This window comes from Nicotiana tabacum, chromosome 24 (assembly GCF_000715075.1).
Source record: "Nicotiana tabacum cultivar K326 chromosome 24, ASM71507v2, whole genome shotgun sequence".
NCBI classification, from domain to species: domain Eukaryota; kingdom Viridiplantae; phylum Streptophyta; class Magnoliopsida; order Solanales; family Solanaceae; genus Nicotiana; species Nicotiana tabacum.
In genome coordinates, this window is record NC_134103.1 from 60,775,473 (window position 1) to 60,919,651 (window position 144,179).

Here is a 144,179-nt window from a genome sequence, read left to right on the forward strand (position 1 = left end):
GTTTTAAGGATACGTGATTTAATCCAATACCAATTGATAAACAAGGAATTGAACAGATAATCTGAATAAGAAAATAAATCAAACCAGTGTTCTAGCAGTACTTTCGACCTCGATTCGAGATGGTCTCGAGGTTGAGTAGGAAGAACAGTAAAGAACAGAGGATCAACAATGATGAACAATAATGAAGAGTAAATAAAATAAAGAACAACATTTTTGTATATCTTTATTAGTGAATCAATCCCCTTTACAAATGAACGGGGTCCCTCTTTATATAGTAGAGGGGTCCTAAATAAGGTACAATTCTAATAGTGGAAACAAATCCCATGATTGGCGTCAATAACCGCTTGATTCGATCTGTTTCGGGATTTTCGCCGAGATCTTCGGTCAGTTGCCAATATCTCGCCATTCTGTTATTATGCCCTACTCGAAGCCAGTCATGCTCGGTCTCGATCTTCGGCGAGCACTTCGATCTTCATGCTTCATGCTCTGCCATTGAGCCCGAGCCTGGTCCGTATACAAAAATGTAACCAATCTTTTTAAATGAAAACACATTAAAATTTAAGATTTTTAAGTGAATGAGTGCTTCGATAGATTGATAACAGTGAGCCAATGAGCCTAGACTTTTGATATTTGTTTATGCAAATGATTGGATTGTACTTCGGCCACATGCCCTTTTCATGTTTGGCCTTTTTCCTCGCCCTTCGGTCGTGTAAAGCTATTAGATGAGCTATTCATCTTCTATCTACCTCATTGCTCAAGTTTGATATGTATGCTACTAGGGATAGGTAAACAAGTAAAAAAATGTCCAAAGGTAGAATCTTGAGAAGAATGGTTGGAAAGACCCTCAACTTGATTCAAGGAAACAACCTCCATTTTTCTTTCTCACTTATGTTTTAGCCAAAAATTGTTAATACATGGTTTAATGGCTTAAGGGGTGACCAATGGTTTAATTAATATTTTAAAAACTTGGGAACTAGCTATTAAAGTATGTAAAAATTCAATTCATCTTGCTTCATCTCTCTCTCTCTAGTCGATATAGACCCACTCCACTAGGTCCTTTTTCGATGGAGACAGATCCAAAATAGCTGACGATAGACTTTCTCTCGTTATACAAACCTCCCTCATTGATGTGTATTTCTTTAAAAAATCATCAATTTTGGGTGAACCCTAAATTTTCGTTTTTTTCTTTTCATAAATCGGGGATTTTGATGTTGAAGAATATATATTTTTTAAATGAAGTGCATGGGTATCTGCTGTTTGTTTTGGTTTGTGGAAAATCAGATCTTGATGTTGTATTTATAATTATTGATTTTAAAATAATCAAAAAGTAGATTTTTGCAAAAAATTAAAATATTTTTTTTAAAAGTTTGTTTCAAAAGAAAATACTAAGTATTCAAGTTTATTACTTCAAATCCAAAGATACTCTATGCAATTTAAATCTTCATGTCAGATCAAGTTTCAAAATAATCAAGTTACAAAGAAGAATTTTGATATTGTTGAAATTGAAAAAAATTTAAAAACTAAATTTTGAAAAATAAAATATCGAACCTAAATGACACATTGATCTTGGTGAATGGTAATGAATTAACAAAAGAGAGTAAAGAATAGAGTGAAGAAAAGAATAAATGAAAACATACATAATAGTTATACTAATAAAAATAATTATATTATACAACAACAACAACCCAGTAAAATTCTACTAATGGGGTTTGGGGAGGGTAGTGTGTACGCAGATCTTACCCCTACCCCAAAGGAGTAGAGAGGCTGTTTTCGAAAGACCCTCGGCTCAAAAAAAAAAAAGACAAAAGGAGACAATATTAGTATCACCACAACAATCATAGAAAAAATAAGAACACCATGAAATGCAGAAGAAAGATGCAAAGCAAAAACGATAGCTAGTAAATAGGACATGCACTGAAAAGCGAAGTAGTAAAATACAACATTGTCACTAGCTATCTTAGACAAAAACCCTACCTGGCTAGTTCCACAATGGTACGAAGTAAGTCAAGACTCAAGTACATCCTAACCTACAACTTTAATACTTGACCTCCACATCCTCCTATCATGAATAATTATATTATAAATAAATAATTATTTAACATGAATAAAAATGAAAAAAATAAGAAAAAACCATATCGTTTTCTTGTTAAGATCAAAAGAGAAATTGCATATACTATAATGAAAACAATATAACACAAACACTCTGACAAGACAACATAGCAAAATAAAAATCAACACCCAAATAATTAATATTTTTTAAAATAAAAAATTAGGGCAATAGAAAGACAACTGTTGTAAATACATCTAGTTACTAGCCATGGGCAATTCTAATTTTTTTAAAAAAGGGAAAAGGATAAGAAACGAAAAGATAAATTTTTTAGGATAAAATTGCTTCAATTCGGATAGTAAGGGAATAAATTTGACTTAAAAAAAAGAAGAAGAGATAATTGAGTTATAAATAATTTCCACGTCGGATGACATTAATGGAGATGTAGTATATTTGGATGACAAATTTAAACCTTTTCAAATAGAGATAAAAACCTATGTAAGGGAAAAAGAGTGCAACTTGTACTTTAAAACCTGAGGTCTCAATGTCTTTGATCGAACTCCGAGTTAGCGCCGAATATATATAAACAAAGAAAGGAGAAAGTCATACCTTAACAATAATATCGTTTGAGAAGTGATATGTTCCAGTTGTTTGGTAATGGTTCGCCGTCCATCGTTCCGAGTTTATAAGACCCTTTTTCCGACTATATCGAGGACTTGATAGGGTACTTCCCAATTCAGGCTGATCTTCCCTTCATTAGGATCTCGAGTGTTGATGGTGACCCTCCTTAGGACTAAGTTCCCGACCCTGAAGTGGCGAAGGTTGGTTCTTCTATTGTAGTACCTTTCGATTCGTTGCTTTTGTTCAGCCATTCGAACAAGTGCCGCTTTTCATTTTTCATCTAATAATTCGAGGCTAGTATTCATAGCCTCGTGGTTCGATTCCTCCGATGCATGTCGAATTCTCCGACTGGAATTAAGGCTTCGGAGCCATACACTAAGGAAAACGGAATTGCCCCTGTACTGGACTTCGATGTTGTTCGATACGCCCAAAGGACTTCGGGTAGAATTTCTCTCCATTTCCCTTTAGTTTCGTTCAATCTTTTCTTCAGGTTTTGGATGATAGTCTTGTTCGTCGATTCGGCCTGCTCTGGTATATTCTTTTCCCTGTTTTGGAATTGTACTGCACATATTTAATAGTTCACACAATGTTATGATTTTAGATTTTGAAAATTATCCAAGCCAAATTGTTAAGTTGAATGCCAAAAGCCAACCAGAGGCTTATACATGCATTATTATGCTTTTTCGAGTGATAACAGTTTTACAAACAACTTTGTTTGGTTTCTTCTACTTAAACAAAATTCTCATTGTCTTTTTGCGGTTTTGCTGCTTCCCATGAGGGCAGCTCTCTTGGTCCTTTCCCATGCTGAAGTGCAAAAGCATGGGGAGCGAAAAGGATGAGATACCTTGGCAGTCCATGGGATTGGATTAGCGACGGAGACAACATAATTCTTGACATGGATGCTATATAGTTGGTCTCAGTAAATGATGAGTGTTCCAGTGTTTAGCATTTTTAGTTGTTAGAATACTAAAGGCCCCTCTCCCTACCCAACTCTGGGTTGCTAGAGGTCTTTCCCCTGCTCTTTTGTAAGAGGACTGAACGGCACATGTGTTTTTTCTTAATCATCTTATTTTTCCAATCACTTGGTTCATAAGGGGAGTCTAGACTCCACACACTGTCACGTGGAACGATGCCACATCAAAGAATGATTGTTCTGCTCTGTTGCATGTTTCAAGACTCGATCCACAGAAAAAAGCAACATGTACTCCTCACCTATTCATGGATGCTGTCCTAATCCTGAAGAAAAAGGAGGAGGTCAACAGGAGCCATAATGGTGACAAAGCCCATGGCTAGATGGATTTACTATGGGTTTTTATTAAAGGTGTTGAAAAATAATTAATATAGACTTGTTAAATGCTATAAATCACTTCAGTAGATTGGTTTTGAGAAAGGTTTCAGTTCTGCTATAGCATTATGAATGATATTTACCAAAAGACTAAGGCGGTGAGCATACTTGGAAACTTAGCAAATTACATTTGGGGACCGTGGTACGAAGGAGCACATGTACTATGTGAAGATGCCTATATATATAAGAGGAAAAATGCTTGTAGGGTTATGCAAGAATTGTCTTTCTTTCCTTAGTTTCTTACTTAGAGTAAATCTGGAACCTCCCTCCCTTCTTTGTTTCCCCTTTATTTCTGAGTTTTGTTGCAAGAAAGGAGATGAACACCTCTATCAGTTGTAATTACATTTCTCCATTTCAATACAATCCCCCTTCATTACGTTGCTGTTCTCGTTGCTCCTATTCCATGCCTCTCTACCCTTCTAGTCTTTTACCATGTTTGACACTGAATCACCACCATGTTAGATCTAATGATGGCGCTGCATGCGAATCGTGCTTGTATGCTCGGGAAGATCGTCAGGTTGAGGTACTCTTCACTGGAATTGGAATGCACCTGTGCTGATCTGAGCGAATTTCTCCACTCACCCTCGCTTCAGCCTTGTGATGAGCAATCAGATGTGCTTGTCACTCCCACTGAGGTTGTATCTGATTTCGAAGCTGGAAAATTGAAGGAGCTACTGCAAGATTTTGAGCAACGACTCCAAGATGTTCACCGATGAGATGTACGGTTCCATTATCAGAGCAGCACCTAGTGTTAGATGAAAGTTTCCAAAGCTAACACCTAGGTTACTACGTCAAAATGCAACTACTGATTCGTTTCTGGTTCATTTTGATTACCTAGGTCCTAGAGGTTGTTGATGAGATTGTGGCAGAGCACCGCATAATGTTCGAGTCTTGGCTTCAGAAATCTGGTCCACCCACTTGGTATGAATTTTCTATCCTAAAAATGGAATACGAAGATGTTGAAGGTTTAAGAAATCGTGCAACAAGGGTTTCTGATGTTGGTCTTTGATGGGATCTCCCATTTATTAAGAATGGTGAGATAACAACAACAGAGTCTGGTGCAAACGGCGTGGTGGCTCTTGCAGAAAAGATATTTACTAAAAGTCCTCAACAACATGAGACTTGTCATTGCAATTGGGGAATCTGGTCATTACCCTACAATGACTTTGATACTTTATGAGAGTGGTTTGAACATTGAAGAGGCCCATGTTTTTTTAGCTCATGCAGGTTTCTCCTTGGACGACTTTGTGGGTTGATGGATGACCACAAGAGGAGTTGGAGTTTCTTAAGAGTGTGATGCAAAAACTTTTGATGAGCCATGAAACTCCATGCAAGTTTGATGAAATGTCGAATAGGTGTTGCTGCTCCGGAGTGAAGCTTGCACTCCTCTTTACTGTGAGAACACTACTACTTGCACCTCATAGTTGCATCAACTTGCCTCGCCCCAATTATGAGGCTGCTGACCGCCTTTTCTGAGTTGTGGCACATGCTGCAGCAATCTTGAATGTTAGCATGCGTTAGCTTGAAGGCACCAGAAGGGTATTTAAGGTCAATTGGGAGCATATTAAATATATTCCTTTTTCAGATGCAATTCTTTATGTAAAGTTCAATTAGAACTGTACATCACATTGAAGACATCATGACCTTAAGCACTCATTGTGCACCAAATTTTGAAGAGTCATTTTGAATATATATTGTGGTCCCAACTCCCAACATGATTTCAATGTACACTTATACATTTTGTTTGATACTGGGCAAAATGTACTTGCACACTTTACTTGTGAATGTGAAAGACATATCAGCACACTGTTTGGTGCAACGGATCAGGCCATCTATGTTATGCTACAATCTGGAAGTGCTGAGCTGATTGAATTCAATCCATTCGTGTGACAGATGTGCCACTCCCTGCTGCTACACTTGGATCTTCTACCTCTGTCCTTGTCGGGAAGGAATGTTTGCACGAGGAACCAACTGCGCTTTAGATAATGAGAAAACCACACAAGACCAATTGAAAATTATCTTTCCCAATTCTGCTACTGCTTTAGACGTGCCTAAGGTAGCGACGTATTACAAGCGTCTAAGATCTGCTTTTCATATTATGGGCTGTTGCACTAGCGTTTGGAGCTATTCCACGAACTTTGGCCTAGGACGGTGGTGTGACTGTGATCCGTACAATGATTGCGCTTCACGGAGAACATGCAAATGACAAGAATTCTGGGATAGGATTTGAGGGTGCTACAGAATTTGATGGTGCAATTGCATTATCATTACCAGTAGGATCTGAACTTGTCTTGAACAGCAATGGAGCCAATGTAGCTAAATATTGTGTGGCCGCAATGCCCTTGGAGTTCATACTTTGCTTAGTTTACTCGCTGCGCATTGAAATAATTTTCAGATGATCTGGTTTCCAGTTAAAATCATGAGTTCTCGGAGTATTTAAAGGAGTTCCTGAACTAGAGTGAGTTCAATTCATGGGCTGCAATTTATCGCAACTGGCTAAAGGTTGAAATAGAGAAAGCAGAAATTTTAGCAGTTGAACTCTTTTTATCGCAAGTCATTGACAATGCAAGCCATGTTGCACTTCTGCAAACTGAAGCTGTTTTAAGTGCTGCTAGTTGATTGGTTGTAGTGTAAGTGAGCTCATACTAGCTTTATCAACACGTCAAATTCAAGCTGGCATGGATAACGTTGCCATTAGTTTACATATGGAGCAGGCAACTATTACACAAGATGCATTGGTGGAGTTCATTTATACAAACTTGTTTGACGGGATAGTAGATCAAGTGAACCGAGACATTGCTTTGGGAACTGAAGCTTCTGCCCAAGATTTCATTTGGATTGTTACCACAAGCATACAAGAGTAGGACAGCTTTAAGACCTTAGTCCTTTCCTTGCAATTCATGAATTTGAGTAGTTTAACAGAGGAGTCTGTCATTTAACAAAGGACCCCACGCATAGCGGGAGCTTATTGCAACGAACTGCCCTTTAACAAAGGAGTCTGTCATGTTAAGGGAAGGAAGAGATAATAACATAGTGGAGGAAGCTCTAGCCAATCTGGTTGTGAACAAACTGAGAGGAGCATGGCACATTAATGCACTCGAAGCTCCTGGTTTTGGGGAGCAAAAAGTCCATATATTGACAACATTGTTATTGTCATTGGAGTCCTTATTGCTTATCAGATATTATCAAATTGCTCTTAGCAGGGCCTTCAGGCATGCTGCCAAGATAGATTTGATAATGGAGTCAACAACAATTGTTGGTGATGTCCTTTACATGGAAGCAAACAGTGAAGCAGTGAAAAGAATGATCTGGAATGATGCTATTGCCACAGAACTTGCTCCTGAGGCGGCAGAGTATGTTCTAATTCCTAAATTGATGACGCTCTACGCAAACCTTGAGGAAAAAGGTTATTTTCGAGTACAGAGAATTTAATAGAGGGATTTAAAAAAAAAAAAGAATTCAAAAAAAATAGAGGGGGATTTTATTGAATTGGAGAATGTAATTACAGACACTGATAGAGGAGCTCATATCCTTTCTTGCAATAAAACTCAGAAATAAAAGGAAAATAAGGAGGGGGATTTCCTCATTTGATCTAAGTAAAAATCTAAGAAAAGAAAGACAAAGTTCTTGCATAACCCTAATATAATATTTCCTCTAGTATATATAGGCGTCTTTACACAGTGCACATGCTCCTTCTAACTAGTGTCCCAAATGTAATTTGCTAAACTTCCAAATATACCCTCTGGCTTGGTCTTTTGGTCATTTTCATTCATAACATGTAGTATCTTTATTCGCAAGAGATGTAAGGCTTAAAAGTTGAAGGAATTTAGTGTCATAAGTCTAGTGGGAACCTTTAATGCATGCTAATGATATCTTGATTCGCAAGAGATGTAACCATATGGTGAAGAAGTCCATGGTTAGATGGCTTTCTACTAAAGGTATTGGAGAATTATTAATACAGACTTGCTAAATGTTATAAATCACTATTAGGTCGAAACTTGAAAGTTTTGAGAAAGGTTTCAATTCTGCTATAGTATCTTGAGTCGCAAGAGATGTAAAGCTTAGGAGTTGAAGGAGTCCCATAAGTCCATTGGGAAGCTTTACTGCCTGCTATAGTATCTTGATTCGCAAGAGGTGTAAGGCTTAAGAGTTGAAGGTCATATAATTGGAGGTTTTTATTCCATTTGCTGAAAGAAGTGAGTATGGAGAGAACTGGTTAAAGTGGATTCATTTTTGTACCTTCCCGGTCTTGTTTTCTGTTATCATTAATAGCTATCCGGCAGATTCTTTTCAGAAAGTGGATGAAGGTGAGGGCCATTGTCTCCCCTTTCTTTCATTATTTTTTGAGTTGTATAGTATCTCACATCAAGAATAAAAGTTTATTGATATGGGTTTTAAGAAGTTCTTGTAAAAGCTTGCATTACTTTTCAGATCCTTTTACAATTGTACTGGAGTCTTGCAAGATGTTAAAATAGCCATGCAAAAGAGTTGGATAAGGGGTTTTAGTATTGGAATAGTAGAAGAGTACTCAATAGACATATCTCATTGACGAGCGCAAAACACACACTTAAATATGTTCGCTAGTCTAATATAGTATAATATAATATCGTATCCACAGGGATTGGAGTTAAACAGTATTTTCGTAGTTTATAGTTTGATTGCTATCCAAGATGATCAACAATTGAGATTTATGTGATTAAAAACTACAATTAACTAGAATCTACGGTTATTGACTAATGACAACGAACAAAAGTAAGCAAAGAAGATATCAATGGGAGAAAATAGGGATTGATCGGATAGGTGCAAGATAAATGTCTGGGATTTAACTCTAATTAATTCACTTCTAATGTTCCAAGTGAGTCTCTCGAATTCACTCAATTATTAGTTCAAACATTTAGTAGAAACTCCTCTCTCGATTTAATTCCAACCTCACAATATGAACCAATTTAAGCTCAGTTAAGATATGCAAGAATTTGTAGTGGATTGGTCTTTAGGAGAACCTCTCTCGATTATCCTCCTAACTAGGGTTAAACAATAATTCAACTAGCCTCTTTCGATTACTAAGAATAATTAATGAACTCAACCTACAAGATAATGCAACGATATCACAAGTTATGCCTCTCTCGATTACATGAACATGTGAATATAGATGCAACAATTAAATCATCCAAAACGATTCAATACATAAAAACTAGAGTTATAATCCACAAACAAATATCAATTCACCAAATCCATCAATCCCTAAAGAGAACTACTCCATAGATATGGAGTAATTCATCACAAATAAGTTTAAGTTAAATGAAAGCATAAACGATCTAAACTCTTGTCTTGAGTGAGAATTGAATGATGAAATCCTTGTGCTCTTTCTACTCCCACTTCTCCTTAGCCTCCTTAGGTTTTTGATGTGTCAAAAGTCCCAAAAATACCGTTTTTTCATGTATATATACCAAGTAGGGTCGGGCCCAAACGAACACACTTTCTCCTATGCGAAATAGGACTCTTTCCGGAATAGGCCGCGCACCGCGCACCTGGGAGTGTGCTCGCGCATATGGCCGCGCACTTTGGCCAGAACACTGCCTAACTTGCGCGCCCAATGCGCGCTCGCGCACCTGGGTGGCCTTTGAACTTTGCCAATTTCTGACATAAATTTGCAATGCTGCGTCGCACGGTGCGTCGCTCGATTCGTCACACTAGTGTATTTTTTCAGTAGTTGATTCTTCCTTTAATTTTGACGTCCAGCAGTGATCCTCGACCTCCGAACACGATCCCGGCTTATTCCTTTGGGCTTTTATTCAGACTTCAAAGCTCCAAATAACTCGAATTAGTTCCACAATATCTACATAACTCGGAATCACTCCTACAAAGCATAAAACACACAATTAGTGCAAAACACTAGCGATTGAAAGCTCAACTCAATTAAAGTGCAGTAAATTAGAGTGCGATAAGCAACTGAAACACGCAATTATAGCCTACCATCACTCATATATGTGGATAACACCCTTATTCTTTGTGATAAATAGGGCACACAATTGAAACATCTGAGGATTACTACTTTTGGTCTTCGAAACATTTTAGGTTAGGATTACATATAAAATTAGCCAAAAGTTGCTTGTATTCCAATAAATGAAGTGTAGGATATAGAAGAGACAGACCAGAGATTTTTGGTTGCAATTACGCACTCTTTGCCTATCACATACTTAGACATGCAATTAATTGCGCATAAATGATAAATTAGATAATAATTGGCATGGGATCATTGATAAAATTGAAAAGAAGTCAAATTAGAAAAGATAATGTTCCTATTTGAAACGAGGACAATCCTGATAAATAGCATCCTTGATTCTCTGCCATTATTATATATGATGTACTTGTTTTTAGTGCCTGTAACCATCATACTTGCCAGAACTGATTGGACGAACCAACCAAAATTTGTTTCAGTCATTGTGTAATGAAAATGAAAATTCTGGGCAGGATCAGATTAAATTTCTTATGGGAAGTTAATAAAGAAAAAGTTTATTTCATTTGGTAATTGGTAAGATGAGGTACTGTGATACGGAAAAAAGCTGGGTGTTAGAAATTTGAGGACGCGTTACCATTTTTGCTATTTTAATGTCTATGGAGAGTCAAGATGGTGAGGTTTTACGGAAAAAAGTGTTGACAGCTACATATGCAACAGCTGCCTTGTTGTGTTAACTGTTAAGGAAGTTTCAACTTCTTATGAAATTGCAGTGTGGAAGCTACATATATTCAGTTTAAAATGGGAGTTGACAGAATAGTTCAAGTTTTTGGCATGATGCTTGGTTGCAACAATTTAACCTGAAAGATTAGTTCCCACATCTACTATGTTTTGCCAGAAATACTAAGACCACTATAGCTCAATGCAAGTCTGGACTAGGATTGGACTCCTGCTTTCTCTAATAGAGTCATTGCTTGTAATGGTTGGGAAGTGGAGAGAATGATTCAATTGCTGAAGAAACTGTTTATTGCACAGGGCTAACTAAGGAATATATTTTATATGGTTGATCCTATCCCCTATCCAGGAGTGAACAAGGACTCTTATCCTCTTTGGTCCCTTGGTGACTCAAACTCCTAATCTCGTGATTGAAAGTGGAGCGGCCTTGCCACCGGAACTACCTGACTTGTCCTAACTGAGGGAATGATTCCATAATCCGGTATGGAGAACAGAATGGTTTGTTTACAGTTAAGTCATGAATGACATTCTACAGTCACCATATTCTACATCACAACAGAAGAAGATTTTGAAAACGATGGGTGGCAGCTAGTGGGCCTCCCTTACACATCAAAATATGCAAGAAAGAGGTACCTAGTCTGCAGTAATATACATGTGAAGATGAAGTTGAAGAGACAAACCATCTATTTATACACTGCCATATTGCTATGCATTTGTGGAGCTTGTTTCTATGCAGTTTGGGTATTAAATGGGAATGCCAAGGTCTGCCGTGGAGTTGGGCATCAAAAGGGATAAGTAAAGGAGCTAAGAGACATGACACATAATCCTAGCTGGTGTGACTTTGGTAATCGTGGAAGGGAAGGAATCTAGATGCTTTGAAGGCAAAGCTAAAGCTACCCATTGCCTGAAGTGTAAGTGATTTTATCTTTTTGCTTTGTGGTGTAAATAGGAAAATGCATATGAAGTGGATACAGTGCTAGATTTTCTTAATGTCTTGCAGGCCTAGATAAGTAATATTAACTCTTTTCATTTTTATGTTGTAACCCAACACTATCTTATTGTTGGTTCTTTTGCTTGTTCCCAGACCCCACTTGTGGGATTTACGGGGTATGTTGTTGGTTCTTTTGCTTGTTCGTAAATTTTTTTGGCTCATCCAACAAGTTTTAACCAAGAAACATGCATAGTCTCATGTTTATCTCCACGTAGAGGGGGGGGGGGGAGAGAGACAAAAGCACCTCTTTATCGAGGCACCATTTTGACTCCGTAATAGGGGGCTTGTAGTTTTCGCTTCTAAATTCATCATATTGTCTCACAAACTTGTGACCCTGGACTTGTCTATTTCATGTTGTCTAATTATATTTTGTTGCTGATAAAGTATTATGTTCTCTTTAGTAAGAACATAAATTAAAATAGGGAAATCAAAGAGCACGGACTTGCTTTCAATTGACAATCACCTTCAGAAACTTGCAATTGTTTTAAGTAATTTCTGGGGGAGGAAGAGGGTCCACAAGAAGGTATTTTTAGATGCCTTTGTGCACTTGCATCTCCCTAATGATGTGCATGACCTGATGAAAAATGCTGCCTTGTCAACATATCTATTCAGTAGTAGTTTTTCTGCACATGTGAGGAAAAAAGTCACTTCCTAATAATTAATAGTGGATAACTGTGTCAAGGAAAGAAGTCACTTCCTTATTTAACTAGTAACTTGAATTTGATCCTAATTGAGTCAAGTTTGTGAAGTGAGTTGTAAGGTGGGGGTTTAAAAACATTTAGAGCTGCATAATACTCTCTTTTCTTTTTTCCGTTTTCAGTCATTAGGTTGAATAGTAGGTGGTACTTAGATGCTGATCAAATTTATTCAAAAGAGCAGCTCAAAAGTATGTGCAAAGCTGATATTCGTGCTGGAGCATATATTGGGAAAAAATGAGGATTATGTTTGTTGAGAAAACAAGTCAATTTTAGTAGGTTTTTAGTTGTACTCCGACCAGGTGGACATAGTACTCCATTGAATGACTGGTCTAGTCTGATCCTTTTTTTTATTTTTTTTAGTTTGAGAGATTGGTGATATGCTGGTGCACTACTTTGAGTTATTAAATAAAAAAGACCATCTTAACAATCAAAAAATAAATAAAAAAGACCAGCTATAACATATCCTAGAATGAGACTGTTTCTTTGAAGTCAGCATATTAAAGTTTAAATGCGTAGGGTCGATACTTTATGAGTCTTTTTGTGAATTTTTGGTAACTTTCGTATAGAATTACTGGTGCACTTTACCTTTGGTTTTGGCATCCATCTTGAAGGAGATGTATTAGCACGTGAATGCGATCACCTACCTTTTTAAGAAAGCAAAATGATTCTACTAACAGTTGGCAACGAGGGACCATTAGAAGAATATACTATCTGGAGCTTATTACCTTATGAGGTTTGAATAATTTGATTGAAAGCAATTATCTCAATATAGTATTGACCTTTCTTATTTGTTTCATGTGCCAATAACTGCAGCTTTTTTGATCCTTGGTTGTCGTCTATCACGCTTCTTTTCCCTTTCTGACTGATATCAACGATATAATTTTGCATGGTATTAATGCAGGCTGTATCTGCCGAAAACTATTCTAGGGGGTGATGTTCAGGAGTTCAAACAGCAGCTGTCAGCAATGCAGTTTATTAAGTATTTGTCACTTAAGTAAAATCTTCCTGACTTTTGGGAGCTAATACAATTTGTACGCTGAAGTTTTGCTGGTAACTCCAATAATAAATTATCTGGTCATCTAAAGAAATTTGAAAGGCTAAACTGAGAGTAAGAGGGTTGCTGTTTCAGCCCCCATATTTTTGCATTTTAATGTCTGTAGATAATCAATCAAGTGTGGTGATTTACTTAATTGTTGCTTCGAAAACAAGGTGAAAGTTTTAGGCTAACATTTATATTTCAGGATCTCATTCTGAGAATATGTTCCTATCTTTTCTTAGTTAGTCGGCAGATTGTGTTCCTCAAGTGAGCTATATTTAAAATTTTAACTTTGATTCTGTCGAGTTCTCGAGGCTCGGAAAGTTCTCGGTGTCAAGGGTATGACTTGCAATTGCCCGGTTCAGTCCCGATCAGCCCGGGTCAGCCCGGTACTGTAGCATTGGGGCGGGCTGGGACGGGTTGGGGGGGGAGCGGGTTTCAAACAAACAGTTTTTTTATATCGGTGCACTAGAACCCGCTAATCCGTTAGCGGATTTTTAACGGGCTACAACCCGGTTCAACCCGCTATCAAGGAGATAATAGAAGTGCTAGATTAAATGCATTTAAAGAAAAATGTGTACACTATGGACTAAAACCAAGACTCATGCCTGAAGAAATAATTACTAGGTGGAATTATACTTATTTATTCTTAAAATGTTGTTATAAATATAGAATGCCTATAACTGAAGTTGCTAATTCTCATTGTACCGATCCTAGCCGTTTGTTAATATCTAGAACTTGGGATGTCATTGAAGATATTGTAAAATTTTTACAAAACATTTATGTGGCTACACTTGAGTTTTCTGGAGCTTATTATCCTACTATTGCAAATGGTTTAGTTCATATTGTTGAAATTTCTCTTTTACTACATAATTTGAAGAAGAAAGAAGGATATACTTCTATTGTTGAATCTATGCTACATAAGTTTAAAAAATATTTCTACCCAATTTCCCCTATTTACCTAATTGGTGTTATTTTAAACCCTTCTATCAAAATGGCCACTTGTCGCCAATTAATCAGTGCTTTATATTCTTATATGGATATTGGACCAACTGAAACTCCTGATATTGACACTTGTATTTCTGATCTACACAAACATTTAGAAATATTATATAATTATTATGCTAACATTGTTGATACTTCTTCTACTGTAGATGCAAATATTCCTTCAAGTTCAGTTTCTGATGTACTATTTCTTATTTTTTATAATTGTTGTAAACTTTTAATTTGCAAGTTCAAAAATAAAAAAATCAAAAAAGAACTTACAACTTAATTTGAAGTATTATATATTATTCAATAAAAATATCAAATGAAAGCCTTCAGAACTTGATACTTACATATTGCCTATTGGTCTTATTAAATAATTTTTTGTAGCCACTTACTTTCAAATTTCAATTTTTAAATTTTAAAATTCAAATTTCAAATTTAAAACTTTAAACTTACTTCCCCACCAAAACACAACATGCTGCTCTCTCCTCTCTCTAGGGCGATATGGTATAGTAGAAGCTGCCATGGATGCACAGCCCTCTCCCCAGCTTCAAGCTGTGGGAGAGCCACCAGACCAGTGCCAAAATATGCGTCTCAACATCGTGCACGAACCCCATTTGGGCGCCCCAAACAATTCTGTCCTAGCTGGCACATATCTAAGAAATTTTGGGGCGATTACTGTAGCAAATGGCGAGTTGGGAGTTCCCATGGCTGCCAAAGCCTTTCCCCAGCATTTGGCTATGGGAGAGACGAATTTAAATCCTAAAACAACTACATATGCTTCATTAACAGCATCAAAATCCCAAGCAGTAACAAAAACCATCCTTAAACCTGTCCAACATGTTCATGGTGAGCTTACGATGCAGTTTTCTTTTAAGGAACTGGAAGAATATGCTGTTGAAGAAGGACTTCACCAAGCTGTGTGATGAAGTTATCATATGGTACACCAGAATTGCAAGAACTTCGAAACTTAATTCCAACACAATTTGGGATTAACGACCGGTGCTCGATCGAAGTGCTCGCTTTTTGACAACTGCTGATTCGCTGTGATGTCTATGAGGATTTTGTAGCAGTTCTTTCAAAGCAGGTTGGCTATTTACAGTATAGAGGACAACAACATCAATATCGTACATTCCCATGGACTCAAGATTACAATCCTAAAGAGGAGACGCCAAAAACAGTGGCATGGGTGTCGTTTCCAGATTTGCCGACGAACCTATTTGCTAAGAAACCTTTACTGTTAATCGCTTCAGCTGTTGGGAAACCTATTGCTATAGACAAAGCCACACAGACTAGGATAAGACCTAGCACAACTAGGGTTAAGGTAATACTTGATCTTCTTGTTAAGCAACCCAATAATATGAAGTTACAATTTATAGATGAGCAATCTGGAAAAATTATTGAACATATACAAGAGTTTGTCTTTGATAATCTTTCACTATACTGCAAAATTTGCAAAAGACAAGGACATGCTGATGATGAGTGTCACTCATTGATTAAAAGAACTAGAGGGAATGCTAATATACAACAGGAAGAAGAATTGGATGATGGACAAAATATTGAGAAGTATCAAGGTGATTTGAGGAAGTTGTTGAATGAAAAGCAAAAAGTTGTTGATGTGTCATCTTCTCCTAATGGAGGTAACCATGTGACTGAGCAGCAAATAGGTGGAATGGGATTAGACTTAGCAGTTGGTGTTGAAGATCCAGGATCAGCTACTGGTGATAAGGTTGGTTCCGGTGATGCAGAGCTAAATCCTGTTTCTGGTGTAACTGTTCCAGTTGCTGAAGCCATTGCTAGAGTTGCTAAGGACTTGAAGGCTGCAAAAAATAATGTGGTTGTCTATGCCAAGAATAATGCAGCAGTAGCAGTGGTAGAATAAGTTGACAAAGCTGAAAAACGACCAGGTGATGGTATTGGGAATGCTACTGTCCCATTTGTATCTACAGCAGATGGGCAGGCTGGTAAGGAGATTGATCGTGCAGTATCAGTGATTGATGATACAAGTGCAGTGTTTGATCGAGGTTTAGTTGAGCCTTCCAAAGGCTCAGCTATTGAACCTGGACATCTGCAGCAGATGAATGCTGATAAAACATTTGGAGAGGCCGGCAATCAAACTTCAAAAGCACAGGGACAAACTATCGAGACTAAACATCCTCAACAAGGAGCTGGAGATGAGCAGTTTGCTGCCCAGGTACTTGAATCTCCAAGGAAATATGTTACAAGTGCAAACAAAAGGAATAAGGATTGGACAGAGGCGAATCGAACATCTGGAAAAAACAAGTCCCCAGGCATTCAAAATCAGGTTTTAACATCAAATACCATTGGTGTGTCTAACTCTTTTGATTCTTTGGGGGTTAAGCGTGACCATGATGTGAAGAAGGCTGGGAATAAGGTGCAATAGGGGGAAGATGAAGCAACATTAATCACTGGAAAAACCAACTCCTTAGGCAGTAGAATGCAGCAGCAAATCTTAACTAAGGAGATTGTTGCTATTGAAACTCACAATACAGTAGCAACTCAAACATCTTTTTCAGTTGTACATGATGTCCAAATTGGAACAGGTGCTGAATGTGTTGGCCAATCTTCTAATGGTCAAGGAAAAGCTAACGATCAACACGGTACTTGTAATCAGGTTTCCTGTTGGAATGTACTAAATGGAACAGTGGTCGTTGATGCTGGAAAAAGTGTGCAACAGCTTCAATGTGAGGCACCCTCAAATACCAGTCAATCAAACACGCCAAGTACTGCAAAACAGAAGCATAATTCAAAAGCTACAGGTGCTTCAATGATTATTTCAAAAACTGGTTCTTTTAACCAGCAAATAGTACCAGATTCCAGCAATAACAGGGGAGGTCGAAGCAGCGACAATTTGGCTAAGGTTTTGGGTCTTTGGCAAAATGCTATAAACATCAGCGTCGCAGAAGTATCAAAGGCTCTTGCACTTGTTCCTATTTACAAGCAAGAGGCTGGGACAGAACCTAATACAGCTTCACCAACGTTACACATATCCAATCCAGATCTGGTCAAAATGGTAAAGGATGCTCAAACAGCGATGCTCATAAACACAACTCCAAAAATCAATGGACCATTGGTTATGTTGAATACCTCTGTCCGTGAGGTCCCTTCCCAATCGATGGAATCTTATGGTGAGCGAGCAGTCAATTCTGGACAACAACTACTGTCAACAGGTAACAACCAACAAGCAAATGCAACTTTCTCTCAAGCATCCACAAATAAAGAAAGTGGTTCTAAGGTGCAACAAGGTGCGACAAATACTGTTATGGTGAGTCGTAAGACATGGGCTGAGCAACTGGAGGAGGAAGAAGAAGATTATGCTGATAGTGCTGATGAGGCAGAACAATTCTCAGCAACTTTTCCATCAAATGAGGAAGCAGTCGTGGTTCACAAAGGACAAGAGTAGTTTTCAAACTCTTCCTCTAAATTGCAAAAACAGAAATGTCCGAGTCCAAATGCTGCTATTTTTGTACCTTCTGGGCAGCAACAACAGATAACAATTGCAGCAAGCTTAACGGAGATAGAAAGTTCCTTGATGCACAAGGCAGTACCTACTGGAAGTAACAATGCAGTAGTTGCAACATACAACTTGACACCAACAAATATACTCCATGCTCTCGTTTCACATGATATGGACATCTTAAAAGATCTAATCGACAAAGGAGCTATATTGCCCGGACACAATCCAATAGATGATTTTGGTTTGGTTATGGGACAAGGTTTCTACGAAGAAGGGGACGAGGAAGAAATGCTAGATGCAGCCTTTGCAATCGTAGCTAGGGAAATAGATCTTTCACCAACACACTTGAGAAGTGGTTCAAACAAAAGTAAGAAGAAGACACTTGACATGCAACATATCTGGGATGGTAAGATGACACAAGAAGCCGTGATTAGGTAATTGCCAATGAGGGTTGCGAAGCAAAAGGTGACTGAACCTACCACCTCCACAAGATCCAACAAGTCCAATCGATCCAGAAAAAAATGATGATGTTTGAAGACATTTCGAAGAGGGTTGATGATGAAGATAAGGTACTACAAATCGAAGAATTCACAAAGCAAGAGAAAAAAAGGGCAAGACAATTATTCATACATAATTTTATTTTACCATTTTCTAAGTATTATCATATGTAATATCATCATAGAGTGTGTTATAAACTCTATGATGATCATACAATACTTAGTTCTTTCTAGTTCTTATTTTCTACATGCTTGCTAAAAGATGAGGTTATTCATACCTCAATAGGATTTTTAAGGTAAGGTCTAGCTCAGTATGTGTTTGCTACTTATCCTATGCCTTTGGAAAATATCCAAACGGCAATGAGATCATTCGCCCTCGTGAGACTCTGCCGGCAACCACATCATGAGTCTGTCACCAAAAGGCAATGGAGGCGCATAGGGATGACTATATAGCCAAGGAATAGAGGCAACAATACTTTGATATAGCCCTCCTTACTTGTACTCTTCCTTTGTGGTTTTGTTTTCCCTTATATTATTAATAAAATAGATACTAGGCAGACCGCCTAGTAGTATAATTTGCCAAAAAAAAAAAACTTTAAACTTCAAAGTTTAATTTTAAGCCTTAAAAGTTTGCAAACACTTAAGTATCAATAACATTGAATAAGAAAAAAAAAAATTTACTTAAAAAAAAAAAACAATAGCCCGGCCCAATCCAGCCCACTAAGCCCGAACCCGGACGGACCAAAAAAATTCAAAAAAGTACAACCCGCTAACATCCCGCTAATTCAGCTCGTTAACAGCCCGGAACGTTAAACGGACGGGCTGTTTTTTTTTTTTTTTTTTTGTGTACAGCCCGTCCCAGCCCGCATGTTAAACACCTTTACTTGCCATTGACCAGTTGGGAGTATGTTAATTTTCATGCTGATTACATTTAGTCTACTGTGCATACTGCATAGAGGTGGCAAAAGTGGCCCAAACCCATTTGATCCGCCCAACCCGCCCAACTTTTAATGGGTTGGGCATGAGCTACTTTAATGATGGGCTAAGTTTGGGCACAACTCAACTAAACTCATTTATTTTTAGTAGCCCAAATCACCCCATGATTTCAGCCCAAACTGATCCATGAATAGCAATTGACTTTTAAAGCTTCTAATGGTGTGTTTGGTACGAAGAAAAATGAGTGATTTTATCACTTATTTTCTCACGTTTGGTTGGTGAGTAAAAAACTATTTTAGGAAAATATTTTCTATCCTACTCTCCTGAATCCCCCTCCACCCAAATCCCCATGTTTCCTGTGCTCCCCCTCCCTCCCCTCTCCTCTCCTCAAATACCCAACGTTTTCAGGACTCTATTTTCTTCAAGAATTCAATTTCTCTTTTAAAAATTCACACAAACCCAAAAGAACTAATTTGTTGCTTTACTTTTTCACACAAGAACAACGTTGAAATTTGAGCTTCATAGCTGCAAAGAAAATACTCTTTTTCTTGTTGAAATAAAACAAAAGCATTCTTTCTACAACATGAAAAAAAAATATTCTTTTTTTTTTGAAATAAAAGAAAATACTTTTTCTACAACATGAAAAGAAAATACTCATTTTATGAAAAAGAAAATACTTTCTCTATGTCATGAAAAGAAAGTACTTTTTTTGTTAAAATGAAAAAGAAAATATCTACAACATGAAAAGAAAGTACTCTAAATAATATTTCTATTTAGGGTGAGGGTGGGGATCCGGGAGTAGGGTAGGGGTTGGGTGGTAGGTGGTGCGTGGAAAGTTCTAATTTTTGTAATTTTTTGATTATTCTGATCTTTGCTATTATAAGATAAAGAACTACCGAATAAAGTTCTAAATCCAAATTGAAGAAAGAAATCATCACGCATGAATTGATATTTATTCCAAAACATAAGACAAGAAGCAACAAGAAAAGAAAAAAAAGGAAAACAATTTCATCATCATAAAGATTGATATTTACGAAAAATAAATATAAAAATCATTGTTATATAAGTGAAGACATTCTATATATGCTTGTTTAAAAGTTTAGAATTATACAAAAATTTATGTCAATTTGGGCTGGTTGGGTTTCGACCCATTATTTAGTCCATCTTGACCCATGTCATTTTAGGAAAATTTATGCGAGACATCAAATATATACACTGTATTCATCATTTGTAGCTATACTTTCAGCAAATTTATCATTCGTAGCTATTGAATTTTATAGCAAATTCATGAAACAAGAGATTAATTATTTTAAACTGAAACAAGAGAACAACAAACTCTCGTAGCTCAGTTGGTTAGAGCGCCTGCTTAGTTACCAGAGGTCTTGAGTTGGACTCTCAACAAGAGTATTTTATTTTTCTGTATTTCTATAATTCGCCTTGGTTGTATGCGTATTCATTGCGTGAACAACCGATGAATACAGTCGATATAGGTTGTATCCTTTGTATACACTTTTGTATTTCGCCGTTTTTACAGTTGATACATGTTGTATTCGTTGCGCGAACGAATACAGTTGATACATGTTGTATTTGTTGCGCGAACGAACACAGTTGATACATGTTGTATTCGTTGCGTGAACGAATACAATTGACACAGGTTGTATTCGTTGCCGTTTGAATATAAATGATACAAGCCGGTAACAATTGAACAGTAGTTACGGATAGTAATTAGGCCAATTATAATTACTAGGCTCTAAACTATAGTTTTTTACAAAAATTCCTCGTCATTTTAACCCAAGTGTATTTTGAGCAGGGTTGGGTAATGACCTATTTAATGAGTCAGCCCATCATAACCGGCCCAAACAGCCCGTTTGCCACCCCTAATTGTGCATTGAGGAGTCATTAGATATGAGGTACTTAAAAAATAATGTTATAAGATACGGTAGTATTATTTATCCCCAGTTTGAAAGTTTTTCTTAATTTTTGTATAGCTGATACTTGTATTAACTTATACGGTAATCTTCCTATTATTTTATATCAGATTTAAGGTGGGATAACAATACTTGTATTTATACTTGGATAAGATACATAAAAAGACAATAATTCCCTTGATATAATATGATTTCTCTTCCCTAACCCATCAAGATACTCAAGAAACAAGGACCAAAAGGTAGAACCAAATATTTAGCCATGACAAATGATTGTATTGCCCCTAACAACCAACTAAAATTTCACTCACCCGAATCAAGATGCCGAACAAACGTAAAACGATCGACGAATAATAAAGAATCAAGATGCAGACAATAAGCAAATCCAAAGGCAAAACACCCTCCATTCCCCTCTTTCGTTGGTTGGACTTCCACAACAAATCGACCCAAATAAAAAAATAAAAAATTACCAATTTAAATCTTCTATCTATATATAAAAAGAGTCGCAAAATAATTATATAATAATGTTAAGTGGCATAACCATAAGATGACAAGTGTAAATTTCTAGGATAAAGCTCCAACTAAGTTGGAATTTCAAAATTATTTTAAAATAAATATTTAAAAAAAATTAAAACTACCTATTCAAATTGGGAAGTATTTTCTTTCTAATATGGTAGTTATCTTCAAATAGATAGCCCCATGTAGGAATCAAGTAGTTTTTTTTTTTTTTTTAATTTCTAGGAGTAAATTTTGAATTTGAGTTAAAGATAAAAAAAATTTAAATTAAAAATAAAATATAAGTTCACCTCAATTTATATATGTTAAGACATCCATGTAAAAGTAATCTTATGCAACATTGTCATGGTAATGACTGGTTTCCCTTTTATTATTATTATTATTATTATTATTATTATTATTATTATTATTATTATTATTATTATTATTATTATTATTATACGATAAATAATTGGACTTAAATTTTACACACCATAGCTTTAAATCAGAAAAGTACCTTTCCACCATACATTTTCTAGAAAAAAAGGGTTCAGCATAACTCTTTATAATTTGAATAGAATAGAAAATTACAAATTCAAATCTTCTATCTATATATGAAAAGAGAAGAAAAACAATTATACGATGTCAAGTGGCATAACCATAAGATGACAAGTATATATTTTAGGAAAAAGCTCCAACAAAGTTGGAGTTTCAAAATTATTTTAAAATTAAAAAACAAAAATTTAAAAAATTAAAACTACCAGCGGTTAATCTTTCAGAATCTCATCGTGAGACCTAAGTATGCCATTCTGTTTGTCAAGTAAGATTGAGCGATATAGAAGCCACGCCTTCGGCTTGTAGATAGATAAAAAGCATAAAGAGAGCCCGAGGTGCTGCCCCGCAGAGAGGCAAGCCCCTTTATCCCGATCGAGATGTTAAGGACTTGTCATTCCTTGAATTAAGACTTGGATAAAGCAGAAACTCGGGTGATTAAGAAGCTTGATCACTTTATTGAATAAAGCAAGTTAATGTGATGATTGAATTTGGTTGAAGTGTCGCTACTTGGCCCAGCGTTATCGAGAAAAAGTTTTGTTCTCTTGTGCACTTATTTTAGTCTACTTATTCTAATATGGTAGTTATCTTCAAATATAGCCCCATGTAGGAATCGGGTAGCTTTTTAAATTTCTGGGGGTAAATTTTGAATTTTGAGTAAAAGATAAAAAATTTAAATTAAAAATAAAATATAAGTTCAACTCAATTTATATATGTTAGACATCAATGTAAAAGTAATCTTATGCAATATTATCATGGTAATTATTAATTTTTTTTAATTATTAATTTTGTAAGATGAACAATTTGTATATGGTTAAAATCGGGCCCACCCGATTTTTCTATTTGACCGAGACCAGGAGTTTGCATCGAAGGATGGTCTCATAACAGAATAGCCCATATCATGAGGATAGGGTACCGAGTTCAGAACCGAGGTACCTGTCAAGATCGAGGTTAGTAGCGATCGAAGCCAAACAAGATAGACATCGAGCAAGATCGAGGATAGCACAATAATAGAAAGGCGAGATATCCATGACTGCTCGAGGATCACGGCGTAAATCTCGGTGACTGGTCGAGGATCATGGCGTAAATCTCAGAACGGATCAAATCAGAAATGGTTAATTAGCTAATCATGGAATTTTCTTCTATAATTAGAGTTATACCATAAGTAGAACTCCTCTACTATATAAAGGGGAGTATTAACCATTTGTAAGGGACGGTTGACAAACATAAAAATCAATATAATTCTCTTTATTGTTCTCACCATTGTTATTCAGCTTGCTATACTTTCATAGTTCTTGCACCAATCAGTTCGAGAGTGTCCAAACTCGAGGGCTGAGTTTCATTCTAACACTAGTTTATTTTACTTTATTGTTAATTTCTATTGCTCATCTTCACATTTATCAATTGGTATTAGGTAAAATCACGTGTCTTTAGAACCATATTATAAATTTAATTGTTATCCAATTTTAAGGGTAAACAGTTTGGCGTCCACTGTGGGGCTAAGAATAATAGTGATTGCTTAATACTAATTTCAATAACACACACTGCTTTATACTTATTCTCGTAAGAATCTTTGTTTTCAGGACAAACATATCAAACTCACAAGCAACACCTACACATGATGATAACGACCTTGGATTTCACGGGAAAAACGACAACATAGCTGCCCCAGGAATCGAGGTGCCTCAGGCCGACCTCGATGGAGCACCAATTGCAAATCCCGTCGATGTTAGTTCACATGTTGCCCTAAATGTAAATTTGGGCGTTGAGCCCGAAGGTAGTATACACATGGAAGTTTGATCAGGTGGTCGAGGTACACAGGGCGGAGAATATGGTGGAGTTAGCCTCCAATTGATATTCGAAATATTACAGGCTCAACAAGCCGCTATAGTACAACTACAAAATCAACACCGAACACCGAGTAGGATCGAACCAGAAGTTGTTCAAAGGACCGAGCTTGTGCCGGAAAGGTCGAATGCCAACAAATCAGGGACTGACCCTGCCATTATAAAAATGTTCGAGGAGCTCACTAAACGGATTGAATCGAGAGAAAAGAAAATCGAGGTAAATAACAAGAAAGTAGAGACATATAACTCCCGGGTTGACCAAATACCGGGGGCACCACCGATTTTAAAAGGTATTGATTCAAAGAAATTTGTACAGAATCCTTTCCCTCCGAGTGTGGCACCGAAACCCATTCTGAAGAAATTCCGAATACTAGAAATTCCTAAGTACAACGGGGCCACTGACCCTAATGAGCATGTCACTTCTTATACATGCGTAATAAAGGGAGATGACTTAGAAGACGGTGAGATTGAATATGTTCTACTGAAGAAATTTGGAGAAACCTTGTCAAAAGGAGCAATGATATGGTACCACAATTTGCTGCCTAATTCTATCGATTCCTTCGCCATGCTTGCAGACTCCTTCGTAAAGGCACATGCCAGAGCAATAAAGGTTGCGACTAGAAAATCGGACCTCTTTAAGGTGAAACAAAAAGACAACGAATTGTTGAGGGAATTCGTATCTCGGTTTCAGATGGAATGCCTGGAACTACCACCGGTCACAAACGATTGGACTGTTCAGACCTTTACTCAAGGTTTGAACGAACGAAGTTTGGTAGCATCACGACAGCTAAAGAAGAATTTAATTGAATATCCTGCGGTAACCTGGGCCGATGTACATAATCGGTACCAGTCGAAGATCAGGGTCGAGGATGATCAATTGGGGACCCCTTCCGATTCCGCTTATCCAAACAGGCCCATCGGCAGAACTCAAAGGGATATCGACAGAGAACCCAGGTTGAGCAGAGATTTGTATCTACCATACAACGCAGATCATAGAAACAACGGCCCAGGACGCAATCCCATCTGAAATGATCGAAGGAACGATCGAAGACAGAGCTCTCGAGGGCTCATGAGCAAAAGTGGCTTCGATAAACACGCTAATCCCACAGAAGCACCATGATTGTCAGAATACAACTTCCGCGTTAACGCATCAGGTATTGTGTCAGCCATTGGGAGAATCAAAGATACTAGATGGCCCAGACACCTACAAACCGATCCATCCCAAAGGAATCCCAATCAAACATGCAAATACCATGGTACACATGGTCAAAAAATCGAAGACTGCAGACAACTAAGGGAGGAGTGGCCCGTCTATTCAATGAGGGTCACCTTCGAGAATTCTTGAGCGACCGAGCTAAAAATCATTTTAGATACATAGATGCAAATAGGAAGAACGAGCAGGAAGAACAACAACACGTGATTCACATGATCGTTGGTGGGGTCGATATTCCACAAGGGCCCGTGTTCAAACGCACTAAAGTATCAATCACCAGAGAAAAACGAACTCGGGACTATTTGCCAGAAGGCGCTTTATCATTCAATGATGAAAAAGCAGAAGGGATTTCACAACCCCACAATGATGCTTTGGTAATCTCTATCCTTATGAATAAAATTCAGGTTAAACCTGTTTTAATTGATCCAGGAAGTTCGGCCAATATTATTCGATCAAGGGTCGTGGAGCAGCTCGGCCTACAAGATCAGATTGTACCCGCAACTCGGATTCTCAATGTCTTTAACATGGCAAGCGAAACAACTAAAGGTGAAATCATCCTACCAGTAAATGTAGCCGGAATTATTCAAGAAACAAAGTTCCATGTGATCGAAGGCGATATGAGATACAACGCACTGCTCGGAAGACCCTGGATTCACAATATGAGGGCGGTCCCCTCAACCCTTCACCAAATGCTGAAGTTTCCAACACCGAATGGAGTAAGAATGGTGTATGGGGAACAACATGCTGCCAAAGAGATGTTTGCGGTCGACGAAGTGATACCGATATCGGCACTTTCGTCAACAAAAGGATCAGAGTCCAAAGGAAAACAGGGAGCTAAATAGCAACCACAACTACTAGCCTCGACTCAATCGGAGAAGCAGGGAACATACGAGTATGATGATTATTGGATCCCTCGATCCTTCATAATCCCCGAGGATTCCGACACCACCAAATCGACGGTCGAGGAGCTGGAGCAAGTCGTACTGATCGAGCATCTACACGATCGAAAGGTATACCTGGGTACGGGGTTAACTCCCGAGCTCAGGGAAAAACTCATTAAACTTCTTATCGATAATATGGATTGTTTTGCTTGGTCCCAGGTAAAACATGCATTCATCAAGGACGAGGTAAAACATGCATTCATCAAGGACGAGGTAACCAAACTTCTCAAAATAGGGTCTATTCGGGAGGTAAAATATCCCGAATGGTTAGCAAACGTAGTCGTAGTCCCTAAAAAGGGAAATAAACTTAGGATGTGCATAGACTATAAAGATTTAAATAAAGCATGTCCTAAAGACTCTTTTCCTCTGCCGAATATCGATCGCATGATTGATGCCACGGCTGGCCACGAGTTCCTTAGTTTCCTCGATGCCTACACCGGGTACAATCAAATACAAATGAACCCGGAGGATCAGGAAAAGACTTCATTCATCACTAAGTACGACACCTATTGTTATAATGTAATGCCGTTTGGACTAAAAAATACTGGTGCCACGTATCAATGTTTAGTAAATCGAATGTTCTAAAAACAAATAGGCAAGTCAATGGAAGTTTATATTGACAATATGCTAGTTAAGTCCCTGCGAGCAGAGGACCATTTGACATATTTGCAGGAGACCTTCGATATACTAAGGAAATACAACATGAAACTCAACCCGGAGAAATATGCATTCGTGGTCAGCTCGGGCAAATTCCTCGTCTTTATGGTATCAAATCGGGATATCGAAATCAACCCCGATAAGATCAAAAGCAATCAAAGCATCACAGTCGTGGATAATGTTAAGGCCGTACAAAGATTAACAGGGCCCATAGCCGCCCTAGGCCGATTCATCTCGAGGTCTTCAGATAGAAGTCACAGGTTCTTCTCACTGCTAAAAAAGAATAACAATTTTGCATGGACCCCGGAATGCCAACAAGCATTGGAAGAACTAAAGCGGTACCTCTCAAGCCCGCCACTGCTTACTCCGAAAACGAATGAGTAACTATACTTGTACTTAGCAGTCTCGAAAATCGTGGTAAGTGGGGTCCTAGTTCGAGAAGAGCAAGGTATACAATTTCCTGTTTATTATATTAGTCGAACTCTAGGTGAGGTTGAGACCCGATACCCACACTTAGAAAAATTAGCGCTTTCCCTAATAAGCGCCTCTAGGAAATTAAAAACATATTTTCAGTGTCACCTGATCTGCGTGGTGACTACTTATCCTCTTTGCAATATTTTGCATAAGCCCGAGCTTTCAGGCGGATTGGCTAAATGGGCCGTCGAGATCATGGGTATGATATCAAGTATCGATCCCGAACGACCATCAAGTCTCAAGTCTTAGCAGACTTCGTGGCCAACTTTATGCCAACTCTCGTACCCGAGGTCGAAAAGGAACTATTAATAAAGTCGGGTACATCATCGGGGGTGTGGACCCTCTTCACAGACGGTGATTCAAACGTGAAGGGGTCCGGGTTGGGCATCATTTTGAAGCCACCCACGGGTAAAACAATTAGACAAGTTGTCAAAACTTCCAAGTTAACTAACAATGAGGCCGAGTATGAGGCCATGATTGCAAGTCTCGAGCTAGCTAAAGGTTTGGGAGCAGAAGTCATCGAGGCAAAATGTGACTCCTTACTTGTGGTAAACCAAGTCAACAAAACCTTCGAGGTTTGAGAAGATCGAATGCAGAGATACTTGGATAAACTACAAGTGACTCTACATCGGTTAAAATAATGGACTCTACAGCATGTTCTTCGAGAATAAAACAGCGAGGCCGATGCCCTCACAAATTTGGGGTCATTAGTCGAAGATGACGAGATTAGCTCGGGGACTGTCGTACAACTTTCAAGGTCAGTAATCGAAGAAGGCCACACCGAAATCAACTCCACGGGCCTGACCTAGGATTGGAGGAACAAATATATCGAATATCTAAAGAACGGGAAGCTTCCATCGGACCCTAGGGTATCGAGGACTCTACGTACGAAGGCCACACGATTCACGTTGGCCGAAGACGGAACATGCCGAAGACGGAACACTGTATAGAAGGATGTTCGATGGACCATTGGAAATATGTTTGGGACCAGGAGATACCGATTACGTACTACGAGAAATTTACGAGGGCACTTATGGAAATCATTATGGTGCTGAATCATTGGTTCACAAAGTCATCAGAGCAGGATACTATTGGGCCGATATGGAAAAGGATACAAAAGAGTTTGTTCAAAAGTGCGACAAATGTTAAAGGTATGCGCCGATGATTCACCAACCCGGAGAGCAACTCCACTTAGTCTTATCCCCATGGCCATTCATGAAGTGGGGAATGGATATCATTGGCCCTCTGCCATCGGCCCCAGGTAAAGCCAAATTTATTTTGTTTATGACTGACTATTTCTCTAAGTGGGTTGAAGCGTAGGCTTTCGAGAAAATTAGAGAGAAAGAAGTCATAGACTTTATCTGGGATCACATTATATGTCGATTCGGGATGCCTGCCGTATCGTATGCGATAATGGAAAGCAGTTCGTCGGCAGCAAAGTGACAAAATTTTTTGAAGATCACGAAATAAAAAGAATCATGCCGAATGGACAAACAAAACCATCATTCAAAATCTAAAGAAAAGATTGAACGACGCTAAGGGAAAATGGAGAGAAGTATTGCCCGAAGTCCTTTGGGCGTATCGAATGATGTCAAAATCCAGTACGAGGGCAACACCATTTTCTTTAGTATATGGCACCGAAGCTCTAATCCCGGTTGAAGTCGGGGAACCCAGCGCCAGGTTTCGATATGCAACGGAAGAGTCAAATCACGAGGCTATGAATACAAACCTCGAATTGCTAGATGAAAAATGGGAAGCCGCCCTCGTTCGAATGGCCACACAGAAACAACGGATCAAAAGGTACTACAATCGAAGAACCAATCTTTGACACTTCAAAATCGGGGACTTGATTCTGAGGAAGGTCACCCTCAATACCCGAGACCCAAACGAAGGAAAACTTGGTCCAAACTGGGAGGGACCGTATCAGGTCCTCGACATCGTCGAAAAAGGATCCTACAAACTTGGCACTATGAACGGCGAACAATTACCAAACAATTGGAACATATCACTCCTCAAATGATATTACTGCTAAGGTATGACTTTCTCCATTTTTGTTTGTATTTTATACTAACCATTTGCAAATGTTTGATCCAAGACATCAAAGGATTCTTCAAATGCAGTCCTTAGGTCTGAAAGCACGCGTTGTACTCTTTTTCCCTTAGTCTAATTTTTATCCCAAATGGGTTTTTCCGGTGAGGTTTTTAACGAGGCAACCATTGTTCGTGCTAACTTAGAGCAATTCAACAGTATTCGAGTCTCCTTTACAATCAATCTTGAATATTGGGAGGCATCACCCTTGGATAGTTACAAGGAAAATACTTCCTGTCGACAGGGTCTCGATAGGTAAATTTTGTAGAGGACCAAATGATCAAATAAATCATGTCCGTGTAGATTACTCGAGCCCTAATGGAAAAACATGTACACATGTATAATTTATTGGAATAATTATTTTTCCTTACTAGATGCTCCATGCTTTGGAAAAATTTATACTTTACAATTTTATACTTATGATCTATGGTGAAAACTGGCTTAAGGGTCGATCACAATTGAAATTTAAACAATTTACCCGATACTCGGGGACTTCCATCCAAAAAATCGACATGATCGAATTACTAAACCTCGAGATCGTAAGGCCTTAAAAAGGCAATCCTCGATTTTATAGGCTACGGCCACTCCACTCGGGGACTGATACTTTGAACAAGTTCGAAGTATAACAGGGGAACAAGCCCAAAAGGCGAATCCTAAGTTAAAGGCTACGGCCAAATCAACACTGTTTGGAGACGTTCAATTTCCGTTATTAAACAAGCCTTCAAATATTTTCACATATCGGTTAAAAAAGGCTACCCTCAGCTAAATTTCTAAGGGTCTCGATAATATCGACCCTCGAAAACCCTAATGGATACAAAGGCATTCGAACTCTCGAACAAATTCTTTATTTTATGCTAAGGCATTACGAAACAAAGGGTCTCGATAATATCGACCCTTGAAAATCCTAATGGGTACGGAACCATTCGAACTCTCGAGCAAATCCTTTATTTCGTGTTAAGGCACAACAGAATTTATATAACGATAAACTTTTCTAGCCGAAAAGGGGGAGAAAGTCATTTTTTTCTATGGGCATATCGGCCTAATTCAAGAGCCTAAAAGGCTAGTTTATTTTTGAGTTTGAAGAAATAATCCTCACTCAATTGAAACCGAAGGGTCACCCTAGTCCGAGTTCGAGCAAGTACTCACTCGATTATAAAAATTACACTAGTTCGGTTTCGATCAAATTGCCTAAGCCTCGAACTTATGAACAAAACTTTCATAAGGCATAAGTAAAACAAAACTTTCACAAGGCATAAATGAAATAAAGATAAGTCGGAAAGGAAAGAGATATTTATATATATGAGAATATTTACAAGATCCAATCAGGATCCTATACAAAAGATCAAAAGTGAAAAATCCTAAGGTTCCTGATCTCCTCTGGGGGCAGCTTCTTCTCCATCGAGGTCCTCCCCATTCTGGGACCCGCTCTTGCTTCCATCATCATCATCATCATCGAAAGTGGCCAGCGCTCCAACTTCGGCTTCATGCTCTCTAGCCTTTACTATCTCGTTGGTAAGATCTAAACCTCGAGCGTGGATCTCCTCGAGGGTTTCCCTCCGAGATTGGCATTTGGCGAGTTCGGCAATCCAATATGCTCAAGTTTGAGCGGTTTCAGTAGCCTCTCTCGCTTGAGCTTGAGCAGATTCAACATCAGCCCAGTAGACGGCCACGATCACCTCAGCCTCAGCCTTTGCTTTTTCGGCTTCAGTTTTGGCCCTTGCAAGTTCGGAAGCCAACTGAGCCTCGAGCTCCCCCATCTTCTTTGCCTGAGCTGAACTATTCTCCTTCAGGCTTCGGAGCTAGCTTTCGGCTGATGACAATTGGGCCCGAATAGTCTCTTTTTCTGCAGCAAGGTAGTCCATACCTTCTTTCTATCCCAAGGACTCTGCCTTTATCGTACTGATCTCCTCGCGGAACTGCTCGATCCTCTCAATCTTCTGCTGCAGCTGTATGACTAAAATATTAGCCACCGTTCCTGAATCGAACCCATGGGTTTTTAAAATTGTCATTACCTGCCCGATCAGGTCTGTCTGGTCTTGGTGAGCCTTGGACAACTCAGCTCGAAGATTCTTGATCTTTTTCTCTTTTTGCCCACTAAGAAGTTTGAGGGCATTTCTCTCCTCCGAAAGCCCTCGGAAGTCAACCTCACATCGGCTCAGCTCTGCCCGAGACTTGGAAAATGCCTCCTGATGAAGAGCTAAAGCCTATATGTAAAAGAGAAAAAGTTAGGCAGAAAATGGAAGGATATGACATCAACAAAGGGAATCGAGACCTACCCGATTTAGGACTCGTTGAGCCTCGAAGAAAAGACCCGATGCGTTACTAGGGCCGGCAGCATCCTCGATATATGTAAACAAATCGCGGAAGGGGTCCTCTCCCTCATAAGCCCGAGCTTCCCGAATCGCCCATTCGGAAAAAGCAGGGAGAGTGGGCAAGTCTCCGATTACTATTGCCCAAAGTGAGTCATTTGGGGCGTTCTCCTCAGTTCGAAGGGCTTCAGGGCTGGTCCCTTCAGATATACCCACCGTTAGTTCACTTTGGTAGGAGGCATCCTCGATCTCCAATGACTCGGGGACTTTGCCCGAGTCCTTCTCCGATATCCCCTCAGTTCGAGGCAGAGCTTCATCAATCGCCATCGATCCAGTTAACTTTAGGGCATCGATGGTTTTCTTCACTCGGGCCACCAGTACGGAGCCGTCGTTTTCTTTTTCTTCATCCCTTAGACGCCGAATAGATTCTTCGGTTAGAGGGATGATGTTCTTCCTTGGCTTACAAGCCATCCTTTTCTTAAGTTCTGAATCTTCGGAGGTAGAGGCCCTTTTTCTCTTGTTGTCCTTCGCCGGTTTCGGGACGGGGGCCTCATGACTGCATCTTTGCCCAAGCCTACACACAAGAAAATTGGTTAAGTATAAGAAAGACATTTTGATCAAATCATCAGATATATAAAAATGAGGCTTACCATGATTTTTGGCCTTCTATCGGCCCTTTGATAAATCGCGCCATGAGCGCTCGGCGTACGTAGAGGTCGAGGCCAGGTCCCGAACCCAGCTCTCGAGATTAGGAATTGCACGAGGTATCCAAGCAACCGCTACATAACGAAAAGGGATATCGATAAGAATAAGTAAAGAGGCAAAACAATAAATAAGAACTAACACTGGATTATACTTATGCTTCATATTCCATCTCTCAGGAAATGGCATCTTCTCAGCTGGGATTAGGTCGGAAGTCCTCACTCAAACGAATCGGCCCATCCAGCCTTGGTCCTTGGCCTCGTCTATGCTCGAGAACAACACTTTGCCGGCCCGATGTTGGAGTTTTATTAATCCGCCTCGATAGAGGCGGGTGCTGTATAATCTGATGAGGTGGTCGATGGTGAAAGGTATCCCCTCGACTTTGCTCCCGAAGAATTGGAGCAGAATAACAATTCGCCAAAAAGAAGGATGGATTTGGCCTAGAGTTATTTGATACTGCCGATAAAAATCAACGACGATGGGGTCGAGGGGGCCCAACGTGAAAGGGTAAGGGTAAACACTTAGAAACCCTTCCACATGGGTAGTTATGTCCTCTTTGATGGTCGGGATCACCACCTCTTTATCCCCCAAGTGACAGTCTTTCTTTACCTGCTCGAGGTATTTCTCTGTTATCGAGCATAAATATCTTGACACATGCTCGCATTGACCTGGAACCGACGAAGCCTTATCGGTTTTGAAATCGGAGTTTAACGCGCACCCCCCGGGAATACACTCCTCAATACGGGGTTCCACCGGCGTTTTCCTGCCGGCCGGTTGAGAAGATGAAGCAACTTATTTTTGTGGTACCGTTTTTGATGTTTTTGACATTTTTCGTATGAGTTTGAAGAAAGAAGGATGTAGTAGGACTTGGTGTTTAAAGAAGGGGTTAACAACAAAACCTGAGGATTTCGCAAAATGGAGAAACTTGAGAGAGGTAAAGGCTTTGGAGAAGAAAGTGAAAGTAAAATTTGAATCAATGAAGAGAGGGCCTATTTATGGGATTTACGGTGACGATTCAAAAGAACTAGTGGCCGACCACCAACTGACGCCCATTAATGACTTGGGAAACCGTACTGACGGGACGTTTTCGGTCATTTACGAGGATGACGTCATGACAATGATGACGTCATGATAGGTCAAGCTAGAGAATCAAAGACTCAGTTCGTTCCTTATCGTTATACTCCAAAAAATGAGGGGACTATCTGTATACGGTTAAAATCGGGCCCATATGATTTTTCTATTTGACAGAGACCGGGAGTTTGCATCGAAGGATGGCCTCGTAACGGAATAGTCCATATCATGAGGAAAGGGTACCGAGTTTAGAACCGAGGTACCTGTCAAGATCGAGGCTAGTAGGGATCAAAGCCAAACAAGACAGCCATCGAGCAAGATCGAAGATAGCACAATAACATAAAGGCGAGATATCCGTAACTGGTCGAGGATCACGACGTAAATCTCGGTGACTGGTCGAGGATCATAGCATAAATCTCGGAACGGATCAAATCAGAAACGGTTAATTAGCTAATCATGTGATTTTCTTCTATAATTAGAGTTATACCATAAGTAGAACTCCTCTACTATATAAAGGGGAATATTAACCATTTATAAGGGACGGTTGACAGACATAAAAAGCAATACAATTCTCTTTATTGTTCTCACCATTGTTATTCAACTTGCTATACTTTCATAATTCTTGCACCAATCAGTTCGAGGGTGTCCAAACTCGAGGGCTGAGTTTCATTCTAACACTGGTTTGCTTTACTTTATTGTTAATTTCTATTGCTTATCTTCACATTTATCAATTGGTATTAGGTGAAATCACGTGTCCTTAGAACCATATTATAAATTTAATTGTTATCCAATTTTAAGGGTAAACACAATTAAACTTAAATTTTACACCTAGCTTTAAATCAGAAAAGTACCTTTCCACCATACATTTCCTAGAGAAAATAGTTCAGCATAACTGTTTATAATTTGAATAGAATAAAATAATCCTGCAAATATCTTGGCATTTAAGAAAATTAAAATCAGTAAATAATATATAGAAGTATTTTTTATAAATTTACACAAATAAAAGAATGTGAATAATAGAAATCTGTTGATGAAAGACTCCTTTTTTTTTTTCTTACATAAATCTGTATATGTTTAGCTTCCTAGACTTTAGGAGAAAAAAAACTCCCGCAAACTTAAATCTGCTAGGTTATCTGGTTATGTGCTAGTATTTTTAACCAAATCAACTCAAACGTTTAGTTTTAGAACATATTATATGATATCATAACAATCTCTAATGATTTTTAGTTTATAGTAATTTTTATATGGTCTTTCATATATTATACAAATGTAGGAGAGAAAGATAGAATAATTTTATTTTTTATATATATTTTGAGGAAATGAAAGCTATCATTGGTATTTCGATGCTATTTATATTATATTTCTTTGAGTCTTTTCTATGAAAGTATATACATTAACAAATAGTGTCTTATTTAGTACTAAATATCATCAAAACGTCATTTGATGACTATATGGTTTTTAGTTTAATATTAAAAAATTATAGTTATTTAGAATAATACAGAGATAATCAATATGTATTTGACAAGTGGATATAAATACTATACTTAATATGCTTGTTGAGCAAGATCATATTTTTATGTGATTTTTGTTTTTGATTTTAATACTAATTGCTCAACACGCAGATCATTAGACTAGTATCAACGAATAATAAAGAATCAAGATGCAGACAATAAGCAAATCCAAAGGCAAAACACTCTCTATTCCCCTCTTTCGTTGGTTGGACTTCCGCAACAAATCGACCCAAATGTTCCGGTTGAATGCATTGTTGCTATTCTTGTAGTTCGTTTATCTTAAAAGTGCTATGATTTGATTTTTGTGGTCCGATATAGAAAAAGTTGTTTCTCATATGGAGGTATGCAATATTTATTTATTAATAAGAAGGCAAGGGCATAATTATAAAAAAAATTCTATACTATTTAAAACCACACAAATATTTTAGATTAAAGTCTACAGGCACTACACTACTACACCAATTAGAATTGAAGAGTCCGAATCTTTGATCTAAATTTCACATGATTGGCTTGTCTGTTACGCGGCGCCTTCCTGAAGTTCCTTGGAAGGGCGACGTAAGGCTAAGCAACCGATGTCAGTGCGGTTGCTATGCGCCAACTGAGGTCCTCTCCGTACGCTAGACTAGATTGTCAGTGCCGTACGGGAAAACCAATATCGTGAGCAATTGAGCAGCGAAAAATGAGCAATTGATGATGAAAGCTGGTGATTATATTGATGATGATGAAAGCTATTACAAGATGCAATGCGGTGTCGGGGGGGAGAGACACCAGTACAGAGAATTGTTTGAATGCTTTGGTCCTCCTTAATAATGCTTAAAAATAATAAACCAAAGTTACATGAGTTGACCTAAGAAAGTTATAGAAGCACACGGAAAATGAATGAAGTAAAACTACTCTATAATTACAATGAAAAGGACTTAGTCTTCTATGAAAGCAAGTCCGATGGCAGCAACTTTGTCTTCAGCATCAGGGTCTGCGCGTACATTGCTGTTGGCACGCGCGACACTATTTGGATCTGCCAGCTGCTGGGCGCTGGTACTTGGCATTGGGTCTGAGCGTGGGGCACTATCTGTGCGGGCTGCGCTATTGGCAACATGATGGTTTGTGTGCGCGACATTGTCGGTGCGCGCGGCACTGATGGCATTCGCCAGCCGCTGGGCGCTGGCACTGATTATCGGTGGGGTGACAGAGGCGCATGTGCGCTTGTCACTTGGCGCTACCGAGACCACGAGGCCGACCGTGGTGCTAGGCGTTGGGAGGCTTGCCGTGATGCCACGGAGAGCGTCCAAGGAGTAATGAGTCAATGATAGAAAGCAGCCCATAACATTCTCCCCCACCCGAGTTGGCGATGTCCTCGGAGCCTTACCTGCCGGATGATGATGATTGGTCAGGCTCTTGTTGGCTGGGAGGTCTGTTCCCCTCGGTATTGTGAGATGTCTTTCTGAATGATCTTCCATGTATTTCTGAAATGGCCTGAGGCGGCTGACATGAAAGACTAGATGGATTTTCCACTAGGCTGGTGTGTTCAGCTGGTATGTGGATTTCCCGATGCGCCTTTCAATGGAAAAGGGTCCGATGTATTTTTGCAATAGGCGAGGATATTGGGTCCTCTTTGCAAACAAGTTCCGCTTCGGGGTTCTCACCATCACTTTGTCACCTGCTTGATGTTGGGCAAAGCGAAAGTTTTGTTCGACATACCTCGTTGCCCTCTCTTGGGCTTTGACAAGATAGCTCCGCACTATCTTCAAAGTTTGCTCCCATTTTGTCGAGAAACTGACAGCTCGATGAGATGATGACATATTTGGTGCATTCACATTTTGTGGGAGTAGCGGTTGCTGTCCGGTAACAATTTGAAAAGCGTTTTTGTTTGTATGGGCTCACTTTTGTGAATTGAAACATAGCTGAACAACATCCAGAAGCTTCACCCAATGTGTTTGTGACCCGGTTGCAAATTGGCGGAGATATTCCTCCAGCATGTCATTGAACCGGTCTGTTTGATCATATGTTTGCTGATGATGATGGTTTGAGTTGTAACTCAATTTGGATCCGAGGCAACTGAAGAGTTGGGTCCGAAATTTACTAGTGAAGCGTGGGTCGCAGTCACTAATGATGTTGCTAGGCATACCCCAATGTTTGACAACATGAGAGAAGAAGAGTCGAGCTGTATCTTCTGTCGATATGTTCTGTGGGGCTGCGATGAAGGTAGCATACTTGGAAAATTGGTCTACTACCACCATGATGGTTGCATGATTTCCGACCTTGGGTAATCCTGTGATGAAATTCAGGGAAATGCTTTCCCAAGGTCTCTGTGGGACAGGTAGCGGCTCCAAGAGTCCCGCTTGTGCTGAGTGATCCGACTTGTCCTTTTGGAATGCTTGACAAGTCTTTACACAATGAGGGGCGCCATGAGCTATTGGACGCCGATGATGTGATGTTTGTTTGATGATGTTGAGGGCAGCCGGAGCCGTAGGTTCAGGTCTGTTGGTTCCCTCCTTTAACTGCATGGCCGTGATATTTCCAGTGGCCATCTTCATGGGTATGCACGGTATGGTGCGGGGTTTGGCCCCGTTGTTTCCCATCATTAGGAGCATGTTGGCATATGGTACCGGGATGGTGTTTGTTTGCCTGAGAAATTCCAATCGCACTATCAGTTCGAACTCATCGATGATAGCTATGCGTAGGTCGAATATTCCCTTGAATGGGCCAAGCTTTATTGGCACTTCTTTGGCTATTCCACTCACTGGCTGAGATGGAGAGTTGATAGCCTTGACACGACCCTTGCATTTTTGCACTGCTAAACCAAGGCGTTGCACCTGAGCTGAGGCCAGGTAGTTGTGGCTAGCACCCGTGCCTATTAATGCCCGAATAGGTCTGTCGTTTACTTTCATGTCAACAAATATTAAGGTCCTCTTTTGTGATGTGGGAGGCCTCTCGTCCGCCTTTCCTTTCCCTTTCTTGTCGATTGGGAATGCGTTCTTCTTGGGGTTGCCAGCACTAGTTCCCGCCAAGGTATCATGAATGGAGCTAACAAATGCGTTGAAGGCCCCTACTTGTTCTGCGCCGACTGAGCCGTCCTGATCTGACTCATCATCGTCAACAGTTTGTTGAGCATTGATTTGGGTATTAGGGCACTGATTGTTCCAATGTTCCCGCTACAATGACGACATTCTGACAGGGTCTTTCTCCCCTGATTGTTGTTGACTGATGCAACACTGTTGCTACTTGAGGAAGGAGCCTTAGATTTAGATGCACCTCGATCTCTTCCGTTTCTGTTGGGGCCACCGTTGCTAGGTTGGCTCCCATTGTATCCCCCTCGGACAGGCGGCTGGGGCCTATCCTTCTGAGTTTCCAACTGATAATCCCCAAGGCACTCTGCAGCTTGAATGGCCTTGGGAATGGTATCTACCCGTTGTCTTTGTAGCTCCATACGAGCATGAGGTTTCAAACCTTCTATGAATGCGAACAGTTTGTCTTTGTCCCCTATATCCCATATGTTTAGCATGAGTGCGGAGAATTCACGCACGTAGTCCCGCACCAACCTGGTGTGGCGGAGTTTACGCAACTTTCTCCGTGCATTGTATTCCACATTTTCGGGGAAGAATTGCAGGCGTATGGCGGCCTTCAGTCCTGCCCATGTCTGGAGAGTATCTTCACCGGCCCTGATGGCTTCGTATTTGACTCGCCACCAGAGTTTTGCATCACCCTGAAGATACATGGAAGCAGTTGCTACCTTTTTGGATTCTTCTAATTGTCCCACGACATCGAAGTATTGTTTGATGTCGAAGATGAAGTTTTCCACTTCTTTAGCATCCCGGGCTCCGTTGTATGGCTTGGGCTCCAGAATTATCAGCTTTTGTGGCATGGGGGCAATGTTCATGGCACCCCTGATGTGGTTTTTGCCTCCTTTGAGCAGGCTTTGAAGGGCAGCATTGACAACATTGAGCTGGCCTGTCAAGTTGTCTATGGTTTGCTGCATGACGGTCAGTCTGTCTGCCTCTAGTTCCCGATGGGCTAAATCCTCGGCACGCTCCTGTTGGAGGTCCTTGAATTTGCCATGAATTTTGGTTGCCTCGACGACAGCCATTTCCCGGTCTTCCTCAGAGTCGTGACTGATGTTTGCTTTGAATTTGCCATGAATTTTGGTTGCCTCGACGGCAGCCATTTCCCGGTCTTCCTCAGAGTCGTGACTGATGTTTGCTATGTCAATTTCTGCCTGCCGCATTCTGCGGTACAGGTCGTCTAACCTTTGCACTAGGTTGGCTTTTAGATCAGGCAACGTATCCACGGGTTGTAATGCGTCAACCGTCTGTTCTAGGGTCGTGATGCGATCCCCGTAATTCACCATGGTCAAAAATGGTGATGATGATAGCAATGAGTTCCCTCATCCGATGTCAAGCCTAGGCTCTGATACCAACTGTTACACGGCGCCTTCCTGAAGTTCCTTAGAAGGGCAACGTAAGGCTAAGCAACCAATGTCAGTGCGGTTGCTATGCGCCAACTGAGGTCCTCTCCGTACGCTAGACTAGATTGTCAGTACCGTACGGGAAAACCAATGTCGTGAGCAATTAAGCAGCGAAAAATGAGCAATTGATGATAAAAGCTGGTGATTGTATTGATGATGATGAAAGCTATTACAAGATGAAATGCGGTGTCGGGGGGGGGGAGGAGGGAGACACCAGTACAGAGAATTGTTTGAATGCTTGAATGTTTGAATGCTTTGGTCCTCCTTAATAATGCTTAAAAAAAATAAACTAAAGTTACATGAGTTGACCTAAGAAAGCTGTAGAAGCACACTGAAAATGAGTGAAGTAAAACTACTCTATAATTACAATGAAAAGGACTTAGTCTTCTATGGAAGCAAGTCCGATGGCAGCAACATTATCTTGAGCATCAGGGTCTGCGCGCGCATTGCTGTTGGCGCGCACCGCACTATTTGGATCTGTATAGCAGCTGGGCGCTGGTGCTTGGCATTGAGTCTGCGCGCGGGGCACTGTCTGTGCGGGCGGCTCTGTTGGCAACATGATGGTTTGTGCGCGCGGCATTGTCAGTGCGCGCGACACTGATGGCATTCGCCAGCCGCTGGGCGCTGGCACTGATTATCGGTGGGGCGACAGAGGCGCATGCGCGCTTGTCACTTGGTGCTGCCGAGACCACGGGGCCGACCATGGTGCTAGGCGTTGGGAGGCTTGCCGGGACACCACAGGACGCGTCCAAGAGGTCATTGGTCGATGATGGAAAGCAACCCATAACAGGAGGTATGCAATATTTATTTATTAATAAGAAGGCAAGGGCATAATTATAAAAAAAATTCTATACTATTTAAAACCACACAAATATTTTAGATTATAGTTTACAGGCACTACACTACTACACCAATTAGAATTGAAGAGTCCGAAGCTTTGATCTAAATTTCACATGATTGGCTTGTGCTTGTCCATAAGATGATACAAAGCTATGGATGAACTTTTTGTTTTCATTTTCGGAAGTTTGAGCGGGTTTAATGTAGTGAAATATTAAAGGGTTGTTACTGAACCTCCAGATGAAAATACCACGTATATTTATTAAGATTAAGACGTTGAAGTTTAAATAGATATTTTATTATTAAGATACTTTATTTAGATTTGAACATTGAATAGTTAAGATTATTTATTTTTTCAGAATATGTATGGTTTGTCTTTACTTAAAAATTAATAAATATAAATTTTAAAAAATTCATATAAATATTATATTCATATAATATTAGATACAAAATAAACTTACATGAAATTGTATATTTGTTTCTTTGATGAATCATACTCTAAAAGGTAGCAGTAGTGTAGTGTAAACTATCGATGAATGTGATAGGCTACGATGGTTACAAGGTAGTGGCCGGTGATAGTAGTGATTTTTAGAGGAGGGCTGAGGATAGTGGTTGTGTAGTGGCGGTGCACGACGTGTGATGGTAGTCCGAGGTGATGGTTGTACGGTGGTTGGTGGTTGGAGGTGGTTGGTAATGATAATTATGTCATGAAAGCTTATGTCAGGAGTAATGGTAGAAATAACTAGTGGTTGAGGTTATTAGTGGTTGTGGTGGTGGAGTGGAGATGGTTGGTGTTGGTGAGGATTGGTTGGTGATTTAGTAATGGTGGTTGCATAGTAGAGGTTGGTGGTAAAGATGGTTGGTAGAAGTGATAGGTTGCAGTTGATGGTAGATGTGATGGCGGTGATGGTGGTTATATGATCGCAGTGGTGGTGGCCTTATTATACTATTTCGATGTAGTAAGACAACAAATAGCCGCTTTGAGCACTTAATTTAAAACATATTCATTTTCTAAAAATTATTTATATTTTAGCCACTTTTGACAAACTTCAAACATCATGTTGTTACTACTGCTTCTTCTTTTTAGACCTTCGGGTCAACTTCAGACATTCAGTTATCAAGTTATAATACTAAAATCAAACTTCATCAAACTTTAGACCCGAAGCTCTGAAACTTCATACCTGTGATTTCAACTTCATATCGTTATTTTGAGACGAAAACTTAAAAGATTAATAAATTTCGATATTATATTATTTCAGAGACTCAACTTGAAAAGTTCTAATCAGGTGGAACTCAAAGAGAAGGAAAAACTAACAAAAAGCATTTATCTATGTTTAGTTAAAAAATTAGGAAAAGATAATAAAATTCTCATACGGGTGACCTAGTTGATCTTTAGTAAATAAGTTTTTTAAATCTTTCAGCTAATTAAACCAAAATACTCTGGCAAAAAGTTGAAAATCAGTTGATTGACTGCAACTTGTACCTTGTTGGTGAGGGTTTCATTCCTCACCATGTAATCCACTCTCTTATTTCTGTATTTGTAAAATATGGATGTTCTATATGGCTAGCAAAGAGAACGACGTGTGGCATGAATGTTTCAATCAATATCACTAAACTCACAGTTATTATCGTAAAAGATTGAAGATCTGGAGAGTTTATTATAGATCCGGAAAGTTACCCTTGAAGTTGCATCGTGCAAACCAGACAAGAAAGATCCAGAACCAACCTTCCGAGTGAACACAAGCGTTTGTATGCATATACATCATGACCCAATAGACTCCAAGGAAAGAGGGATCCTCATTAACCATGATCGTCAGTTATGCCCCAGATAATCATAACTGAGGAGATTTGCACTTGTATCAGATAATGCGCATAATAGCTATGCGAGATATGGGGGAGAAGTTATACTAAGTTGACACTATAAATATTCCCTTACCCTCACGAATGTACCCCATTCAAATTTTCATTCATATTGTTACTATACAAAAATTACTACTGATTCAATTGTTCTAAACATCACGATCAACTGTGAATTTCCTTCATAGGATTATCAATAAGAATCTCTTTACTTCTTCTTTTCCTCATTACTTTGTTCTCATTTACAACTATAATCTTGTGTAATGACCCCACCAGTCATTTTACTTTCTATGTCTTTGTTCCACTATTTAAGATTTTCTGTATGTACTTTTACTGTTGTATGACTTGCGAGGATGGTTGGTTTGCTTTTGGGAGTTTTCAGGTTGAATTTGGAATACTTAATTCCATAATAGTGGCCTAAGGTGTCCAAGTATGACTTGAGTCAATACTTTGAATAAGCAACCTCAAAATTAGGATTTAAAGGTTCCAATAGGTCTGTATGATAATTTTGGACTTGGGCGTATGTTCGGATCAAGTTTCGGGTAGACCGGGAGAGTTTCAACGCTTATTGTTGAAAGTTAGCATTTTGAAGGTTTTAAAATTTTCTAAGTTTGATTTGAAGTGAGTTTGGTGTTATCGATGTCCGTTTGGGATTCCGAGCCTTGGAATAAGTTTGTATTATGATTTATAACTTGTGCATAAAATTTGGCATTATTCTGAGTTGTCTAAGTATGGTTCGTCGCGTTCGGAGTTGGTTGAAATGAGTTTGAAGATTAGAAGTTGATTAATTTAGTTTTGAGGTGCGATTCTTAGTTTCAGTATTATTTTATGTGTTTCGAGGCTTCGAGTAAGTCCGTAGTATGTTTATGGACTTATTGGTATATTTGGACGGGGTCCCGAATGGCTCGGGTGTATTTCGGACCATCCGAAGCAAAGTTAAAGTTGGCTGAAATTGCTGGTGTGCTTCATGATCGCGAAGGTAGTCCCGCAATCGCGGAGAAAGCTGGAGGGAGGTCTAGGATTTTAGTCTTCGCGAACGCAAAGAGGTCATCGCAAATGCGAGAGAGGATCTAGTCATTCTTCACGAACGCGTAGACAACTTCACGAATGCGAAGAAGGGATGAGCTATGTTGGGTTGGAAGGCAATTGGCCTTCGCGAATGGGACTGGGGGATCGCGAACATAGAAGGCTGTGAGATGGTTCATCGCAAATGCGACCGGCTGGTCGCAAACGCGAAGGGTATTTTTGGTCAGCTGGAACAATTGGTCTTCTCGATCGCGAGGGACCTTCCGCGGTCGGGAAGAAGAAATCTCTGGTAAGACTTGATTTTTAATACGGGATTTAACTCATTTTCTCTCATTTTCACTTGGGTTGGCCGAATTCGGGGAGCTATTTTTAGGGGATTTTCATTAAGCATCACAAGGTAAGTGAATTCTACTAACTTTTGAGTTAAATATATGGATTATAGATAGATTTAACATGAAAATTAGTAAAAAATTATAGAAAATTTGTTGGAAATCTAGTGTTTGATAAAAATGGGATTTGACTATGAAATTAGTTATGGAATTGGAAATAAATTATATATTTGAGTTCATGAAGTCACAGGTAACAAGTATCTTCAAAAAATTTTGGAATCCGGGCATGTGGCCCCGGGGTGACTTTTATGGACTTTCCAAATTGGGTTGAGAAATTATTTTAATAGATGAATTATGAACTTTTGAGCATATATTGATTAGTTTGTACGACTTCTGACTAGTTTCGGATTGCTCGTCGTCCTTGGGGGTCTACTAGTGAGGTGTTAGAGCCGAGTAGTGAGCTTGGAAGCGAGGTAAGTCTCTTTTCTAATCTTGTAAGAGGGAATTATCCCCTTAATTTATGACTGGGATTGAGCTAGAATAAAATATTGACCGAGTCTCTTACTTTGAAAATTGTGAAATATTTGATGAACGATAGTTTCGTGTCTTCTCGACTCGCATGTATTTTCGTGAGTGAGAGAGTTTCTCTATTCTAATAAGATCGGGTCGTTCCCCTCGGCAGGATTAAAAACCATTCTAATGGGATCGGGTCATTTGTCTTGACAGTGTTATAAATTACTCATATGGGATCAGACTGTTCCCTCGGCAGTATTGTAAATTACTCTTATGGGCCGTTCGCCTCGACAATATTGTGAGTTATTCTTGTGGGATCGGTCCGTTTGTCTAGACAGTATTGTATAACATTATTCTTATGGGATCGGGCTGCTCGCTTTGGCAGACTGGTGCGTAACACTTGAGATTTGATTTGGTATTGATATCAGTAGATTTTGTGCCTTCGAGGCCGGTTATGACATTCTGGTGATTTCGTAATGATCCATATTTGGAAATTTATTATTAAAGTTTATCTTTTCGTTGTTACTTGATGTATTTCATACCTGTCTACTTTATCTATTTTATTATTTTGACCACTAGTAAGTAAGTCGACCCCTCCTCACTACTTCTTCGAGGTTAGACTAGATACTTACTGGGTACGCGTTGATTTACGTACTCATACTATATTTCTGCACTGATTGTGCAGGTACTGAGACCGGTACTTTCAATGGTGACACGGGTGCATAGACGCCTCGCACTGAGACTTAGTGGTGAGCTACCTTCCATGCTTCGATCTGCGACACCCGAAGTCTCCCTCTACCTTATTTATTATTTTTGTCAATTTCATTTCAGACAGTAGTTGTAGTAGTTTTTGTATATTCCCTAGATTGCTTATGCACTTGTGACGCCGGGTTTTGGAGACTTCTAGTGGGCTTTCACAGTTGTATTTATGATTATCATCACTTCACTTTATGTACTATTCGCACTCATTATTTTGGTAAAGTAGTATGTATGTTTTCATGAATTCTGGCTAAAATTCTAGTTAGCTAATGAAACTCCTAAGTTTAACAATTAACATGGATAATTAAATTGGAGGTTCATGTGTTGGCTTGCCTAAGAATGGTGTTGGGAGCCATCACGACCTATTATGGATTTTGGGTCGTGACATCTTGTTAGTCTATTTTTAATGGCAATTAATTGGATTGAACAAATTTTTTGTGGCCATATAAATTTAATTGATTTAGCCTATTAATCGAATTTTAGGTTAAATAGTTGAGCCCTATCGTAGGGCCTAAAATATTGTGCTTGCATTTTAAAATATCGTTTATGTTTCTACAACTCCCTTGATTAGCACATGCTAACTATATTTTAAGGAGCATAATATCTAGAACCAAACCCTACTAGCAGGAGGAACTTCAGATGATTAAAGCCCCGAAAATTCATGTCCCCATTCAGGAAAAATTCCCCCCAGAGATCTTCTAGTAGGGGCGGAGAGAAACCCGGATTAGAAGATACAATGAAAAGTTTCATAGCCCAACAATATGTGTGGAACAACTAGTTCGAGAAAGTATTAATGGCTTTAACTGGCAGTTTGAATGCCGAAACACTAGCAACCCTTCCACCAGGAACTGAACTAATTACAGAGACTCTATACTCCGTGTCAAGAAACTTTGGTACTGGGAGACTGTCCAGAGATTCAGGGGCTGGAGGTTTAGGTACAACTGGTAACATAGATTTACAAAGTTTTATTCTAACTATTTAGGAAAAGTTGTTGAAATAGATCAAGGAGGAATGAGCATATCGACTAGATTCCTGGCATCCTGCCCGTTATCAAGGGGATAAACATGGACAACTAATCTGAACAACCTTGGAAGTCGAGTGCTGCTCCATTACAAATTCCAAAGAAGTTTAAGATGCTTGGCATTTCAAAGCATGATGAAATATCAGATCCTCAGGGTCACGTCACAGGTTATACAACAAGAGTTGAAGGAAATGACATGAAAAAGTTGGATATTGAGTCGCTACTCGTGAAGAAGTTTGGAGAAATGCCTATGAAAAAGGGCAGTAATCTGGTATTCTCTTTTACTCGAAAATTTGATTAGTTTATTTTTTGAGCTAGCATATGCCTTCATTAAGGAACATGCCATAGCTTAAAAGGTAGAAAAGCAGATGGAAGAGATTTTCAAGATCCAACAGGAAAGTATGGAGTCACTCACAAAATTGTTGGACTAGTTCCAAAGAAAAAGGATGTTGCTGCCTCCAGTTTCGGGCAATTAGGCTGCAACGGTTGTTGTAAAAAATTCTGAAGAAGAGGAGCTTGGAAGATACAAGGAGACTAAAGAAAATTCTACGAGAGTTCCCACCAAAAACCTATAACGATGTGTATAACCGATATAGTATCAAGATCCAGATAAAAGAGGACACAATAGTTTGGACGAATGCCGATTATAAGATACGAAGAAGATATACCGACCATCTGAAGAGCATATCAAGACGAATATAACCCGATTGCAAAAATTCGAGTAGTCTATATGAGCCTTATTCTTGACCCTTTGACGAGATCTCGACAGAAGAAAGGAATCCAACCAAGATAGTAGATGGGAATGGTCAAGAAAAATATTGGTCCCACTTGGACAAGTAAAGAAGTGGATGTGCCAAAGCTCGGACACTACAACTTCAATATAAGCGTCTTCGAATTGGTAGCAGTATTAAGGGAAATGGGTGATAAGGTAAGATAGCCTAAAGAGATAAAGTGATATCCCAGCAAGCAAAGTCAAGAATTTTGGTGTGAGTTTCACAATGATCAGGGGCATAAAATAAGGGCATAAAATAGTGGATCATAGGGTTTTACAAAATAAAGTGACTCAACTTCTAAAGAATGGGTATCTCATGAAACTATTTAGTGAAAAAGGAAAATAGTCTCATATGAAGAATTAGAGCAAAGAAGGTCCTCCTCGAGCCTCGACGCCCAAACAGATAGATGATGTCATTTTTGAAGGCGTAAAGGTAAACAGAGTAATATTCAAGGGTGCAAAGAAATTTGGTAAGAGATCATTTAAGCATGAAAAGCACTGCAGAGAATAATTAATGAGAGAAAGTATTACTTTCGATGATGAAAAGGCATCCGCACTAGTGATGCTTCATAACGACGCATTGGTAATTACATTACATGCCTTAGATACTAATGTTAAATAATTTTTGATTGATCCAAGTAGTTCAATAAATATCATCCAATTATGAGTTATCAAAAAAATGCAATTGACGGAAAAAATTACCCTAAAACCGTGATTACTTTCTATATGCAACAACTCTAGCAGGAAGGTGAGAGCAACAACTCTAGAAAAATGACGGAAGGTGAGATCATCGTAACAAATTTTGCAAAAGGAGCATCAAGGATACTCAATTTCAGGTAGTAACTGGAGATATGGCTTACAACGTCCAAATGGGGAATTAGAGAAATTAAAGGAGAACAAAAAATAGTACATGAATTTAATTCGGTTGCCATTGCAAGTGGATTCGCCAAATATGGAAGCACCGAATAGCAACCAAAGTAGCAGGTATCGCAAAATGCTGCAAACCCCCCAACTGAAGGAAGTTCAAGCTCGGTTGAACAACTAGACACACATACTCTGATATAGTCATTGAGTTGAAAGAGATGGATGCCACCAAATCAAATGTCCAAGATTTAGAAGCAACAATACTCTTTTTTGACTACGAGTAGAGAAAGGTTTACATTGGTTCAGGACTCAACCCTGAGCTCTAAAGTAAGTGGATTGAATTTTTACGGGCTGACATAAATTGCTTTGCTTGATACTCATGTTGACAGATATTCCACCAGAGGTAATGACCTATAAACCCATGACATCCACCAGCCAAGCAAAAGAAGAGAAAGAGTAGGCCTTTTCGAAATTAAATCATAGAAGATGAGCTCTCCAAACTTCTAAAGATTGGATCAATCCAAGAAGTCAAGTATCTGTACTGGTTAGCTAATATGGTGGTGGTCCCAAAGAATCGATTACACTAACTTAAATAAGTATGCCCCAAAGATTATTTTTCCTTGCCACATATAGATCAACTAATTGATGCAACTACTGGACATGAACTTTTCAGTTTTTTAGATACATATTCAAGGTATAATAAAATTATAATGGACCTGGAAGATTAGGAAAAGATAACCTTTATCAAGAACTAGCCATTCGAACTAAAGAATATAGGAGCCACATATCAACGGCTGGTAAACCAAATGTTCAAAGACTACATTATAAATACCATGAAAGTATACATTGACAATATGCTGGTAAATTCGATTTAGGCAATGGATCATTAGAACAATTTATGAGAGACATTCTTGATCTTCTAGAGGTATAACATGAAGCTAAACCTAGAGAAATGCACGTATGGGGTCGCGTCCGGTAAGTTCCTGGGTTTCCTCGTCTCCAACAGAGGAATTGAAGTTAATTCATCTCAAATCAAAGCTATTGAAGGGATACATGATATTCTAACGAGTAAAAAGGAAGTACAAAGATTGACAGGCCAAAAAGCAGGCTTGGGGAGGTTTATATCGAGGTCCTCAGAAAAGAGTTAAGTTTTGTTCAGTGTTAAAGAAGCCTAAATACTTCAAGTTGAATTCGAAATGCTAGAATGTGTTAAAAAATCTGAAAATCTACTTGGCTAAACCTTTACTGCTCTCGAAGCCTCAAGAAGGAGAACAATTGCTAGTCTACCTAGCGGTTTCAAAAGTCTCAAGTGCAGTGCTAGTTCGAGAAGACAAAGGTACACAATCTCCCATCTATTATGTTAGAAAAATACTATTAGAGACAGAAACTAGTTATCCACACTTAAAAAATTGGCCTTGGCACTAATAGTGGCTGCCTAGAAACTAGATTTTATTTTCAGTGTCTTCCTATTTTGGTAGGCACAACTTTCTCATTACAACATCCTTTATAAACTGGAGCTCTAGGGACGTCTTTCCAAGTGGGCGGTCGAACTTAGTGAGTATGATATATCATACCAACCATGTACTACCATCTAGTCAAAAGTCTTAGCTGACTTTGTAGCCAACATCAGTATGAACATCCTTCCGGAGGGTGAAAAGGATATGATTATTTGCTTTTGAAGTAGCCTCCCCCAGTCTGGATCATATTTACCGATCAATAATCCAATGGAAAAGGGTCCGGTCTCAGAATAGAACTCATTGCGCCTTTTGAAGAGACAATTAGATAATCTATAAATTATCATTATATAACTAACAACGACGCTGAGTATGAGGTTGTAGTTGCAGGGCTCGAACTAGCCAGCGGATTTGGTGCATAACACATCAAATTAAAGAGTCATTCCCAACTCGTGATTAATCAAATCCAAGGGTCATACATGGCACAAGAAACCTCGGATACGGTAGAACATAGGAAAAGTCATAGCTTTTGTGGCTCAGTCTCAGGAATAGAAGACCACGTAGACAACTTGAGATGAGAATTCTAAAGCATATGAGCTGGCAAATCTTGGATCAACAGAAAATATTACCGAATCCGAAAATAACTCAATTGTTCACTTGTTTCACTTCACCCTCAACCAAAGAAGAATAATGTAAATTCAACCAATTTAACCTAATATTGGCGTAATGAGTTTATAAATTACTTTCAAAATGGGACGTCGCCTGAAGATTAAAATAAATTCGAGCAACCCAATACTGCCTTATCAAAGGAGAACTTTATCAGAGGATATTCAATGGTCCTTTAGCTAAGTGCCTACATGATGAGAGAAGTCCTGAAAGGAAATTATGAAAATTATTCCGAAGATAGATCTTTAGCCTGAAGCTCATCAGAGCCAGATATTACTGGCCCCAGATAGAAGATACAAAGGCCATCATCAAAAAGTGATACAAGTCCCAATATTTTGTGCATCAACTACACCAACAGGCAGAACCAATACAATTCGTTCTTTTCCCATGGACTTTTAAGAAATAGGGGATGGATATAGTTGGATAGCTTCCTAAAGCCCCAGTTCAGGTGAAGTTCTTGCTAGTTTTGATTGCTTACTTTTTAAATGTGTTAAAGCAGGTGCATTTGCAAAAGTCCAGGAGAAAGAAGTAATAAACTTTATGTGGAGAAACATAATATGTTGGTTAGAAGTTCTGAGTGAGATAGTATGTGATAATAGATCACAATTCATCAGAGCGAAAGTTACCGACTTCTTTGATGGATGAAAAATCAAAAAGATCACTTTATCCCTCTACTATCCCGGAGCAACCGCCGAGCAGAGTCATCAAACAAAGTTTTGATGAACAATTTGAAGAAGTGGCTAGAAGAGGCTAAAGGAAGATGGCGGAAAGAGTTATCCGGAATTTTGTGGGCATACATGATGATGACAAAAACGAGTACATGCAAAACGCCCTTTTCACTCGTATCTAGATCAGAAGCTCTAATACCGGTTGGAATAGGTGAACCAAGCTTGAGGTTTGCTTATGAAATTAATAAGTCTAACCATGAAATTATGAAATTTGGATCTGGTAGAAGGACACTAAGATATGAAATTAATTTAGATGGCTGCACAAAAGCAAAGGATTGAGAAGTACCACAATCAGAGAGCTAACCTCCGGCACTTAAACGTATGAGATTAAGTCCTTCAGAAGGTGTTTCTCACAACACAAGAACTCAATATCTGAAATCTTAGCCCCAATTGAGAAGGTCCCTATCGAGTTCGCGGTAACACTGGTAAAGGAGATTATGATCTCGAGACCAGGAATGGAAGCAGTTTCATGCTAATCAAAACGTCGCCCACTTGAAGCGTTATTACTTCTAAAGGATCCACATCGGCTTTGTCCTTCTCTCCTATATATTTTAATTTTTTTTATTTATTTATACTAACCTTTTTAGACAATAGGCATAGCTAGCCCGACTGGATAATAACTATACTAACCCTTGGTAACCTCTCAGAACTATAACCGCTCCGTACCAGGATAAAAAACGTATGTGTAAAAAGGCTATAGAAACACTCCCCATCCCCCTAATTTCCGTTTCAGGAATCAGACCAAGACCAATGGAAGATCAAATCATCAAAACAATTGAATGATAAGACTAGTGTCCGAGTTTTTATATTTTCAGCTCGACCAACTGGGAGGGCCATACTATATAGAGACATGAAGATCAATTATGAAAACTGAAGATGCGTTTTAAGCTTCTGAGAATTTTATGGACAAGATTTACTCTTAGCACGAGTAATGCAGTCAGAAGCAGATCATTCTTAACGAGATATAATATCTAGTATATCTTGTATCTAGTCTAACAGTGACTATTTTAGCCCTTCTAAACGGCTAGAGTAAGTTTTTCTCGGATATGTTATTCTTCTTCATTAATCAAGTCTACTAAAGTGACTGAACACTTGGCTTTGTATAAGGATCATTTATCCCATATGAATTAATGAGAATTTTGAATATCATTTTCATTATCTGAACATGTATTTTATTTTACTTAGTATATTTTCATATACTTTGGATCGAATTCGGTATCCCTTCGGACTAAATGTCTCATTGAATTAATTATATTACTTTATGCCTAAATAAAAATGAGATGTCATCTTCATATGTATAAAATAACATAAAATGGACCTGTCTTTTTCTTACCCAAAATACACGATATCTCAATTAAAATTTATCGTCCGAAAACTATGAACCAAGAAGAAAATCTCAAACCTATAAGACTAAATGCAAGTACCCAAGTGAGGAATTGATTTCAATAGTGCCGAAAATACATGCGAAATATTTCTAAGGCATAAAATATTTATAAATTGCAAGAACGAAGATCTCAAAACAAAATTCTTTAATAGTTGAAGGCATGAAAGCTAGAAAGTAAACTATAGATGATCCAAAAATAAAAATAATTAAAAATCATCTTCAAGCATCATCTGGTTTTGGGGTGAGGAATCTGGATTGGCAAATTTAGAAGTTGATGAAGCAAGCAGCCCAATCTCCTCTTGACTGGTATCCTCATCTGGAATAACTAAAGACTCCTCCTCATCTGAAGACTCATCTTCGGATACTTTCGGCCGAAGACATGTTCATGGCACGTCGGGTAACCGCCACTGTTACTTCCACCTTTCAAACTTCCTCATCTATATCAGGAAGTTTGGCATGAGTTTCTTTCAATAGCTTCAACCGGGATGCCAAGGTAGCAAAGTTTACCTCAAGCTCTAATTAGATATTCAGGTCATCAAGTTAAGAAGAAACTTTGTTGTGTTCAGCTTGAAGCTATTTCTCTTTGTTTCCAAAGCCTCAAGAGAAACTTTAAGAGTTTTCTCATTGCTCTATGATTCTCGGAGATCATGAGTGGCCCAGGAATACTCTTCCACCAACTCGCCTGCGTATTTTTCCTTCTGAGAAAGTAACACCTTGAGACCTCGAATCCCTTCAGAATCCTTAGATGCTTGCTCGAAGAAAGAATTTTCTCGTTTTTCCATCATCCTCTTCAGCTGCTCTAGATCTTCAATGGCTGCCTTGACCTGATGATCCAAGGCCATTTTTAATGAGTTTCTCAAACTCATACGCCTAATGATAATTTGATTTCTCTAGTTCCTAGATAGTAGTCTCTTGTTGGAGAACCATCTGCATAACCATTGGAAATGTTAAGAAGTCCGATAGAAATTGTCTTGTCTAGTTCTTGGACCAACATCAAATTTCATGAATAGTATGCCTAGGTTCTCCAGATCCAGAACGAAGATCATTCTTATATTTCTCCTCGGCGGGGACTTCTTCTTCAACGACCGCCACAATGATAGGGACATATTTTTTGGTTCATTATAGATATGGAATTGAGCAGTCTAGGGATTGACTTAGGGAATGCTCTTATCATCCCTGGATTATTCTGTATTCTTCTTGCCGATTCTCCTTTTCTTCTTTGAAGGGCTGTAAAGATACCCCTCCGGAGCAGTATTGGACATACCCATCTCCTCCCCCCCATTTTAAAGGGCCAGTTTGCAGCTAGATTTTGAGATCTGATCTTGAGGTTCATCAAAATAAGAAATTCTAGCTGAGACACGAGAATGTGTTTGTACCTTTCTCAACCAAAGACCTAAAATAATAAAGTAATTCGAAATCCTCCAAAGATAAAAGAAATTGAAAAGTCAGAATGTAACGACTCGACCTATTATTTTGAGCATTTGCATTCCATTCTGCTATTTGAAGTTTTGAGTAGCTTCGTATGATATATTATGATCTACGTGAATTGTCGGTTTTGGTTTTTAGATGTTTCGGGATTGATTTGGATGAATGATTCTAAACTAGAAAGCTTTAAGTTGGAAGAATTGACTAAGTTTGACTTTTATGTATTTGACCCCGGATCGGAGATTTGATGATCCCGTTAAGTCCGTATGGTAATTTTGGACTTGGGTGTATGCCCAGATTTATATTTGGATAATTCTAGAAGGTTTCGATACTATTTAACAAAAATTAGAAATTTGAAGATTTGGAATGTTCATAAGTTTGACCGGAAGTTGACTTTAATGATATCGGGTTCGGAATGTGGTTTCGGGGGTTGGAATAGCTTTGTTATGTTATTTGGGACTTGTGTGCAAAATTTGAGGTCATTCCGGATTGATTTGTTATGATTCGGCACGCGTTTTGGAAGTTGAAAGTTCAAAAGTTTATTAAGCTTGATTTGAGGTGCGATTCGTCATTTCGATATTGTTATGTGTGATTTGAAACCTCGATTAGGTCCATGTTATGTTTTGGAACTTGTTAGCATGTTTGGACGGAGTCCCGAGGGGCTCAGGTGAGTTTCGGATGGGTTTCGACTCATTTTGGCACTGTTGTGTTCTGCTAATTTTTGGTGTTTCGGTTCTTCATCGCGATCGCGTAAAGGAGACCGCGACCATGTAGTGTATTATGGGAGCTGGGTGATTTACTTCATCACGTTTGCGACTAGATGATCGCATTCGCATAGGTTGTGGGGACTGGTATTCTTCGCATTCGCATCCTCTTCTATGCGTTCGCGTAGTATTTTGGCTGAGCTTGGCAATCGATGGTCTCTTCTTCGTGTTTGCGACAATACTCCCGCGTTCGCGTAGTTCTGTAACCTTTGTGTATTGCGTTTGCGAGGCTTGTTCCATGAACGCGTAGAGTTAATTGTGGCAGTGTATATTTGTGCATCGCAATCACAAGGGTACTACTGCGATCGCGTAGAGTACCACTGGGCAGTGCATATAAGTACTCTATTTTCGGACTTTGAGTCATTTCATCATATTTTGAGCTATGTAGCTCGGATTTAGACGATCTTGGAGGTGATTTTCACTACATGAATTGGTGTAAGTGTTTTTTACTCGATTTTAATTATATTTCATGAATCTATCTTCGTTTTTGGCATTGGTTGATACTTCCAAAAGAGAAATTGAGGGTTTTATCTAAATTTCCCTAAAGTAAATTTTTGAGTTTTGAACATTGATTCGGAGTCCGATTTGAGTAAAATTAGTATGGTTGGACTTATAATTGAATGATTATCGAATTTTGTGAGTTTTGTCGTGTTCCGATGTGCGGGCCTGGGTGAGTTTTCAAAATGGGTTAAGTCCCAAAATAAAGTCTTAATAACAGCCACAGATGTCGCATTTGCGACAAGAGGCTCGCAAATATGAAATTGGAGTCGCAAATGCGAATCCCAACCAACACTGTCTGCGTCGCAAATGCAACAAAAGTCTTGTAAAGCGAGCTCAGGGACTTCGCAAAAGCGACAGTTTGTTCGCAAATGCGAACTCCCCCTGCCCCAGCCCATCTTCGCAAAAGCGAGAATGATCTCGCAAATGCGGCTATCGCAAATGTGATAAAAACCTCGCAAATGCGAGAACAATGCACCAAAACTAGCTGAACCTCTACAAACTCCTCCGAAACGCATCCAAAACTCATTCGAGCTATCGGGGCCCAAACCAAACATCCACACAAGTCTAAAAACATAACCCGAACTTGTTCGCGCGATCAAAATACCAAAACAACCTCTAGAATCACGAATCGGACGCCAAAACGTAGAAAAATCATATTGAAGTTCAAGAACTCGCGTTCGCGTAGTAGAAGTTGGGTCTGGGGGGGTCGCTAGCCAATTGCCCTTCTCGTTCGCGAAGGTAGGGCCGCGTTCGCGAAGCTTTGGTCAGGCAAGCCTTCATGATCGCGCTGCTTCTACGCATTCACGATGTGCATTTTTCTGGGGCCTGGGCGGTTTGCCTTCACGATCGCGAGGCCTCTTCAGCGATCGCGAAGAAGGATTGCGGGGCAGTGGACTTTATTAAAATGAGACTTTGGCCTATTTTGCTCATTTCACTCATTTCTTGGCCGATTTTAGAGCTTTTGGGAAGGGGTTTTCACTTAACTATTAGAGGTAAGTGATTTCTATATAATGTAAGTTAAATACATAGATTATGGGTAGATTTTTAATATGAAAAATGTGAAAATTTTAGGAGTTTGTTGAAAAACCTAGATTTTGATTAAAAAAAATGAGATTTGCCCACGAAAATGGTTATGCAATTGAGTAGAAATTATATATATATTTGTTAATGAGGTTATGGATAATAATTATTTACAAAACATTTTGGAATCCAGGTACGTGGGCCTGGGGGTAAATTTTAGGAATCTTCCAAATTGGGTTCGGTAATTACTCTAATAGTTAAATTATAAACTTTTGAGCAATTATTGATTAGTTTGTACAACCTTTGGCTAGCTTTGGATTGTTCGACACCGACTTGAGACTTTTAGAGTGAGTTGTGGACCGGAAAGTGAACTCGGGAACGAGGTAAGTCTCTTGCCTAACCTTGTAAGACGGAATTAACCCCATAGGTGATTAAATTGTAATTTGCTACTAATTATGGGTGCTAATTACGCACGAAGTGACGAGAGTCTGTGCATAGCTAAAATTTTATGTTATGTCTGGGTAGATGATAAGTGGGGATTTGACTACTTATTAGCACCTTTTTGCTTTTATTTTAAGTCCGAAAGTATTGCTTTATGTTCCAGAAACTAATGAAAGTGTGCAAATTGTTGGAATGTTGGAAGTTTGGTCTCCCATGATGAAATCCGACTAAAAAAAGGAGTATTTCGAATCACAAGGCAAGAAAGGGGCGCAGACCTAAAGAAGTGCGGTCCACAGAAGGACTTTTGCGGCCGCAAAAGAAAGAGCGGACCGCAGAATTCCATAAGCGGCCGCAAATCAAGTGAAAGAGCCCAGATGAAATTTGGCCAATGTAACAATGTCTACACTGACAAATAATTCAAAGTTCAGAGAGTGCGTAAAAGACCAAGTCTCGAAGCCTTGCTGAAGTGCGGACCGTACAAGAATTGTGCGGCCGCAGAAGATGCGTCACAGCCACAATCTAGAATTGTGCGGCTGCAGAATCCAAGATCTTGCAACTGAAGAAATCTACGGACCGCACATGAAATTGTGCTGCCGCAGAACCTCCTGAGGGGCATTTTTTTCAGTGAATTTTGGGCTACTTTAAATAGACGAGTTTCACATTTTTAGGTCAAGTTTCGAAGTTTGAGCTGTTATAGCCGTTACATTTTTCCATTTTAGGAAGTTTGTGACTATTTTAGTGTTTAAGCATTTTATTAGATCATTTTAATCTTAGATTATGGGTTTAATTTGCATTTGTTCTTTATTTTCTTCAATTCTCACTATGAGTAGCTAGATTCTTACTAGGGTTGTGACCCAACCCTAGTGTGTAGACCTTATGGGTGTTTAATTTAATGCTTGTTTATGATTGGGTATTGATTATTTAGCTTAGTTTATGCTTTAATTTTTGAATTAATGGTTGCAAATATTGATTCATGCCTTTTTGACTTAGTCTCTACTTGAGAAAGAGGGACCTAGTTTAGGATAACTTGGCTAACAAGGAATTGGGATAATTGAGGGTTTGATTAGCCTAATTAAAGGTTCAAACTAGAGATAGTGAGAGCCCGACTTGACCTCATATCAACTATTTTGTTTGATACCCATTTGGACTTGAGAAAGCTAAATTGGGCAAAATCACTCTTTGACCGAGAGGTTTTGAGTGGGTAACGTAAAGCTGAGAGCTATAATACACCCCAATCAACAAAACAAGTATTAACATAATTAACCCATTAGGCGAACACCTAGGTTATGATCATATCCCTAGGCTTTTTAATTACTTGGATAAACACCAAAAACAATCATTCACTTCTAGTTTTATTTCTTAGCTTATAATTGCTAGAGTAAAATTAGAATCAGTACTCAAAACCTTTTGTGGAAGTGCAATTTAGTTATTCCATTCGCTTTCGTCAAGTGTATACTCCTAACACCCCTAGTAACTCCCTGTGAAAATCGACCCCGACTCTTGTTGGGTACTATTCTTCCAACGACCGTTTTCACTCACTATTGAGTGCGGATTGGACGTGGATCAATTGTTGGCACCGTTGCCGGGGAGTTAAAACGGTGTTAGCTATATATTTGGGTTTGTTTTTGGAATATATATTTTTCCTTCCGTGTTACTAACTTGTGTGAGAAATCTTAGGTACAACCATGGCAAACAACGAGCTCGAAAATTTGCCTTTGGGGGATTTGGATGTGGATGGCGAGCAAGTAGAGGAGGTACCTCATGAGCCACAAGCCAATCGGAGAAGCCGGGTACCTCATGGCAATGTTTTCATTCCACCCCCACCTCCACCACGAGCGGCTCCACATCGGATATTGCCCAATGAAGGTTATGCTAGTGCAATAGTCCCTCCCCGTATTAGGGCGGGCAATGTCCAAATCACCAATGTCATGATCACTTTGCTTGAGCAACGGGGTTTCTTCACCGGTGCTCCAACACAAAATGCTTATAAATATTTGAAGGGGTTTGTGGACACTTGTTGGGGGAGCAAGCAAACAAATGTCTCCGAGGATGCATTGAGGCTAAGGCTTTTTCCCTTCTCTCTACGGGGTAAAGCTTTAGATTGGTTGGAACGATTGTCGAACCATTCAATTCACACTTGGGATGAGTTGGCGGAAAAGTTCATTGCTAAGTTCTTCTCTCCCGGACATATGGCTACACTTCGAGATGAGATTTTGGCATTCAAGCAAGAGGCAAATGAACCACTACACGAGATATGGGAGCACTATAGAACAATGGTCAAGGAATGTCCCAATAACGATATGACAGAAAACATGATTCAACAAACCTTCTATCGTGGGATTAACACAACCAACCAATGTGTAGTGAATCAACTAGCCGGTAGGAACTTTATGACTACGCCTTATGCGGAGGTGTGTGAGGTTTTGGATGAGATAGCGAAAATGTCGTCGGCTTGGCAATCCCAGGCCAATGTTCCATAAGGAGACCTGAATATAATCTACCTTCACAAAGAATTTCAAGACCATGTGCAAGACATTGCCGAATTGACAACTACCATGACTCAACTAGAAAAGGCCCAACTAAATCAAGTGCAAACTCCGAAGCAAGTCAATGCTATGGAAGGAGTGAACATGATGGTGAACAAGAGGAGGACCAAGGGTCCACAATTGCAAAATCGAGTGGAGAACTATGTGCAAGAAGAAGGTAGTTTTGAGCAAGATGATTCCTATAATGAACAAGAAGAGGAAGTGCAATATGTGAATAATTTTCAAGGGCAAAGAAAGAACTTCCAATGCCCAAGCCAACAATAATGGCGACCTTAAAATAATCAAGGCAATTGGAATTCTAACAATCAAGGAAATTAGAGTGGAAACAACAATCAAGAGAATTGGCATAACAACAACAATCAAGGAAATTGGAGTGGAAACAACCAAGGAAATTGGGGAGGTAACAATCAAGGCGGATGGAAAAACAATCAAGGCAACCGGGGGTTGGGTTTTTAAAGGCCCCTAATGTACCAACGACCAAGCAACCCACCTCCTTATCCTTCCCATGGTTCGAGTTCTTCAAACAATGAGATGGGGCATATTAAGAATATGTTCAAGCAAATGATGGAAAAAATACCGATTCGGATGCCCAACTTGCCTCACACAACACATCAATCCACACTTAGAAATTCAAATGGGGCAAATCTCTCAAGCTCTAAATTCTCGCCCTAAGGGGGCACTACCAAGTGACACGGTGGTAAACCCAAATGGGGGTAACAACACGGGGCATGCCATGGCAGTTATCACAAGAAATAGAAGAGGCAGGAACACACCCACCTCAAGTGGAAGGCAACTTGTTGATGATGATCAAGTGATGCAAGAAGAAGAGATCCCGAACAATGTGGTACTACCTAATGATGAAGTTTGGATTGATATTGATGATAGTATGGAAGAGACTCAAGAGGAGGTGAGTCCATATAGGGAACACATTATTGACATACCCGGAGCCGGTAGTGCAGAAGGCTAAGGCACCATTGCCTAAGCCTCCACCTCCATACCCTCAAAGACTTGCCAAGCAAAATGGTAAGAATCAATTCAAGAAGTTCATTTAAATGATGAAGAGTCTCTAAATTAATGTGCCATTAGTTGAAGCTTTGGAACAAATGCCCGGCTATGCAAAGTTTATGAAGGACCTTGTGATAAAGAAGCGGTCAATGAATTTTGAGACCATCAAAGTCACTCATCAAGTGAGTGCAATTGTGAATTCAATGGCTCCTAAGTTGGAGGATCCCGGTCCTTTCACGATTCCTTGTAAAATTAGAAGTGCCGAGTTTGCTAAAGCTCTTTGTGATCTTGGGGCAAGGTATCAATTTGATGTCATATTCGGTTTTCAAGATGTTGGGAATTGGGCAACCAAGACCCGCCTCTATGAGACTACAAATAGCCGATCATACCATGAAGAGGCCTTTGGGAGTGATTGAAGATGTTTTGGTTCGTGCTGATAAATTCATTCTTTCGGCAGATTTTGTCATTCTAGATTGTGAGGTTGATTACGAAGTGCCGATTATTCTTGGGAGACCTTTACTTGCTACAAGTAAGGCTCTTTGTGATGTTGAAGCCGGAGAGCTCACTTTCTGGGTTGGTGATGAAAAAGTGGTATTCCATGTGTGCAAATCCATGCAGCAACCAAATAACAATGATGTGTGTTCTTTTGTGGACTTGGTGACCGGTGTTATTTTTGATGAAACAAGTGCTACAATCAATGTTGGTGATATGTTGGAGGCCGTCTTGCTCAACTTTGACGATGACGAGATGGATGGCTTCAAGGAATATGTGAATTCTTTGCAAGGAATGGGGTCGTACAACTATGCACCCCGAAAATTGTCCTTAGATATTGAAAATAGGATAACTCCTCCTACAAAGCCTTCTATTGAAGAGCCTCCTACCTTGGAGTTGAAGTCATTGCCTCCACATCTTCGGTATGAATTTCTTGGTCCTAGTTCTACATTACCGGTTGTTCTTTTCTATTGTTTGACTAACGTACAAGTAGATTCCACATTGGTGGTGCTACAAAAGAGGAAGAAGGCTATTGGGTGGACTTTGGCGGATATTCGGGGGATAAGCCCCGCCTTTTGCATGCATAAGATCAAGTTGGAGGATGGCGCCAAACCATCTATTGAACATCAAAGAAGACTCAATGAGGCTATGCAAGGAGTTGTCAAGAAGGAGATTATCAAGTGGTTGGATGCCGGGGTTGTCTACCCCATCTCTTATAGTTCGTGGACTTCTCTAGTTCAATGTGTACCATAGAAGGGGGCATGACGGTGGTCACCAATGATAAGAATGAGTTGATTCCTACTAGAACGTGACCGGTTGGAGGGTGTGTATGGACTATCACAAGCTCAATAAAGTCACAAGGAAGGATCACTTTCCACTTCCTTTCTTAGATCAAATGCTCGATAGATTGGCCGCCCGTGCTTTCTATTGATTTCTTTATGGGTACTTGGACTACAACCAATTCTCACTGCTCCGGAAGATCAAGACAAAACAAACTTTACATGTCCCTATGGTACTTTTGCTTTCAAGTGGATACCATTTGGGTTGTGAAATGCACCTGTGACTTTTCAAAGGTGTATGATGGCTATTTTCAAGGACATGGTGGAGGACTACCTTGAAGTTTTCATGGATGACTTCTCGGTGGTTGGAGATTCTTTTGATGATTGTCTTGCAAATTTGGACAAAGTGTTGGCTAGATGTGAAGAAACAAATTTGGTGCTCAATTGGGAGAAATGCCATTTCATGGTCGAGGAAGGTATTGTCCTTGGCCACAAAATCTCAAGTAATGGAATTGAAGTTGACAAGGCAAATATTGAGGTGATTTCTATGCTTCCACCTCCAACTTCGGTGGAGGGTGTGTGGATTTTCTTAGGCCACGTGGGTTTTTACCGGCGCTTCATCAAAGACTTCTCTAAGGTGGTGAACTCGTTGTGAAAGCTTCTTGAGAAGGATGCTAAGTATAACTTCAATGATGATTGTATGAGAGCTTTTGAATTGTTGAAGCTAAAGTGACAACTATTCCCATCATCACCGCTCCAAATTGGAGTTTGCCTTTTAAACTTATGTGTGAACCAAGTAACATAGCTGTTTGGGCTGTTTTGGGGCAATGCATCAACAAAATTTTTCATCCGGTCTACTATGCTAGTAAGACCATTAATAGTGCCCAAGTCAACTATACCATTACGGAGAAAGAGATCCTTTCCATTATGTTTGCAATTGAGAAATTCCGCCCGTACTTGATGGGTGCAAAAGTCATTGTCCACACGGATCATGCGGCACTTCATTATCTTATGAGCAAAAAGGACTCCAAAACTCGGTTGATAAGATGGGTACTCTTGTTGCAAGAGTTTGATATTGACATCCAAGATAGAAAAGGTAGTGAAAACCAAGTGGCAGACCACTTGTCTCGTTTGGAGGAGGAGGGGAGGCCGCATGATGGCCTTGAAATCAATGACTCCTTCTCCGATGAGCAACTCTTGGCTATTTCAATGAAAGATGTGCCATGGTTCGTAGATTTAGCAAATTTTCTTGTGTGGATTCATTCCGGATGAATTCTCTTCAAGCCAAAGGAAGAAGCTCAAACGGGATTATCAAGATTATTATTGGGATGAACCATACCTTTTCCGGATTTGTACGGATGAGGTTATTAGAAAGATGTGTACCGGAAGAAGAGAAAGCTGAAATTCTTAGGGCTTGTCATTATTCTCCATATGGTGGTCATCATGGTGGAGCAAGAACGGCGGCCAAAGTGCTTAGTTGCGATTTTTATTGGCCTACTCTTTACAAAGATGCTAGTGAGTTAGTGAAAAGATGTGATGAATGTCAACGGGCCAGTGGAATGAAATGCCTCTCATAAACATTTTGGAGATTGATATTTTTGATGTTTGGGGTATTGACTTCATGGGCCCTTTTGTGAGTTCTTGTGGAAACACCTACATCTTGGCCGCGGTGGATTATGTGTCCAAATGGGTTGAGGCCGTTGCTTTACCCAACAATGAGGCAAGAAGTGCGTTTTCTTTCTTGAAGAAGAATATTTTCACACGGTTTGGTACTCTACATGAAATTATAAGCGATGGGGGGTCACATTTTTGCAACAAGGCTTTCAACACTTTACTTAGAAAGTATGGTGTTACTCACAAAGTCACAACTCCTATCACCCACAAGCTAGTGGGCAAGTTGAAGTCTCCAACCAGGAGATAAAGAGTAACTTGTCCAAAACGGTGAATGCTAATCGGACGGATTGGTCCAAAAGGCTTGATGATGCATTATGGGCTTATCAGACGGCTTATAAAACACCTATCGGAATGTCGCCATACCGTTTGGTGTTCAGAAAGCTTGTCATCTTCAGGTGGAACTAGAGCTCATGGCCATGTAGGTTCTAAAGAAGTTGAATCTTGATTGGGATGTAGCCGCTAACTTGAGGGTTGCACATTTGAATGAATTGGATGAGTTCTGGTACCATGCTTATGCGAGTTCGTCCTTGTACAAAGAAAAGATGAAATATCTTCACGACAAATACATTTGGAACAAAGAGTTCAAGGCGGGCGATCTTGTATTGTTGTTTAACTCAAGGTTGAGGATGTTTCCCGGGAAGCTAAATCCAAATGGAGTGGTCCTTTTGAAATTGTGGGTGTGACACCTTTTGGTGCATTAGACTTGAAGAACAAAAACAATGATGTATTCCGAGTCAATGGTCACCAGGTGAAGCATTACTTGGGGAAGGTTGGAGATAGCCACGTTGTGGCTGTCATTCATTTCACTTGATGGTATTCTGCGTCATGCAGTGACGTTAAATCAGGCGCTTCTTGGGAGGAAACCCATGTTTCTTTTCCTTTTTCTTTGTGTAGTTAGGTGTTATTTTTGTTCTAACTTGATTTGAAGTGTGCTACAGGAATGAGTGTGACTTATAAAAATTGTGGACAAAAATATGGCTAAGTGTTCAATAGAGTGCGGACCGCACTTTATTTGTGCGGACCACACATTTTTAGGTGCCATAGCAGATGAGCATTGCGGACGCACATTTATCTTGCGGACTGCAGAAATGAAATGTCAAAAATTCCAACTCTCAGAAGTTTAAGCTTGTCAGTGCGGAGGTTGATCTGCGACCGCACCCAAAAATGTGCGGACCGCAGATTGGTTTCTAAGAAAAATTGCCCAGGTTAAAGAGTGCGGACCGCACATGAAAATGTGCGGCCTCACTCGTCTCTTATCCCTTCTCCTTTTGGACGGTATAAATAGAACAATAGGGCTCATTTTACTCTTTTCCCACTTTGAACAAATACTGTTGCCCTACTAAATTTTCTTGGAGATTTCAACTGTCCACACACACAGTCACCTAGATTACTCACTCAGTGCATTCATTCTATCTGGTATGATTCAATTTCATATTAATTTTTAAGTTAGTTTAATTTGTAGATTTGTTTTTTAGTTCTTTTTAGGCCATCTGTTATTAGAGTTCCATTGTGTGTCCATGTAAGAGTAGATCTGAACTGGGTTAACTTGAGACATGCTCTACGAGGACTGGGTTAGTGAAATTTCATGTTTTTACAATGTTGCCATGGCTATTTGTGCGAGCAATTGAAAAATCTTAGAACAAAAGAGTTGTCTGTTCATAATGTTTTTGAATTCTGCGGCCGCACTTGAATTGTGAGGTCCACAAAAATGTATTTTTGGACACTTATGTGAGACAGGAATCTGCGACCGCAGGTTAAATTGTGCGGACCGTAGATTTCCTCTTGCGGCCCAAGATTAGGCTTTTCTCTGTCATCAAAGAGTCTTCACTTTTGGGACTCCAAGGTGCGGCCGCAAGTCAAATTGTGCGGACCGCAAAAAACCTCTTGCGACCGCAATCTCAAATGTGCGGACTACACTTTTCATCTGTGGCCGCAGGTTAAATTGTGCGGACTGCATATCCCTTATCCTGCAGGCATGACTCAACTGTACAACCCCATTGTGTCCTATGGTTTCTCCCTTACCTACATATCTCCTGTATGTGTTTGAACAATAAATTGCAACTAACAATCTCCTCTACTTGATATAGATAATGGTTCGATCAAGAGGACGAGGTGACACTTCAAAAGGGAGAGGTGAATCTTCTTGGGGTCGAGACAAAAGTGCCTTTCCCCTTGGCTAGCCCAAGACAGGAAGAAAGAAAACAACAGCCGGCAGAGGGAGAGGTGCGGACCTCTTCGAGTCTAGCTCCTATGTACCATCTAGGGAGGTGTCAGAGGGCAACTCAACCTCAGTTTAGGAGGAGAAGACAGCCACACAGTCGAGGCCACAGGGTAGATACCAGCTCAAGGACGAGCCATCTTTATCTCACAGCACCTCCGAGGGGTCGAAGAGTGCTAGCCAGGTTTTTGAACCATCAGCTGCACCAGTCCATGAGGCAACTGTTATACATGTCATCCCCGATGATGGCAGAGGGGGAGATGCTACAGCTACAAGACTTGAAATATCAAAGAAGAAAGAGGTTTGGGAGGATCGCTTTGTCAGACTGGCAGCCTTCACCAGTTTCCGTATATGGTGGCTAGTGAGGTCACTAACTTTTGAGCGATAGTTTATGTTGAAGGACTTGGAGAAATATAACCCAACTATAGTGAGATAGTTCAGGGAACGAAAGGGTTGGATGTGGTTCACTGAGATGGTAGAGGATGCCAAAGAATACCTCGTCCGGGAATTCTATGCCAATGTGGCACATATAATGAAAGGGACGAAGGTGACCAAAGTACGCAACCTCAAGGTGAGGTTTGATCAACATACGCTAAATGCATATTTGGGCTTTGAGGATGGTGAGCCGAAAGAATATCTAGAGAAATGCGCACTGAAGGATGACGTCCAACCTTGGTTGGCTGAGATTCTAGCATCACCAGGGCCACCACCACCATGGATCGCTGCTGGGGTTCCCATCTATTAGAACACTCTGATTTTTGAGGCAAGAGGTGGCAAACCTTTATCTGCAGCAGACTGGATTCGAGCCAGAACGAGACTCACCTTTTTATCCCTCGGGCAGTGCTTGTGGCTTCCATCATGGTCAGTTACCCAATCAATATGGGTGCCGTGATGTCGGCCAATATTTCAGTGATTACGCGTCATGACAACTCAGCCTACCCTTATCCCAACACTATCACATAGTATCTTACTGATGCAAAGGTAGAGCCAAGAGATTTTGACACCAAGGTGAAGGCCAAGAAGTCCTTCGATTGGTATTCACTGATGGATGCGAGCAACCCAAAGTAGAAAGCCCAGCCTTCTACCACCATAAGCCATTATGATGAGCCATAGTGGCAACTTCTGAGGCAGTTGATCTTCCATCCACCTCTGCTGAGCCCTCTACCAGTGCCACTGCTATGCCTCCACCATAATCTTCAGCTCCTACCACAGCCCTTAGAGTTGCTCTAAAGCTAGTATCCATGCCTACAGTTCCCCTATTTGCTCTGCGAGTCTCCCAGACATTGGCGAGTCTCAACAACTGGATATAGACAGCTACTTCTAAGCTGTCTAACCAGTCTAGTACTGTTGTAGCACAGTCCACTTCTCAGGCACCACAGGCTCCTTCTGACATTAATGTGACACTGAAGAAGATTTTGGAGAACCAGAAGACAATCATGAATACCTTGGTACAACAAGGGTCAGTGATTGAGGAGCTGGAAAAGGAAGTAAAGAAGTTGAGGAAGTCCCGGGTTAGCAAGAAATCAGTGGACAAGCTCTAGAGGGAGGTAAATAGACTTGCTACAGCTGGAGACCTTCCCTTTGACATGCTGCTTGACCCGTACCAGTCCACCCCAGATCCTTCAGTACCATCTGCACCGGTAGCACCAGCTGGCCAGTCTGACGAGCCAGACCTTGCTTCCGACACTACCGAGGCAGTGCGTGAGATGTTTGCCAACCTAACCACGCCTAGATTTGATGATGATGGAATTCGATTAGCTAATCCTAAGAGAGATGACATTGCTGGGGACACTGAGATATCCAAGGATCCATACGAAGTTTTCTTCACCCTCTCCTCTTTTACCCTTATTTTGCTAAGCATTGGGGACAATGCTTACTCTTATTCAGGGGATGGAGTTTATTTGACACATTGGTACACTTTGATACATTTGGTCTGTAATAATTTGATGATACTCTTTCTCTTCTTATTTGTATTTATCTAGCTTCTCTCTCTTCTCTTATGTATATTTATCTCTCTTTAGTAGTTTTTGCTTATTAGCTTTAATATTTTTTCTATATTAGATCTTGTTTTGTTAAGTATCTTCTTTTTGTGCTTTAGTAGATAATAAGCCGTTGGTTTTCTTAACACCATGGTTCTTTCCAAAGGTAGTTGTTGTGTGAACCGGGTGACTCGTCCCAACGATGGATGACGTGACATCCTTCTTAAGGGAATGAGTCCATTTTTGTGTTTAGGTAACAATAGTAGTAGTAATGAATAAGAAAACTAATCAATTCATGCTCGAAGAGTCAACCATACTTCAATTGGTACCAATACACTTAACTACGTGCTTATGGTTAGAGACAAGGTTTTTGAAAGAAATAGCTCTAGTTAGTGACTTTGTGACTCTTGAGTTGACTTTAGTAATCATCGAGTGGTTTAATTGGACCATAGTAATTTTTAAACTTGAATGTGGTCGTTGTAGGCTCTCGACTCTATCCTCTTTTACAATCTAGTTGCATGAGGGACGAGATGAATTGTTTCCAGTTCAAGTATCCGTGCGAAGGGTCTAGAACTTGCCCCGAATGTGTTTCAAGGTGAAATCCTAAGTTTCTTGGTTTGAGAAGTGATTGTAGGCTTTCCTTGGCACACTTGAGCTTTCTATTGCCAACCAATATCGTTATCCCTAGTCAACCACTTTGAGCCTCTAGCCTTTCTCATTTGACAACCATGTTATAAGCCTTTACCCATTTTGTCGTGACCCTCTCTTGGCACCCGGACTTTCCCTAACACTCTTGTGAAACAACAGGATTAAAACATAAGTTTGGGGGAGAGATGAGGAAAGAGAATGAAATGAACAAGAAAGAGTGACGTTAAGTCTCTATAGTCCCCAATGAAAATAAAATGCCTCTAAGAATTTGTTACATCCCGTACTTTTCTACGTTGGATTTGTCATAAGATAATTGACATAGGTTCAATGACAAGACTATTTTTGAGGTTATAAGTGCTTATGATATTTATATCAAGTGATAAGTAAATTCGTGAAGGTGAGAGGATAAGCGAATCGAAAAAGTGAGTTTTCGTCGAAGTTTGACAATTTGGGATAAAATATAGTCCAAGCTATAATACCCCGTATTTATGGACTAGTGCCATATAAGGTACCACATGACCATGATAGTAAGGTGTATGGGGTATGTTAAAAGTGAGTAGTATCTTAAATAATTTGGGATAATTCTCATTATATGGATTATTGATTAATTATTGATTAATGGGAGATTAGCAAGTTAATTAAGAATTGGTGGATGATTAATTAGGATTTTGGATAAAACCAAGGAACCCTTAACGTTGCAGCCAACAAAGACAAGGATTTTGACTCATTAAGTTCATATATAGGTGGAATATTTAGAGAAAAGGTGGCTTAGTCATCTAATAGTAGGGCCCACAACATGTAACTTTCAGACTTGATCTCTTACCTTATTAAGAGTAATGCTAAGATTTGCTAAGAGATTTTCTTACGGATGGGGTTCAAGCACAATAATTTTAAGAGATTTCTTACCTTATTAAGGTATAATTCTAGGTGTGCTAAGTGATGGATGAAGCTTCAATAAAATTTCACGTGAAGTTATACTATGTAATAGTAACGAGATTTGCAATTCTAAGAGAGCACGGCACAATCTTTCTCAAGAATATCACACGAATTTTCTCCTACTTCGATCCGCCGTTACATGTGTTTACAAAAGACGTATGTTAGAGGGATTGTCTAGAGAAATGGCTCAGGTATGTTACGGCTATCCCTTCTTTCCTTTTGGCATGATCCAAGTAACGACACGTAAACATAATGCTATTCCATAAGTGGTTCTACTCTTAACAGTTAAGAATGTCTATGTTATTCATTCTTGTAAAGTTATATCCAAGTATGTCTAATACGTTCCTAAGTCTCTATTGAGGTATATGATAAAGATGTTAATGTTTATAATATAGTGATACATGCTTCTTCATGCATTTATCACCGGGCTACGGCCGGTTGGGCAGTTATACATTTACCACCGAGCTACGGCCGGTCGGGCAGTCATGTATTTACCACCGTGCTACGACCGGTTCGGCAATCATTCATCTTCATTTACCACCGTGCTACGGCCAGTTGAGCAGACATGCATTTACCACCGGGCTATGGCCGGTCAGGCAGTTACCACCGGTTGGGCAGTTATGTATCATTATTTACCACCGGTTGGGCAGTCATACATTTACCACCGTGCGACGGCCGGTCGGGCAGTTACCACTGATCAGTTGGGCAGTCATGCATCATACGATATGGATAATAGTCTCAAAGAGAAGCATTATATATATATAATAAGTATGCATATACGGTGGCACTTCAGAGATTCAGGTATACTAAGTATGTATATACGGTGGCACTTCAGAGATTCAGGTTGATTCTTATATGTTTTTAATTAATGTTGACTTATTGTTATGTTTCAGTTCCGCCTTACATACTCGGTACATTATTCGTACTGACGTCCTTTTGTTGGGGAAGCTGCATCCACGCCTGCAGGTATAGATAATTAGTTTGAGGATCCCTCATAGTAGACGAGGTTAGCATTCAACGAAGGATCGGTAAGACTCCACCTCATTCGGAGTGCAGCCGAGTCTATGAGTCATCGTGTCAGAGTTTTGCTACATACTTATGGGTAGACCGGTACCCTGTTCCATTTGATGTCAAATAATCTTAGAGGCTTTGTAGACAGAGGTTCATTTTTTATAGTATGTCAGAGGCCTTGACGGCCATATGTATTCATGTTTTAAGAAAGATGGTTCATTGATACAGTATTTTCCTACTTACAGTTGTACATTATGAGTGGTGGCCATGTGGGCCCATGATAGTTACAAAAGGAATGAGTTCAATTAACTCGACCTATGTATGTTCTAGTTTTGGTCGAACGATCATCAGTTACAAAGTGGTTCGCTCGGGCCAGCACGGCACCGGGTGCCAGCCACGCCTCCCCAGGTTTGGGGCGTGACAGAATTGGCAATTGTGAGCCGAGAAATGAAAGTGTAGAGTGCTTAAGGAAAGGTGTAACAACTTACCCATATGGTATCCTACCCTAATCCAAAAGCCTTCATTTCAACCCGAAAGAAGTCCTACTTGATTTCAAACCAAGTGAGCTTACATTAGTGGGGATCTACATGAGGGGCAAGCCTATGATACTTGAAGCCGTACTTGTGACATTCTCTTGTGAGAGACGAGTGAACCTTTCATGAATCTTAAGATTGAGTGCTAATTTCTCAAGTAATCTTGGCAAATGGAAAGTAGAGGAGAAAGAGTTTGGAGTCCACCATGAGCTACATGATATAACAAGAGTCCTTGATGAGTAAAGTCAATTCTTGAGGCTCAAATGTCACATTAGAACTATATGTGCATGAATATTTGACTTGTCACTTTGTTGATAATGCATGAGTAGTGTGGGTAATTGTTGGTCCCAACTGATGAGTGACTGGCTCACCTTTGACTCACTGAAATGACCCTTAACTCTAGGAGGTGGGAACTAATTTATTTGCTTGAGGACAAGCAAAGACTTAAGTTTGGGGGAATTGATATGTGGGGATTTTTACTACTTATTAACACCTTTTGGCTTTTATTTTAAGTTCGAAAGTATTGCTTTATGTTCCCGAAACTAATAAAAGTGTGCAAATTGTAGGAATGTTGGAAGTTTGATCTTCCATGATGAAATCTGACTCAAAAAGGAGTGTTCCGAATCACAAGGCAAGAAAGGGGCGCAGAATTAAAGAAGTGCGGTCCGCAGAAGGATTTCTGCGGCCGCAAAAGAAAGTGCGAACCGCAGAATTCCATATGCGGATGCAGATCAAGTGAAAGAGCCAAGTAGAAATTTGGCCAATGTGCGGACCACACATTAATTGTGCGGCCGCAGAACAGGGTCTTCACTGACAAATGATTCAAAGTTCAGAGAGTGTGCAAAAGACCAAGTCCTGAAGCCTTGCTGAAGTGCGGACCGCACAAGAATTGTGCGGCCGTAGAAGATGCGTCACATCCGCAATCCAGAATTGTGCGGCTGCAGAATCCAAGATCTTGCAACCGGAGAAATCTGCGGACCGCACATAGAATTGTGCGGCCGCAGAACCTCCCGAAGGGCATTTTTGTCAGCGAATTTTGGGCCACTATAAATAAACGAGTTTCACATTTTTAGGTCAAGTTTATATGTTTGAGCTGCTGTAGCCGTTACATTTTGCCATTTTAGGAAGTTTGTGACTATTTTAGTGTTTAAACATTATATTTTATCATTTTAATCTTAGATTATGGGTTTAATTAGCATTTCTTCTTTATTTTTTTCAATTCTCACTATGAGTAGCTAGATTCTTACTAGGGTTGTGACCCAACCCTAGTGTGTAAACCTTATGGGTATTTAATTTAATGCTTGTTTATGATTGAGTATTGATTATTTAGCTTAGTTTATGCTTCAATTTTAGAATTAACAGTTGCAAACATTGATTCATGCCTTTTTGACTTAAGGTGTGTTTGGTATGAAAGAAAACATTTTCCGAAAAATATTTTCCAATTTTTCCATGTTTGGTTGGTTTAAATGTTTTGGAAAATATTTTCCTTATGAACTTATTTTCCTCTAATTGGAGGAAAATGTTTTCTTTATCAAGAGAAGGAAAAATATTTTTTAAAATTCCTTCTCAACCTTCCCCACCCTATTCCCCACCCTCACCAACCCACCCCCACACCCACCCATCCACCTAACCCCACCCCATGCATATCCACCCCTTTTTTTTTCTTTCAAATTTTAATTTTTCCGTTACTACCCATCCTACTAACCCTCCATCCCCCGCAAAGAAAATATTTTTTTACCTTATTTTTTTTTGTAATTTCAAATTTCTGTTTTTTCATTTTTCTGCACCACCCACCCCACCCCAACCCCACCTCCCCCCAACCCCGGACCACCCCATCCTCTCTCTCAAAAAGCTTTTTCTTTCAAATTTTATATTTTTTTCCGTCACCACGCACCCTACACCCCGAAAAAATAAATTTTTTTTTTTTTTGTAATTTTAAATTTCTATTTTTTCATTTTTCTGCACCCCACGCCTCATTGCCCCACCCCGTACAAAAAAAAAAATAATTTTTTAAATATATTTTTCAGTTTTAGTTTTTTCATCTTTCGGTTTACAGATTTGAAATTTTACAAGTTCCAAAGTTATGAGTTCAGAGGCTTATAAAATTTATGGGTTCGGAAGGTTATTGGTTCGAAAGTTTATGGCTTCATGTTTATTGTATATAAATTATTTATGAATACTCTTGAGAAGTTATTTTTCTTAATTTGCATACCAAACACCGAAAAATGAATAAGATTACTACTTGCTTTCCAAGAAAATATTTTCTTGAAAAATATTTTCCGTTATAACAAACACACCCATAATATCTACTTGAGAAAGAGGGACCTACTCTAGGATAACTTGGCTAACAAGGAATTAGGCTAATTGAGGGTTTGATTAGCCTAATTAAGGGGTTCAAACTAGATATAGTGAGAAACCGACTTGATCTCATATCAACTATTTTATTTGATACCCATTTGGACTTGAGAAAGCTAAATTGGGCAAAATCACTCTTTGACCGAGAGGTATTGAGTGGGTAACATAGAGTTGAGAGCTATAATACAACCCAATCAACAAAACAAGTATTAACGTATTTAACCCATTAGGCGAACACCTAGGTTATGATCACATCCCTAGGCTTTTTAATTACTTGGAAAAATACCAAAAACAATCATTCGCTTCTTGTTTCTTTTCTTAGCTTATAATTGCTAGAGTAAAATTAGAATTAGAACTCAGAACCTTTTGTGGAAGTGCAATTTAGTTATTCCATTCGCTTTCGTCAACTGTATAATCATAACACCCCTAGTAACTCCCTGTGGAAATCGACCCCGACTCTTGTTGGGTACTATTCTTCCAACGACTGTTTTCACTCACTATTGAGTGCAGATTGGACATGGATCAGTAGACATAGGCCTTTATTATGCTATTACTTGCACTATTTGAACTCAACTTGCTAATTTAATTACTTATATTAATGACTAAAAAAAATTGGTTAAAGATTATCCTAAATCGAGCTTCATTACTTAGAGATTTGGCTGAATATCTAATTATTGGTGGAAATTATATTCTTATGGGCTTATCTCGGAGTTGTAAATATGAAATTCGAAATCCAAAGAGTTTCCCTATTCCTGTGGATCGGGCCGAACGCCTCGGCAATATATATATATATATATATATATATATATATATATATATATATATATATATATATATATATATATATATTATGGGATGCATCCATGGATTGGGCCGTACGACTTCGGTAGTGTATCTACACGATTATTATGGAACGGGTCGTACGACCTCAGCATAACTCATACGTGTTGTCACTCAGAGTCCGATTACATATATATATATATATATATTATGGGATGCATCCATGGATTGGGCCGTACGACTTCGGTAGTGTATCTACACGATTATTATGGAACGGGTCGTACGACCTCAGCATAACTCGTGCGTGTTGTCACTCAGAGTCCGATTACACTTGATATGTCTCTCATGACTTGAGAATTTAGAAATACATGTTGGACCCTTACTTATTGAGATTAACATGTGATATTTGGAGACTTTTAATTGTTATTTTGTTAAAGTGGAATTTAATTATTGCCTCTTATTCCATTATTGATGTTGTATTTCATGCCTATTAAATATTCTTGTATATTATGTATATTTCCCACTAGTGAGTGTCAATATCGACCCCTCGTTACTACTTCTTTGAGGTTATACTAGATACTTACTGGGTACACATTATTTACGTACTCACGCTACACTTCTGCTCATATTGTACAGGTTCTGAGGCAGGTGCATTTGGAGTTCGTCCGAGCGCGTATTTGTATTACCCGGAGGCTTAGTGGTGAGTTGCTTCTCATGCTCTATTCTGCAGCACTCGGGGCCGTCTCTCGTTATGTTTCATCATTACTGTCTATTCTATTGAGAGTAGTTCTTAGGGAGTTTTGTATATTCTACTAGATGCGCGTGCACTTGTGACACCGAGTTTTAGGGATTCTAGTAGACACTCATGGGTTTTGATTAATTAATTCTCTATCTTACTTTCATGTTTAGTTTATGCTTTATATTACTACACTCACTTACTATTTGTTTCCTTATTAAATAAAATCAAATATTTTAAAAACTATTAAAATGAACAATTAAATGGGTAGTTCACCGTTGGCTTGCCTAGCGGCGACGTAGGGCGACATCACGGCCTATAGTGGAAATTAGGTCGTGATAGCATTTCACATTTTCTTGATTCCAAAACCACAAATACACGATCTAGCTATTTGAAAAATATCTTTGGTAGTCTTGGCAAAGATACAAGCTTGGGAGCTAGGGTTCTTGCACACACACTTGGGAATTGAAGATTTGAAGACTTTGGATGAGATTTTCTTACCCATTTTTACTCATTTCTTCATTTCCTTACTTTTTATTGAATATTTAAGTGTGTAGTATTTATTCTAATACTTGAAACTTATTTATGGGAATAGTCATTGTGACAAATTGAATTAAATCTCTTGTTATGCTCATGTATTGAATCAGTTTTATTAATATTAAAGTAATAATTGTTTCTTTAATTATTCTTGTTCTATAATATTTTCAAAGGGATTAGCTAACACTAAGACTCGCCCTTTAACTTCGAATTAATCTTGATAAAGGTAATTTGGAGTTGGGAAAGATTAATTAACAAGAACTTGAGGCGTTAGCCCTCATTTTATAGATTCTACCTAGGGATAGGATTGAACTACTTGTAGCCACATTCGGGTGCACTTAATCTCTTAATTATTTTAGGGATAATTCAATTAGAAAATCTTGTTAGTCTTTGGAAGAAGCTAATAGTGAATTATTATCCGAGGCTAATTAATATAAACTCGCTCTTATTTATAAAATCGTAAAATATATTTGATTGTTACTTGAGTGTAATTCCTCGTTTATCCATGCATGTAGCCATTGATCATTTTAATATCTTTCTAGGTTTGTTTATATTTTTGCATTTAGATATAATATTTTCTCAAAACCCCTTTTAGTGTTTGGCTCAGTATAATAAGTGATAATTCTCTTAGTTGGGGGATTTATTATGTATCGACGCTGCTATGTTATGTTGATGACTTTAGACTTGTATTATTTTCGTCATTTCTGTTATTATGATCTGATATTGTAATGTGCGGCTTGCCTAGCAAGTGCGTTAGGCGCCATCATGATTGGTTGGTGGTTTTGGGTCGTGACAAGGGGGGAAATATGATCAATGAAGCTGTTGTATAAATGTTTCCTATAGTTTTCTCAAAGTTTAGGGCTCACAATAAACAAAACTAAAAGCTCAGTTTTCTTTGGAGGGGTATAAGAAAAGGATCAACAAAATATTCTGACTATATTGGGGTTCTCTAGGGGCATTCTACCAGTTAGATACCTAGGAGTATCACATAGTTCAAAGAGACTATTAGTATCACAATGCCAACCATTGCTTGACAGAATAGTAGGATGAGTGCAGTATTGATGCAGGATGGCAGGGTGATTGCATACACGTCACGGCAATTGAAGGTTCATGAGAAGAATTACCCTTTTCATGACTTAGAGTTGGCCACCATTTTTTATGCATTGAATATTGGAGGCATTACATCTACGGCGTGTCGTGTGAGGTATTCATAGATCATCAGAGTCTATAGTACTTGTTTAAGCAAAAGGATCTTTACTTGAGGCAACGTGTCAAGTGGTTAGAGCTGTTGAAAGACTATGATATTACCATTTTGTATCATCCTGGGAAGGCCAATATGGTGGCTGATGCCTTGAGTAGAAAAGCTATGAGTATGGGTAGCCTTGCATATATTCCAATTGGTGAGAGACCTATAGCGTAAGATGTTCAGGCCTTGGCCAATCAGTTCGTGAGGTTAGATGTTTCGGAGCCTAGTTGGGTTCTTGCTTGCACGGTCTCTCGATCTTCTTTGTATGAGCGCATCAGAGAGCGTCAGTATGACGACCCCCATTTGCTTGTCCTTAGGGACACGGTGCAACACAGTGGTGCGCTGAAAGTTTCTATTGACAATGATGGGGTGTTGCGTATGCAGGGTCAGATTTGTGTGCCCAATGTGGATAGGCTTCGTAAGTTGATTCTTGAGGAGGCCCACAGTTCGCGGTATTCCATTCATCTAGGTACCGCCAAGATGTATCAGGATTTGAGGCAGCATTTTTGGTGGAGAAGAATAAAGAAATATATAGTTACGTATGTGGCTCGATGTTTGAATTGCCAGCATGTGAAGTACGAGTATCAAAGACCTGGCGGTTTGCTTCAGAGACTTAAGATTCCCTAGTGGAAGTGGGATCTTATTACCATGGATTTCGTTGTTGGGCTCCCACGGACTTTGAAAACATTTGACGCAATATGGGTCATTGTGGATAGGTTGACCAAGTCGACGCACTTCATTCCGGTGGAATCTACTTATTCGTCAGAGCGTCTAGCTGAGATCTATATCCGCAAGATTGTTTGTCTTCACGGTGTGTCGCTGTCCATTATTTCTGATCGAGGCACGCAGTTCATATCGCACTTCTGGAGGGCCGTACATCGTGAGTTAGGCACACGGGTTGAGTTGAGTAAAACATTTCACCCCAGATGGACAAAGAGTCCGAGCGCACCATTCAGATTTTGGAGGATATGTTTTGCGCCTGTGTTATGTATTTCTGGGGTTCTTCAGATTAGTCCTTGCTGCTTGTGGAGTTTTCCTACAATAATAGCTACCAATCGAGTATCCAAATGGCTCCCTATGAGGCCTTATATGGGAGGCGGTGTCGTTCGCCAATTGGTTGGTTTGAGCCGGGAGAGGCTCTGTTATTGGGTACCAATTTGGTTCAGGATGCCTTAGAAAAGGTCAAGATGATTCAGGATCGACTTCATACAACACAGTCTAGGCAGAAGAGTTATGCTAATCGTAGAGTTCGTGATGTTGCATTCATGGTTAGAGAGAGAGAGTTTTGCTCCAGGTTTCACCCATGAAGGGTGTGATGAGATTTGGAAAGAAGGGAAAGTTGAGCCCTAGGTATATCGGACCCTTTGAGATCCTTGAGAGAGTTGGTGAGGTGGCCTACAAGCTTGCATTGCCACCTTGCTTATCAGTAGTTCACCCGGTGTTCCATGGGTCCATGCTTCAGAAGTATCACGGTGATCCATCCCATGTATTAGATTTCAGCTCAGTCCAATTGGATAAAGATTTGACTTACGAGGAGGAGCCGGTGGCCATTCTAGCATGGCAGGTCCGAAAGTTGAGGTCTAAGAGTTATCCTTCTGTTAGAGTGTAGTAGAGAGTCAACCGATCGAGGCAGCTACGTGGGAGTCTGAGTCCAATATGCGGAGTAGATACCCACACCATTTCACCAGTCCAGGTACCTTTCTATGTCCGTTCGAGGACGAACGCTTGTTTTAAAGGTGAAGAATGTGATGACCCGATAGGTCATTTTGAGTTCTATTCCTTATTTCCATGTTCTGAGACCTCAATTAGCTCGGTTTAGTATTTCTCAATTTGCGTGCGCAGTCCTTGCCTTCTTTCGGAAAGTTTTTATGTGAAAACATTGAAGAAAATATGAATTTTAGCTTTAAAATGAGTTGAGTTAACTACGGTCAATATTTTGTGTAAACGACCTCAGATCGATATTTTAACGATCTTGGTGGGCCCGTATCGGGATTTTGAACTTGGGTGTATGCCCGGAATTGAATTCAGAAGTCCCTAACTTGATTTGACATGATTTATTGAAAACTAGTAATTTGAAGGTTTAAAGAATTCCTAAGTTTAACTGTAGGTTGACTCTATTGCTAACGGGTTCAGATTTCTATTCTGGAACTTGGTATAGGTCCTTTTACTATTTAAAACTTGTTTTCAAAATTTGGTGCAAAACGGAGTTGATTTGATAGGATTCGGATGCTCGGTTGTGAATTTGGAAGTTCTTGAGTTTCTTTGAAAATTTCATGCATTTTAATGTCCGATTCGTAGTTCTAGGTATTATTTTGGTATTTTGATCACGCGAGTGAGTTCTTATGATGTTATTACACTTGTGTGCATGTTTCATTTAGAGCCCGAGGGGCTCGGGTGAGTTTCAGATATGCTACAGACCATTTTGGAACTTGAAAAGCTGCTGGTTTTTGTTGTTGCTGGTGTCTGGGGCTTTGTGCTTCACGATTGCGAAGGGAAAAATGGGACAGAGGAGGATGTTCTTATACGCGAACACAGAGAACCGGTCGCGAACGTAAAGAAGTAGGGGGATTACCCTTCACGAACGATACCGTTCACACGCGAACGCGATGGGTTAAGGGAGATTTTGGGGAGGCAGGGGTTACTCTATACGAATGCGATCCTAGAGCGTGAAGGCCAGGTGGGTGAGGCCATTGTGAACTCGCGCAATGCATCGTGATCGTGTCAGGTGTCTCGCGAACGTGATGAACACCTGACGCCAGTGATTTAAAATAGTCCAAAGTCGGGATTTATCTCATTTTTCACCGTTTTCAAGTTTGAGCTCCGCCTAGATACGATTGAAGAGGTTTTTCATCCATACTTCATAAGTTAGTAGATTTTAACTTGTTTCCTTATATTTCTATAAACACCCATTGATTTTAACCTTTAATCTATACTTTTTCATGGTAGAAATTAGGGCTTAAGGTAGAAATTGAGATTTAGACCTCAAATTAAGGTCAACTTTCAAAAATAATCACATAATCGGGCTAAGGGGTGAATGGGTAATTAGGTTTTGGTCCGAATCTCGAGTTTTGACCAAGCGGATCCAGGGTTGACTTTTTCGAAAAATCATTAAAGATTGAATCTTTTTGGGTAGTTTCTAACGCTTATTTTGAATTATTCGAACTATATTTGGTTAGATTTGATTGGTTTGGAGGCTAATTCTAGAGGAAAAGCCGCGGTTGAGCATTAATTTGGTTGTGGAGTGAGATAAGTATCGTGGTTAACCTTGACTTGAGGGATTAGGACTTGTTAGCCTATTTGCTGCGTGTTTTATGTGTGGGGACAACATATATGTGAGGTGACGAGTACCTATGCGTTGTAATTGGGTTAAAGCATACGGGTGGAAATTATTTCTTTGTATTATGTTGTTCCGTTAATTATGTTATCTATTCTTAGGTTAGATTATTACTTCTTTGATTATTCGTTTCGTATTTATTGCTTATTTTAAAGATGTTGAATATTTTGGAAGTTGAAGTTTGATTTCATGGCATCATATTTGAAGTTAAATTTTTCCCCGCATTGTTTATAATTCGGATTTATATTATTACATGGTGAGGACGAGAGTAAAAGCACGAAGGGTGATGCCGTACCATTTCATTCATATTATTACATGGTGAAGACGAGAGTAAAAGCACGAAGGGTGATGCCATGCCATTTCATTCATATTATTACATGGTGAGGACGAGAGTAAAAGCACTAAGGGTGGTGTCGTGCCATTATATTCATATTATTGAATGGTGAGGACGAGAGTAAAGGCACGAACGGTGATGCAGTGCCATTTCCATATCATTAATTTAATTGATTTCTAGTTTTGGTGATTTACTTGGTTATATTGTTGCTTAATTCGGAAGTTTTGGAAGATGGTTATTTTGTGTCTTCATACTTGCTGTATTTATTATATCTTCCCCTTTTCTCTTGTCCCCTCCCAGTTAGTATTTTATCATTCTTCTTGTTATTTTGCTGCTTTATATACACTTGTACATGTTTAATTACGTAGGTGTCTTGTCATAGTCTTGTCACTACCTCGTCACTTACAGAGTACATTGGGTCGATTGTACTCATACTACACTTCTGCACTTCTTGTACAGATACTAGTATTGGTCCTAATGGTGCGTCGCCTCGGATCATATATTGGGGTTCTCTAAGGACATTCTACCAGTTAGACACCTAGGAGTATCACTTAGTTCAAAGAGACTATTAGTATCACAATGCCAACCAATGTTTGACAGAATAGTAGGATGAGTAACCTCCTGGACTGCTAAATTCTTGTCTTACATTGGAAGATTACAGCTGATTAAAGGCACCATTTTTCTCTATGCAAACATCCAGGTGCCAGATATGTATATTGCCAAAAAAGATCATACATAAGGTTAAGGCTATATGCAGAAGTTACCTATAGACTGGAGGAAATGAGATGTCTAAGAAAGCTTTATTTTCATAAGATAAAGCCTGTTATCCAAGAGTAGCTGGTGGGCTTTGATTGATATCTACACTTGGAACAAAGCTGCAATTTGTAAACACTTGTGGAACTTATGCCAAAAGAAAGATAAAATATGGATTTAATAGATGCACAACTACTATGTGAAAGACAAACAGATATGGGTGACTAATCATGCGCATAAGATGGTGAGAAAAATACTAAAGGCCAAGGATACTGTTGAGGAAGCAAGGATAACATATCAAGAGCTGATGAACATGAACTATTTCTCTATTAAGAAGCTATACCTGAAACTCATAAGGAATTTCCCAAAGGTGGCCTAGAAGAGGCTAATCTGCAACAACTCTAGATGCTCTAAATGGTTGTTTACTATGCAAATGGTTGCTCTTATCAGGATGCTTACTAAAGATGGACTATCCAGATGGGGCATAGTAACAAATCTAGTATAATATTTTGTGTGAAAGGGAGGAGGAATTTATCGACCGCCTATTCTTTGAATGCTCATATTCATCTATTTGCGTGGTCCAAGATGCTCAAATGGTAAGGAATACATAGAGCACCAATGGGATGACAACAAGAAGTGAATTTGACAGTCAAATATGCAAATGGAGGAATTCTATATCTGAGATTTATAGAACTCTGATGGCTAGGAGTGTATATTACTAATGGCAAGAAAGCAATTTAATAACTTTCTAAGGCAAGAATAAAAGAACTGAAGACCTCTACAAATTGATAACTGTAATGATCCAGTCGGTCATTTTGAGAATTAGCGTTTCGTTCGGTGGCTTAATGTCTCGAGTAGCTTTGTATTGTGTATTATGACTTACGTGTGTGGGCGGATTCATATTTTGGATGATTCGGGGTTGATTTGGAAGAATGATTCTTATTTTAGAAGCTTAAGTAACAAGAGTTGACTAGAGTTTGACTTTTGTATAGACGACTTCGGAATGGTATTTTGATGATTCTAAAAGCTTCGTATGTTGATTTTCGACTTAGGCGTATGCCGGATTTGGATTTGGAGGTCCGTAGGTTGATTTGTTGCATTTTGGCGAAGTTTGGAAAGTTGAAGTTTTGAAAGGTTGAGAGGTTTGACCGGGAGTTGACTTTGTCGACATCAGGCTCGGATTGCGATTCCAGGAGTTAGAATAGCTATGTTGTGTCATTTGGGACTTGCATGCAAAATTTGACGTCATTTCAGGTTGATTTGATATGATTTGGCACGAGTTGTAGAAGTTGAAAATTCATAGTTCATTAAACTTGAATTGAGGTGCGATTTGCGGTTTTGATGTTATGTTTCGAGATTTGAGGACTCGAGCAGGTTCGTGTTATGTTTTAAGACTTGTTGGTATGATTTAACGAGGTCCCGAGGGGCTTGGGTGTATTTTGGATCATTGGTTGAGAGACTAGTTATGTTAGGAAATTTGGAGTTTGACCATGGTCAATATTAGGTCAAGACGACCTCTTTTCAGTATTTTGAGTGCGTGAATAGGTCCATTGTGTGTTTTATGATTGAAATGCACATATGGTTTGTGTCCGGAAGGTTCCAGATGAGTTTCGGGGTGGTTTTGGATCATTTCGGTGAAGTTTGGGATTGCTTGTGCTGGTACTTCGCAATTGCGAACTTTTGTTGCAATTGCGAACTACTGCAATCGCGAACTTTTGGTCGCAATTGCGGACATCCCCAATTATGAACTTTTGGTCGCAAATGCAAACATCCACAAATGCGAACTTTTGGTCATATATGCGACATCTGCAGCTGTGTTAAGAGTTGAAATTTCGGGATTTTAGCTCATTTTTTATATTTTGAACCCTAGACTCGGTAAGAGGCGATTTGGAGAGGGAATTTTCATATACAATCATTGGGTAAGTAATTTTGATAAATTTCCAACTATTTTACATGATTATATATGAGATGTAATATCAAAATTATGAGAATCAAAGGCGCATTTTGAGAAACTTTGTCTATGTTTTGAAAAATAAAAATTTGGGATTTAAGAGTAGAATTGGACTCGGATATTGAAACAAAACACATATATAGACCCGCGGGGTTATGGGTAGTCGGAATCTACCCTTGGACCTAGGTTTTGACCGGGCGAGCCAAGGGTTGACTTTTGTTGACTTTTGAGCAATTGTGTAAAGATCGTAACTTAAATTATTGGAATTGATTTCTCTTACATTATTTCATGTTATTGAGTCAATTTTGGTTAGATTTGAGATGAACAGAGGTGAATTGTAAAGGAAAAGCTGTTTTAGAATGTCGATTGAGGGCTTTTGATATAAGTATCTTGCCTAACTTTGTGTAGGGGAACTACCCCCCTTACGATTTGAGTCATTTGTGCTATTTTTGTGTCATGTGGAAGCAGTGTACACGAGATGACGAGTGTGTGAATGGGATTATACGTGGTATTTGACCGGTGCAGACTTCTAGACTTCTTTCATGCATTTAATTGTATTTGTCATAACATGTTATATCTTTCGTTATTGAATTTGTTCTTATGTGCCTTACTTAAAGTTTTTAGTACATGTGCCATCTTTTATTGTCAAGTTTACTCCTTATCTGCTTTAATTGTTAATTGCAATTACTTGTTGAATTCATGACTTATCCGTTACGTGCCTTAATTGTTAATTGATTCTTTGTAATTGTACCTTTATTCATGAACCGTCACTACTTCCTATTTGACTTGGTGAGTCTTCATGTAACTATTTTATCCGCTCGTGATCTCCTTTGTTTAGTCCTTTATTTCGTTTAATTTTGTGATACGTCGTAGTTGGTTGTAGTTTGTTTGCTTAATTCATATTGTTTGAGGATCGCGTTGCACGCCACAATCGGAATTGAAGGACAATAAATTAAAATGGTGGAATAAGGGAGGATTATGATATTGATAAATAATGATATAGTGGGATCGGGTTGCGCGCCGCAACGGTTTGTGTACGTAATAATTGATATTGATAAATGATGATATGGTGGAATAAGGGAGGATTATGATATTGATAAATGATGATACAGTGGGATTGGGTTGCACGCCGCAACAGATTGTGTGTGTTATACTTGTTATTGATTAATGATACTATGGTGCCACATCAGTCACAAAGGTTCAGAAGATATGCTTATGGTAAGTAGAGGTGTCAACTGATCATTGGGGACAACTTAAATGGGCCATTTATATATTTTGCCTTATTATTATTATTATTATTATTATTATTATTATCATACAAAGAATAAGAAGACATTCGTGATAACGTGCAGTAGAAGAAAATGACACTGGGAATTGCAACGTTAATCCGCACGGCCTTTTCAACTAAGCTAAAACAGAAATCACCGTTTGATCGGGAACTGGAATTGTTTCGCACCTCTGCTGACTTTTATATGTCCACCGAGGTTTCCACCAGTTAAAGATTTCTATTTTAACATACCTGAGAATTCTTAATCTAGCTAATTCAGTACCCTTATATTTAAAGACTGGCGGTAATCAGCACAATCAATAAGGATATAAGAATTGAAATATACTTGAATTTTATATATAGTTTAATGACTGTATGGAAGGTTAAAAACCTTTACTCAAGCAAGGGGTCTGTCGTAATATAATACATTCTTTTATTGAGCCCATGTGTCTAGCAGTTCTAACCGTGAAAGAAGATGCCCTTTTTAACTCCTTTATCGGGCTGAGGTTCACGGCTGACTAGACGAAGCCACTAAGGTAAAGCCAATAAGAGCAGTGTTATATTAGACTGTACCAACCATCTTGACACCAAGTCAAAACTCTATATATAAAGTTCATTTATATTTAAATAGATGCCTTCTCTTTCATGGTTTATATAGGAGAGAAGTTAGATACTCAATATAGATATGAAGTCTCTTAGCTGGACATCGTCACGGCCAGAGAGGAGAGACTAGAAGAAAAACTAACTAAGAAAGAAATCAGTACCTTTTGGCCAGGATGCAAGGCCTGAAGATGAAGAACTGCAAACTTTATTTACTTGTTCTTCTGTTACAAAACTTCAAACTACAAACTCTTAATTACACTTGAAGAGAGAGAGAGAATTCTAGAGAGAGAGGGTCTCGCTTCCTTCCTCTTTTTCTGAAAGAATGAAACATATAAATAGAAAAGAAAAAAATCTATGAACAGTAAAAAGTGGGTCCCGTGGGTCCCTGTTACAGTATTTTTACTATACAAAATAGTATTTTTACTGTTAATGAACAGTGTATCTACTGTTGATGAACAATGTATCTACTGTTTGAGTGGGGTCCGGCAGCTTTACTGTGCTGTAGGTCCGGCGGCTTCACTGTGTTTGTGGGGTCCAGCTGTTTCACTGTGCTGGTCTTTTGTCTGATTCTTTCATTTTGCGGAGGAATTCTTCCGCATTCTGCAAATCTTCATCAGATAGTATTTTCTCTGTTTCAAAGGGTTGAGAATCTTCAGCAATATCATCGTTGTTGGTTTCACTCTGCATAGAAGTGTCTGATTTTTCATATTGATTAATGAAACGAAGTAAATTTCTTTTGACTTCTTCTAAGTAGTTGTTAATAATTTCTTCTTTATCTCCTTCCTGAAAGGAGATCTTTCTGGCAATATGCCTTACTGAGCTGTCATCAATCACCTCTTTCTGAGGTCTGCTGGAATATTCTTGGATTTTCGTTTTGATGGAATCCAAGAGTTCTTGACCATATAGTGTCTTTGTTTTGGGATCCTTTTTCGTTACTTTATCCCAAAAGTTGTTGTAAAAGGTCCTGTATAAGCACGGGACTTGTTCTTCGGTGAATTCGACTTCTGGAGTCCATTTATGAATCCAGGGAATAGAGAATTTCAGAAAGAAATAAATTTGGTCAATTTTTTCTGGGTAATAGATATGATCTGTGTGATATAAATTATTTATAAAAGGGGAAATTTTTATCCATTCTTTGTATAACATGAGAAATGGATCAGGTAATTTTTTTACTCTCGGACCGTGGTATGACCACCAGTTTAGAAACCAATTGGGAATAGCCTCTGCAAATATCTTTGCACATACTTTAATAAACTAAGTATGTTTGTGTCGATCATTATTGTAGTATAACACTTTATCAAATGCCTGGATATAATTCCAATAGGTGAAATTCATTCGAGATTTGTTAAGGCTTATCTGCCTTTCTTTCATTGTAGATATACCCCAGTCTTCAACAGATATAATCTGTTTAATTATAATCTTCGAGAAGTTATAAACGTTCTCATCTGTGCTATAACTAGAAAAGTGCTGAAACTCTGCACTGCCAGTACTGGTGAGTATTGTTTCATAATAAGAGCGGATTTTGTATGACTCACCCGGGGTAATATAATCCATTTATCAAATACCTTTGGAATATCTTCCACGGCTCTTCTTTTCTATGAATATCAGAATTTTCTAAAAGAAATATCATTTCTTTTTTGACACTTTCTGATATGACTTGATATCATCATTGTCATCTTTTGTAATGGAAGCAAAAGTATCACTTTGCTTAGCAGAAGTATCTTTCTATTTTTGAGCAGTCAAATATGCCTGCAAATGTGCGTATAACGGACTATCTTCTGGAATATCTTCCAGATGGACGGATGGTCCGATTGATGCTTCTTCTCTGAGAGATATCCTCTCATTGGTTAAACTCTTTCTTCCCATTTGTATAACTGGGGAGTTTGATGTGGATCCGTATGACGATCCTGAAGGTGATGATCTTCCTCTAGACTGTGGGGATGATCTTCCCCAACCTCTTCCTCTTCCCCTACCCCAAGGGGGTTCCATCCTGTAAATATTCACGAGATAAGAAATCTGGCAGAGAATTATCAATTCCCTTTTTATATTGTATTTCAAAATCAAAAGGGGCTAATTGAGCCTGCCATCTAGCAAATATTATTTTCGAGGCATCATGTTTAAAGTCTTTGTTAAACATATATTTAACAGATTGTGCGTCAGTTTTTATTAAAAACTTTTGATTATATAAATCGTCTTGAAATTTTAAAACACATTTTACTATGGTTGACATTTCATGTGCCACAGTAGCGTATTTTCTCTGGGCTTCAGACCATTTACCAGAGTAGAATCTAATCAGGTATTCATGCTTATTATTGGGATTTATCTATTTCAAAATTCCTCCGTAACCAATATTAGATGCATCTGTCTCGATAATCATTTGCCAAGCAGGATTAGCAAGGGTCAAGCAAGGTAAAGATTTAATACGTTGCTTAATATTTTTAACCAAAGCAGTATGACTATCAGTCCAAAGGTTTTTATAATCCTTTTTTAGCCTATCATATAAGGGGGCTAAATCACGCGACAAATCTTTATAAAAAGGCGATATATAATTTAAACTTCCCAAAAATCTTTGTAACTGGGTTCTATCAGTAATAACATTGGGAAATTTTGAAGCAAAATCGATCGATCTTTGAATAGGAGTAATCTTTCCTTGAAAAATATAATGTCCTAAAAATCGTACGTTAGTTTGGAATAAATTTATTTTTGTTTTGAGATAACCAAACCATTTTGTATAACAATTCTTTTAAAAATATATAAATGCTTAATATGCATTTCAAGTGTTTTGGAAAATACCAAAATATCATCGATATAAACAATGATAAAGTCTAAATAGGGGTTGAAAATATCATTCATAATTTTTTGAAATTCCGAAGGGGCATTCTTCAAACCAAAAGGCATAACATTCCATTCATATTGCCCAAATAGAATATTAAAAGCAGTTCTATAAGTAAGCTCTTTGAATATTTGAATCTGCCAATATCCAGATTTTAAATCGAATTTTGAAAATATATTGGCATTATATAATCTAGATAATAAATCTCTTTTATTGGGAATAGGATACCTAATCTACTTCAAATATTTATTCAAGGGTTTATAATTAATGACTAATCTAGGAATACCACGTTCCTTTTCAGCTGCGTTATTAACATAAAAAGTTGTGCAAGACCAAGGAGATTTTGAGGGTTTTATCAAACCCTTTTGTAACAAGCTATCAATCTCTTTTTTGCAGAATTCCACCAATTCCGCGTTCATTTGACAAGGTCGAGATTTAGTAGGAATATCATCCTCAGAGAAATTACCTTCATAAGGCAGAGTGACAATATGCTTTTTTCTATTCCAAAAAGCACTGGGATGTTCTGCACAAATATCAATAGCAATATTTTCGAAAATCAATTTGATCTTTTCCTATACTTTAGTAGAATTTAAAGTATCAAATATATTCATACTAAACAATTCTAACTGCAAAGAATCAATATGTTTCTGCTTCATATCAATTAAAGCATTAATATCTCTAGTTACTGGATCTGTAACAAAAGTATAACTTATTTCTTTATCCTTATTAGTAGCAGTAAAACCTTTTGAGTCTATGCTAGTAAAAGGATAAATGACGTTAATAAACGGTGTTCCAAGTATAATTGGAGGGTATAACTGATTTTTAACCAAGAAAAAGAAGTGAGGAATACAGACTTTATTCTGACATATACCTGTATTAGAAAGTTTATACTTTATATCTAAAGCATGTTCGGATGCAGATCTAACCATATGAGTAGTTTTTTAAAAATATTTCGTAGGTATTAAACCTTCCTAAATGCAGCTAACATCTACTCCACTATCAATCATGGCAATGTTTGTAATAGAAAAACTATTATCAATGAGAATAGTACATTTGATATACCATTTATGAGCAGTAATAATTTGCATCATCCCTAAAAACATATCATGTTTAGGATCAAGACTAATAAGTTTTTCTTCAATATCATTTTCAGAAATACCTTTGTTTTTATCATTAGATTTCTCAGCTGGAGAATTGATTTTCTCAATCTGAGTAATCCTATGATCATAAATCATTTGATTTTGTTTAAGAGATTTGATCTCTCATTTCAAGTTTTCAATTTCAACCTTTAAATCATCGAAAGAAGAATCTCTTGCTGGAGTTGCATTTTTATTTAAAAGGCGGTTATTAACCTCTAGTAAAGAATAAGGCGGAGAATATTCAAATTCTTTTTCAAAAGGTTTTGCAAAACTAGAACTTGAATTAGAACTTGAACTAGCAGCCAAATTAATAATTGTTTCACGAAGTTTTTCATCAGTAACTTCTTTTAAAAGTTCTATTACATTATCTGATGTAATAGTTTTCATGTTCAAATCTTGAAACTGTGATTGTAATTTATAAAATTCATCATCATCACAAGTACATGTATTACCTTTGCAAGTTGTACAAGTATTATCAACATTTTTATCACTATCAGATAAATCAAGCAAATCTATTTCAGCTTCGGATTCTGACTCAGAATAATAATCAGATTCTAATCCAGAAGTGTATAACAAACCATAAACCTTATCACGTAACTCATCGTCTAGTCCTAAGGTTTTCAGCTTTTGAAGCTTACAATTCGGGGCTATATGGCCAAATTTACCACACTTGTAACACTTAATGTCAGCTAGGTCTCTCTTAGACCTATTTTTGGTAAATCTAGTAGCCTTACGATGGGCTTTCTTAGCTTCTCGTTCTTCTTTGGATCTATATCTAGATCTTTTTCTCCTATAAGGACTGTCTTGGTTGGGGTATCTATGATACTTATGTTTCTTCTTCTTATAAGTAGAAGTCTCGGGTAAACCGGGTAAACCGAACTGGGTGCAAAAGTCCCCTAATTGGTTTCTTTCCTTAAGCGTATCCATTTTAAGCTGTCTGGACAATCTTAATTCATTGCACAGGTTTAACCCTTCCTCTGTGCAAATTCCTATCAACTTACCAGAGGTATAGTTTCTGTATGGAATTTCTCCATAACTACCTCTTAAAATCTTTCTAACTCTTTCAGCAAATAAAGAGGGAAGGCCATCTATAAACTTAGTTTTCCAATGATCAAGCTTATTTTCTGGTAGTTCTATCACTCTACTCATAAAATGTCTTTATACCATCTAAAATCACCTGAGGTCTTACATCTAAGGCCATTAAGGAGAGTACGGACAATCTCATTCTGGTTGGTAAATCTACCGTTGAAGTGTTCTAATATAGTAAGAATAAGAGTATAAACAGCATCTTCTCTATTTGCTACTAGGGCCATGCCTAAGTTATCAACTCCTTCGTCAGTGACTTGAGCATTAATAACCATTGCTCTTTCTTCGATAGTCAAATAATTGTCCCACCAACCACGAAGTTGGCTAGTAAAACCTGCAACAATCATCTTGCAAATATTTCTATCTATATTTCTCACACATTTACAGATAGTTGCATACATAAGCATTCTATGTACAAGAATAGTCAATTGTCTATCAGTTAATCCATCAAGATTCCATTCGTAAATTTCGGAACCACTGTAAGACGTATTAGTCTGATTCCAATCACGTTCCTCTATTAAAACATCTTGAGGAGTAGGACGATTGTAATAATAAGTTTGCATTCTGGGTTTATCAGCATATCTGCTATCAGCAAACTTATTCTTTTTGGGGTATCCTTTGAGTTTATTAATGTCACGCCCCGAATCTAGGAGCGAGACAAGCACCGGGTGCCTCATCTAACCTGGCGTACCAAATTACGACTAAGGGACTCTGAATACATAATGTCATACTTTGGCCATGGGGCCACCTTGCAAAACAATTTGCGAAGCAAAATATAAAACTGAATGGAAACTAGCGCTAACTAAACATCAATATAAAGCTAGGCTGAAAAGGCCGTCATAGCTACTACAGCTGACAAACCACCAAATTATACATACTAGGCCTACAAACCCAACATACTGCACTAACCAACAGGATATGTCTACAAGCCTCTACTAATAGATGTACTATGATCGGAACAGGGCCCCGACCTACCCATAACATATATACAGATATACATAAGATGTACACAACACTCTAGACCTGGCAACTCCGAAAGGCGTGGAGCTTACCGATCAGGCTGAACTCGGGAAATACCTACTGAGGAGATCTACTCGTCTGTCTATCTGAACCTGCATGCATGAAATGCAGCATCCCCAGAAAAAGGGATGTCAGTACGAAATAATGTACCGAGTATGTAAGGCAATAACATAACTGAAAATCAAAACTGAACTGATAATATAATAACTGGAAGTAACTGGGAGTCAAAGATGATCTGGAGATATACTTACCTGCTGATACTGACTCAACTCCTTCAATGTAGCAAGTAAAATAATTGCACGGCCTTATAAGGCTCGATATATATAACTGCTGTGCCATAGTAAGCTCGCTCATAGGCGCTCGGCCATACTAGGCTATGTATCTCGACCATGCTGGGCTCGCTCATAGGCGCTCGGCCACAGTAGGCTCGGTATATAACTTTCCATCTGATCAGAGGTTGCCCAATAGGGGCCTGCCCATCGATTATAGCTCGATGGTAATGAAAATACTGTAATACTGTATATATAGGCTTGTTGATCTCTTGACTGGAAGAAGACAATACTAAATTGAATATAGAATCTCGATAAGGAATAATATTGTAACTTATGAGACTAGAATAGTGTGAATGAATTCATGAATATGAACTTCTCTTTTTGTCTCATTACTAACACATGTAGCTACGAGATCATGCCAAAATGAATGAAGGCTTAGCCTTAACATACCTTATCACAATCTTTCCAATCACCAAGTTGAACTCACCTCTTTGCACCTTAATCTACAAGAATGATAATAATACTATCGTTAAGTTACGAAAGGTACAACTATCGCACAACGAACGACAAACTTATTTTGTATTAAAACGGGCAGCATCTCCCCTATAATCCTTACTTCCTCCAAATTCAAGATAACACCAACAATACAAGAACAGAACAATAACAACATATATACATCATTTTCCAGCCCTATATACACCATCAAATACTACAAAATAGTCCAACACACCCCAATCTCTTCGTATACAAAACGACCACCGTAGTAGTGTCAAACGACCCGAAAATGTTATGACGAACGACCAGCCAACCACCCTACATTTATATGGTGTTTATAAACCCCCTTCCTCCTCCAAAACTCCACAAAATAGTAGTAAAACATGCAGCCCAACAGCAACACAAAACAGTCCACAAAATAGTCCGCTACAAGTGAATAACTCGAACTCACGGCTTCCGATCACCGTCCCGTGAGTTCTTACAAGTATAGAACGACTTACCATGAATTTTCAGAAGAAAAACTGGATGAAAGAGAGCAGTAAACTCACCTTATTTGTTGGATAACTCAGCTCCTATCTTGGTTCTTCAAACTCTAGGTTTTACCTCCAATTAGAACTTGAAAGGGAGAGAAAATCAATTAGGGTTTGTGGGAAATTTTTGGGAGGATTCTTTGCAGAGCTTATGTATGGTTATTATGCTCTATTTCAAGTCTAATATATGAAGAAAATAGGCCCTTAAAAGGCCTCTTTGGACGACCCGAAATGGCCCATTTTTTTGGGCTCTCATTTAAGCAAGTAGGTGACACACCTACTTGTCACCTAGCAGCTTGCGCAGTATCGCACAAATGCCCATATCTTTCTACTCCAATGTCGTATTGACAAACGGTTTAATGTGTTAGAAAATAGACTCATAGATCTTTAATTTGATTGGTGGAACACCCCATAACTCTAAGTATATTGGGAGAAAATCGCAGTTACATTTGACCCAAAGTTTCAGTAAAACTTATGAATGTAACTTGTGATGACTTTCATCGACTTTTGTTCCACAACTCTCTTGACTTCAAAACATAACACACGGATGTCATATGACTAATATAGATCATAACATAATCTCCTTATCATGTTAAGCACCCTAGTCTCACCCCAAAGGTATATGTTATAACATTCCCAACTTGTCGACTTTCGACGAAACATTATTTTCTTCAATTGCTTTATCTTCTGAACCGTCCAACCCTCTTTGTACTTGTTGTTCATGATCTTCAATATTTGTAAACCTCAGAGGTAACATGATTAACTTACTTTATATACTTTTAAATATTATCTCATTTTTGGTCCTACATTAGTTTGCTTACGATGCATTTTTACGTACGAAAATATAGGGTGTAACATCACTCCCCCTTGGGAACATTCGTCCTCGAATGTTTACTCTTAGAGACTTTGGAAAATTTTGCCAAAGTATCCTTCGTACACTAGGTTAAAACCAACCTGCATGTAGCCAGAAACATACTATGCATGCCACATATGTCCAATCTTTATAAATAGCAGCAATTTGCCTCACGGACCGTAAATCATAAATATTGAAAGTGAAAAATAAAAGCTTACCTGATGACCTGCTAGCCTACATAGAGCTATGTTGTAGCGTCCCATCTCGAACCATATCTTCAGTTTGAAATAGGTGGGGGTATTTAGACTTTATTTCTTCCTCCGATTCCCACGTCATCTCTTCTACATTCTTGCTCCTCCATAAAACCTTTACGGAAGCTACCTCCTTATTTCGTAGATTGCGGATTTGTCGGTCTAGGATGGCAACTGGAATTTCCTCGTATGACAAGTCCTCTGTAATCTGTACATCATCCGCGGGCACCACTCGGGTAGGATCGCCAATGCACTTTCGTAGCATAGATACGTGAAAAACTGGATGGACAGACTCCAATTCTGAGGGCAACTCTAACTCATAAGCTACTTGGCCCACTCTCCAAATGATCCTATAAGGCCCAATATACCGTGGGCTAAGCTTGCCTTTCTTGCCAAACCTCATCACGCCCTTCATAGGTGATACCTTTAAGAATACCCAGTCATTAATCCTGAACTCTAAGTCTCATCGCCGCACGTCAGAATATGACTTCTGACGACTCTGAGCTGTCAACAGTCGCTCCCGGATAAGCTTTACTTTCTCTATGGCCTGTTGAACCAGGTCTGGCCCATATAACCCAGATTCTCCAACATCAAACCACCCTATAGGAGATCTGCACTTACGCCCATACAAAGCCTCGTACGGAGCCATCTGAATACTGGAGTGGTAACTGTTATTATATGCAAACTCGACAAGAGGTAGATGTTCATCCCAACTTCTTTTAAAATCCAACACACATACTCGTAACATATCCTCGAGCGTCTGAATTGTGCGCTCGGCTTGTCCATCAGTCTGTGGATGAAAAGCTGTGCTGAGATTCACCTGAGTCCCTAGACCTCTCTGAAATGACCTCCAAAAATATGCTGTAAACTGAGCCCCACGGTCAGATATAATAGAAACTGGTACTCCGTGTAGCCGCACTATCTCCTTAATATATAACTTGGCATAATCTTCTGCTGTATATGTAGATCTGACCGGTAGGAAGTGAGCTGATTTCGTGAGCCTATCGACTATCACCCATATGGAATCGAACTTACGATTAGAACGAGGTAAACCCATGATAAAGTCCATGTTTATCGCCTCCCATTTCCATGTCGGGATCTCTATAGTCTGCATTAGCCCTCCAGGCTTCTGGTGCTCTATCTTCACTTGCTGGCAACTAGTACATTGGGCGACAAACTCAGCAATGTTCTTCTTCATATCATTCCACCAGTACACATCCTTAATGTCATGATACATCTTCGTCGACCCAGGATGGATGGAATACCATGAATAATGTGCCTCTGACATAATCCTGTCTCGTAGCCCTGCTACATCTGGAACACACAAACGACCCCTATATCTAAGAACCCCATCTCCCTTTAGCTCTAACAGTGGCTTCTTCTGCTGCGGAACTCGCTCTCTCAGCTCGACCAACTCTGGGTCCTCGTACTGCCTTTCCTTGACTTGCGCTATGAGGGATGATTTTGTAGTGTTTTGGAGTACAACTCCACCATCCTCAGAATCTACTAACCGAACCCCCAACGAAGACAATTGATGAATCTCTCTAGCTAAATGTCTTTTCTTGGGCTCTACATGTGCTAAGCTACCCATATATCGGCGACTTAAGGCATCTGCTACAACATTAGCTTTCCCTGGATGGTAGAGAATGTTAACATCGTAATCTTTCAATAACTCAAGCCATCGCCTCTGTCGCAAATTCAACTCTTTCTGCTTGAAGATATATTGTAGGCTTTTATGATCAGTAAATACATCAACATGAACACCATATAAATAATGCCGCCATATCTTAAGTGCATGGACAACCGCAGCTAACTCGAGGTCGTGGGTCGGATAATTCCTCTCGTACTTCCTCAACTGCCTTGAAGCATACACAATTACCTTCCCATGTTGCATCGGGACACATTCTAACCCGACACCTGATGCATCACAATACACGGCATAACCCTCTAGACCCTCTGGAAGTGTTAGGACTGGAGCTGAGGTCAACCTGTTCTTAAGCTCTTGGAAACTACGCTCGCAAGCCTCTGTCCATTGAAACTTAGTTTCTTTCTGTGTCAACTTCGTCAATGGTGCCGAAAGGGAAGAAAAACCCTCTACGAACCTCCGATAGTATCCTGCTAAGCCTAGAAAGCTACGAACCTCTGTCGGAGTGGTAGGTCTAGGCCAATATTTCACGGCCTCAATCTTCTGAGTGTCCACCTTTATCCCTTCATCTGATACAATATGCCCCAAGAATGCTACAGACTTCAACCAGAACTCACATTTAGAAAACTTAGCATACAACTTACGATCACGGAGGGTTTGGAGTACTGCTCGCAGGTGGTCCGCATGCTCATCCTCTGAACGGGAATAAACCAGAATATCATCAATAAATACTATCACGAACAGATCTAAAAATGGCCGGAATAGGCTATTCATCAAGTCCATAAATACAGCGGGTGCATTAGTCAACCCGAAGGACATGACAAGGAACTCGAAGTGGCCATATCGGGTCCTGAAGGCTGTCTTCGGAATATCTTTTTCCCGAACTCTGACCTGGTGGTACCCCGACCTCAAATCTATCTTTGAAAAGCATCTAGCCCCCTACAACTGATCAAACAAGTCATCGATCCTTGAAAGTAGATACTTATTCTTAATAGTTACCTTGTTCAGCTGCCTATAATCGATACACATCCTCAGTGAGCCGTCTTTCTTCCGCACAAATAGTACTGGTGCACCCCAAGGTGAGGTACTGGGCCTGATGTAACCTTTCTCCAGCAAATCTTTTAACTGCTCCTTCAACTCCTTCAATTCGCCAGGTGCCATTCTATACGGAGGGACGGATATTGGTTGAGTTCCTGGAAGCAAATCGATGCTAAAATCAATCTCTCGCTCTGGAGGAATACCTAGAAGCTCATCTGGAAACACATCTGCATACTCTTTGACTACGGGAATAGACTGAAGTATAGGTATCTCAGCATCTGCATCTCTAACTCGCACAATATGATAAATGCACCCTTTTGCGATCATTTTCCTCGCCTTCAGATAGGAAATAAACCTACCTCTGGGTGTTGGTGTATTACCTACCCATTCAAGGACTGGCTCACCCGGAAAATGAAATCTGGCTGCCTTTGCTCGGCAATCAACTGTGGCATAGCAAGCTGCCAACCAGTCCATGCCTATGATAGTATCAAAATCCATCATCTCTAGCTCAACTAGGTCAGCTGAGGTCTGACGACTACAAATTGTCACCGTACAACCTCGGTAAACCCGTCTAGCAATAATCGATTCTCCGACCGGTGTAGATACTGCAAAAGGATCACTTAGTATTTCAGGCACTATACCAAAATTCCTCGCGACAAATGGGGTAATATACGATAAAGTAGATCCTAGGTCTATCAAAGCATAAGCATCGTGAGAGCAAATGGTTAATATACCTGTCACAACGTCTGGTGAAGACTCCTGGTCCTGTCGACCCGCTAAAGCATAGATACGGTTCTGATTACCACTTGAACTGGAACCTCTACCTCTGCCCCGACCTCTACCAGCCGAAGACTGAGACTCGCGCCCTGAAGGATGCACTGACATAGATGATCCTGTTGCTGAACTCGCTGGTTGTGCCATTCCCCCCGAATCTCTATTTGGGCAATCTCGCATCATATGCCTTTGACGCCCACATGTATAACAAGCATCAAAACTTGCTCGGCATTGGCCCAAGTGTCCTCTACCACAGATGTCACACCGTGGAGAAAATGACCATGTCTGTGCAGATCCTCGCTGTCGCTGCAAACCAGACGCCCGTGAGCTCTCACTTGGTCCTAACTTAGTATAACGGTCATACCTGTAACTCTGTAACTGAGGTAGCAGAGGCCTAGGTGGCCGTCCGAAGTACTGGGTCCTATAACTACCCTGATATTGCTCCTGAGACCTGGGAAATCTCATCCTCTTACGTTGCCCTTGCTCAGCCCTCTCTGTACCCTGCTGCCGACGCCTACCCCTTTCTATATTCTAGGCGAATGCCTGAATCCGGGAGATATCCATACTATCCTGCAATGCAGCGGTGGCACATGCCTCGGTTAACTCTGGGGCTAACCCTGCTATAAACCTGTGAATCCTGTCCCGCATAGTAGCAACTATGGATGGTGCATATCTGGCCAATGAGTCAAAACGGAGACTATACTCTCGAACACTCATATTACCCTGCTTGAGGGCTAGAAACTGATCGACTCGAGCCTGTCGGATCTCCCGTGGTAAGTACTGGTCAAGGAAGGCATCTGAAAAATTCTCCCAAATAGCTGGAGGTGCATCACGTCCCCTGGACCTCTCCCATCCCTCATACCAAAGGATGGCTATATCTCGGAGTCGAAAAGCTGCTAGCTCAACTGCCTCTTTCTCCATGGCATGCATAACACGAAAGATCCTGTGAAGCTGATCTATGAAATCCTGTGGGTCCTCCCTCTGATCTGTCCCCGTGAACTCTGGGGGACTCAAAGCAATAAACTCTCGGACCCTTGAACTCCCAGACCCCTCAGAAGTTCCTGCACTAGCTGATGCCCTAGCCTGTTGCTGGGTAGCTACCAACTGTGTCAACAAATGCACCGCACTCCTTAAGTCCCGATCTGATGGAAGTGGAGGGGGAACTGGATGTGGGTTTCCCTAGGAATCTCCGTAGTTGGTGGAGGAGCCGGTAATGGCTGAGTAGGGGTCTCACCTTGAGCCTGAGACTGGGCCCCATCTACTGGGGTACCCTGCTGGTCCCCTCACCTACTACTGTATCTCTCCTCTGGCTAGCCGTAGTCTTCCTAGTCACCGTCATCTGTGCATGCAAACACCAACACATAAGTTTAATTCAGAATTTCCTATAACTCAGTTCTATAGCACGATTTAGATTTCAAAGAAGGGTAACCAACTCCTAAATGCCCTGTAGTGCCCTGCTTATATAATGTGATGCACAACACATCTATAAACAAGACTCTACTAGACACGGCTTGTAGACTCCCTAGGATAGAACTGCTCTGATACCAAGTTTGTCACGCCCCGAACCTAGGAGCGAGACAAGCACCCGGTGCCTCACCTAACCTGGCGTACCAAATTACGACTAAGGGACTCTGAACACATAATGTCATACTTTGGCCATGGGGCCACCTTGCAAGACAATTTGCGAAGCAAAATATAAAACTGAATGGAAACTAGTGCTAACTAAACATCAATATAAAGCTACGCTGAAAAGGCCGTCATAGCTACTACAGCTGACAAACCACCAAATTATACATACCAGGCCTACAAACCCAACATACTGCACTAACCAACAGGATATGTCTACAAGCCTCTACTGATAGATGTACTATGATCGGAACAGGGCCCCGACCGACCCATAACATATATACAGATATACATAAGATGTACATAACACTCTAGACCTGGCAACTCCGAAAGGCGTGGAGCTTACCGATCAGGCTAAACTCGGGAAACACCTACTGAGGAGATCTACTCGTCTGTCTATCTGAACCTGCATGCATGAAATGCAGCGTCCCCGGAAAAAGGGACGTCAGTACGAAATAATGTACCGAGTATGTAAGGCAATAACATAACTGAAAATCAAAACTGAACTGATAATATAATAACTGGAAGTAACTGGGAGTCAAAGATGATCTGGAGATATACTTACCTGCTGATACTGACTCAACTCCTTCAATGTAGCAAGTAAAATAATTGTACGGCCTTATAAGGCTCGGTATATATAACTGTTGTGCCATAGTAGGCTCGCTCATAGGCGCTCGTCCATACTAGGCTATGTATCTCGACCATGCTGGGCTCGCTCATAGGCGCTCGGCCACAGTAGGCTCGGTATATAACTTTCCATCTGATCAGAGGTTGCCCAATAGGGGCCTGCCCATCGATTATAGCTCGATGGTAATGAAAATACTGTAATACTGTATATATAGGCTTGTTGCTCTCTTGACTGGAAGAAGACAATACTAAATTGAATATAGAATCTCGATAAGGAATAATATTGTAACTTATGAGACTAGAATAGTGTGAATGAATTCATGAATATGAACTTCTCTTTTTGTCTCATTACTAACACATGTAGCTACGAGATCATGCCAAAATGAAGGAAGGCTTAGCCTTAACATACCTTATCACAATCTTTCCAATCACCAAGTTGAACTCACCTCTTTGCACCTTAATCTACAAGAATGATAATAATACTATCGTTAAGTTACGAAAGGTACAACTATCGCACAACGAACGACAAACTTATTTTGTATTAAAACGGGCAGCATCTCCCCTATAATCCTTACTTCCTCCAAATTCAAGATAACACCAACAATACAAGAACAGAACAATAACAACATATATACATCATTTTCCAGCCCTATATACACCATCAAATACTACAAAATAGCCCAACACACCCCAATCTCTTCGTACACAAAACGACCACCGTAGTAGTGTCAAACAACCCGAAAATGTTATGACGAACGACCAGCAAACCACCCTACATTTATATGGTGTTTATAAACCCCCTTCCTCCTCCAAAACTCCACAAAATAGTAGTAAAACATGCAGCCCAACAGCAACACAAAACAGTCCACAAAATAGTCCGCTACAAGTGAATAACTCGAACTCACGGCTTCCGATCACCGTCCCGTGAGTTCTTACAAGTATAGAACGACTTACCATGAATTTTCAGAAGAAAAACTGGATGAAAGAGAGCAGTAAACTCACCTTATTTGTTGGATAACTCAGCTCCTATCTTGGTTCTTCAAACTCTAGGTTTTACCTCCAATTAGAACTTGAAAGGGAGAGAAAATCAATTAGGGTTTGTGGGAAATTTTTGGGAGGATTCTTTGCAGAGCTTATGTCTGGTTATTATGCTCTATTTCAAGTCTAATATATGAAGAAAATAGGCCCTTAAAAGGCCTCTTTGGACGACCCGAAATGGCCCATTTTTTTGGGCTCTCATTTAAGCAAGTAGGTGACACACCTACTTGTCACCTAGCAGCTTGCGCAGTATCGCACAAATGCCCATATCTTTCTACTCCAATGTCTTATTGACAAACGGTTTAATGCGTTAGAAAATAGACACATAGATCTTTAATTTGATGGGTGGAACACCCCATAACTCTAAGTATATTGGGAGAAAATCGCAGTTACATTTGACCCAAAGTTTCAGTAAAACTTATGAATGTAACTTGTGATGACTTTCATCGACTTTTGTTCCACAACTCTCTTGACTTCAAAACATAACACACGGATGTCATACGACTAATATAGATCATAACATAATCTCCTTATCATGTTAAGCACCCTAGTCTCACCCCAAAGGTATATGTTATAACATTCCCAACTTGTCGACTTTCGACGAAACATTATTTTCTTCAATTGCTTTATCTTTTGAACTGTCCAACCCTCTTTGTACTTGTTGTTCATGATATTCAATATTTGTAAACTCAGAGGTAACATGATTAACTTACTTTATATACTTTTAAATATTATCTCATGTTTGGTCCTACATTAGTTTGCTTACGACGCATTTTTACATACGAAAATATAGGGTGTAACAATTAAACTCTGACAAAACATCATTTTTATAGTCAAAAGTAGAATCTAATTTATCAGCAAAATCATTTGATAAATCAATGGGTTTGATATTCAAACCGGATAACTTTTTATCAAGAAGTTCTTCTAAATCATTAAAAGATTTAAATTTAAAATCCTGAATCTCAGGAGGTCTTTGAACATGAGTAAAAACAATTTGAGATTCTGATTTGCTTCCTGAAGTAGAGGCAATATCAGTTATTTTCTTGCTAGTACTCAAAACTTTTATCAAAACTGTTAAATCATCAAGTTTTTTTATCAAGAAAACTAATTTGTTCTCCCAAAACTTTAACATATATGCTCAAATAATTATTTTGAGAAATTAATTTATTAATTTCTGCGATGCTGACTGTAGCAACATCTTCATCAATAAATTTTTGAAATGCAGTAAAAGTAATACCTGTATTATTAGGTAAAACAAAAGGTGCTTGAGGAGGGTAAATGGCTTTAGTAATATTGCCACTCCCGTCTTTATAAGATCTTTCCAAAACTTTTATAAAAAGTGGTAAATATGTGGTTATAAACCAAGGAACAAAATACATAATTTGATTATGTAAAGCACAAGTTTCATAAAATTCTTGAGAAATATTGTTTAAATCCTCTTTACTATAAGTATCAAAAAACCAAGTTTTAAACCGGTTCCATTTATTACTGAAAAATTCTTTTTGAATATAACCTCTAGCTTGTGACCCTGGACTAAAATCAATTTGGTGTGGAATCATTTAAACATCATTTGGGTCAAAATCTATCTCGGACGCAGAGGAAATATCCTTATCAAAAATATTATCACTATCCTGAACAATATTTGTCTTGGGGTTAATCTTAACCCTTTCAACTGGCTTATCACCCACTTTAGTAGAAATTGTGTGTAAAGATGCCGCACAATTTCTAGCTGGTCCATAGACTGGTTCAATAGGAGAAATGTGTTAAATATCAGGCAACAGTCTACGATTGGTAAATATCAAGTATTTTAACCTTCCATACAGTCATTAAACTATATATAAAATTCTAAATTCAAGTATATTTCAATTGTCTTCATAAGGCAGAGTGACAATATACTTTTTTCTATTCCAAAAAGCACTGGGATGTTCTGCAAGAATATCAATAGCAATATTTTCGAAAATCAATTTGATCTTTTCCTGTACTTTAGTAGAATTTAAAGTATCGAATATATTCATACTAAACAATTCTAACTGCAAAGAATCAATATGTTTCTGCTTCATATCAATTAAAGCATTAATATCTCTAGCGGTAATCCGCACGACCTTCTCAACTAAGCTAAAACAGAAATCACCATTTGACCGGGAACTGGAATTGTTTCGCACCTCTGTTGACTTTTATATGTCCACCGAGGTTTCCACCAGTTAAAGATTACTATTTTAACATACTTGAGAATTCTTAATCTAGCTAATTCAGTACCCTTATATTTAAAGACTGGCGGTAATCCGCACAATCAATAAGGATATAAGAATTGAAATATACTTGAATTTTATATATAGTTTAATAACTGTATGGAAGGTTAAAAACCTTTACTCAAGTAAGGGGTCTGTCGTAATATAATACATACTTTATTGAGCCCATGTGTCTAGCAGTTTAAATATAAGGGTACTGAATTAGCTAGATTAAGAATTCTCAAGTATGTTAAAATAGAAATCTTTAACTGGTGGAAACCTCGGTGGACATATAAAAGTCAGCAGAGGTGCGAAACAATTCCAGTTCTCGGTCAAACGGTGATTTCTGTTTTAGCTTAGTTGAGAAGGCCGTGCGGATTACTGCCCGCCACTTGATCCTATTAAAATGGTATCAGATGTCCACCGAGGTTTCCACCAGTTAAAGATTTCTATTTTAACATACTTGAGAATTCTTAATCTAGCTAATTCAGTACCCTTATATTTAAAGACTGGCGGTAATCCGCACAATCAATAAGGATATAAGAATTGAAATATACTTGAATTTTATATATAGTTTAATGACTGTATGGAAGGTTAAAAACCTTTACTCAAGAAAGGGGTTTGTCATAATATAATACATACTTTTATTGAGCCCATGTGTCTAGCAGTTCTAACCGTGAAAGAAGATGCCCTTTTAACTCCTTTATCGGGCTGAGGTTCACGGCTAGCTAGACGAAGCCACTAAGGCAAAGCCAATAAGAGCAGTGTTATATTAGACTATACCAACCATCTTGACACCATGTCAAAACTCTATATATAAAGTTCATTTATATTTAAATAGATGCCTTCTCTTTCATGGTTTATATAGGAGAGAAGTTAGATACTCAACATAGATATGAAGTCTCTTAGCCGGACATCGTCACGGCCAGAGAGGAGAGACTAGAAGAAAAACTAACTAAGAAAGAAATCAGTACCTTTATTTACTTGTTCTTCTGTTAATCCGACTTCTGGAGTCCATTTATTCAGATTTCTGGCGTCTCTGAGTGCAGCCAAAAACGTCTCTGGTAACCCTTTAAGGGTTAATGGCTTAAAAGCAATTTGAACCATACCAATATGCAGATAATTATATTGGTTTCTATAAATATCTATATCATGCTTGTTTAACAAACGAATAGTCTGTTCACACGAATTTAAAGCTAAAGATTGCTCAGTTGTTTTAACAAGTTGTTTAGAAGAGAGTTTATCAAACCATCCATAATCATAGATTGTTCTAATAGGGACTTTAGGAATAGTCTATTTGTTTAACAAATCAAGGTTTTGAGGTATATCTACCTCTTCCAACCTAGTATTTTTCATACTAGTTTTTCCTAAATCCATATTTCAGAAACATATCTATGTCGAATATTTCATATCTATCTTATATATACCATGAAAGTACCTAGACAGTCTCTAATGGGTTCTATTGAATCTACTGTTGCTTATGGCCCAGTATATTTCAATACTCAACCCAATCTGCAATTATCTCTATCTGATGTTAATATACTTGATGCTTTAACATTAAATGTGAAAACGCATGGTTATAATTATGCACCTGGTTTAAAAACCTTTACTCAAGCAAGGGGTCTGTCGTAATATAATACATACTTTTATTGAGCCCATGTGTCTAGCAATTCTAACCGTGAAAGAAGATGCCCTTTTTAACTCCTTTATCGGGTTGAGGTTCATGGCTGGCTAGACGAAGCCACTAAGGCAAAGCCAATAAGAGCAGTGTTATATTAGATTGTACCAACCATCTTGACACCAAGTCAAAACTCTATATATAAAGTTCATTTATATTTAAATAGATGCCTTCTCTTTCATGGTTTATATAGGAGAGAAGTTAGATACTCAACATAGATATGAAGTCTCTTAGCCGGACATTGTCATGGCCAGAGAGGAGAGACTAGAAGAAAAACTAACTAAGAAAGAAATCAGTACCTTTTTGCTGGGATGCAAGGCTTGAAGATGAAGAATTGAAAACTTTATTTACTTGTTCTTCTGTTAATCCGACTTCTGGAGTCCATTTATGAATCCAGGGAATAGAGAATTCCAGAAAGAAATAAATTTGGTCAATTTTTTCTGGGTAACAGATATGATCTGTGTGATATAAATTATTTATAAAAGGGGAGATTTTTATCCATTCTTTGTATAACATGAGAAATGGATCAGGTAAAATTTTTACTGTCAGACCGTGATATGACCACCAGTTTAGAAACCAATTAGGAATAGCCTCTGCAAATATCTTTGCACATACTTTAATAAACCAAGTATGTTTGTGTCGATCATTATTGTAGTATAACACTTTATCAAATGCCTGGATATAATCCCAATAGGTGAAATTCATTCGAGATTTGTTAAGGCTTATCTGCCTTTCTTTCATTGTAGATATACCCCAGTCTTCAACAGATATAATCTGTTTAATTATAATCTTCGAGAAGTTATAAACGTTCTCATCTGTGCTATAACCAGAAAAGTGCTGAAACTCTGCACTGCCAGTACTGGTGAGTATTGTTTCATAATAAGAGCGGGTTTTGTATGACTCACTCGGGTAATATAATCCATTTATCAAATACCTTTGGAATATCTTCCACGGCTCTTCTTTTCTATGAATATCAGAATTTTCTAAAAGAAATATCATTTTTTTTACACTTTCTCATATGACTTGATATCATCATTGTCATCTTTTGTAATGGAAGCAAAAGTATCACTTTGCTTAGCAGAAGTATCTTTCTGTTTTTGAGCAGTCAAATAATGTGCGTATAACGGACTATCTTCTGGAATATCTTCCAGATGGATGGATGGTCCGATTGATGCTTCTTCTCTGAGAGATATCCTCTCATTGGTTAAACTCTTTCTTCCTATTTGTATAACTGGGAATTTGATGTGGATCCGTATGACGATCCTGAAGGTGATAATCTTCCTCTAGACTGTGGGGATGATCTTCCCCAACCTCTTCCTCTTCCCCTACCCCAGGGGGGGTTCCATCATGTAAATATTGACGAGATAAGAAATCTGGCAGATAATTATCAATTTCCTTTTTATATTGTATTTCAAAATCAAAAGGGGCTAATTGAGCCTGCCATCTAGCAAATAATATTTTCGAGGCATCATGTTTAAAGTCTTTGTTAAACATATATTTAACAGATTGTGCGTCAGTTTTTATTAAAAACTTTTGGTTGTATAAATCGTCTTGAAATTTTAAAACACATTTTACTATGGTTAACATTTCATGTGCCACAGTAGCGTATTTTCACTGGGCTTCAGACCATTTACCAGACTAGAATCTAATCAGGTATTCATGCTTATTATTGGGATTTATCTGTTTCAAAATTCCTCCGTAACCAATATTAGACGCATCTGTCTCGATAATCTTTTGCCAAGCAGGATTAGCAAGGATCAAGCAAGGTAAAAATTTAACACGTTGCTTAATATTTTTAACCAAAGCAGTATGACTATCAGTCCAAAGGTTTTTATAATCCTTTTTTAGCCTATCATATAAGGGGGCTAAATCACGCGACAAATCGTTATAAAAAGGCGATATATAATTTAAACTTCCCAAAAATCTTTGTAACTGGGTTCTATCAGTAATAACATTGGGAAATTTTGAAGCAAAATCGATCGATCTTTGAATAGGAGTAATCTTTCCTTGACAAATATAATGTCCTAAAAATCGTACGTTAGTTTGGAATAAATTTATTTTTTGTTTTGAGATAACCAAACCATTTTTGTATAATAATTCTTTTAAAAATATATAAATGCTTAATATGCATTTCAAGTGTTTTGGAAAATACCAAAATATCATCGATATAAACAATAATAAAGTCTAGATAGGGGTTGAAAATATCATTCATAATTTTTTGGAATTCCGAAGGGGCATTCTTCAAACCAAAAGGCATAACATTCCATTCATATTGCCCAAATGGAACATTAAAAGCAGTTCTATAAGTAAGCTCTTTGAATATTTGAATCTGCCAATATCCAGATTTTAAATCGAATTTTGAAAATATATTGGCATCATATAATCTAGATAATAAATCTCTTTTATTGGGAATAGGATACCTAATCCACTTCAAATATTTATTCAAGGGTTTATAATTAATGACTAATCTAGGAATACCACGTTTATTTTCAGCTGCGTTATTAACATAAAAAGTTGTGCAAGACCAAGGAGATTTTGAGGGTTTTATCAAACCCTTTTGTAACAAGCTATAAATCTCTTTTTTGCAGAATTCCACCAATTCCGCGTTCATTTGACAAGGTCGAGATTTAGTAGGAATATCATCCTCAGAGAAATTATCTTCATAAGGCAGAGTGACAATATGTTTTTTTCTATTCCAAAAAGCACTGGGATGTTCTGCACAAATATCAATAGCAATATTTTCGGAAATCAATTTGATCTTTTCCTGTACTTTAGTAGAATTTAAAGTATCAAATATATTCACACTAAACAATTCTAACTGCAAAGAATCAATATGTTTCTGCTTCATATCAATTAAAGCATTAATATCTCTAGTTACTGGATCTGTAACAAAAGTATAACTTATTTCTTTATCCTTATAAGTAGCAGTAAAACCTTTCGAGTCTATGCTAGTAAAAGGATAAACGGCGTTAATAAACGGTGTTCCAAGTATAATTGGAGGGTATAACTGATTTTTTACCAAGAAAAAGAAGTGAGGAATACAGACTTTATTCTGACATATACCCGTATTAGGCAATTTATACTTTATATCTAAAGCATGTCCGGATGCAGATCTAACCATATGAGTAGTTTTTTGAAAATATTTCGTAGGTATTAAACCTTCTTGAATGCAGCTAACATCTGCTCCACTATCAATCATGGCAATGTTTGTAATAGAAAAACTATTATCAATGAGAATAGTACATTTGATATACCATTTATGAGCAGTAATAATTTGCATCATTCCTAAAAACATATCATGTTTAGGATCAAGACTAATAAGTTTTTCTTCAATATCATTTTCAGAAATACCTTTGTTTTTATCATTAGATTTCTCAGAATTGATTTTCTCAATCTGAGTAATCCTATGATCATAAATCATTTGCTTTTGTTTAAGAGATTTGATCTCTCGTTTCAAGTTTTCAATTTCAACCTTTAAATCATCGAAAGAAGAATCTCTTGCTGGAGTTGCATTTTTATTTAAAAGTCGGTTATTAACCTCTAGTAAAGAATAAGGCAGAGAATATTCAAATTCTTTTTCAAAAGGTTTTGCAAAACTAGAACTTGAATTAGAACTTGAATTAGCAGCCAAATTAATAATTTTTTTCACGAAGTTTTTCATCAGTAACTTCTTTTAAAAGTTCTATTATATTATCTGATGTAATAGTTTTCATGTTCAAATCTTGAAACTGTGATTGCAATTTATAAAATTCATCATCATCACAAGTACATGTATTACCTTTGCAAGTTGTACACGTATTATCAACATTTTTATCACTATCAGATAAATCAAGCAAATCTATTTCAGCTTCGGATTCTGACTCAGAATAATAATCAGATTCTGATCCATAAGTGTATAACAAATCATAAACCTTATCACGTAACTCATCGTCTAGTCCTAAGGTTTTCAGCTTTTGAAGCTTACAATTCGGGGCTATATGGCCAAATTTACCACACTTGTAACACTTAATGTCAGCTAGATCTCTCTTAGACCTATTTTTGGTAAATCTAGTAGCCTTACGATGGGCTTTCTTAGCTTCTCGTTCTTCTTTGGATCTATATCTAGATTTTTTGACAAGATCAAGTGGCGGGCAGTAATCCGCACGGCCTTCTCAACTAAGCTAAAACAGAAATCACCGTTTGACAGGGAACTGGAATTGTTTCGCACCTCTGCTGACTTTTATATGTCCACCGAGGTTTCCACCAGTTAAAGATTTCTATTTTAACATATTTGAGAATTCTTAATCTAGCTAATTCAGTACCCTTATATTTAAAGACTGGCGGTAATCCGCACAATCAATAAGGATATAAGAATTGAAATATACTTGAATTTTATATATAGTTTAATGACTGTATGGAAGGTTAAAAACCTTTACTCAAGTAAGGGGTCTGTCGTAATATAATACATACTTTATTGAGCCCATGTGTCTAGCAGTTTAAATATAAGGGTACTGAATTAGCTAGATTAAGAGTTTGTAGAATTCTAGGGGTCTCTCTAGAATTCTCTCTCTCTCTCTTCAAGTGTAATTAAGAGTTTGTAGTTTGAAGTTTTGTAACAGAAGAACAAGTAAATAAAGTTTTCAGTTCTTCATCTTCAGGCCTTGCATCCCGACCAAAAAGTACTGATTTCTTTCTTAGTTAGTTTTTCTTCTAGTCTCTCCTCTCTGGCCGTGACGATGTCCGGCTAAGAGACTTCATATCTATATTGAGTATCTAACTTCTCTCCTATATAAACCATGAAAGAGAAGGCATCTATTTAAATATAAATAAACTTTATATATAGAGTTCTGACTTGGTGTCAAGATGGTTGGTACAGTCTAATATAACACTGCTCTTATTGGCTTTGCCTTAGTAGCTTCATCTAGCCAGCCGTGAACCTCAGCTCAATAAAGGAGTTAAAAAGGGCATCTTCTTTCACGGTTAGAACTGCTAGACACATGGGCTCAATAAAAATATGTATTATATTACGACAGACCCCTTGCTTGAGTAAAGGTTTTTAACCTTCCATACAATCATTAAACTATATATAAAATTCAAGTATATTTCAATTCTTATATCCTTATTGATTGTGCGGATTACCGCCAGTCTTTAAATATAAGGGTACTGAATTAGCTAGATTAAGAATTCTCAAGTATGTTAAAATAGAAATCTTTAACTGGTGGAAACCTCGGTGGACATATAAAAGTCAGCAGACGTGCGAAACAATTCCAGTTTTCGGTCAAACGGTGATTTCTGTTTTAGCTTAGTTGAGAAGGCTGTGCGGATTACCGCCCGCCACTTGATCCTGTTAAAATGAATAATAATAATAATAATAATAATAATAGTAATAATAATAATAATAATAATAATAATAATAATAATAATAATAATAATAATAATAATAATAATAATAATAATAATAATAATAATAATAATAATAATAATAATAATAATGGTAATAAAATATTTTATAATAATAATAATAATAATAATAATAATAATAATTATTATTATTATTATTATTATTATTATTATTATTATTATTATTATTACCATTATTATTATTATTATTATTATTATTATTATTATTATTATTATTATTATTATTATTATTATTATTATTATTGTGGATCGGGTTGCACGCCGCAGTAGGTCTTATTGGCTTTTGATTAGCGCTTTGGCAGGACGCTACAGCAGGCCTTATAGGCTTCTGATTAGCACTTGGGCAGGATTAGCCCCTCCTGAGTCTGACATACCTGCAGTGAGCACAGGCACAATAATAGATACACGTGCTTTGGTGAGGGGCTTATGAGTCAGGCACCCGTACAATGTTGAGTGATTGTGTGTGTGTGATGAAGTGGCATTTGAGGCATACATCTTGAGTATGTTGAGGGTGAGAGTACCTGGGGATATCACAGTGAAATCATTCATTGGACATGCATACTTGGCATGTAGGCATAGAGATGTATTTTTCTCATGCTAGACGGTAATGTGACATTTATGATTTGACATGTATATTTGACATGTAGGCATATAGATGTATATTCCTCATGCTAGACGGTATATGATAATTGATGACTTAACCTATATATTGACATGTAGACATAGAGAAGTACTTTTCTCATGCTAATTGGTAAACGAAAATTCTTATCTGGTATTGCGAATTGGGAATACAGCTCTTTTGATAAACTTATGTTTAGTTGTTTTCAGTGGTGAGATTTGGAATTGACTGTTTTTACTTGAATAGCATGCCTACTTTCTTGTAACTGTGAACAAGTTGAGCATATATCTCTTGAGTTATATACCTTTACTGTTCTCATTATATTATTACGAGTTGTTATTGGCTATTAATGTTGGACTCTGACAGTCTTCCGAGCTCGTCACTGCTTTCAACCTGAGGTTATGTTTGTTACTTATTGAGTACATGGGGTCGATTGTACTCATACTATACTTCTGCACCTTAGGTGTAGATCTTGGAGTTGATGTTGCTGTGTATGGAGGGAGTTGGCATTGAAGATGTACTTGTGTTCCGGTTATAGCTGTCACTTGTCCTTGGTATCTTTAGATTTGTAAATCTGTTTATGTATATTTTGAATAGATGGTGTATTTATTTCGTACCAGTTTTGTAAATACTAAGTCTTAGAAGCTCATAACTTGTACTACCAATCCATGAGATTTTGTATAGAAGTTCAGCTATTTTACTCATTGGCTCTTATTATTCTTATTTGAATGGTGTTGAATTTTATTTGGCTTACCTAGCGGGTTGGGTTAGGTATCATGACTAGATGGATGTTTTGGTCGTGCCAATATTATTTCTTATGTGATTTGCGGGAGATCACATGCTTATAAAATAAAATATGCTCATTGCCTATTATTGTGTGTAGGAATGAGTTTGCATGGAAGTTGGTGAAAATCGGATGATTGGATGCAAAAAGAAGTTGAGAGGCAAGAGTTGGGAGCATGCCACAATTGGTGCATTGCATGAAAGGTAGTGTCACGACCTAAAATCCTAACCTGTCGTAATGAAGCCTATCTCAGTACTAGGCAAGCCGGCAACATCAATAACCCATGATTTCCTTTAAATTTAAAAATGTAACATTTAATACAATACGAAAGATCTAGCAATTTCCGATACAACACTCCCAAAACCTGGTGTCACTGAGTACATGAGCATCTAATATGAGTACAAGTCTGGAAAATACGGTCTATAATAGTCTGAGACCAAATACAGTAAACAAGGAGATAGAGAAGGAGAGACAAGGTCTGCGAAATACGGCAGCTACCTCAAAATCTCCTGAAAATCAACTGCATGAAATAATCAACACCCGCTATGTTCAGGAACACCTGGATCTGCACACGAAATGCAGGGTGTAGTATGAGTACAACCAACTCAGCAAGTAACAATAATAACTAAGGAACTGAAGATAATGACGAGCTACACAGTCATAGTTCACTTTCAGTAGTTCCAGCAAAGAATAGACATGCTTTCAAATCCGGCAGTTTAAGTCAAATCAATTTTATACAGTTCAATTTCAAGTAATCCGGATATAAATTCTTTCAGAGATTTCACAACAATGACAGATAGCAACCAAGTGCAACAACAAATGCAAAGCAAGTACAACCTCTCAGGCAACAATCACTCAGCTCATCACAACAACTCAACCATTCGGCTCTCAGCCCTCAGCACTCACACTCAATGGGTACCCGCGCTCACTAGGGGTGTGTACAGACTCCGTACGGGCTCCTACAGCCCAAGCGCCATAATCTGTATGGACAACTCACGTGTTGCACGGACAACTCACGTGCTATAATATCCTGCACGGACAACTCACGTGCCATAATATCCTTACCTCACCGACAGGCCCTCGGCCTTACTCAGTCCTCAACCTCTAAAGTCTCTCGGGCTCTCAGGAATCACAAAGATCATCCCAAACAAAGATAACATAGTATATCAGCAAATATCCAGAAAGACTGAGGTATAATATGCAAGAAAAATCATGACTGAGTACAAGACAACAATTAACAAATAATTCAACAAGTACGCGACCTATACGGGTCTCAACAGTACTATAACATAGCCTAAGCATGATTTCTAACATGATTTATAGTCAAATTTCTTCAACACATAGAGATCATATAGCTAACAATAAATTATTCAACTTTACAGTTTCCCGGGACGGACCAAGTCACAATCCCCTCGATGCACGCCCACACGCCCGTCACCTAGCATGTGCGCCACCTCCAAAATAATCACATGATACCAAAATCCAGGGTTTCATACCCTCAGGACCAGATTTATAATTGTTACTTACCTCAACCCGTATAATTCTTTATTCTGCTATGCCCTTTTCACGAGAATTGGTCTCCGAAAGCCTCGTATCTAGCCACAATTAATTCAATTCAGTCAATACCAATTATTGTAATTAATTCCATAAGGAGATCCTAATTTTTCTAATAAATTCTGAAATTAACTCAAAAATCACTCGTGGAACCCACGTATCGGAACCCGACAAAAGTTACAGAATATGAACGCTCATCCAACCATACAAATTTCACCAAAATCCGACACCAACGCGACCCTCAAATCTTCAATTAAAGTCTATGAAGATTTCTACCATTTTCAACCCAATCCTTACCCATTTGAACTTAACAATATTTTCACAACCTTATTGGTATGTATACATGATACTCTACACCCAAGAATCATACTATTAATCACCTATCTTTACTCCAAACCTGAAATTGAAGAATTAGGGAAAGCAATTCTTACCTCTTTGAAGCCCTAGCAAGATCCTTGTGAAATCTTCAAACCTTGAACAAGAATTGATGGATAAATGACTAAGTCTTCACTTTCTCTCTCTAAAATGCTCTCACCTCTCTCTAAAATATCAAATTTTGGCTCAAAAATGAGCTTCAAGGGCTATAAATAGAAGTTGGGTCGGGTCAAAAATTAGAAAGAATGGAAGCTCCGACATAGTTATGCGATCGCATAACAGGTATGCGGTTCGCATACCGGCCGCATAATTTGACCTCCAAAGCTGGGCGTTACTGACTCGGTCTGTGGTTATTATGCGGTCCGCATACTTGTTCTGCGGTCGCATAGTGCACCGCATATTTTCCTCAAATCTTGCCCCTCTCATGAGCCACTTTGCGACCATTATGCGGTCCGCAGAGTGATTCTGCGACCGCATAGTGGTCGCAGAAATTACCTTTTTCCGACAAAATTTTCCTTTACACATTGGTGCATCGTTCAACCCAAAAAGTCTGACTATAATCTTTGTACTAATTGATCTACTTCGGCACCACCAAACCTTAATTTCCTTAGCAAAATTTCTCTGGAGTCGTTACACATAAGTTAACATCTGGTCAACCTTTTCAACTTAAATTCTAAACCTTGGAACTAAGCGCTCTAAATCATTTCAAAACCTCACCGAACCCAAATCAATTACCCCGGCAAGCCAAATAACAACTGTAATTCACAATTTGAGCAGTAAATAGGGGAACGGAATTGCAATAGTCAAAACGACCGGCCGTGTCATTACAGGTAGGCACGAAATAGCCTAGAAAGTGAATCAAAACCAGTGAAGTATGACACTTTGGCATCAACCCCCATCACGCGAAAGAAATAAAGAAGAAAAGAACTGGGAGCGTGCCTAGAGGTCGTGCATTGCATCAACCCTAGGCATGGGACTCCTCCTTTTTGAGATAGGAGTACTCAAGGTCGCCCCATACAAACCCTAATGATATAAATACATCATAAAATGTTCTTTTGAAGGGAGAGACACTACTTTAGGGTAAGACAACACCTAAGGAGACGAGAATACGCTAGGAGCAAGGAGGAAGATTCAACCACGAGTTTTTCCTTTCTTCTTCCTATTTTTTATTTTTGGTTATGACTTTTAGTATTGTAATTTTACATACTATTATTAGTAGCTAATTCATTATCTAGAGTTTTGATGGAACCTTTTGGAGGATGAATTCTTATTATGATTTAATATAATTTAGCTTTTGGGTTTCTCTACTTGTTTAACTATGTGTTTATATCCGTTGATTGAATGACCATCGATTGACTGTGCCTATTTATTATGTATTGCTTGGGACATGGTACATATTTAGGTGGTTGTTAAAAAGTGTCACTCCTAACGTATGTGAGGAATCAATAAAGCGGGTTTAAAGGTGGGTTTAGGAATAACAAAGCCTTGACGTGGTCATAGTGACCGGTAAAATAAAGCCAGCTAGCGGAGTTCGAGATAATATATCTAGTAAATTGTTGTGGTTTCTCGAAAGAGAATTACGACACATAAAGTGCTTACGATCAGTAGAGAATACTTAGGCAAAATTATAGAAGACATAGTAGGAAGGATTCCGACAATTGGGAAAATCATAACTCTAGACCTCCTTAATCTTGTCTCTAACCCTTAATATCTCTAGTTGTTAATTTACTACTTTAATTTGTTAGTTAATTAGTTAGATATAAAAATCTTAATATTTATAACTTAGGAATTATTCGAACTTGTCTTCTTAGTGATATTGAACAGTTATAGCGAAACTTTAGTTCTTTGTGGGATTCGACTCAGGACTCTTTGACCGGATTATATTTGCAGCGACCGCTTATCCTTTTTAGGACTAGAGTTGGGTGTGATCAAATTTTGGCGTCATTGCCGGGGAACTAACGGTGTAGTTATAGCTGTAAATATTGCTTGGTTTCAAGTTTGAATTTTTATTTTGTTTTGTTTTCTTGTATTTTTTTTATTCTACTTATTTATTAGAGAAACATGACATCTTGGAATGATGGGAGTTTAGTTGTTCATAATTCTACTTTTGACCCTCATGAAGGAAACCACCCGTGGCAAAACTATCAAAATATTCCCGAGAGTGAGTTATGCGTACCAACTCAATCGTATTTGTGGAATATGTGATGTGTGTGGTGGTCAAGATGGTCACTTTCATGGTTGAGCTTATACTTTTTATCCTCCCCCAACCCCTTATTATGATGGTTCTACTTTTTTTGGTGACGTTAATAGGAACAAAGAACCTGGGGATGATGACTTGAAAAAGATCAAAAATATGTTAAATTGCCTTGTGGAACAAAATGATAAGAAACAACTACAGATAGAAAGGCAAGAGGCAACTATTCGCAAGTTGGAGGCTCAAGTGAGTCAACTGGTTGAAGCTTTTAATGCTCAACAAGCCAATATTATGGATAGTAGCCAAAAGAGCGTGAATTGAATGCAGAAATTGAGGTGCTAATGGAGGAGTTCAGAGTAGAACACCAACAATTTATCCAACTAAAATTTGAGGATGTCGATGTTGAAGAAGTAATACTAGAGTCAGTCAAAGACATTGAGGATACAAATTTAGTTGACTCTAGTATAATTTGTGTCGAGGAGACTGAAAATCTTGAAGTTCAGGTATTTGAGCGGTTTGGACCTCATTCCATACACTTTTCTACAATATGTTCGGATGGTAAAATGGACATGGATCCTTACGAGCATAAAAAGGAGTTCAGGAAAGAAGTAGACGAGCCTTATAATTTGAAATTTTCAAGGCCATCTAGGCCAAGTGACACTCCTTGGTTGAGATCCAAAAAGTGCATGAGAATTTATTTAATTTTTGGCTCGCAAAAATTTGTACCGCCCTAAGAGCATAATCATAAACTTGAATCAAAATTTGGGGTTCAATTAATAAGCTCGAGGTGGAGGAAAAAAGTGTTTCACGTCATGTCGCGACGTTAAATCAGGCGCTTATTGGGAGGCAACCCAACTTTACTGCTTTCATTTATTTTTAGTTTTTTTTTTAATTATTTCCTTTATTGTGTTATTTTTCTTGTGTCATTTTTTATTTTCTAGGAGCGTAGGAAGCAAAGCCATTAGAAGAAAGCAAACGCAAGTGAGATGGTTAAAACTAAGTGTGGTGTGTCCGTACAAAGAACCAAGTCTGGGAGAAGTCAGAGTACCCCATGAGCTGCTAATGCTTCAACCTTTGGCCTACCAGGGAGTTTCTTTTCCCCTCTTGTATCTATGGGTGTAATTGGGGACAATACATAGTTTTAAGTATGGGGTAAAGAGACTGTTTGGGTGATTTCCTATGCTATTTTAGTTGTGATATTTTATGTGTGTTGAAAAAAATAAAAAAATAATTAGGTAAAAATAATCCCTCTAGGTTTTTCCTTATGGCCACAGTTCTTTTCTAGGGGATGACTCTTTGAACCGGGCAGGACTTCTTTTGTACGTAGAATTTTTAAAAAGTTTTGGACTTTTTCCGATGATGGATTTCCTAGACAGTTTTCTTGAGGGTATTAAAGTCTAAATAAAAATACAAAAATATTTTTTTACTTTTTGAATTAATAATAGAATGGGGAGAACTTGAGTATCTATGCTTTTTGACATATTTTATATCGGGGCTTAGAGGTGGAGCAGTTGCGCTGAGTAGTTTCTTCTTGATTCTTGTGACTATATGCCTTGAGAATATATGTGAATTTCTTTTGACGCTTGAACTCATCTATTGACTCCTGTTATGTACTTTCCACATGGCTAAATTCAATGATGACTGTGCTTAGTTTTAAGTAGCTCAAGGATGAGCAAGAGTTTAAGTGCGGAGTAGTGATAATGATGAAAGTGCATGTTTTTAGTATGTTTGCATATTATTTCTTATGTGAGTTGCGAGAGATCACATGCTTATAAACATAAAATATACTCATTACGTGTTTATTATGTGTAGGAATGAGTTTGGATGGAAGTTGGTAAAAATCGGATGATTGGATGCAAAAAGAAGTTGAGAGGCAAGAGCTGGGAGCGTACCACAATCGATGCATTGCATGCGAGGTAGGCTCGAAATGGCCTAAAAAGTGAATCAAAATCAGTGAAGTATGACACTTTGGCACCAACCCCCAGCACGCGAAAGAAATAAAGAAGAAAAGAACTGGGAGCGTGCCTAGGGGTCGCGCATTGCATCAACCCTAGGCACGCGACTTAACTTCTCTTTTTCGAGATAGGAGTACTCAAGGTCGCCCCATACAAACCTTAATTGATATAAATATATTATAAAACGTCCTTTTGAAGGTAGAGACACTACTTTAGGGTAAGACAACACCTAAGGAGGCGAGAATACGCTAGGAGGAAGAAGGAAGATTCAACCATGAGTTTTTTCTTTCTTCTTCATATTTTTTATTATTGGTTATGACTTTTAGTATTGTAATTTTACGTACTATTATTAGTTGCTAATTTATTATCTATAGTTTTTATGGAACCATTTGGAGGATGAATTCTTGTGACGCTTTAATATAATTTAGTTTTTTGGATTTCTCTTCTTGCTTGACCACGTGTTTATTTCAGTTGATTGAATGGCTATTGATTGACTGTACCTATTTATTATGTATTGCTTGGGAAATGATAAATATTTAGGTGGTTGTTAAACAACGTCACTCCTAGCGTATGTGAGGAATCAATACGACGGGTTTAAAGGTGGATTTAGGAATAACAAAGCCTTGACGTGGTCATAGTGAGCAGTAAGATAAAGCCAGCTAGCATAGTTCGAGAGAATATGTCTTGTTAATTATTGTAGTTGCTCGAAAGAAAATTACGACACATGAAGTACTTACGACCAGTAGAGAATACTTAGGCGAAATTATATAAGACATAGCATGAAGGATTCCGACAATTGGGAAAATCATAACTCTAGACCTCCTTAATCTTGTCTCTAACCCTTAGTATCTCTAGTTGTTAATTTACTACTTTAATTTGTTAGATAATTAGTTAGATATAAGAATCTTAATATTTATAACTTAGGAATTATTCGAGGTTGTCTTTTTAGTGATATTGAACAACTATAGTGAAACGTTAGTTCTCTGTGGGATTCGAATTCGGACTCTTTGACCGAATTATTTTTGCAGCGACCACTTATCCTTTTTAGGGCGTAATCACCCGCGTGCCGCATTCGTTGAGTCCAGCAAATGGAAGAAACCAAAATTGAAATCTGATCTTGGTTATGAATAACCATCCAAAGAAGTGAAAAAGGAACTACACTACAAATAACAATGTATTGCCTGCAGGCTGCATCCATTCCTCTATCAAATGGTAGAAAAAAACATTAAAATTATATGCCATCCAACGATATAACGTCACAAACTAAACATTCCTGACATATAAAATCTTGATAAAGTAAACTTTGCTGATACAAAGTTTATAACATTGCATTTCTAAAATAGATTCCTATTTAATTTACTGCCAAAATGCTGCCTATTAAGCTACGACAGCCAAAAGAATACTGCTTAATAAGTAACATAAACGGTTTTAGTTCATCTTAGACTCGCATAAGTTGTGCCATTTAATCTGTATATTTAAGACAAAAACGGAAAAACACCCCTTAAGATACTAAACTTCTTAGAAATGCTAGACTTCTCTTTAAGAACAGTAGAGACATAGTCACACATGATTCTTCTTTTCACTGTCCTGCCTCTTTTAAAATAAACCAACAACGTCACCTCCAACATTAGTATAATCAACAACATTAGTACCACCAAAATTTAGTACTTCTGAAAAAAATATGCGCCTCTTCATTCAATCTTAGACTTCTCCTATTTTCAAAGTAGATGAACACACGCACTAGATTAATTCTAGACTTATCCACTAACACATGTATCTCCCTAATTAATTACTAGTTCATGAACTAAAAATGAATAACATGCATGAATAAAATTTAATATTTCTACATCCGCCTTAAACTTGATTCATAACACCAAGAGACATCCGTAACTTTTGAAAAATATTAAAATTTTCAATGGCTTGGTAAAATGTTAGCAACTTGGTCTTGGGAATTCATGAATCAAGCTCCACTTCGTTCTGGGATATGAAATCTCTAATGTAATGGTGTTTTGTATCAGTAGGCGTGTCCTTTCATGAAATATCGAGTTGTTGGCCAATTCAATGACAAATTTGTAATCGAGTAAAGTTTTTGTTGCATCTTCTTGTGATTGATGAAGTTCTTTCAATAAATTATAAACTTCTAAGCCAAATTGCATGACAAACACAAGAAGCAGCTATTAGATACTCTACTTCACAAAGTTGACAAAGAAACAATTGGTTGCTTTTAGAATTCCATGTAAATTCTGAATCCCTAAGAAAAAAACAACCTAGTAGTACTATGACAATAATCAACAAGCTTAAAATCTTGGAAGATGAATAAAAGATTCCATAGTCAAGCGTATATTAATATACTTGTCACGACCCAAAATTCACTAGTCGTGATGGCACCTAACCCACCCCGCTAGGTAAGTCAATTAACAATAATCCAATTCAAATGAGATTAACAGGAAATAAATAATGAAATAACTGAATTCTTATACAATAACCCAAGGACCGGTAGTAAAAATTATGAGTTTCTAAGACTTAGAGTTTACAAAGCTGGTATGAAATAAATACATTATTTGTTCGAGTTATACATAAACAGATTTATAAATCTAAAGCTACCAAGAGCAAGAGGCAGCTATAACCGGAACGCAGGTACATCTTCAATGCCAGTTCCCGCCATACACAGCAACGTCAACTCTAAAATCTGCACGCAAGGTGCAGAAGTGTAGTATGAGTACAACTGACCCCATGTACTCAATAAGTAACAAACCTAACCTTAGGTTGAAAGCAGTGATGAGCTCGAAAAATGGTCAGAGTCCAACACCAATAGCCAAGGACAACTCGTAACAATATAATGAAAGCAGTATAAGTAATAACTCAAAAGCTATTATGCTCAGCTCGTTCACAGCTACGGAAAAATAGACATGCTTTTCAGGTAGAACAGTAAAACCCAAGTCTTTCACTGAAATCACCAAATATGAGGGTATATCAGAAAACTGTAATTTTTTCCAAAATTTCAACAACATATAAGATATTTCATTATCAGATAACATGAGGAAGGTACATTTTTATGCCTACATGTCAATATGCATATCAAGTCATCAATTATCATATACCGTCTAGCATGAGTAATATACATCTCAATGCCTACATGTCAAATATACATGTCAGATCATGAATGTCACAATACAGTATAACTTGAGAAAAATGCATCTCTATGCCTACATGCCAAGTATGCATGTCAAATGAATGATTTCACGGTGATATTCCCAGATACTTTCACCCTCAAACATACTCAAGTTGTTTGTCTCAAATGCCCACTTCATCACACACATACACGATCACTCAGCATTGAACGGGTGCCTGGATCATAAGCCCCTCACCAAAGAACATGTATATATATCACTATGCATGTGCTCATTGCTGGTATGTCAGACTCCGGAGGGGCGGATCCTACTCAAGCGCTAATATAAAGCCTATAAGGTCTGTTGCGGCGTGTAGCCCGATCCACAATAATAAATAAGACAATATGGCCTACTGCGGTGTGCATCCCGATCCACAATAACACTCACAACACGGCTCTCAGGCCCACCTCAATCATCAATCTCTCAAGTCTCAAGGGCTCACAATCTCGTACCTCTCAGCCCAAACAATGATAACATGTGATGTAACAATGAATGTTGAACATATACTGAGATATGATATACAAATAAAAAATTATGACTGAGTATATAATTACAGTTAGAGAAAATAACTCAAAACAACAGAAATAGCCTCATTAGATCTCAACAGAATAAGCACATAGCCTAAACATGATTTCTAACATGATTCACAGCTCATATAATCAAACAAGTAAGGAGAACATGGATGTAACAAGATATAACAGCAAAACAAGTTCGGTCATAGCCTAATAGTCAACTAGAATCATGATTTCCCCAGTGCACGCCCACACACTCATCACCTAGCATGTGCATTACCTCAATACATCTCTTATAACATTGTTCCCCGGTTTAAATACCCTCAAATCCAAGTTTAGATATGTTACTTGCCTCAAAAAAATAAAATTTAATACCGAGCAAGCCAAACAATACTCTAGAAATGCCATCCCGTGCATATCGACCTCCGAACGGCTTGAAACTAGCCAAAAGCAACGCAAAAACATCAAATAATGCCAAAGAAAACAAACCCAATCGATAAAGGTTGAATCTTTAATCAAAAGTCCAAAGTCAACCAAAAAGTCAAAGTCGGGCTCGCACCTCTGAAGCTGACAAAACTCACAAAATCCGACAACACATTCAATTACGAGTCCAACCATACTAATTTCACTCAAATTCGACTCCGAATCGATGTTCAAAACTAAAAATCCGCTTTAGAAAAGTTTAGACAATCCCCCCTCCCCCCAATTTCTCTTTTGAAAATATCAATCAAATGCAAAACTGAAGATGGAATCATGGAATATAATCAAAACTGATTATAAAACACTTATCCCAATCCATGTGATGAAAATTGCCTAAAGAATCGCCCCAATTCGAGCTCCATAGCTCAAAATATGCTAAAAGGTCTGAAATCTTCGAAAATAGAGTGCTTATAATCACTAGACAAATGTATGAATCGCGATCGCGGGAATACCATCGCTATCGCAAAGAAGAAAATTCACACAGCCATGAAACACTCTAGGCGTTCGCGAGCCTACTTACGCAAATGCGATGCACAGAGATGCTAACTCTCCGCGAACACGGACAATCCCATGCGAACGCGAAAAAGAAATCACCAGCTCTCAGCTCAGCTATATGCGAACGTGATGCTTCATACGCGAATGCGAACAATAACCAACATAAACCTACGCGAACGCGTTACTGGTGGCATGGACGCAAAGAAGAAAATCACTCAGCTCCAAAGTTCCCCTACGCAATCGCGAGCTTGGCTATGGAATCGCGGTGCTTTGCAGACACACCGAAAATCAGCAATACAACAACCATCCAAAATGATCCGAACCACGTCTGAAACTCATCCGAGACCCTGGGGACCCTGTCCGAACATACCAATAAGTCCCATAATATAACAGGGACTTACTCGAGGCCTCAAATCATGCATAACAATATCAAAATCACAAATCGCACCTCAAAACGAACTTAATGAACTTTTGAAAAACACTTTCAAAACTCATGGCGAACCATATCAAAATCAACTCGAAATGACCTCAAATTTTGCATGCAAGTCCCAAATGACATAACGAAGCTATACCAATTCCTGAAACCACAATATCAATCCGATATCATCAAAGTCAACTCCCGGTCAAACTTATGAACATTCCAAACCTTCAAATTGCCAACTTTTGTCAAATAGTGCTGAAACCTTCTAGAAATATCCAAATGCAAATTCGGGCATACGCCCAAGTCCAAAATCATCATCCGAACCTAACAGAATCATCTAAACTCCGATCCGGGGTCAAATACACAATAATCAAATTTGATCAACTCTTCCAACTTAAAGCTTTTTAGTTGAGAATCATTCTTCCAAATCAATTCTGAAACACCTGAAAACTAGAACCGACGATTCACATAAGTCATAATACATCATATGAAGCTACTCAAGACTTCAACAGCTGAACGGAATGCAAATACTCAAAATGACCGGTTGGATCGTTACAATACTATAGTATTCTTTTATCTACCTTTAAGTGAGAGGTGGTAGGAGTGTTCATAAAACAACTCACATATTCAATACTGAAAAGAATATCTTGTACAAGTCAAATACCTCAAACTTGCAAAAACGCTTTTGAAGATTGTGGGGTTGTCGATTAGAGCAAAGCCCAAAATAGCATAACCACAACTCCATCTCTCAGGATAATTTAATTCCATATTCAACCGGGGTGCTTACGGGCTTGCAATTCTCCGTCTAAAGTTTCAATGTTTGTTTTTGTTACAATTAAGTTGACTGTCATATATTTCACGTTCTTGAGTTTTTTCCCCAATAGGATCTTCAATAAGGCAACTATTATCATTAATTTGATGGAGCTTCCCTAGACAAGAGCTATAAGGTTGTGCAAAATAATGAATCTTCTCTAGACGAGCTATAACAACCCGTCCGCATGCTAAGATGGTTGATCTCCGAGCACCATGCAGAAAGAAAGAATGTAAGAACAAACTACTAAGAAAAGCTAACAAAGAAATAGATACCAAAAGCTTCAAGTTATACATGCTAACAACATAAAGAAGTTTTATACTTAGCAGTATAACTTACTCTGCTATAGCAGTTTATTACTCTATCCAAGTTACCATATCAATCAAGCTTGCTATGAAGAATAACCTATTTTAGTAAGTTAACTTAACTTGATAGTTAAAAGATTTATACACATTAGTGCCTACAATTTAAACCCACACCCGAAAAAACTTAGCACAGAAAGCCGAATTGACTTTACCATGCAAGGATAATACAAAGTGCGCCAATCCAGTCTGCTGCTGGGTACTGGGTGTCAAGTTGTTATTCTCATCTTGAAGACCAACTTTGTTGTCGATAGGTAAGGCCATTTGATTGGTAGTCAATCGTTGCTAATCCGAAATCCAAGATACTTTCGGAAACAGGCGCAAAACGGTGTATTTTTGCAGATTCATATCAAATAACCACTGTTATCCTTAGCCTCACGGTGTGCGCCAAACTGTTTACCTGAAAAATAGATAGAGTTGAATTTGTACGTAATTCTAAGGTTACGTGGTATACCTTAATACAAATCATAAGGATAAATAGAAATATCAAATACATATTGCAAAGAATGCAAAATAAACGAGGTTGGAAAGAAGATGACTTTTGGGACTAAGCAAGATGAAATAATTTATGAAGCTTCCAAGAATAATTTTTCAATATAGGAGTATATGATGCTTGAGTTATAATGTAAGCCAAAAAAGCTGCCCTTTACAGGAATGTAACCATCCTCTTTATAGTTGAGGATCCTACTTTTAGATATAATTTAAAATACATAGTGGGAGACCTATGACAAATCAGCTTTTCCATAATTCATGCTAGGATTCTCTCCTCTAGTGGGATTACAACGGCTCTTGTCTGTGAGCTTGATATCAACTCGAGTTTTCGATCTTGACTCGAGCTCGATTTTGACTCGGATCCCTGTATTGATTCGGGGTCAGTGTTGGTCGGTCTCTGAATCATAAGCTCGATAACTTTACTTTGCATCATAGTTCGACTTGGATTCGGGCTTGATAATAACATCGAGCTCGACATTGATCGGTCCTTCGGGCTCGAAGCTTGGTGGCCTGACTTCGGACCTCAACCTGAAATTATGAAGATGCTTCTCGAATCCGATGTATTACCATTTAAACCTGTTCATACGAAGGACTAATCGGTTTTTACCGTATACAGATAGTCTCCTCATTTCTCGAGAAGGATGTAGCGAGAAACGACATGATTTCACAACGGTTCGATCAGATTATAAGCTGACGTTCACATTTGGGCTCGATCATGATGCACGTGATAGCTGTCCCATCGATTTACTTTTTCAAGGTATTTAATGCATGTCAGACGGTGGTCGGCCACCGCTGATATTGAACCACCATTGCTTTAATCTATAAATAGCCCTTTCTTTTACCATTTATCACTTTTACATCTTTAATATTCCAAATTTTCCAAGTTCTTTTTCGTACCCTCTGAGTTTATTCGCAAATCTGTGATTCCTCTCTGCAAAAGTCCTTCTTTAAAACTATCAAATCTTTGTCACTCTCTTTTATTCTCGACCTTTAAATTCAAAAAATGGCGAAAACATCACAAACCATTCCTCAGAAAGAGAAAGCTTCATCTTCACAGTCTGTCGCCGATGAAACACCGGTAGAGCCACGGCTTGAGGAGTGCGTTCCCGGGGCGTGTGTTCTTACCTCTGATTTTAAGGTCGATAAAGGCTCATCGGTTCCCGGCCAATGTGAGCCAGTATCAAGGTACATGTGTTTGATAACCGAGAAGCACCTCAAATAGCTAAAGAGATATTGCAATTGGGAGAACAAAGAAATAATAATCCATTCCTATGACGAAGATATCACCACTTACGTGAAAGGGATTTTAAGTGTGTATACTTACCCTTTCACGTTAGGTCCCCTCGACTCTGTTATTATTGACTTATGCCGTCAATACCAAATAACCATAGGCCAGGTACATCCTTCTTTTTGGCGGATCATTATTTTGATTTGATACTTTGTGAACAAAATCGAGGGGATGCCGTTCACCCTCGACCATCTCATCCGATTGTACCGTCCTCTCCTTTTTTGACTAGGGTTAATAAAACTTCAGCGTTAGGCTACCAAGGCTCTATTCTCGAGCATAGACGAGGACAAGGATCGAGGCTGGATAGGCAGGTTCATTCGAGTAAGGACTTCCGACCTGATTCTGACTGAAAATATGCCTTTTCCCGAGGAGTGGAATATGAAACGTAAGTGTAATTCTGCTGTTACTTCCTTCTATTTTGCCCTTTCATTTCTTTTCTCACCGATATTCCCCTTTTTGTGATGCAGCAGTTCCCTGGATGCCCGACGCAGTTCCCGATCTCAAGTATTGGGTACGAGCTCTGGCTTCGACCTCCACATACGCCGAGCACTCATGGTGTGATTTGTCAAAGGGCCGATGGGAGGCCAAAAATCATGGTAAACCCCTTTCTCGTACTTTTTGGTAGTTCGAACGAGATACTTTCCATATACTTCAATAAATTTTCCTGTATGTAGGTGTTGGAAAGGATGGGGTTTTGAGGCCCTCGTCCGTCGAGGAAGAGGAAGAGGCATCCGTTCCAAAGCCGGTCAAGGATAACAAGAGGAAAATGGCCTCCGTTCCCGAAGATCTAAAATCAAAGAAGAGGACAGATCGTAAGCCGAAGAAGAATACCATTCCCTTGACCATGGAATCAGTTCTGCATCTAAGAGATGAAGACGAAGAAGAAGAAGAAGAAAATGATGGGTCCGCGTTGGCGGCCCGAATGAAGAAAAGCACCGATGCCCCAAAGGCGCCTGAATCGACGGTGATTCATAAGGCTCCGCCTCGAAAAGAGGAATTATCGGAGGAAGGTTCAGGCAAAGTCCCCGAGTCATTAGAAATCAAGGATGCTTTCTACCGAAGTCAACAAATGGTGGGTACATCGGAAGGGGCCGGTCCTAAAGCTCTCCGAACTAAGGAGAACGCCCCAAGTGAGTCGCCTGGGGCAATAGTAATCGGAGATTCGCCCACTCTTCCTACCTTTTTCGAAGGGGCTATTCGGGAAGACCAAGCTTTGGGGGCCCTTGAGATGAGCCGGTCTCATGAAGGGGAGGACTCTTTCCGTGATCTGTTTATAGGGGTTGAGGATCCTGCTAGCCCTAGTGATGTTTCGGGCCGTCTCTGTGAAGCGCAACTAGCTCTGAATCGGGTAAGCCCTTAACTCCCTTTGTTGATATTATTTTCATGTTTTGCTATTCTTTTCTTAATTCTTTTCTTCCTTCTTCGCAGGCCGTGGCGGTTCATTGAGAAGCATGTTCTCGATCACGAGCCGAGCTGCGTCGATACGAGGCTGACCTTCAATGAGTCACGGAGGAGAGGAACTCCCTTAAACTCCTCTTAGGGAAAAGAGTAGAGGAAATCAAAGACCTCTGAGCTGAGCTGGCCAAGGCTCACCAAGATCAGACCGATTTGTCTGAGCAGGTAATGATACTTTTAAAAGCTTATGGGCTCGATACTGGAATGATGGCTAATTTTTCGATCTCACAGCTGCAGTAGAAAATTGAGATGATCGGGAAACTCCGTGAGGAGGTTGATGTGATAAAAGTGGAGTCCTTGAAGTGGAAAGAAGGTATGGATCGCTTTGCTACAAAGAAAGAGGTTGCTCGAGCCCAATTGTCATCGACCGAAAACTAGCTTCAAAGTATAAAGGAGAAAATCTCGGTTCAAGCAAGAAGAATAGAGGAGCTCGAGGCTCGGTTGGCCTCTGAACTTCTAAGGCCGAATCTGACGCCGAAAAGGCAAAGGCCAATGCGGATGCATTCATGGCTGTTTATAGAGCCGATGCTGAAGCTGCTCAGGTACCAGCAAGAAAGGCAGCCGGGACTGCCAATACTCGAGCACATTGGGTTGCTGAGCTTGCTAAGTGCCGATCTCGGAGGGAGACCTTCGAGGAGATCCACGCTCGAAGTTTCGACCTCTCTGAAGAGATAAAAAGGTCTAAGGAGCTCGAAGCCGATGTTGAAGCCTTGGTTTCCAATTATGACGATGATGATGATGGCGATGATGAGAGTAAGAGCGGGTCCGAGAGCGGAGAGGAGCCCGATGGAGAAGAGACCGCCCCGGGGATAACCAAGAAACTTAGTCCCTTAGTTTCTATTTCGGATGTTGCAAATAATTATGTAAACAATCCCGTAAATATATACAAATATCTTTTCTTCTCCCATCTTGCCTCTTGTTTTACTTTCTTTCTTATGAAGGTTTCATTTTATTCATGCCTTATGAATGTTTTCATAAGGCTTTAGGCAATTTTATTGCATTCGGATTTTGTAGCCTTTATATATAAGTGAGCATTTTCGAACTCGAAGTAATGTAGAAAGTAGGCTTAGTGATTTCGAACTCGAAGTAATGTAGCCCGTAGGCTTAGTGGTCGAGTGAGTGATTTCGAACTCAAAGTAATGTAGCCCGTAGGCTTAATAGTCGAGTGAGTGATTTCGAACTCGAAGAAATGTAGCATGTAGGCTTAGTAGTCGAGTGAGTGATTTCGAACTCGAAATAATGTAGCCCGTAGGCTTAATAGTCGAGTGAGTGATTTCGAACTCGAAGAAATGTAGCCCGTAGGCTTAATAGTCGAGTGAGTGATTTTGAACTCGAAGTAATGTAGCCCGTAGGCTTAATAGTCGAGTGAGTGATTTTGAACTCGAAGTAATGTATCCCGTAGGCTTAATAGTCGAGTAAGTGATTTCGAACTCGAAGTAATGTAGCCCGTAGGCTTAATAGTCGAGCGAGTGATTTCGAACTCGAAGTAATGTAGCCCGTAGACTTAATAGTCGAGTGAATGATTTCGAACTCGAAGTAATGTAGCTCGTAGGCTTAATAGTCGAGTGAGGATTTCGAACTCGAAGTAATGTAGCTCGTAGACTTAATAGTCGAGTGAGTGATTTCGAACAAGAAGTAATATAGCCCGTAGGCTTAATAGTCGAGTGAGTGATTCCAAACTCGAAGTAATGTAGCCCGTAGGCTTAATAGTCGAGTGAGTGATTTCAAACTCGAAGTAATGTAGCCCGTAGGCTTAATAGTCGAGTGAGTGATTTCGAACTCGAAGTAATGTAGCCTGTAGGCTTAATAGTCGAGTGAGTGATTTCGAACTCGAAGTAATGTAGCCCGTAGGCTTAGTAGTCGAGTGAGTGATTTCGAACTCGAAGTAATGTAGCCCGTAGGCTTAGTAGTCGAGTGAGTGATTTAGAACTCGAAGTAATGTAGCCCGTAGGCTTAATAGTCGAGTGAGTGATTTTGAACTCGAAGTAATATAGCCCGTAGGCTTAATTGATAGCCCCCGAGTGAGAATGGTTGCTCGAACTCAAGTTGGTGTAGCCCCTGGGCTTTATGGTTGAGTGAATGTTGCTCGAACTCGTTGATTTACCTTAAGCCTGTTTGCATAATAAATCTCGAAATAGGGGAATCTTTCTTGGATATAAGATATCGGTAAAGAAGAAATTTTTCTTTACAAGTCATTATACATGCGTCCATGTTTTGTGTCAGGGCTCGGGCCAACTACATTAGCATAGTTCGTTTTGACCATTTAGCTCTTACAATTTTTCCTATCAGAACCCTGTTATTATGAAGTAACTTTCTTGCATCAAACTTGATATATTTGAGGTGCTAATGCCTCCCAGTATTCGAGGTCGATTGTAAAGAGGCATCGGATAGTGTCGAATTATTTCTAAGTTAGCACGATCAATGGTTGCCTCATTAAAAACCTTGCCGAAAAACCCATTTGGGATAAAACTAGTCTAAGGGAAAAAGAGTGCAACGCGTGCTTTCAGACCTAGGGCTTCGTATTGAAGAATCCATCCTAGCTCCTAATCGGACTCCTGCAGGGGTTAGTTTCGAAATGTAAATGACTATGGGAGGGTCGTACCTTAGCAGTAGTATCATTTTAGGTGTGACACATTCCAGTTGCTTGATAGTTGTTTGCCGTTTATAATACCGAGCTCGTATGATCCTTTTTTGACGTTTTCGAGAACCTGATACGGTCCTTCCTAGTTCAGTCCTAGTTTTCCTTCGTTTGGATTTCGGGTACTGAGGGTGACTTTCCTTAGCACTAAGTCCCCCAGTTTAAAATGGAGAAGCTTGGTTCTTCGATTATAGTATCTTTATTCGCTGCTTTTGGGCCGCCAATTGGACGAGAGCAGCTTCTTGTTTTTCATCCGATAATTCGAGACTAGTGTTCGTAACCTCGTTATTTGACTCATCTGTTGTATATCGAAACCTAGCACTGGGTTCCTCGACTTCGACCGGAATCAAAGTTTCGGAGCCATATACTAAGGAGAAAGGGGTTGCCCCCCGTACTAGATTTTGATGTTGTTCGATATGCCCAAAGAACTTCAGGTAGGATTTCTCTCCATTTTCCCTTAGCGTCATTCAACCCCTTCTTTAGGTTTTGAATGACAGTTTTGTTCGTTGATTCGGCCTGTCCGTTCCCACTGGGTGATACGGTGTTGATAATATCCGTTATATTTTGTGGTCTTCAAAGAATTTTGTCACTTTGCTGCCGACAAACTGTTTCCCATTGTCACACACTATTTCAGCGGGTATCCCGAATCGACATACGATATGATCCCAGATAAAGTCTATAACCTCTTTCTCTCTTACTTTCACGAACGCCTGTTCTTCAACCCATTTAGAGAAATAGTCAGTCATAAATAAAATGAACTTAGCTTTACCTGGGGCCGATGGCCGAGGGCCGACGATATCCATTCCCCATTTTATGAATGGCCATGGGGATAGGACTGAGTGAAGTTGCTCTTCGGGCTGATGGATCATTGGTGCAAACCTTTGACATTTGTCATATTTTCGAACAAACTCCTTTGCATCTTTGTCCATATCGATCCAATAATACCCTGCCCTGGTTATTTTTCGGACTAATGAATCGGCACCGGAGTGATTTCCACAAGTGCCCTCGTGCACTTCATGTAGGATGTAGTCGGTGTCTCCTGGACCTAAGCATACAGCCAATGGTCCATCGAATGTCCTTCGGTATAACATTCTATCTGCAGTTAATGTGAATCGAGAAGCTTTGGTTCGTAGGGCCCTCGAATTTTTAGGGTCCGATGAGAGCTTTCCATTCTTTAAGTATTCAATATACTTATTCCTCCAATCCCAGGTTAAGCTTGTAGAATTTATCTCGACATGACCTTCTTCAATCACGGATCTTGAGAGTTGAACGACAGTCCCCGAGCTTATCTCGCCTTCCTTGACCGATGATCCCAAATTTGCAAGTGCATCGGCCCTACTGTTTTGATCTCGTGGAACATGCTATAAAGTCCATTCTTTGAAATGGTGCAAAGTGACCTGCAGTTTGTCCAAATACCTTTGCATTCTATCTTCTCGAACTTTGAAGGTTTTGTTTACTTGATTTACCACCACCAAAGAGTCACACTTGGCTTCAATGACTTCTGCTCCCAAGCTTTTAACTATCTCGAGACTAGCAATCATGGCCTCATACTCGGCCTCATTGTTAGTCAACCTAGTAGTTTTGATAGATTGCCTAATAGTGTTACCCGTGGGTGGCTTTAAAACAATGCCTAGCCCGGACCCCTTCACGTTCGAATCCACGTCCATAAAAAAGGGTCCATACCCCCGATGATGTACTCGATTTCAATAAGAGTTCTTTTTCAACTTCGGGTATGAGGGTCAGCACGAAATCGGCCACGAAGTCCGCTAAAATTTAAGACTTAATGGCCGTACGAGGTTGATATTCGATATCGTACCCACTGAGTTCGATGGACCATTTGGCCAATCGTCCTGATAGTTCAGGCTTGTGCAAAATATTACGGAGTGGGTAAGTGGTCAATAAGCATATGGGGTGACATTGAAAGTACGGTCTTAAATTTATAGAGGCGCTTATCAGTGCAAGTGCCAATTTTTCGAAGGGTGGATATCTAGTTTCTGCTTCTCCTAAGGTTCGACTTACATAATAGACGGGAAATTGCGTACCTTGCTCTTCTCGAACTAGGACACCGCTTACCACGATTTATGATACTGCCAAGTACAGGCAAAGTTTTTCGTCTGTTTTTGGAGTATGAAGCAGTGGTGTGCTCGATAGATATCGTTTTAATTCCTCTAATGCTTGTTGGCATTCCGGGGTCCAAGTGAAATCGTTCTTCTTTTTGAGTAGAGAGAAAAATTTATGACTTCGATCTGACGACCTTGAAATGAATCGGCCTAAGGCTGCAATCCGTCCCGTTAGCCTCTGCACAGCTTTTACGTTGTTCACGATGACGATGTATTCAATGGCTTTAATTTTATCGGGGTTAATCTCAATCCCTAGATTTTACACCATGAAGCCGAGAAACTTGCCCGAACCGACCCAGAAATCACATTTCTCGTGGTTGAGCTTCATGTTGTATTTCCTTAAAATCTCGAATGTTTCCTGTAAATGGGTCAAATGGTCCTCTGCGCGCAGGGACTTAAATAGCAAGTCATCAATATAAACTTCCATTATTTTACCTATTTGTTCCTCGAACATTTTGTTCACTAGGCGTTGGTAAGTAGCTCCAACATTTTTTAGCCCGAAGGGCATCACATTATAACAATATGCTCCATACTTGGTGACAAATGAAGTCTTTTCTTGGTCTTACGGGTTCATTTGGATTTGATTATACCCGAAATAGGTATCGAGAAAAGTAAGGATCTCGTGGCCAGCCGTGGCATCGATCATGCGATCGTTGTTAGGTAGTGGAAAAGAATCTTTGGGGCATGCCCTGTTTAAATCCTTGTAATCTACACACATTTTAAGTTTGTTCCCTTTTTTAGGGACTACAACTACATTGGCTAACCATTCGGGATATTTCACCTCCCGAACGGACCCTATTCTGAGAAGTTTAGTTACCTCGTCCTTTATGAATTCGTGCTTTACCTCGGATTGGGGCCTTCTCTAAATAGGACCAAGCAAAACAATCCATGTAATCGATAAGAAATCGAATAAGCATGTTCCTGAGTTCGGGGGTTAATCCCGTTCCCAGGTATACCTTTCGTTCGGGCAAATGCTCGATTAATATGACTTGCTCCAACTCTTAAATCGTTGATTGGGTAGCGTCGGAATCATCGGGAAGCACGAAGGATCGAGGGATCCTTTGATCATCATCTTCATCGATCTTCTGATTTTCTGGTTGGGTTAAAGCTGATGTCTGTGATTGCTATTTGGCATCTTGTTCCCCTTTTGAGCCCAATCCATTTATTGGTAAAGGTGAGGATATCGTATTCGCTTCCTCGAACGGCAAACATTTCTCTTGCGGCTGGTTGTTCTCCGTACACTATTATGACCCCCCTCGATGTTGGGAATTTAAGAACCTAGTGTAGGGTCGAAGGTACAACTCTCATGTTGTGGATCAATGGAATTCTAAAAAGGGCGTTGTACCTTATGTCGCCTTCGATTACGTGGAACTTCATTTCCTAGATGGTCCCGACCACGTTTATCGGCAGAATTATCTCGCCTTTGGTGGTTTTACATGCCATATTGAATCCGTTTAGAATCGGGGTCACGGATACGATCTAGTCCTGTAGACCGAGCTGTTGTACGACATTCAATCTAATGATGTTGGCCGAGCTACCTGGATCAATTAACACATGCTTAACTTTAGTTTTATTCATAAGTACGGATATTATTAGTGCATTGTTATGAGGTTGTATGACTCCTTCTGCATCTTCATCATCGAAGGACAAAGTTCCTATGGGTGTGTAATCCTGAGTTCGAGATCGTTTTTCTCTCACAATCGATGTCTTAGTGCGTTTAAGCACCGGCCCTTGCGGGGTATCGACGCCGACGATGATCATGTGAATGACGTGTTGTGGTTCTTCTTGTTCGTTTTGCTTGCCGAAATCCCTATTTTTGAAATGGTTCTTCGCCCTGTCGCTTAAAAATTCTCGAAGGTGTCCTTTATTGAATAATCGGGCTACCTCCTCTCTTAGTTGCCTGCAATCTTCCGTTCTGTGGCCATGGGTGCCATGATATTCGCACATTTGATTGGGATTTCTCTGGGCAGGATCGATTTGCATGGGTTGAGACCATTTAGTGTCTTTGATGCGTTCGATAGCCGACATGATGGCGGATGCATCAATGCTAAAGTTATACTCCGATAACTGAGGTGCTTCCTTAGATCCGGTAGGCCTGTCAAACCCACTTTTGTTCATCAGCCCCCGAGACCCTTGACCTCGATCACTTCTTTTGTTGCTTTGTTCGGGGTTACGTCTCGATTCATTGATTTTGCGGTTTTCGTTATACGGTCGGTATCGATCCCTGATCGGACCTTGTTCTCGATTGATATCCTTTCGAGCAGCGGCTTCAGACCCTAACTGATTATCTTCGACCCTAAGTTTTGATTGGTACCGGTTGTGCAAGTCGGCCCAAGTGATAGCCGGGTACTCGATCAGGTTGTGCTTCAACTGCCGTGAAGCCATCGAACTTCGTACGTTTAAACCTTGAGTGAAAGCCTGAACAACCCAATTGTCTGTGACCGGGGGTAGCTCCATTCGTTCCATTTGAAAACGAGACACGAATTCGCTTAGAATCTCGTTATCCTTTTGTCTTACTTTAAACAGGTCCGACTTCCTGGTCTCAACTTTTTTGGCCCCGACGTGTGCTTTTACGAAGGAATCCGTAAGCATAGCAAAAATATCGATAGAATTAGATGGCAAATTATGATACCATATCATTGCTCCCTTTGACAAGGTTTCACCGAATTTCTTCAATAATACGGATTCGATCTCATCATCCTCTAGATCGTTCCCTTTGATGGCACATGTGTATAAGGTGACATGTTCGTTGGGGTCAGTAGTTCCGTTATATTTAGGAATCTTGGGCATGCGGAACTTCTTTGGGATCGGTTTAGGAGCCGCTCTTGGGGGGAAAAGCTTTTGTATGAATTTTTTAGAATCTAAGCCCTTTAATATTGGTGGTGCCCTCGGGATCTGATCAACTCTGGAGTTGTATGTCTCCACTTTTTTGTCATTTGCTTCGATCCTCCTTTCTCTCGATTCTATTCGTTTGGTCAGTTCTTCGAACATCTTAGCAATTTCGGGATTAGTCCCCGACTCCTGCTCATTTGATTTCACTATAGTTGGTTCCGTTGTATGGGCAATTTCTCGGGGTTGACTGGGCTCCGGTCTACTCGGTATCTGGGTTTGACTCTGCAACTGAGCGATTGCTGCTTGTTGAGCTTGCAACAATTCAAAAATCATACGCAAGCTGACGCCGTTTTCCTCAACGTTATGGGTATCTCGAGCTGCAGACCGAGTACCACCATGAATGCTATTTTCAGGTTCAGAATGTAGGTTCGCCTCAATGGCCACATGCGAATTGATATCTATCGGCATTTCGATTCAAGCTCCAACGACGTTGACAAGTGGTCTTTCAGTACTGGGTGTCAAGTTGTTCTCATCTTGAAGACCAACTTCGTTATCGATAGGTAAGGCCATTTGATTGGTAGTTAATCGTTGCTAATCCAAAATCCAAGATACTTTCGGAAACAAGCGCAAAATGGTGTATTATTGCAGATTCGTATCAAATAACCACTGTTATCCTTAGCCCCACGGTGTGTGCCAAACTGTTTACCTGAAAAATGGATAGAGTTGAATTTGTACGTAGTTCTAAGGTTACGTGGTATAGCTTAATAGAAATCGTAAGGATAAATAGAAATATCAAATACAGATTGCAAAGAATGCAAAATAAACAAGGTTGGAAAGAAGATGACTTTTGGGAGTAAGTAAGATGAACCAATTTATGAAGCTTCCAAGAATAATTTTTCAATATAGGAGTATATGATGCTTGAGTTATAATGTAAGCCAAAAAAGCTGCCCTTTACAGAAGTGTAACCATCCTCTTTATAGTTGAGGATCCTACTTTTAAATATAATTAAAAATACATAGTGGGAGACCCATGACAAATCAGCTTTTTCATAATTCCTGCCGGGATTCTCTTCTCTAGTGGGATTGCAACGGCTCTTGTCTGTGAGCTCTATATTGACTAGAGTTTTCGGTCTTGACTCGAGCTCTTGATCTTGACTCGAGCTCGATTATGACTCGAGCTCGATTCTGACTCGGATCCCTGTATTGATTCGGGGTCAGTGTTGGTCGGTCTCTAAATCATAAGCTCGATAACTTTACTTTGCATCATAGTTCGACTTAGATTCGGGCTCGATAATAACATCGAGCTTGACATTGATCGGTCCTTCGGGCTCGAAGCTTGGTGGCCTGACTTCGGACCTCAACCTGAAACTATGAAGACACTTCTCGGATCTGATGTATTACCATTTAAACCAATTCGTACGAAGGACTAACCGATTTTTACCGTACACACCAATAAAAGAAACAAAATATCCTTGGATGTCAAAATTCATTATCTTTTATCTATCCTACTCTATCACTGGCAAGATTAAACTATTCGGAGTGCGAAAACATTACATGATTCATAGGCTGGAGATTTGTGCACCTGCCAAACTTGTTTCTCCCTTGGCTCCACCACTATCTCCTTCCACCTTCTTTACTTTATTTTTTCTGGAATATGTCAAAAGGGGTTTTCTGGGAATCTATTGTAGCCTCCTTACGGTTGATCACATTGCCAATACCATACCTCTCCTTAACTTGGCTTTCACTGTCAGCCCTTTCTAATTTTGAAGATTCTGTAGTTTTTCTCTGTGCGTCATCTATCTCAGCTTGTATCAAGAGTTGAAGAAGTTCTAAGGTTATGGCTGCAGGATCCAACTCCCGACAACCCTTGGGAACATTTAGAGCTTCTTTGCCTGTGAGCACGTAAGAAGGACTGTTAGGGATATAGTGGATATACCCTAGATCCAATCTTATAAATGAATAAATTTTTGAAACGACACTCTCTCCACCAGGTACGTCTTAAATCCGATCTTTGACATGTAAATAAATTTTAGACATGAAAAGATCTGCCTAGAATTATTATTGTGTTCCGCTGCGTGTTATGAACATCTATATGCAATCCTTTAGGGACCTGATGAGAGAACGTGAACATCTCCTCCCTTGGAATTCTACAAATATGTTTAGGGTCTTGATGCTGATGAAATACTGACTTGAAGCCAGCTACTTTGACTTATGGAGCAATTCTGACACCTTCGTCCTCACTATAGTCTTCAAGCACTTCCACCATATCATATTTGTGGATCACATCATCCGGAGTTTGCTCGTTCCATTCAGGAAACCAATTCCTATACAGAGCCCACACATCCCCATTCCTGGGAAAAATTTGGATAACGCCTCTGGTTCCTTTTGTCCACTTAACTATGTGGGAGAAAGAATTGAGTGTCTTATTAATTTCATGCTTGCCTATTCTAAAGTTTCCACTAGTTTTCAGAAAACCAGAACCAACCCAGTTTATTAGCCCAAATTCAGAGTTGCTTTTGGAGGTCAACCAGCTGATTCACACTTTAAACGGCTTTCTACTTATGACATTGTGAATCAGAGCATAATAACGGGGCATGCCATCATCATTATCATAAGCAGCCCAGACTTGATTATCTTCATCCGAATCAGGAACCATCATAGACTTAATTTCAGTATCTTCTGATTCTGAGTCAACACTTGTAGTAGAGACGACACTAGACTCTTTGTGCTTGTATGATTTGCTGGAATTCACTAATACAACATTCGCAGTTTCCTCTCTTCTCAAATCATTTTTGAGAAATTCTTGTGCAGTATGGGCAGCAACAGTTTGCTTCTTTTCTGTTTCCTTGTCCTCCTTATATGACGTCCTAGATGCATAAGTTGTGCTCCATTCCTTCAGCTTCTTCTTCTTGCAGATCGGATGCAACGTGCGTAGGGGAGGCAGCATAGGCTGGCACCCCATTACAACCTCTTAACTTAAAATCCTGAGCCTGCTGATTGTTTGCTTCAATGTTTGAGCCAATGCCAGAATGTCAAGGTATCCCCATATTGAAAGCTGAAGCAGACGATCCATTAGCAGCATGACAATTTGTACCCTGCTGCTGGAAGAAAGGCCCTGTATTAGATGATGCATGTCCATTTACAGAAGGAGCACCTACCTCCTTTGCCCAAAATGGCTGGTGACAGTTGGGGCAGACAAGAACTCTGTTGAGGTTAATTTTCAAATATTCATATTTAATCGAACATCGATTGCAAGAGGTCCAGAATGTAGCAGGTTTTGATGGCTGAGGAGCCACAGGGACAGGGTGGAAATTAGCAGTAGTTGAATTTCTTGCCCTTGCTGGATCGACAGTGAAATTATGAAAAACATTCGACCTGCCTCGCATTGATGGATTTCCAGTGCCGACGTTCCTCATAGCGCGTTTCTGGACATAAGTCATCCTTTTAGCTCTGTCAGACAACAAATTCCATGCTTCAGAGAGAATCTTAAATGCCTGATCTGTAAGATTTTACTACGTATGTTGGTGGCGAATAGGTTTAAGGCCCGTAATTAATATTTAATTAACGAGCAAATCCCATCCGTCCGATCGGTTACTTGATTGACGTACCAGATTAAGTGAGAAACTCTATAAATTGGTCATCTCCCCACCCATTAGGATTACTGTATTTTTTTATTTTCTCTTCCATCACTAAAGTCGGCGGTAACGAAAGTTAGGGTAAGGGGCGAGAAACCAATTTCAATTAACGCTTCTGCTTCGTGATAATGACTTAGTATTCATGTATATTTTCTGTAATAATTTTATGTAAGATTATCATGTTCAAGATCCTAGTATGAATTAAGTTTATGTTTACATGTGGTATCCGAGCTTGGATTACTTAAACTGATAATCTTCATTAAAAAAAAAAAATCTTTTATGAACGAGTTGTTGTTTAGGAATTACATATACCTTTGGCAATTACGGAATTGTGTCTTTAAATATTTAATCATGCTTGTTGGTTTCTGTTCGTGTAAAACGACTTCAACGATGGATAATCAATCAATGGAAAAAACAAACAAGTCAAAGTTCTGTTAACTTACGTTTTAAATTATATAAGTGCTTGAAGCATGATTAAGATTTCAATTCTCATAGTCGGTTTTTTGAGAATGTTTACGCTGTAGTTGAACATATTTGAGTGTTTTTTTTAATAGCCAAAGTATGCAAAAATATGATAAAACAGGAATATTGTTAATGATGCCCTAATGTCGTAATTTAGTTTAAACCCACCAACTTTTGCCCATTAAATTTAAGGAAAAGTGCACGGTTAGCCACTAATTAGAGATCTCTTTACTCTTTAGTCACTGTTTAAAATGTATTTACTTTTTAGCCAATGCTTAATAATTTTTTACTCGCCCGGACGAAAATATCCCTGTGCTAATATTAAGGATACGGTATCCTTAATTTCATGAATGCTGTATAAATATTAAGGACAAAATGTCATGTATTTGCACTTTTCATTGTTAAACTTTAGGACATCATGTCCTTAACTTCATATGTGCAGTGTAAATATTAAGGATATGTCGTCCTTAACTTCATGTGTGCAGTGTAAATGTTAAGGACATAATGTCCTTAACTTGTATTTGCACTTTCTGTTGTTAAACTTTAGGATATCATGTCCTTAACTTTATATGTACAGTGTAAATATTAAGGACATGTCGTCCTTAACTTCATGTGTGCAGTGTAAATGTTAAGGACATAATGTCCTTAACTTGTATTTACACCTTCTGTTGTTAAACTTTAGGACCCCATGTCCTTTGCACCTTCTGTTGTTAAACTTTAGGACCTCATGTCCTTAACTTCATATGTGTAGTGTAAATATTAAGAACACGGTGTCCTTAACTTTATGTGTGCAGTGTAGATGTTAAAGACATAGCGTCCTTAACTTTATGAGTGCTGTGTAAATATTAAGTGAATGGTATCCTTAACTTCATATGTTCAGTGTAAATGTTAAGAACATGGCGTCCTTAACTTCCTGTGTGCAGTGTAAATGTTAAGGATACCATATCCTTAATATTTACACAACACTCAAGAAAAAAGGGTAAAAACATCTTTTTGTATTAATTTTAATAGAGTAGTGGCTATTTTTGCTCAGCATTAAAAATGCTGGATAAAAATTAAATACTTTGTTAAAAAGTGGCTATCCCATGCCATTTCTACTTAAATTTAGCTTCACTAATCCTAGTAAGGAGCTAGTTAATAATTTCGATTCTTGGGCCATGAATAAATTGTTTTGAGCTATTAAGTTGGTGAAGTCATTTATTATTCATTTTATGTATGTGATTAATGTTTATATAGTTTGTTAGTCACCAAAGTGATCAAACTAGAATGTTTAAAATATTCACATGCATAAAATTTTCTAATATTTATTTTATGTGTGCATTTATGTTTATATAGTTTGTTAGTCACCAAAGTGGTCAAGCTAGTATGTTCATGAAACGTTTGCATACATAAAATTATAGTTTATCCATGAAATTAATGAAATGCCTATAATTATAAATTAGTGGATAAGTTAATTTTCACTATTACTAGAACTTAAGGATTTACCCAAAGGTAAATCAATTATTCTATGAATAGTGAATATAATAAGGTAAATTAATATTCTTAGTCAAATATATATTGTCTGCCCAAAGATGTTATATATGTTTGGTTAAAAATATTTAATTACCTATTAAAGACTAAAGGGCATTTAAATTATGATAGTGTGTCGTAGTATTTACCCAAAGGAGAATTGCGGTATGCTTTAACGGTTTTACTGAATCCATATTGATTTGTGAGCATGTATTATCTATTTTGCAGTTATTCCTCTTTATTCGCATACTTCGATCTTAGGACCTTGTTCCCTATGTATAGCTATAAATAGTGACTTTAACAGCTATTGTAAGAGACGAAAGTTCTGACAAACTTATGCTACACATTATTCTAAGCTAAATAATACTTTATTTTCTGTCTAAACGATATTCTTATTGCTGCCTTCGGAAGCCTAGCTCCTGGGACCAAGTTGTCTACTATTTTATCTCGATTTCAACGCTAAGTCTTGCATTTTATTTAATTCATTTATTATTCTGGAATCAAATCGATTCGATTGTCTATAAACAACGCTATAAACTCAACTGTACTGTTTTACGGGTAAATAATGTGGTGAGCGGATAACAGTACTAGTATGTTTGAGTATCTAATAATACTGACGAACAATGCTTTCAATATATCATAGCTTCTTACAGAAACAACTTGGCATTGTGATCATCAGATTCGCCAGGACAAGATATAAATAATCGTTTATTAAAACTTCATCATGCAACTTGTAATTTCAATTGTTATAAAAATGAAGCATATATTTTTGTTGACCCTCAGAAACGGATAACAATTAAATTTATATGTGGTTTTAAGGATATGCGGATTAATTCAATACAAATGATAAATGGCGTTAGATTAAACAGATAAAGGACGTAATAAATTGTCAAACCAATAAGGAGAGTGATCCCGGACTCTGTAACGTCTTAACGAGGTGCCTGCCTTTGATCCCGGGCACACACTAATGAAGAACTCATGAACAAAAGTAAGAACTTTGAATAACAGAGAATAAGAGTATATTTCCTTGATATACATGTTACAATGTGTCCTATGAATAGTAAGCCTTCCCATTTATATAGTAGGGGAGTTTTACCCTAAGTACAATTCTAAAAAAAGTTAAAAATCTTCCGTTTCGCTAATCACTGATTTTCTGCCGATACGAGCCGAGATTCACGCCGTGATATCCTGTTAGGCACGGACATCACGGCCCTTTGTTAGTCGTGTGTAGCTGCTTGGAAATGCTCTCGAAGTCTCAATCCTCAAATCGGACCTCGAGGATATGGCCCAAATATGCCCGAGGACAGGTGTTTTGCCCGAGCCCCGATACGAGGGGTTCTTCGCTCTGACTCTGATACATTACGGTCACGTTCCTGCTCCGTTTGGCTCACCGGGGAGTCGAGTCATGCAGCAGGCTCGGCTTTACCCATATACAGATAGTCCCCTCATTTCTCAAAGAGTAGGTTTGCCGAAACGATGGGAAACCTTTTTCAAATCTTCAAATCTTCATCCCTGTTCTTCATTCTTCATAGCAATCTCCAGATTTCTACACAAAATTTCTTCAAATCTTCATACCCTGTTCTTCGTCTTCAAAATTCATTTTTCCAAAACTGTGTGTTTATTTTTCAAAATTTCAAACTCTCTCCTATATGACAATGGCAACAACATCAAAAACCGTTCCTCTTCATCTTCTCAACCGGCCGCTGGTACTGAAGCGGCCGCCCCAGAGGTGGTGGCCCTCAAAACGTCTTCCCCTGTTGCGGCTGCTAACGAACTGAACCCCGAGCCTCCTTTGTCGGCATTTATCCCCGAGGGTTTCTCAATTGCAGACGATTTCAAGGTCGAGAAGCCTTCGCGCAAACAGGACCGGGGCGAAGGAGTCTCGAGATATATATGTTTCGTGACCGAGGACGTTCTTCCCATAGTTCATAAGGACTGCGATTGGGAAGGCAAGGATGTAGTAGTCCCCGGGACCGATGACGCCATTACTACCCACGTGGAAGGGTACTTAAGTGTTTACACTTATCTCTTCACGTTGGGCCCGGTGGACCCGATCATCCTGGATATTTGCAAGTGGTACTAAGTGTGCCTCGGGCAAATCCATCCATCATTGTGGAGGATCGTGACTCTCCTCCGTTACTTCGTGAATAAGACCGAATTTAGTCGGTCCACGATTGATCACATGCTTCGATTATACAATCCCCGGATGTTCCGAGGGGGGCTGATCAAGCTTACTCGCCGGGCCAGCAAAGCCTCTTTTTCGAGTACCGACCTCGGGGAGCGCGATCGACGCTCAATAGAGTTATCTCGGTCGAGCAAGCCTGCACAATATCGTCTACCCAACTCACCCATGAATAAAGAGAAGAATGCATTTCATTAATTAGATAGTAAGAGGTCACGTGAATAACACCAGTTGATTTCCGTTAGTTACATCATTAACAAGTCTCCAAAATAGTACACTATACAATCATAGTTAAAGTGGAACAGATGATACGATTACATCATTTTTAGTTTAACCTTCCCAAAACAAGATACAACCCACGCTATGTCTACGGAGCCTCTAACGTAAACAAAAGGGTTCTACGACAGTGCCGGCAACAAGGCCCCGGCTATACCTCAAAATGCTATGTACAACGGACAAGAGATACAGGACCTCAAAATGAAGTGGGGCTCACCAAGTCAGCTGAGGAGAGGGTGTGCTGCTATCACTGATCAATACCACCTGCTATGGAACCACCTGTATCCATTAAAGATGCGGCAAAAGGGATGTTACTACATATGGAATAATACTAGTATGTAAAATTAAACACCCTCTCAACAGAACGAGTAACAGTAAACGGAGAAGAAAACATGAAATCAATAAGAGACTCAGCCAGTATCAAGGTGTCAAGTTAGGGAAAGTTAAATTTCAAGTAAGTTTCAGTATTTTAAGTTGGGAGATCTTTAGCACCGATACACCACCGTGTTTTTAGCACGAAGTCCGATCTCAGCCCGATCGGCTAAGCCGTCTCACCCCGAGACATCCACTCACAATACCACCATGTGCGCGGTATGGCATCCGATCTCAGCCCGATCGGCTATGCCGTCTCACCACAATGTCGTGTAGGTCGACATCATATCACATCTTGCAAGTAATAATCTCATCCCATTCAAGGGAAAACATCTCAACACATCATTCTCATCCCATATAAGGGGAAACAACCTCATCACATTAATACGGGGATTTACCCCTCAATCACTCCTACACCGGTACATGTAGTTTTGGGGTTAGATTATTTTGACATACCCTTCTTCGATGACTAGACGATACTCCTAAAGCATTTATTTTTAAAAGGATTCACAACTTATTTCAACATCTTGTTCTCGCCTCTTTATTTCATTGGCACTAATGGCCCCAAATGTAATATCATTGTTGGCACGTTGGCCGTATTTCATATTCTATATTTACTGTTTCACTTTCAAACATCATCATGGATTGTCAAGGATCGTCAACAACAAGCATTTCTATTCAAGACTTTAAGTACACATTTGAGCAATTAAGGGTCTTAGGCACATTTGATTTCTTATACAATTCGACATGATAGCTTTCAGTAGAATCACGTTTTCAAGTCATAACGTATTAACACACAGCCCATACTTAAATCACCTTCTCAAATAGTAATTCAACATAACAAGAACATTTGGAATGCATATTGAACGCATATATCTTTTGACACAAGGCTTATTCGGAATAATCAATTTATAATGAGCAACACGGGACTTACAAGGCCATTGTGGGGTTCAATTCTAAAAGAGGAGTTTAGCCAACATACCTCGCCTTGAGCTTTCATTAATTCACTACACAATTTCGAAAATCCTAGCAACTTTGATCTATTTAGAGATATAGCAAAATTGAACAAAAATTAGAAAGGAGGTTCATGTTTCTAGCTCATTTGAGCGTTTTATCAAACACTAGGTGGACATTATGATTTCTAGCTTCTCCTATGGAGGATTTCCTACACCCCACAATACAAGGTCTACCCATTTGAGTTCAACTACCTTCCCACAACTCATGATTGTACATGCATGCATAGATACACCCTCACACCCAAGAATCACACAACTCACGAACCATCTTCTACCCGAAATTCGAAATTGAGACTAGGACATGGAACCTTACCTCTTGGATGAAGAACTTGTGAGTTTCTCCTTGTGAATTCTCCAACTTTGAGCAAGAATTGATGGATAGAAAACTTAAAAACTTTCCCTCTCACTCTATGGCACTTCCTCTCTCTAAAAATATCAGGTTTTCACCTTACAAATGGTCTTCAACGACTATATATCAAAATAGGGTCGGGTTAAAAAATTAGAAAAACGAAGCCCCAATGCAGAACTTCCCTCCAAAGATTTTTATGTTGGATCTGCGATGGATTGTGCAGCCCACAAAATGATTCTGCGGCCGCATAATGGTCTAATTTTTTTTTCAAGTTTCTTCTTTAGTCTGCGTCAGATTTGCGGTGCGCAGATCAGTTCTCCAGTATCAAGATCTCAGGGATGCCCGAAGTAATTGAGATCTTGGGGATGCCCTCCTATACCGAGTCTATGCTCGAGGAGGCCCAAGTGAGGAAGGAGAAATCTAACTAAGGGGCTCATGGCGTGGACGATCCCCTTTGTTCCTTTTTCGACGGCGTGGACTCGTCTGCCTTGGAAGACTTTTCTGGGTTGGGTGACCTGAAACTGCCGAGAAAGGATCCGTCTTCAAAGGTCGGCGGGCTGAACTCGAGCCCAAAGTTAATCAACCAGTTCCCCACCCCGAGTGTGGATCCCGAGCGTAAGAGGTCGGTAATCATCACTGTCACTGAGGATGCCCGGGTTCTTACTGCTCCCATGGAGTCGCGAGCTACCTCCGACGACTGGTAACCAAAGAAGACCAGGCGAAAATGAATGAGGTGGACATGCCGTGCCTATTCAACGAAGCGCATCAGGCACTGAATCGGGTAAGGCATTATTATGCTTTTTCGAACTTTGACTTAGTTTTCAATATTTCTCATGTTTTCTTCTTTTACCCTTTTGCAGTCCTCGGTACTTCATCATGAAAGCTTTCTTTGGTACCGAGCTGAGGTTAACTAGCTTGAGCTTGAGGTCAAGGATCTTGCCGAGAAAAGAGATATGTATAAGCTTCTCAGCGAGCAATACGAAGGGGCCATCAAGGACCTTCAGGCCAGGCTGGATGAGGCTCAGAGGGAAACTTCGAACTTGAGGCGGGAACATGTCGATCTGGTCGAAAAGGTAAAGGGTTTTGAAGTTAGCAATGAAGACTTAGCCATGGAGACTAACGACCAACCCTCACAGGTTCAGCAAAATATTGACCGGATTGACCAATCCGAGCTGAAATAATGAGGTCGAAGCCATGGCCGATGGTTGAAAGAGCAAAATGGATAGGCTAGCTTCAGAGAAGGAAACTGCCCAGGCACAGCTGGCATTGGTAGAGGTTTAACTCAGGGAGGCAAAAGAAAAAACTAACAAGCGGTCTCAGTTTAATGATGAACTCCGATCGCAATTGAGTTTGGCTCTAGCAAGGTGGGACACCCTCGGTAAAAAATGTAAAGCTATAAAGTCTCAGGTATGCACAACCTCCGCCGATGCTGAAGAGATGGTGGCCCAGTATAGGGTCGATGTCGAAGCAGTCGAGGCTCGCCCGAAGACTACTGTTGAGTACGCGAGGTGGCTATCCCGGAGGGAGATCCTCGAAGAGATCCATGCCCGAGGCTTTGACCTATCGGCCGAGATCGAGGAGGCGAAGAGACTTGAGGTCGAGGCGAAGAAGCTTGATGAACCCGAAGATGAAGGAA

General features: G+C 39.0%; 1 long non-coding RNA gene across 1 annotated transcript; it reads right to left on the reverse strand.

Annotated features, from left to right (window-relative positions):
• Positions 1-9,105: 9,105 nt before the first annotated feature.
• LOC142178487 (uncharacterized) lies at positions 9,106-11,884 on the reverse strand. The gene is made up of 2 exons (XR_012706650.1): positions 11,338-11,884; positions 9,106-9,870 (listed from the first exon to the last, which is right to left on the reverse strand). It is a non-coding gene; the product is annotated as an uncharacterized LOC142178487 (long non-coding RNA).
• Between the last annotated feature and the right edge of the window lie 132,295 nt (positions 11,885-144,179).